Source organism: Podarcis melisellensis (assembly GCF_964234715.1).
Source record: "Podarcis melisellensis genome assembly, chromosome: 10".
Taxonomy (NCBI): Eukaryota; Metazoa; Chordata; class Lepidosauria; order Squamata; family Lacertidae; genus Podarcis; species Podarcis melisellensis.
The window spans coordinates 55,141,658-55,285,836 of NC_138542.1; the positions used below are offsets into that span (position 1 = coordinate 55,141,658).

General features: G+C 44.9%; 1 protein-coding gene across 1 annotated transcript; it reads left to right on the plus strand.

Annotated features, from left to right (window-relative positions):
• Positions 1-16,108: 16,108 nt before the first annotated feature.
• On the plus strand, positions 16,109-114,911 carry PTN (pleiotrophin). Its single transcript, XM_081927496.1, has 5 exons — positions 16,109-16,444; positions 92,361-92,470; positions 95,171-95,344; positions 96,582-96,743; positions 114,271-114,911. Exons 2-5 carry the CDS (start codon positions 92,362-92,364, stop codon positions 114,321-114,323), a joined length of 498 nt encoding a protein of 165 aa, XP_081783622.1. The 5' UTR covers positions 16,109-16,444; position 92,361; the 3' UTR covers positions 114,324-114,911.
• Positions 114,912-144,179: the final 29,268 nt, after the last annotated feature.

Here is a 144,179-nt window from a genome sequence, read left to right on the forward strand (position 1 = left end):
ATGCACACAAATGGCCAGAGATCAGCCGAAAGACCACTGGCACATTTTTAAACCGCACATATGCACCCTCCTTACTTGACATGCATTTTATACTCACATATGGACACCCAAGTTCAAACCATCAGATGAGACTTGGCCCTTAGCAACTGCTGAAGTCTTTGAAAGGTTGGGGAAAGACTCCTTATTCATGTGTGGGGCTGGAAACCCACTTTAATGTAAACAATATGAATTAAGTTTAATTTGTTTTTACAAAGCTGGTGTATTTGGATGACAATGCACTTATAAGAGGAATATACTTCTTGGACTAGTAGGATTTATCTTGGCCTTCCACAATCTGGTGCTGTTTTGGCTCACAACTCCCATCGGCCCCAGCTAGCATAGCTAAGTTGATTGGGACAGATGCAAGTCGCTGGGCTAAAAGCTCCAGAGGGTACCAGGTTGGGGAAGGCTGATTGTAAAGTATAGCCATCTACAAAACTGGCCTGGTCAGGACCCGATGATGTGAAATGTGGCTAATCCTAGATTGTCTTTGTTGCATTTTGGTTCCATTGTAACTCTTAAAACGGCTGTCCCATTCTACAGTACGGCGGGGGCAACAATATTTCATGTTATCAATAGATCACAATAAATGTGATTCTCTTTTGGAAAAAAAAATGGTTACGGTGGTTTTTTCATGTTTTGTCAATTAATGTGGGTGTGTTGATAATACTAACTTCTTTGTTACTCCTATCATTGTACATTATTTTTAAAAAAAGCTTACAAAGGATAAGGATAACCAAAATGTATCTTAGAACCTTTGCAAAACGTCTGAAGTTCAACAGGGAAGGGGTCTGTCTAACCTCACTCAGGAGGGAGTTCTACAACAGTGGGCCCACAGCACTAAACTGCATGGTTTCTGGTCATGTGCTGACTGGGGCTGATGGGAACTGGGGCCCAAACATCTGAAGGGCACCAGGTCAGTAGAGTTTGATCTAGATGATAAAACAGTAAGATTATTTCATGCCCAAAGAGTGACATATGGCTGGATGCTTATCAAAAGCTGAGTTACCATCCCTTCCTAAGCCCAATCACAACTTGTGTTGGGCTAATCAGGACCACCAGCCTTGCCCTGGTGTTTCCAAGTCACTAACCTGGCCTGGGAAAGGATGCTTTTCTAGACCAAAAGGGAAGCCTCCCTTAAAACACAAAGTGCTCTTTGTTTGACATCCACATTAGTAATTCAATGGACCTACAGAAAGGATTTGTATTTCAAAATGGCAGATCAAGGAAAGGGAGACATTGAACCAAGGCCACTATGAGAACATGGATGCCATTTTGCAATCTGCATTTATTTATTTTTATTTTTAAAAAATCCTCATGAAAACTCATCTGTGAATTTCTCCTAATATATGCATCTTTCTAATACAATTTCACATAATATATCAATTTTTGCAAAGTAATTCCTCCTAATATAATGCATTTCATGCTATTTTCACCAGTATATTCACGCTTATGCACTCTTTACCCCAGTATATGCATTCTGTGTACCACTGTGAGATCTTATGTTGAAGGGTGGTATATAAATTTAATAAATAAAATAAAAATATTTTTTCCTTGGCTGGCAATCCACAATACAAAATTCAGAGAAATGTGGATTTCAAAAAGTGTCTGTATTTCTGTTCACCTATTGCTTTGGAAATCAGGTAGGTCAGCCTGTAAATGCAAACATAGTCAGATTTCTCCCTTGTCCCTAGCCCTGGCCCAGTGTTTCAGAAACATGGCTGTAAAACAGAAACAGCCTGGTTAGTTGGGGTATTGGAATGCAATTTCCTTCAAAATTAATTTCTGGAGCAGCTCATCCAGTGGGCTCCTGTGAGAACAGGAATGCTGATCCAGGAGGACTCACCTGATGTCTTTAACAACAAAGGACAGCCATGGTTTGTTTTCTTGGCTTCATTGTTCCTTGCAGGCACTTGGTTTCTGCATTGCTCTGTTGCCACATCGAATTTATTGCCTTGAATGCTATTAAAACTATTATGTTATGGGTGGAATATCTAAAGCCTGGCACACAGAACTTATCAATATCATCATTCTGTGTTAGAGAAGGGACAATTTTATATGGGAATGAATAGTGTTTTATGAGACTGTCATTACACCTAACTGAGTGGCAATGTGCTCTGATCGATAATAGAAGCCAGATTTATGTCTTTGACCCTCTGTTTTATTACCGACTGTGGGGGATGAAGTTCAGCAAGGCATTGTTTGTCCATCCTATTAATTATAATGCTCTGGCTCTGAGCTGTTTTCAAATCCAGATTGTCATGAATTTCATTGTGCAGGATGCATTCAGAATGCATCAAATATAAGATTGGTGACACCTGGGTTGCCAGTAGTACATGTGCAAAGGACCTAGGGGCAGGGCTTTTTTCCCCAGCCAGAACTCAGGTCCGGTACCTCTCAGGTGGGTGCCATTGTCATTATGAGAGAACAAGGGAAGCATTTGTTGTGAGTACTGGCACCTTTTTTTCTTGAAAAAATAGCACTGTCTAGGGGGCTTAGTAAACCACAAGCTTAACATGAGTCAATAGTGTGATGCAGCAGCAAAAAAGTGAATGTTATTCTAAGCAGAAGTATAGTGCCAAGATCAAGGGAAGTCATAGTACCACTCTATTCTGCCCTGGTTAGACCCCACCTGGAGTATTGTGTCAAGTTTGGGGCACCAGAATTTAAGAAGGGTATTGACAAGCTGGAATGTGTGCAGAGGAGGGTGACCAAGATTATCAAGGGTCTGGAAACCAAGATTTATGAGGAACAGTTGAGGGAGTTGGGCATGGTTTTTTTTTTTAATAAGATATTTATTAGCATTTTCACAAGTTTTATAAAACACAAAAATCACACAAAATAAAAAAACACAAAGAGTAAAATCAACAATACATATAAAAAAGAAAAAAGAAAAAATCGAAAAGAAAAACAAAAATCACATGTATAACTCCATTCCCTTATATTCGTGAAAATAACTTTCCCGACCTCCTCATACCTTTCCTTACTGCATTCCATTCTCTAATTAATTTGTCTTCAACAAATCCTTCCCTTAATTTTGATGAAACTTCTTAAAAATTCCTTCCATGTTACATAATAATTACAGCTAGCAACCCCTTAATTGGGAGTTGGGCATCTTTTGCCTGGAAAAGAGGAGACAGAGAGGAGATACGATAGCCATATTCAAATATCTAAATGGCTGTCACATGGAAAAACTGCCAGGACAGAGGGCTGCTGGAGTGCCTTCTTGTATGATGGTGTGAATTCATTGTAAGAACACCAGGAACTGAGAATTCCTCATAATTCATGATGGTCCTGGAGCAGGCAACTTCAGTCCAGTAATCATTGTGAGCTGCTGGGGAGCACTGGGTACTTTGAGAATATTAAAATGACTTCTTCGTAGAGTGCATAGTTAAACCATGGATTTTTTCCCCATAACATGTAGTGCTGGTCACCAATAGGGATGGCATTAAAAGAGGATTAGATAAATTCATGGAGACTAAGCCTGTCGATGGCTACTAGTTATGATAGCCATGTTTTTCCTCCGCTGTTGGAGGCAGTATGCTGGAAGGGACCACAAGGGCCATCTAAGTCCAACCCCCGGCAATACAGGAATCTTTTGCCCAACATGGGGCTTGAACCCATGACTGAGATTAAGAGTTTCATGCTCTATTGACTGAGTTATCCCAGTGGCTAGGAATAATGGGTGAAGAAAGAGCTGTTGCACTCAGGCCCTGTTTGTAGGCTTCCCATATGCATCTGGGATGGCCACTGTGAGAACAGAATGCTGGACTAGACGGTCCTTTGGTCTGATTCATCAGGGCTCTTCTTATGTCATCACACATGAGGGAAAGAGAGGATAGGGCATGTTTTATAAACGGCTCCTGAATTACAGCTGGCACATCCCTAGTGATACTGCTGGAAAGGAAGTTTTGAACCTTCCCCATTTTCTTTTTCGAACATTTTCCAGTCCCACAATGAAAGACGCAAGCTGAAAAGGAGAACAACAAAATATGTCTTCAGTTAACATTTTATGAGCATCCAGAGCCCCAGAACTTGTTGATATCATATCATTCAACCTCACATCTGTTCCAAGTGCTGCAATAATACCACAAAGGGCTCATTCATGCCATCTGACCACACTGCAGCGTATCCCTGAGATGTGTATCGAGGGGCTGCCAGCTGGCAGAGAAAAGCTGTGGAGGGCAGGGGGAGAGTGGCAATGCTGTGCTTTAATCCAGAACTGGAGTTCAGATGGAATAGATGAGTTGAGAGAAATGTCTGCAGAGGTTGTTTTCTCTCTCTCTCCTGTAAGTGGAAAAGTATTTTTTTCTTTCCTATTTTTCTCTTCAATTCCCAATGCATACAAAGCCAACTTGATCACTGAGTTCACAAACAGAGGTTCTCAACTGGAGTGGAAAGAACAAAAATAGAAATGTTAATTTTTTAAAAGATACACTTTCTATCTTGGAGACTCTTGCAGAATTGTATAAAATATAAATCACGAAGTAGAATGCTGTCAAGTGATTGCTTTCCCCTCTCAACAGGAAAAGATGAGTGCTTCAGGCAGGTACGAATGATTAGGAACTCAAAAGAATTTGCTGAGCACACAGACCAAGTCAACCAAAACAGTCCCTAATTGTTATATGAGGCTGGCTGTTTCCTTGAAGAAAGATGGTGATTGACTTGTTTACATAAACAGGTCAATGCTCACCTTGCTCCAGGAAAACAAGAAGTCTTGTGTAATAATGATGAATGATCTATCTTAACAAAACCATCAATTAGTCCTGGAACATTAGTTGCACTTTGCAAAGGTAGCCATGCAACAGTTATAAACATGACCATATACACTGTCACCAAGCCATGGTCTAAACCACTGAGCCTCTTGGGTTTGCCAATTAGAAGGTCAGCAGTTCGAATCCCTGCTAGGGGGTGAACTCCCGTTGCTTTGTCCCAGCTCCTGCCAACCTAGCAGGTCAAAAGCATGCCAGTGCAAGTAGATAAACAGGTACCACTGTGGCAGGAAGGTAAACGATGTTTCTGTGCGCTCTGGTTTCCATCAGGGTGTTCCATTGCACCAAAAGCAGTTTGGTCATGTGAGCCACATGACCCAAAAATCTGTCTGTTACAAACGCTGGCTCCCTCGGCCTGAAAGCGAGATGAGTGCCACAATCCTATAGTCACCTTTGACGGGACTTAACTGTCCAGGGGTCCTTTACCTTTTTTACCTATACCTGAAACTGTCTTGTCTGACAACAGGCCACAGTTTACTGGATGTGACTCTATAAACAATTGTTCCAGCAGGAAGCTGTGGCTGATGGGACTTGTAGTCCAAAATATCTGAATGGTACCAGTTTGGCAGATCCTGTATTAGTGTTATAATTCTCTTGCTTCTTCAGGTGTTCATCTTTTCTGTTGTGCTACTTCTCCTTCCCACTTCTTTGATGGGGCTTGCATTTCTTGTATAAGTTATACCAGCCAGTTCCCTTGCACTTCTCACGAGGCAGGACACTCCTTTGCAAAATGACAAAGAAGGCTAGCATGATCCATGGAACCAGATGGAGAAAATGGAGAAAAAGCCAGTTGCAGGGCAGGAAACATTTGGGCCAGGTACCAGGAAGTTTCCCGTGAAAAGCCTGCAGTAGGAAGTGCAGCACATTCCACCAGGATGTTGAAGAGGAAGAAACTCTTATCACAGTAGTGAGAAAACTCTGGCCTGTAGGCATTATTTGGTCCATGGGGTCATTTCCCCACAAGCCATGATCACTATACCTCTACCTGCTATAAAGGTAAAGATGTAGCTCCCTGCCAAAGGTAGGGTTTCCAAGCCCCACCAAGCAGTGTGAGCCATGGTGATTGACAGATGGGCAAGCTACCTATCTGTCAAAACAGCCAACAGGCTTTGGGGGAGGTTATATTCCAGCCCACCAACCCCATCCAATTCCCCATCCCTGGCTTATCAGGACAAATTGAAGCAAACAGGCAGCATCAGGTAGCAGGTTCTGGTAAGGGACCTTTCAATTGCTCCCACATGTGATTATTGTAAGGTAAGGAAATGTGGGGGTCCACAGAGAAATGAATGTTGACTTTCAGTGTAATAAAGTTTGAGAGCCACTGGCATAAAACAGGATGTGATCTCTTCCCACTGTCATTTTTGGCTCAAAGCAAAATCGAGTCTCCTCTCTACCTCCCGAAGCAGGTGAGTGCTATATTTTAGGGAACAACTGCTTTTCTTCTCCTGTCGTGAGATTGCTCTGCTGAGCAATGAGAGATTTGTGCCGAAGACGGTGCTAGTAGAAGAAACTCTCTAAGGAGCCCAGTGTAAATAAGAGTCAGTGTAAAGCAGTTGGCTGAAAGGCTGAGCAACAGATCTGAATGTTCCCAGTCCAAATATTGCCTCTGGTATGAACTCAACAGATAGCTTTAGGCAAGATACTTTCTCTCAGCTTCAGCCCTTTATATCATCAACATGGGGATAAGAATACTTACCTTGCAGGGTTGTTACAGGGATATCTGTGACAATGCAGCTGAAATGTTTTGAGCACTCTAAAGTGGGGCAGGTAACGATTTGGCTTTCTACCCAAAGTGGGGTTCGCAATCAACTAATCACCAGCCCTGTGCCTTTGCGCACATGGTTCGATTTCCAGCTGCACAGGTAAAGAAAAACACATCACCTGTCAAAATGGTCCATGGGGGTTGGGTAACCTAAGGATCCAGCCCCCTGGCTGCAAAAAGTTATCCACCTTTTTCCTCTGCTGCTATCCTATGTTGTCCCTTCCAATCTCTTGCATTTCCCATCCATTTTTAAATAGTCGATGTTCTGCACTGTGCTGTTGTTTCAGCACCATTTTCTGTGAAGAGGTTATTTTTTCTATAAGGTGATCCCAGCCAATCAGGAAATCACATAGTGAACAGGATGATGTCATTGACTCACATAGCCTATCCAACTGATGTGAGTGAGGGCAGATGAAGCTGCATTTCATGTACCTCAGCCCCATTTTGGGTCCCGAGAGGAAGAGCAATGGACAGATTCCTCCATCTGTACTTCAGCAAGAAAGACACAGCAGTAATGACCACCAACTTGGATGGCACTTGGATACAACAGATTTGTGGAGAATAAAGCTATCAGTGGCTATTAGCCATCAATGCTAATTCTCTGCTTCCAGGGTCAGAGCCAGCAATGCTTCTGAATACCAGTTGCTGGAAGCCAAAAGATGAAAGAGTGTTCTTGTGCTCAGGTGCTGGTTTTGGGCTTCCCGCAGGCATCTGGTTGGCAAGTGTGGGAACAGGATGCTGAACTAGATGGGCCATGGGCCTGATCCAGCTCTTCTGATGCTTTTATGTTCTTACCAGCTCAAACTGTTCGCCCAATCAGCCCAGTGTTGTCTTCTCTGACCAGCAGCTCATTCAGATGGAGCTGTAACACACTCCTTGTTTGCTTACTGCGCAGCTTGCGAGTCCTTCCCCAAGTTAAATAATACAAATATTCAGTTATGGGTTACAAAAGGTGTTGGCTATGTTCTACCTCCACTGTCAGAGGTGGTATATACCAGTGGCTGGGAATCTCAGAGTACCACTTGCTGGGCATTGCAGTTGGGCAGAGTACTGTTGCACTCAAGGTCTTGCTTGTTTGCTTCCTATAGGCATCTGGTTGGGGCTGTGAAAACAGGATGCTGGACTAGAAGGGCCATGGCCCCAATCCAGCAGGCTCATCTTATGCTCTTGACAAAGAGCATAAGCTGCCTCTCTTGAGCAGGTTGTAATCACCCTGCTTTCCAGGACCCCATTTTTCTCAACTATTGTGTGTGTGCGTGTGTGTGTGTGTGTGTGTGTGTGTGTGTGCTCTTGAACCAAATTACATTGTGTTGCTTCTTGTGCTGTGTGTTGTTGTTTTTTAAGCTTATGGTACAGAATAAATGCTTTCCTCCTGGAAATCTTGTCTGTAATTGACTGAGACATTACATGAAAATCAAGAGAGAGGGGATGCAGCTTGGAGCACTTTTAAATTCCAACAGAAGCTGAAAGTCTGATCCCTCTCTCTGGAAGAGCAGATCAGTTGCTCAGAGTGTTTAGCTCTTGTTTCTCTCTCTCTTCCTGTGCATCCTCTTAAGAGGAAATGTTCAAAAGGTGTAATGCTAACCACTCTGGGGATCAGTCCTATATTCATCAGCTGGAAAGTGTTATATTGCAAAACACACATATTCAAGCATTGAGGAATTCATTGCTGTTCTGGTATCTTCAAGGTCACGGTGACGTGATGAAGCTCTCTGAATGGAGTTGGATGAAACACCTCCCAGCGAGGCCAGAAAATACATCTCATTTCCAGTATAAGTAGGACCTTTCCATTAAAGACCATTCCCATCAGGCTCTGCCCTTACCTTTCAACTGCAGCAGCCATTCCATCAGGAGAGCAGTGGGACTGCGGGGCTTTTCCATCTGCTCAAAGATCAGCAATATTTGGGGCCTCCTCAGTTTCTCTTAGTTTCTCGTTCTTCCAGCCTTCAATTCAGTCCACCACATTTCCACATCTGTTTGAAAATTCTTTTATTATTATTAAAGAAACCCTCATCAGAAAATTTCTCCCAATACACACATTTCTGCAAGCAATTTCCCCCACTATAATGCGTTTTTTATGTTATTTCCATTAACATATACACTTTTATGCATACTTGTTTTTATTGATAATTTTAATATTACTTGTAAACTGCTTAGAAGTTTTATTACAGACAATTGGTGTATATAAATTTTGGTATAGCAGTTGGTGGAGCATGAGACTCTTAATTTCAAGGTCATGGGTTTGAGCCCCATGTTGGGCAGAAGATTCCTGCATTGCAGAGGGGTGAGACTAGATGACCCTCATGGTCCCTTCCAAGTCAACAATTAAAACACAAAACAAACAGACACTATGTGCCATTTGCAGATGCAGCCTTTGCATAAAAGTATGAGTGCATTTCAGCTGGAAAAGCAGGAACTCAGGCTCCTTTAATCCCAGAGCAATAGGCTTACATTTAAGTGCAAGAGAGCCAGCAATGACTAAACAGGATGAAATTAATAGCAGGAGTTTGTTATTAAATATTACACTGCCTTTGAAGGTACAATACAATACAAATACGTTTAATGGCATTACAGCCTCTGAAGGTATATCCAGTATTAATCCTGAAACACAAATATTGCAGCATTGTTGCTGCCAACAATGGTTAGATAATAGTGCAATTTATGCTTAATTTATGCCACCTTAATGGAGCCGTCATCTCAAGAAGTTGTATTGTTCCTGTCCCACTCGTGAGAAATAGCCTGAGAATTGCTGATCAGGAGAGCGGAAGGCTGCAGCATAACATCCAAGACTTCTTCAAGGATCACCGTAAACATTGAAGAGGAAAGAGGCACGTGGGAATTTGATATCCACAGAACCCTGCTTCTTCTCACAACTTAGGTCAGGGATAAACATCACAGCTTGGATGACTGCCTTTGAAAGGTGGCTTGGGTCCAGGATACCTGAGGGAGGACTGCAGCTCAGAGGTCAAGCATCTGCTTTGCCTACTGAAGATCCCAAGGTGGATCCTCAGCAGCTCCAAGGAGGGATGGGAATATCTGAAATCCTGGAGAGCTGCTGTCACTCAATGAAGACCATACTCAGCTACATGGCCCAATGGTCTGGCTTGGGATAAGGCAGTTTTCAATGCTTCTGGCGAGCAAGACTTACTTTGGAAATGGTTAAGTAGAGTTGATGTCATTGTAGGGATAAAGGTCACTTGGAGCAAGCCTGGGCGCTGAGGGCAAGGTGACCCAGGCAGCTGCTACTTGGCCCAGTTGCTGGTGAATCAGGAACTCAGGGCAACCCAACTGCAGCTTGTATCTGCTTCCTTGTAAGTCTCTGAGTTCAAAGCCCAGAGAGCAGGAAATTTGTTCCATGTGAAGGATTGCAAGTAGAACAGAAAAAAGAATCGCCACAAAGAAAAAGACTATACAAGGCTATCCTGAAGCAGCTGAATGATGTCACCCCATTGGGGGTTGGAAAGACCGAAACACTTTAAACTTATTTTTGAGAATGACACAGAAAAGCTGCTACCTTACAGGTCACTTTTTCTTTCTCTGGTACAGTACCAGCCAGTGCTGACTCCAGGTTCAAAATTACAAAGCCAGCTATTTTCTAGTCACAGAGGTTATTTGATGTTAATGGTTCACGCAAAATGAAAATCTTATCAACCAGGAGAAGAATGCTTTTCGGATCACTTAACTGAGTTTTGGCCTTTTGTTTGCAAAATGTCAGAGAAGTGCATCTTCAAAAGAGACCATCCTAAGCACACCTGAAAGTGGATGTGCCCATAGAAAGACTTTTGCTTTCCCCAGGTAGCCTTTCTGGGCCTGCCTTCCTGCTTCCACCTTTCTTCAATCATGGAACCCAAAGCTGGGTACATGTGATTGCCACACAGTCTCCCATCCGGACACTGACCAGACCCAGATCTGCTTAGCTTAGGAAGCTGGTCACCCCATCTACCTTTAGACCACGGCCTGTGCCAGTCTCTGCCATGCAGGATCTGAAATGGTATGGTGGGTGACTGTGTGCTTGGTTCCGTTTAAACCTCCATAGGTTTATCCATCGGCTTACCCGCCTGCCCCTCAAGCCCCAGAGGCTGACTAATTTCTAAGAAGAGATTCCTGTCATGGCACAGGCATGTTATGAAAGGTAGACCGAAAGCAGCTCAAGCCCCATGCTCGATATTTCAGCTAAATAATTCAGGATCGCTAATGGAAATCTGATCATGGTAGATGAGGTGGCAGCTGTGGGCACTCACAGCTGACGCTTGGCAGCTCAATAACTCTGAAAACAACAGTGGAGGAGAAGGTGGGGGAAAAAAATCTTTAAAATGGTCATGTGCGCTCTCTCTCTCTCTCTCTCGTTTTCCTGGAATGGGGTTGCTCTCTCTCCCCCCCAGCTTCATGCTTGCAGAGGCTAAAGGCTGGTGTGGATGAAAGAAAGAAATTGATATTTCTGGGCCATCTGGAACAAAGGGATAAGATCAAGATGAGTTGACCTGCTGATGGAGCCATGTGTGCAATTTTGTTTGCTTTGAGAAAGAGAGAAAACTTTTGTTGGTGTGGTGTGGCCCTATTCCACTTAGTCAGCTTTTCAGACAGATCAAATAAGGTGTGTGTGTGTGTGTGTGTGTGTGTGAGAGAGAGAGAGAGAGAGAGAGAGAGAGAGAGAGAGAGAGAGGAGAGATATGCTTGGTGAAATATACTCAGAGTCCTGTAGTGATTTCATGCTCGTTATTGCAGCTTGTAAAACAGTGACTGAATTTTCCCCAAAACATCAGGCTTTTATGTACATTATTTACACAATGAGTCCTGTCTGATTGGCTGATTCTGCTTCCCTCCTGGAGCCTGATTGATCTTTTCCTGCAGGCCAATCAGTTGTTGCATTCTACGATCCTACCAGCCTAATAGGCTGATTAACTTCTTCCTGGAGCCTGATTAGTCTTCTCCTGCAAGCCAATCAGTTGTTGCATTCTAGGATCCTACTTGCCTATTGTTATAGTATCCAAAATTAGTACATAACACTTGGGTATAAATACCAGAAGGGCCATCCATAGATCAGTGGTAGAAGAACATGCAGAATGCCCTGGGTTTCTTCTGTAGCATCTCCTCTAGGACCAGTGGCGTAGCGTGGAGGGTGCAGGGGGGGGGCGGCCGCACCGGGTGCAACATCTGGGGGGGGCGCTCGCACTCGCAGCTCTCTGCCCCTACCTGGCTCACTCACTCTCTCTCACTGCAGTGCTGGCTGTGCGAATCCAATCCGGGTCGCCGGGTCGCCGCCCACTGTGGAGGGGGTGGGTGCCAGGCGTGCGGTGCGGAGAGAGAGCGAGGGACTATCTGGGGGAGGGACAGTGCAGCGGCCCCCCAGCGCAGCGCTGAGCGCGGGAGAGAACCACACCAGACCAGACCAGGCAGCAGCAAGAAGAAGCTGGCAGCGGCGGCAGGTTAGGGGGCGCAAATTACTTGCCTTGCCCCGGGTTAGAGGGCGCAAATTACTTGCCTTGCCCTGGGTTAGGGGTAGCAAATTACTTGCCTTGCCCCGGGTGCTGACAACCCATGCTACGCCGCTGTCTAGGACTAGAAACTTGGCTGCCAGTCAGTGTGGAGCTGGTATGAGTAACCTAAGGCCCAAAGCTGAATGTGGCCCTCCAAGTTTCTTAACCCGGCCAATGGGACTCACCCAACATCCTCCCTAGCCACACAGCCTGCTGGCACTGCTTCACATCCTCCTTGAGAGTTTTACCTAGCTGGGAAGTGTACTTGAGGTGTGATCATGTCTCTCAGAGTAGCCTCCCTTGAAGGGTCCTTGTGGGGGTTAAATGGGGAGGGGGAGAAAAATGTATGCCTCCTTGAGCAGTTTGGAGAAAAAGGTGGACTATAAATGCAATAAGTAAATCATCCCCCAAGAAGCATTGTTGAGATGATTTATGTACCTCCTTATGACATAAGGAATGTCATTTCAATGCATGCTTTCAGTAGTGCAGTGATCTAGGAAACATACTTATTGATGAAACGAGGTGGGGTTCGCAGAAATCTCAACAGGCCTCAGATCTTATTTATGATGCGTGTTAGCTGTGATTCCAGAGGGCAGGACTAGATGACCCTTAAGGTCCCTTCCAACACTACAGTTCTGTGAGTCTTAATGGAATGGGGTGGGGTAGGGAAAAAGTTCCCAGCATCTCTTTGATACCTGGCTAGAGACTGCAAGCTCCCCCTTACTTCTGTAGCCACAGGACAGAGGGCAATTGATGATGCTACTTACCATAAGTACCTCACCATAGATGGTGGTTCCTGATTAAAGGCATTCAAAATTATATATGAGCCCCACTCCCCATTCTTAGTGACCCCCTCCCAAACTAGGCTGCATCTGAGACATCAGATTAAGGTGGTATATTATATACCTCATAATAGACATATTCATACCTGTCTTGAAACGGGTGAAGTTCTTTGGAATCATATTCCTTAATCCCACACTTGGGCATGTATTAAGGGAGAACACTTATGTTTTTATGAGAATAATTGCAAGTGTGCCAACATCTTCAGTCCTGAGGGGAAACATGCACCCCACCAGATGTCATATTGGATGGCTTTAAAAGAGGATTAAGTCGCATCCCTGGGGGATAAAGCAATCAATTTCCCAGCAGCCATGTTGGCTATGTTCCATCTCCACTGTCAGAAACAGCATGTCTCTGAATCCCACTTGCTGGGCATTGTATGTGGAGAGTAGGGCTGCCCATACGTCCAGGTTTTCCCAGATATTACCAGGATTTCAAAGGTAGAAGTGACGTCAAGGGATTTGCTTAAGGCGGAGGTTTGTCCTGGATCTTTGGCAAGTAAACCAAAAATCACTTTGTCTAAATAAAGCTTGAAATATGCCAACGCTAGGAGAGGGGAGTGGTACTGTAGTCATGTTCTGCTTGTGACTTTTATCTGGGCATCTGGTTGGACCAGAGTGCAGGGCCTTTGGCCTAATCCAGCAATGCTCCTCTTATGTTCCCTTCCACAGATATTTTTGGGTACCTACCTCACCCCTTGGAGGACTAGCCTACTGGAGATGTTTGAAAGAAAGTAGCAGATTTCAGATGAACACTTATGCTAGCTTTTTCTATCCTTCTTCAAAAGAACTCCATCATATCTTCCCTTTTACTCAATGAACTGCCTCAGGAAGGCTCAGGCTTCATAGTCTATGGAGATTTCCCAGCATGCCTTATTCTTGACCGATTCTGATCCCCTTTTCCTTGCAGGCTGTTTTCTCAGTCTATTTGAAAGTAGGGATTTGACTTCGGCAACTTTTATCGCTTACCTCTCCTCCCCCACCCTCTCCTTAAAAACATCGCCTTTATACATAATCCATCTGAAACTGAAGAGCTTGAAGGAAGCCCTGAGGGCAAGAATCAAAACCTAAGCAGAGGAATGTTTTGCTTTTTGCAATCACCGGCGAACAAACACTTTTTCTCAAGGAGGTTTGGCTTCACTGGTCCACCTGCTTGCCCAAGCAGGTGTATTATGTGGTCTCTTGGGAGTGGTGAAATAAATAGAACATCAGAACATCAGGTGTTGAGTGATAATCAGGCCAAATCTTTATTGAGGTTGGCATGGCAGTTGGGTAAGGAGCAGTTGTTCTGTCAGGGTTGGGAAGTGCATAGCCCCTTCCCTGGGAGTCTCCGAGAATCGAGTTCTGTTGTGGTGCGAGCCAAGCCTCCAGGACCTCACTGGATGACCAGGGTGAGAGATTCCTGCCAAGCAGAGGCCCTAACCCAAGCTTACTATTTAGTATTTCCTGCCCTATGCCCTTTCCACCCATGGTTCTTACCAAACCAGTTAACGCCTAATACAAGTAAGCTGTATTTCACTGAGGGAAAGGTGGAAAATGCACAAACTGGAGGCCAATTGAGGTTGGAAAGAAGAAATATCCTTTTCAGTCCTGTCAACCAGCAACTCAAAAAGCTCAGTGACAGTGAGACCCTAACCCAAGGGTGGGTGGGATGTTTGCAGGGCAAAATGGGACTGAAGTCTTGTGGATGAGGCTTTTCAAGGCTAAGAATAATGCTTAGTACATGCCTGAACCTTGTACCCCAGATGCATGTCGTCAGTTGTCTTCATTTGCCATATTATAAGGCACATCATAATTCCCTCTGAAGGGGCAGGTATGTAGATTGGGGTACTCCTGAATCATCTGCTGTTGCTTGAGGCTCAGGTGGCCTTGGTGGCACAGAGTGCCTTCCATCAGCTTTTGGCTACACCCCTATCTGGACAGGGATGGCTTAACTTCTGTCGTCTATGCTCTGGTAACCTCTAGGTTGGATTACTGCAACACATTATACATAGGGCTGCCTCTGAAGTTGGTTTAGAAGCTTCAGCTGGCCAGCTTGCTCCCTGGGTCAAGATGGTTTGAGCATATCACACCAATCCTGGCCCTACTGCACTGGCTGCCAATTAGCTTCCAGGCCCAATTAAAAATGCTGATTTTGACCTTTAAAGCCTTTAATGGATCAGGATTGCAATACCTCAAGGACTGCCTCTCCCCATATAAACTATCCCAGACTCTGCTGCATTCATCATCTAAGGCCCTTCTCCTCCACACAAGGTCCAGATGGTGGCAACATGGAAAGAGGCCTTTTCTGTAGTGGCTCCCCATTAGTGGAATGCTCTCCACACGGAGGTTCGCCTGGTGCCTTCATTATATATTTTAAGGCACCAGGCGAAAATTGTATATGAGGAGAAATTCACTGAAAAATGCTGGCAATTTTTCATGAGGACTTTAAAAAACACCAAGTGATGTGGAAATGTGGAGAGCAGAACTTAATACAGTGGTACCTCGGGTTAAGTACCTAATTCGTTCCAGAGGTCTGTACTTAACCTGAAACTGTTCTTAACCTGAAGCACCACTTTAGCTAATGGGGCCTCCTGCTGCCTCTGCGCCACTGGAGCACGATTTCTGTTCTCATCCTGAAGCATAGTTCTTAACCCGAGGTACTATTTCTGGGTTAGCGGAGTCTGTAACCTGAAGCGTATGTAACCCAAGATACCACTGTATCTGAAAAAATGAGAAGCTGAGGAAATGTGAAATTGGCAGAATCCCCTATCCCTAATTGTTGGCACTGGGCCCTTGTTTACAGATGTAGCTGTTGTGATCCTTTGTTCGTGTATGTGACTAAAATTGCAGTGTTCACCTGTGTAGACTGTTTGTTCAAGCTGTTTCCAGCTCAGATGAGCTTTGGCAAAATGCATCTCAGCCAGCTGTTGTGAAAAAGTGCTGACTTTTGGCTACGGACTGAGCAAAAAGGGTTGATACTCACTGGTTGTGCAAAGCTTACAAACTGCATCTGAAGTTTCTGAGGAACTGAATAGTATCCTCTTACTTTCCTTCTGCACTGACTGAAGCCTCTTGAAAAAGATGTCATTCCTGATGGAGAGTTCGTCTCTGATTCCCCCCTCCCCGCTTCCTGCCTTTCCATCGGTCTTGGTGGGAGAGACTGCCCCTTGAGTGACCTGCTTTTAATAAGCTTCCCAGTCAGATCACATGAGGGAACTGTGCTCTGCTCTCTCTCCCCCCTCCTTCCCTTTCTTTTCTCTCGCTCACTCAGTCACTCACAGTCTGCTCTCTCTATAGTCAAAGCAAGGATCAGGTTCCCTGCCTTGAGTAGAGAAATTCTGGGGGGGAAATTGAAAGAGGAAGAGGGTAAACTGAGAAGAAGAGGAGGAGGAGCAGAGGGACATTGGAAAGGGGGCAAAGGAAGAAAAGGAGTCAATAATTTCGAGAAGGGGAGAAAAAGAGAGAGAAGCGGGAAAGTGCTGCATTTGCCGAGTGAAGGTGTAGCGAAAGCTCAGAAGTCCTCACGGGGGATTGAAGACTGTTTAACAGAGACAGGAGATTTTGCAACTCAAAGTAAGTACAAGTGGATTTGGTTTGCAAACGCTACTGTTTGATCTCTCTTCCCCCCTCTTTTCAGTGTAAACGGGGATGGATGCTCAGCAACAGAAATCCTTAACTTTCAATGTTTCCATGGATTGAAGAAAGTTGATGGGGGACCTCACAGTGGCTTCTGGATGTGTGTTTTGTGTTTTCCAACAAAGCGAGGGTGCTGTTCCTTCTGTGTAACAATAGCAGTGTTTGGTATTCCCCAGTAGAAGTTCACACTGACTGCCAGATAATAGGAGCACCATTCATGAATTTCTTGGGTCCTAGATGGGTGGCATGATGATGCACTGACCAGGGGAACCAGTTGGGTCAACTCTGAGCAAATTACGAGGGGCAAAATGTGTGGGGACTTTTCCTGGGCTTTTCTCTCTGGTATCTTCTGCATTAGCAGGCTGTAAGAGAAGTGCTAGAAGTGGAACGAGGGCCCAATTGTTCCCCTTGGATTCCTCCTGTTGTTTGAGCCCTGCTGGTGTACTGAGATGGGATGAAGGAGAGCTGAGTGACGTGCAGAAGAACCTGTTCTTCCACATCTCTTCCCACTGAGAGTGTGCGCTCTTGTACCCAGCCATAAGCAGAGGGGTGGAACTTTCCATATACTCTCATCGGTACCAGCTAGTGTTGGTCACTTTTCCTTCTGCTCCATTGGATGAAATGACATTTAGAGGCTGACGGGGACAAGACTGCAGATGGTTGGATGCCAAGTGAGGTTTTCTAGCATTAAAAAGCAGCAAAAAGCTGCTTCTGCAACTCTGTTTTCAAGAATCTAATTTAGCGGGAGTTTTACAAGGATGTTTATACAATGCAACTGTCACGAATGGGATGTTTTTAAAAGCTCCTTTTCCCCCTATGCCACATCTGCTTCCCAAGCTTGAAAGAACTCAGGGCAGTGTGTATATGTGTGCGATTGCTTTTTTGTGTTTAAATTTTGTATCTTAACTTTTTTCTATGGAAGCTAAGGTGGCACCCAAGGAAGTCTAGAGAGTGTCCCAGTGGCACTGACCAGACCCAGGCTTGCTGAGGTGCAACATGGATGCCATCTTACTAAACTGTACCTTCAAACTATTCACTGGCAGTTTGATTGTTCAATTGCAACACAGGGAACCCAATTTCACCTGTAGTGTTAGCAAAGCAGCAAGAGACTGGGCATCTGACGTACTTCCTTTTCACCTCTTATAGGAAATGGAAATCTAATATTGTTCCATAGAAAGTGTGAGGATAGGATGAGAAGAAGGTCCAAGGAACGGAGGGGCAGCAATCACACAGTCTTCCATGGCCTCATTGGCGTTGGGTTTTTGGGGTTTCCAGTCTTCCATATGTGGTGCTGTCCCATTTTATTCTCCCCACTAGCTAGGCTAAAAGATGATGGCTTAACTAAGGCCACACAGTCAGGATATGAACCCAGGACTCTGTGCCTCTGTGCCAAGGATGGGGAACCCTCTGTGCCAAGGATGGGGAGCCCTTGGCTCTTCAGAACTTGCTTGACTTCAACTCCTATCAGCCTCAGTCAGACCAATGGTTGGGGATGATCAGAGTTGGAGTCCAACAACCTCTCATGGGGTTGGGGTGGCAAAGGCTCCCCATTCTTGTTGTGTGGTACATAGAGATCTAAACAACTTGAGAAAAGGCCTGCTGGATCAGGCCCAACACCCACCTGGCCCAGCACTCTGTCCTCACAGTGACCTACCAGATGCCTACGGGAAGCCCACCCACAAGCAAAACCTGAGTGCAACAGGATATCATCTGTTCTGGCAAGGGGTGCAATGGGGTTCATACTGATGGTGAAGTTAAAGGAATTTAAGCAGGCCATATAAAAATATAATCATGATTTTGTGATGATATATGATCATACAATCATGATAAAGTCATGATAAAGTCAGCTCAAGTAGATGTCATCCTATGGCAAAACTAGTTGTGTGGTTATTTTCAATTTTTTCCTTAACTGCATTTTAAAATGATGGTAGGTGTTCTAAAGTTTCATTGCCAGGCAAAATCAGTCAAATGACCATTCACCCTGTGGTGCTGATGCTAATTAAAGAGAACTCTTCCTCTGGGAGATCAGCTATCTGAGCTGTGAATAATAAACGATGATGCAACAATAGACCAAGATGGGTTGGAATTAGATCTGGCTGCCCTAGATACCCCAACCTGCCCTTGCCAAACCCTAATCTTAAAATCAATTTGTAAAGACCACATGGGCAACATTCCTGCCACCACTCTTGGTTTCTGGGCTGCAGTAGCTTTTATTAAAATTAAATATCTAAATCCAGTTTTCCTTAAAAAAAAAATACTGACCCACTAGTCTTCACTTATATTAAAATCTGGCCTGGTGTATTCAGTGGGATCTGAGAATTTGGATCTAACTACAGTTTAAAGCTAAGGCATCTGCCCCTTCTCTACTTCTTTTCCATCTCTCACCATACATCAGCCTTTGTCCATCTGATGCTATCCAAAAATTTGGACTATAACTCCTACCAACCCCAGAAAACATGGATGGGAGTTGCAGTTTAAAACATTTCAAGGGCACCTTGCTATGCGCATGGACAGCTCTTTCACAGTGACACTAACTGCAGCCCATTTTGGCTTTGGCCAATGCACATGGAAGTGTACAGAGGCTGTTCGAGTGAACCCTGCTATGGCCAAAGTTAACACAAGTTATGACATGACATCATTGACACAAGTGATAATCAATGACATGGAGTGTCAGATTCTGAACTGATCTTATGTTACACTTCTGCTATAGTTAAATGTTACTGGGATCCAGGGGCAAGACACTTGGGTTGTTGTTGGCCAACGGGGGAGCCAATGTGGTGGCTCCAGATGTTGTTGGATGACACCATGTCAACTGCTTCTGGGTTAAAGTGATGGTGATAAAAAGGTGAGAGCCAAGGCAATCACTGGTTCATTGGGCAGTGCAAATCTCACTTTGTCACTCTGCTATGCGAGAGTCTGCTCTCTCTATTCCTATGGTATCATATTCCCCCCAAATGGACACTCGGTTGTCTCTCCCTTCACCACATCACACTTTTCAGGGTAATGTAAGTGAAAAACAAGGTTGCCCAAATTTAGACAGGAAGTAGGGTAACAAAGGGAGCAATGATGTTAGCCAGGGATGAAGGGCAGAAAACCGAATTACAAATATTCAGGGGGAAATGCTGTCCTCCTTTGGAGGCTGGAAGAATGGGAGAGATATGTTGGTGGGAAGAGAGTTACACTGTTGGAAGTGCCTTGGCTCCACTGACATAGATATTCCAAAAGTGCTGTTGGGCTTGTGGGCCAGGGGTATGTCCCACATCTCCAGCTCTTTTGCTTCCCCAAACTATAGTGGTCAAACTGTATGCTAACCCTGTGGCTGGCATAGTTAGTTGCCTTCGACTGCATTTAATGGGGGTGGGCGGGGGGGGGGAAATGCTGCCTCTCACCTCCTGCTCTGAGCATTACAAAACAGCAGCTCAATAGATCTGGCAGTAGCTATATCAGTAGATCTCCTCCACCCTTGGCATAAAGGAAAATTAGTTTTGCTCTGCTTGGCTGCAATCCTATACCCAATTAGCTGAAGTAAGTCCCATTGTGCTCAGTGGGGTTCACCTCTGTGCAGGGTTGCAAGAATTCATTGTTTTTTGTTCCACACTGTTTTCATCACATGCAGGCCTGCTTCTGTTCTGTTGCAGTTTGTCTACCTTATTTGTCTTGCTGTCCAGTGTGGCAAAAATTATGTTGTCATTATGTAGTTCCACCCCATATCCATTTTGACTCAAAAGAAACACAATGCATATGCAGAAAAACATAATCAATTGCATATCATTTGTGCACTGAAAGCAACAACAACATCCAATACCGATTGTATTCACTGGATGGAGTTCTGTTCTAGACATGGGACAATAAGCAAACAATGGCAATTTCCGCTTCTGTTTCCATTTTCATCAAAGTTCTCTGACATCCCGATCTCTGAGGAGACATGCATAGGATTGTACTGTTATGCTTTGGTTCAGCTGAGAACGAGGACTGAAGAATTAGGCCAAAGGTGTAATGGAAATAGTGATTTTTGAAAAATGTAGCATCTATATGTTGCTGTGGGAAAGATAAAAGCCTGAACACACCTATTCTTGCTTGCTTGCATGGTTTGTTTTATTTTAAGAACACAAGAAGAGCCTGCTGAATCAAGTCAGTGGCGCACTTAGCCCAGAATCCTGTTCTCACAGTGACAAGCCAGCTGTCTATTGGAAGCCCACAAGCATGACCTGAGTGCAAAAACTCTCTCCCCTCCTATAGTGTTCAGCAACCAGTATTCCGAAGCATACTACCTCCAGCCCTGGAATGAGAATGTAGCCATTGTGGCTTGGAGCTTTGATAGCCTACTCTTCTATGAATGTTTGTAAACCTCTTTTAAAACCATCCAAGTTGGTGGCCATCACTGTGGGAGCAAAGGCCGTAGTTTAACTATGTGCTAGGCGAAGAAGTTCTTTGTTTCCTCTGTCCTGAATTGTCCAATGTTCAGCTTCACGGATGTCCACAGGTTCTAGTGCTAGAAGAGAACAAAAACTTCCTTCTGTCCATTTTCTCCCCAGTTTGCATAATTTTATGCACTTCTATCATACCGCCTATTAGATGCTTTTCCTCTAAACTTACAGGCCCCAAATGCTGCAACCCTTGATGGTTTTGGTTGCCATTTTCTGAACCTTTTCAGAATCAGTGGCTGTGAAGAGGTCTGGGAAGCATACATACACACACAGGGGTGGGGAGGTAGAAACAGATTTTCCTCTCATAGTGAAAACTGCGTGAAAATTCAGCTGTGCCCTAATTCCACCATCAACCCACTGCTGCCATGTGAGAAATCTGTTATGTCTGGAGCTTCAATCCCAGAATAATAGGCAGGTCGGATTTTAGATTGTAGTAATCTGATTGGCCGTTGGAGCTGTCCAGTCTGGCCCAGAAGGGAAGTTTGAATCAGCCTATCAGGTGTGACCTGGGGTGTGAACAAAGGATATATAGCCTAGGGTCTGGGAGGGGCCAGACACACAGTAGCACTGACAGACACACCTGATGACTGTTTCTATTACAAACAGAAATAAACTCTATGAAACTGAGGATTCTCTCAGAGTATATTTCAAAATCCATCTTGACACTTTGTTAGATTCAATTTAGGGAATGTTGAAAAAAGTGCTGGTGTGGAAAGAAGACCCCTGGTCATTGAAGCACACAGCAAACTTTAAAAACAAATAAATCTGAAACCTAGAAGGCTTGCATCTTCAATATGTGCAAAAATGAGAGTTAGCACAGGGTTAGCCAATGCAGTACCCTTTAGATGTTGCTAGATCACAACTGTCACCATTCCCGAGCATGCTGGCTGCATCTGATGGAGTCCAACATTTAAAGAGCGCCATATTGGCTGCCTCTGAATTTAGCACACAGGAAGGCTTTCTTCCCACCTTTGCTTCCATAAAACTCAGAGGAGCTGATTTCTCCGCTTGAGGTGTCCAGAGGTGGTGGAAGGAAATGCCCTCTCTCCCTACTTTCATTTATGGCTGACCCTACAAGCTGTTTTCTTTCTCTGCCAGACACACGAGTAGCGAAGAAGATTCAGCGGACCCCCTGGGGAATTACCCCTGAAGGCTAATAGGATAATGGAACAAGTTCCATGATCTCAGCTAAGTGTGGATTTGATGAAACAGCAGAGAGCTCCATTTAGCTATTTGGTAATAACATCACTCTGAAATTATGGTGGATCAATATGGATAAATATTAAAAAGCTTTGAGGAAGCGGAGGGAAATGGAGAGGAAAGTATTGAGTTTCTGTCTGGACTTTTCTACGGACAGAGGATGCACTCAAGGAAGACAAGAAGCAACGATGGAGTCAGGGACTGTCCTCAGTGCAATGGCAACTGATTAGGGTCAAACACTGCCCTTTAATAAGAAGATTAATCCTGAGATTTCCTTTTCTTGAAAAACATGTCACCCCAATGAGAATTACATTGATTAAATTACTAACAGGTGATTATTCGTTTTGCATTTATTTTGTTGAGTATCTACAGTTACATTTTAAGGTCAATTTTCTGAGGGCAGCTAAGAGTGAGGAAGAATTCTTTTTTCTGCAGAAAACATCATGATCTTCTAAAATTATTAGCTCTGTGTGAACCAATGTTGACCTTCATACTCCTCAACAAATATTATTCCAAAGGCACTAAGGTATATCATACTCGGCGTTAAGTAATGTGTAGTATCATAGAATTGTAGAGTTGGGAGGCTCATCTAGTCCAACTCTCTGCAAAGCATACGGTCCCCATCCAGTTTGAAACTATACTAGATCCTGCTTAGCTTTGCAGATGTGCTGGAAGTTTTATTGCTGCACCAGACCCATTAACATACTAGCCAATTGAACAGAAAAAAGATGTAAAATGTTGTGCATAAGATCCTTCTCAGACACTGTGAGACTTTCCAGACATTACAAGCAAAGAGGATTGCTTAAGGGATTTAGCCTATGTGGATTCTGATTAAGGATGGAGGGAATTTAATTCAGTTTCCAAGTAACAATGAATTTACCTAATCCATACTCAGGGGCAAAGGAAGGCATCGAGACACCCAGGGCGGGCATCACGATGTAGGGTGCATGTGTGACATTGCTATGTATGACGCATGCGCCGTACGTAGCGTTGCTGCACATGCGCTGTGTAGCGCTTTACTGCTGGCACCGCTCCAGCGCCGTACAGACGGTGCCGGGATCCTCCGTCACTGCTATAGCTGCGTTCGTGGCTGTAGTGGCGATGGAGGGATCCAGTACTGCCAGTATGGCGCTGGAGCGTTGCCAGCAGCAAACTGCTACACAGCGCAAGTGTGGCGTCACTACATACAGCGCATGCATGCAACGCTGCACATGCGCTGTACTTAACGGATTGTTGCCAGTGCCAGGATCCTCTGCTCACAGGTACAGCTGTGAATGGAGGATCCTCCAAAGGCGGCTGCGGTGGTGCGATGGCTGTTCGTGCTGTCGTGAGCCCCCCCAGGGTGATTTCTTATCTCCCCCGCAAACATGGAACCCAGGGTGTACCGCCCTCCATGCCCCCCCCCGTTGCGACACCACTGTCCATACTTTCCAAAGCACAAGAACTGAAACAGAGCCATCCTGCAAAATTTGCGCTTCTCTGAATTTTGCCTTGCAGTTCCCCAGCCAAGTAATTGACTGAAGCAGAGTATGTACCAGAACACTTACATTACTGAAAATAACAATTGAAAATGCATTATATACGGGGAAATTGCATATAATGGGCAAAACTGCATGAAATTGCTTGCAACAAATAGATATAATAAGCAAAATAGTATTTAAAATTATGTAGATTGGGAGAAATGTGTCCTAAAATGCTGAATAATTTTGTGAGGATTTTTTAAAAAATTGCAAACTGATGTGCCAATGTGAATAGCTGAACCTAAGATGAGGTGGGCATGGGGAGAACTGACGGAAACCAAAATTGACAGGTTTGCCCATCCTTAATTTTGATGAAAACTAACCCAATCTCTGGGGCTCGTGCTGATCAGACCTTAGTTGTCCGCCATATTTCAAAGTTCTAGAATGTGCCAATACAGTGACCAGCATTTTAAGTATAAGATGCATTTTTAAAAGCGCCTTTTAAAAGAAAATGCAGCTAGAAATGTGTGTTTCTAACAGGATAGAGTGGATTTGCGGGAGAACAAATACATTTGCAACACAGATGATTTGTCCAGCCTAGCAGACAAGAGCCGTCAGCCAAATGGGGAAGCAGTATCACAAGTGACTTGATTGTATTGTCCAAAGCTGCTCTGAGCTTATGAAGATTGTTGAGCTTATTAGAGATAAGTTTGTGTAATGAAACTGAAAACTCCAGCTGTTTATGTGTTTTGTGTGTAAAACCACCATTGTTTAGGATCATAGGTCTTTGCAGACATCCACTGTGTGTATCACGAACACACAGCTGGGGTGGGGTGTGTTGCAGTGACCAGCCTGGACCCTGACTTATCCTGCAGGACTCTCAGTCACAGGGACCTGCACACAGTGGATCTGCCATTATGATCCCGCTGTCCCTTCCATGTTCAGTGGAATGAACATTTCAGAAGTAGAATGGAAATGGCCGACAAGTTATTCCAACCTCAGTGTGTTAATAAAAGATGGCTGTTCACTCCCCCCCCCCCTACAAAACCCTGAAGAAGGAAGGCTGCCATTTTTCTGGAGAAACTGTGGATTTCTTTCCTCATTGGTTTTCAGTAAAACTGTATCTACACTTAAATGTAAAGAACATGACTTCTAAAATGGTATCACCCAAGCATTATTCATCTGAATAGTCTAATATGCCTTGGTTCCAATGGCCAAATATCCTTGCCCTTCAAAAGCATATTTTCCAAAACGTGAATCTGCTTCTCTGCTTAAACCAAAGGAGAGAAAGAAGCATATTTCTGGTAAGGTTATAATTATTTCCCCTAAAGGTAGGCAAGTATTTTCTGCTGGAGAATATAGCTTCAATTAATGGATTGGCAATATTTTGTTAGCAGAAATATATGTTGCATGCATGGGATTCATTTTGTGACTTTTTATCTCCAAGAAAAGCATACAGCAATCAATATGTGATCTGGTATGAAACCAGGACACTGTAACTAACCTAACATGCTCATGCACATAATTCCTCATGGGATTCAGGTGCCTTGCTAGTGTTTGACCCATATCTTTTGTGTAATTGCCTGGGATTTTATCTTCCTTGTCCACAGAGAACAGGTAGCCCTCATGATCATTCAGTTTCCTGGTTTTCTCTCGGCCACCCTCCAGCTTGAGCATGGCGTGTCTTTCTCTTTCCATCACCCAGCCACCTTGGTTTTATCTGATCTTCCATTGTGCTCTTAAGCACCATTGTTGACCTCAATTTTTGATGGTGTGGTGGCCCTTTGCATTGGCCTTTTACCTATTTCACAAATGTATATGCCACCTTTCAGTAACAATTTCTGGGGCAGTTCTCCAAGAAACAATAAAATCAAACACCTATAAAAATAAAACAAAACAGCAACATCAAATAATAATAATCTGATGTTTAAAATAAAAAACATCCCTAGATATTACTAGCGGATATATCAATACACTTCAGCTGAGGGTATCAGAAAAACAGTTTATGACAGGGTTGTGCAGCCCATCTGCCCCAGCAAGGATGGCCGGTGGTGAGGGAGGATGAAAGTTGTCCAACAACATCTGGAAGGCCAGACATAGTTAATGGCACAAAGAAATGCCATGCATTTGGTGCATCGCAATCACGCCTTTTGTACATGTAACTTTTGAAGTAAGCAAAATAGCTCTTTTTTGCATGCTGGCTTCATTTTGTATTTCAGAAAAGGAACAGTGCAAAGAGGTTCCTAATATGTACAACAGATCAATATCTCCAGTGGATTTCTTGGGTGGGTAGGTGGGAACTGATTCAAAAGTGGTTCTGGAGGATGTGTTTTCAATACTGGCTGTTGAAAGTGGCATATCTCTCAGCTGGAGTTGTGACACCCCTAGGTGTTGGGCCTAAAGGACAAGGTGGATACAAATATCTCAGGTAGTTTGGCTTCTTCCATGCTCTTTGCTTGAGCCAGAGCATCAGGAAAGGGCTAGATCATGGGTAGGCCTGAGGCCCGGATCCAGCCCAATCACCTTCTAAATCCAGCCCACAGACGGTCCGGGAATCAGTGTGTTTTTACATGAGTAGAATGTGGACTTTTATTTAAAATGCATCTCTGGGTTATTTGTGGGGCATAGGAATTCATTCATTTCCCTCCCTCCAAAATATACTCTGACCCCTTACAAGGTCTGAAAGACAGTGGACTGGCCCCCTGCTGAAAAAGTTTGCTGACCCCTGGACTAGACTCTTAGCATCTCTGAGTGTACCTCCCAAATATCAAGTCTTGTCAGTCAAGTTCCTCCCACTCCCCTCAGTATGGGATTCAGATTTCTTGCTACTTATTAAGGTTTTATCTATATTTAGTACTATATACTCAGGCCATTGTGTGGTGGATGCACATTTGATATATGCGGTTTTATCCAACACATGCATTTTGTACTGTGCCCTGGTTTCAGCTGCACGTAGAATGCATCGTTGACATTTCTAAGTGTGCTGCAGGCTGGCGTAATTGCAGCTGTGACCATAATGTGATCGTAGCTGTGACAGCGTTGGGTTATTTTTTTCCAAGGAAAGAAAGGAATGAAGGATGGATGGATGGATGTACAGAAGGAAATAAGGAAGGAAGGGACGCCCTGGAATTATATATGATCATATACCCCCATGTGATTGTTGTCATTAATAGTAAGGTTTGACCAAAGCTTTTTGTGGCAACGGAAATGTCTACGTACAATGCTACTATGAAATGAATCAATACATAAATCTTGAGCTGCTTCTTGGGTGTTTTTTTGTCTGCATATTCATTTCACAAAATTTCATGCACCACTTGATTGCAAAAAACCAATGACCTCAAAGCGGGTTGCAAAGCAGTCCCTTAGTGCAGCGGTTGCACACAGTAGTCCTCCTGCAGTCTGAGATTTGATGCAAATGTTTAAAAACTTGATGACTGATTTCTTTTTGTTGACAGGCATCTAGGAAATGTTGAAAAATGCAAACCTTGCCTCTAATAGTGATAACTGTAGTGTGTTTATGTATCTGTACCATTGTGACTACAGTGGCACCTCGGATTACAAACGCTTCGGATTACAAACACTTCGAGTTACAAACTCCGCTAACCTGGAAGTAGTACCTCAGGTTGAGAACTTTGCCCCAGGATGAGAACAGGAATAGTGCGCCGGTGGTGCTGCAGCAGTGGGAGGCCCCATTAGCGAAAACACGCCTCAGGTTAAGAATGGTTTCGGGTTAAGAACAGACCTGCGGAATGAATTAAGTTCGTAACCCTAGATATCACTGTGTTGAGTGTCAGGCAGTTTGTGAAAACTCTTTCTCTTGGGGCCAGTCATATGTTTACAGTAAAGAGGGATTCTGGCAGAAAGCAGGTCAATAGCCTTTTCAAATTGATTCAGGGAACATTTTGATCTTCTATTAAGCTCAGATAAGGCCTATCATCAGTAACAACAGAATATGCCCATCACAGATCTCTCAATATCTTTATTTTGATGATTGCCTAGTAGGTAAAAGCCAGCAATCTGTAAGGAATCCATCAACTGCCTACAATTTTCTTGGCTTGGAGTCACCTTCATCTGTAGTGTTTGTCAGCTTAAAAAACACACCAAAAAACACCAACATAGGGTCATGTTCAAAGTGCTTTTCAGGCTTCTGTAAATTTCAACTGCCTTTTAATTACTTTTTAGTTGCCACGGTGTGTTTGTTCAATGCTGTGTTAAACAACCATACCCTTGATGTCATAACATAAAGCTTGATGAGGGTTTCAGTGTGCTTATATGGGTTTCCTAATGAGGAACAAATATGCCTACTTCTGGGCTTGGATCTCAAGCTGTTGATGTGCCCAAGTCACTCATTCTAAAGTGTCCTTTCACAGTTTGCACCCGTGAGATTTGCAATTGGTACCATGGACACCACAATCTGATGTTGTTAGCTTTCTGCTGTCAGGAGAGAATGATTTTTTTTTTTTAAGCCAACCTGCTTCTCCATCCTCTTGCTAGGAATCCTTGCTGTTACTGAAGGAAGGCCTCTGAGATGCCTTGATTGTCTCCCAGTGGCCTGGGTCACCTGACTCACTTGTTTGTTTGGATTGCTCTGTTCCCGGAGGTCACAATGGTGTTTTTGTTTTGTGTGAGAGTCTCCGGCACTTCCACTAACAGATCGCCTGGGTGCAGCTGAGCCTACAGTGAGAACCAAGGCAAGGGTAGAAAAAGGAAAGAAAATCCAACCACAGGTTTCCCTCCCAGACCAAATAAGAGTACATTTCAGTCAAGGGTCATGGGTTTTCTTCATTAAATTTCCCTCCAATTGCATCAGCATTTCCGTTAGATGTAGCTCCATTTCTTTCCAGACGAAATGCAAGGTTGTTGAAAAGCTGCTTCACACACACCAGAGGCTTCAGCTTGCGATAGATATTGCGGGTCCTGGCGTCGCATGTGTGACGTCACACGTGCAACACACCACACACAAACGTGACGTCATGTGTGCATTGTCGCATCATCGGGAAGAGGTCGAGTGCTTGGCTACAATGGCGGGTGACTCCTCCTTCCATGGCAGCAGGAAGAAGAGCTGGCCACTGAAGCCATGCCATGCTCATCTCGAGAAGACCCTAAGGGGTCTTTGCCACGGGATCACATTCATCCAGTGTTGCACTGGCTCTCGGTGGAGTACAGGATCAGGTTTAAGGGGCTGGTTTAAACCTTTAAAGCCCTATATGGCCTAGGACCCTCATACCTATGGGACTGCCTCTCCTGGTACGCCCCACGGAAGAACTTACGGTCTGCAAATAATAACACCTTGGAGATCCTGGGCCTCAGAGAGATTAGGCTGGCCTCGACCAGGGCCAGGGCCTTTTTGACCTTGGCCCCAGCCTGGTGGAATGCTCTGCCAGAAGAGATCAGGGCCCTGCGGGATTTGACATCTTTCCGCAGGGCCTGCAAGACGGAGTTCTTCCACCAGGCCTTTGATCGGTGCTCAGCCTGATTCCCCTTTTCTTTTTGTATAAGAACTAATATGAAAGAGGCCTCCCAGCATTCTCACAGGCCCATACAAGATCAACGTAAACAGTTGGGCCGGTGAGCACTTTCTGTTCCCAACCCTAACCCTGTGGAAAGCCATCTAATTAGAGTTTGGTTTGAATTTGACCTGTTTTTAGGAGGTAATTTAATTATTGATTTTCTACCAATGTTATATATCTGATGTTAGCCGCCCTGAGCCCGACTTCGGCCGGGGAGGGTGGGATATAAATAAAAGTTGTTGTTGTTGTCATCTCCACACTTGCCCTCCTCCAGCCCCTCAACATTGTGCGGGAACCTCCCAAAAGATATTGGGTGGGTCCAAAACAGCTCTAACCCCATGAGTTGGCACATACCCACACAAAAGAAAAATAGGGGGGGGGGAGAGATTTCCCTCACCAGAGTTCAACATGTAAGCCAGCGGTGCTGTTGGACTACAGCTCCCAAGCAACACTAACTGTTGGCCATGCTGGCTAGGCTGATGGGAATTGGAGTCCTGAGGGGCACCATATTGATCTCCTCTGGTCTAAGCATACTTACTTTTCTATGGAAACAAATCCTTAATCCAAACCAGCAGCTCCCAGGCATGGTATGTATATGTAAGACTATGTGTGTATGTGTGCTACTCTGTAGTGAGTTTCCTGCCTTCCCCTTTAAAAAATATCCTAATCCAGCGTACCGGGGGTGTGGTGGCGGCTGCTTGTTGGACCAACATTTTAGTTAAAGGTAAAGGTAAAGGGACCCCTGACCATTAGGTCCAGTCGTGACCGACTCTGGGGTTGTGGAGCTCATCTCGCTTTATTGGCTTCCGGGTCATGTGGCCAGCATGACTAAGCCGCTTCTGGAAAACCAGAGCAGCACACGGAAACACCATTTACCTTCCCGCCAGAGCGGTACCTATTTATCTACTTGCACTTTGACGAGCTTTTGAACTGCTAGGTTGGCAGGATCAGGGACTGAGGAACGGTAGCTCACCCCGTCATGGGGATTCGAACCGCCGACCTTCTGATCAGCAAGTCCTAGGCTAAGGTCACACTAATAACAATAATTTTATTATTTATATGCTGCCCATTTGACTGGGTTACCCCAGCCACTCTGGGTGGCTTCCAACAAAATATTTAAACCCAAAAACCTCAAACATTAAAAACCTCCTTGTACAGGGCTGCCTTCAGATGTCTTCTAAAAGATAGATGTTTATTTCCTTGACATCTGACTGGAGGGCGATCCATAGCGCGGGTGTGACTACAGAGAAGGCCCTCTGCCTGGTTCCCTGTAACCTCACTTCTCACAGTGAAGGAACCACCAGAAGGCCCTCGGAGCTGGAACTTTGTGTCTGGGCTGAATTATAAGGGTGGAGATGCTCCTTCAGACAGACAGGGCTGAAGCCGTTTGGGACTTTAAACACTCAGAAACATACTGGGAGCCAATGGAGATCTCTAAGAACCAGACTAGAGGAAGTCCAAGCTGCAGTTACATCCTATGCCAGCCCTCTCCTGTTCTCAGGATAGGCAGCGCTGGTATGAAAAAGAGCCGCCCCATAGATCTGTAAGAGCATAGATGTTCCAGGTGAGCATCCAGATGACTTTGCACAGGAACAAGCTATATTGTTGTGGCTAAATGTAATGCTGGGACATGGCCTAAATCCCATTAATTTTAGTGGAGGAGATTTAAGCACATACTTAATTCTCCCATTGAAATAGATGAGCCTTAACAGTGCTTAACTTTGGCTGGAGTATGCCCTATCATTATAATTAAATTACAGGGATACACTGTCTACCACACTTAGCAGAAAGGACAATTTAAGATAACAGCTCTGTCATATTTCAAAGCTCATTCCACCCAGTTCTGCCTTGCCTCTGGAATGTGTATGTCAAAGAGATCCAGATATTCTTATATCTGGCATATTAGAATTATGGTTGTCTTGGTGGTAGGCAGAAGTCACTGTAGAGCTGTTGCAATTGAGCAGCAGAGATGCATTTTAAAGAAAGTTGCCAGTTCATTGGGATGACTTTTTCCATTTATTCCCAAATCCTCTTGGCCGTGATCTGCAACTATTTTACCTGAGGATCACTTTGAGGAAAGCCAACGTTTCTTTGACAGAGTTTGGATTTCCTGAGCACATTGTGGTTATTCGTCTGAAGAGGTTTGAGGCTGCTGTTTGCCAGAAACTCCACCGACTTTTGAGAGTTGGGCTGGTCCCATGATGCTTCCATTGAGTTGGTTAATTACTGTAACTCAGGGTAGTTCTTTCCATCCATGGAAGCAGAAAATAACCCTGCTGTGGGTATTTACAGAAAGAACATTACAAGCAGCATTAGGCAATACTTGTCAGCCTCAAGGGCAGTACTGGTAATTTAGGATCCCGAAATATGTGACTATATATAGGCCATTTCAGTTGACTTGGTTGACTTCAGTTGACTTGGTTGACTTCAGTTGAATTTCAGTTGACTTTAGTTGATTTGGCCTGCCACTTCAGGGGGTGAGTGCAAGCACCAAGTTTCTTTTTTTAAGGGGAGGGGCTTCCACAGAACATCTGCAGTTGCCCCCCCCGGTGGTTCTACCCCAGGGGTAAGTAAGCTCAGGCCTAGAGACAGGCCTCCTTATCTGCCTCTCAGCCATCTCCCTCACCAGTCCTGCTCTGCAACCTCCTTGACTGCCTTTTCCTGGCTGGAATGTGGCCTTGAGTCACGACCCTGCCTCCTGCTTGCCTGGATGTGTGTGGGGCATGTGAGCCAAACCCTCTGGATTTTGCATGGCTGGTATTTGCTTAGTGTACAAAGATAAGAGTCATATCCATTGCCCCACCCACATTTATATGTAAGGCTACCCACTTTTGCCTCTGGCCACACTCACCATGGCCATGTGGCCTCCAGAATGTTGCCCATGAGAAAATGCCGGCTTTGGTCGGGAAAACTCTACCAGCATCTTGCTGTTGTTGCCAGCTGCTGCTGCTACTCTGCTTCCTCATTCCTACCACCTGCTTGCCCAGCGGAGCCAGTGAGGAAGCACACAATGACAGCTACTCTTCCTCTTCCTCACCACTGCTATCCTTTGCGATCTCATTCCCTCTGGGCCAGAGGGAGGTGCATATGAACACGCAGGTTGCAATGGTGAAGAGCAAGAGAAGGTCCAGGGGACTCTTGTCAGTAGACCCCTTGTTGGGGTACCGATCCTAGGCAAGGGGCCTGTTCATGCTGACCCTTGACCTCAGCCCATGAAGGTGGTTGGTCCCCATGTACACCATCTTTAATCATTTCAATCAACTGCATAGCTTTCCATTGCCAGCACATTGCTGTGGCGAGATGTTCATGTGGTTGAAATTAGTCCTGGCCATGTGACAAGTTCAACATGCAGTACATCTGGATGTCTGGCCAAATGATCAATTACTGCTTTCTCTGGCCAGATTAGCTTATTGTGATCGGTGGCGGAGTTAATCATTTTTTTCTTCCCTACACAAGCTGGCTCGACAACAGACAAATCACTTGGCTGTCCAGCAAGTTGTAGTTATGCATTATTTACAGAGCTTTGAAAATTCTCTAGGTGCTGTGCGAAAATCAGCAAACAACACTGGCTCCGTCTGCAGGCTTGAAATGTAGTACATGCCACGCATTAGGGGGGAAAAAGAATCAAGGCAAAAAGGAAAACCATCAAATCCAGGCAGTGGCTCTTAACAGTTGCAATGTGCATTGACTGCTACTGAATGGCCAGCATTGTTCATTCTTACCTACCATTCTTCCCCCATTCTTAGCAATCTTTCTGTGCTAAGAATGGGTTACGGTACTTCTGATTTATTTATTACATTTGTATTCCACCTCTTCCCCCATCAAGGAATCTCATCCACACATTGGCCAGATCCATCCACACATTGGCCAGATCCATCCACACATTGGCCAGATCCAGACCGGCTTAGCTTCATCAAGCTGGTGCTGGAGAACACAATCCTTGACACACTAAATACAAAAAAACCTGCAACTAGGTCTAAAGAAACTAAATACGGTATATTTATTTAACATATATATGCAAGAGTACAGTATCTGGCTGATGGCCAATAGGATATGCAATAATAACTGGATAATCTTGTATGATTTTACATTTCTATGCATTTGCAGTGTGTTATAACACTCATTGTGCAGAAGGAGAAGCTGTCCAAATATTCCACTGACAAAGACTCTTGAGAGTCAAAATATGTTGGGCAAGGCATCTGGAATGCAGTTTCTGCTATCAATCTTTAGTTGTGTTTTATATTGTTTCTAAACTTAAGTTTTGTGGTTTTTCTTACGTGAAGTGCCTCAAGACTTACTGGTATGTGAAAGGTGATTCATAAATGAAACACAATAATAACAAATAATAATAATAATAATAATAATAATAATAATAATAATAATAATAAACTGGCATAACTCCCTCCAAGGGAATCTCAGCCTTGATCCTTCAAACATTCAATGTGTTGAAGTCCAGCTGGTGGGTTGGGGATAATCCGAATAAATCCATAGCTCTCCACCGTCTCAGAAGCCCCTTCGCTATTCCTGGGTTCCGAATTCCTGAAGAGGGCTTGTGTTCAAAACCCAGGTTTGCTAAGTTAGCACACTTGAAAAATGAAGGAGTGATTCTCATGGCAGTGCGAAAAAGGGAAATTTGCCAATTTTGATTGACTAGGTCAGTGATGGCCAAACTTGGCTCTCCAGCTGTTTTGGGACTACAACTCCCATCATCCCTATTTAACAGGACCAGTGGTCAGGGATGATGGGAATTGTAGTCCCAAAACAGCTGGAGGGCCAAATTTGGCCATCACTGGACTAGGTGATTCCATAAAGCCAATTTGCAATCCTATGAAATCTTGACTGCTGTTGTATCATACCAGCTGCTTCATGGCTTGCATACCTGCCTAACCCTGAAGGTTCTGCATTTCTTCCTTGTGCTCTGCAGAAAAAGCTGCAGCAAAGCAATGATTTAGTTTCTGGACAATCTCTTTATCCCCTTTGATTGCCCCTCCATAGCTTCCCAGTCTTGTCAGCCCACCATCTCTCCCACAAGGCATCTTATTTCTGGTGTACTTAAAGAAATCCTTATGACTTGTCGGCCTGCATTTGCCTCCTCGTTCTTCAAATTTGCTACTAGGCTTCTCTTAAATCTCCAATTTACATTTTGCCTGCCAACGTCGCTCCTTTCCATCAGCATCACTTGGGCTGGATATCCAATTTCTTTTTAGAAGGGGACCTTTTCTTTTTTTGCTTCCTTTCTTTGACTGCATAAGTTCTAATTTTCAGTACCATCTCTGCTTGCTAGGAGGCAAGTGCTGGTTTCATAACTGAATTAGGATACCCTTCATGGCACATTTCTGAACCTTTATCACATCATCTTTCCCCCCTCCATTGTTCACTAATGTGTTGAGTAATTATTATAAAATCATGGAGCCCAACATGCAGCACTGTGAAGTCTTAGAACAGGAACCTGTGGCCTTCCAGATGATACTGAACCAATTCCCAGCATGTCCGGCATTTGGCCATGTTGACCGGGATTGACTGGTGAGTTGGAGTCCAAACGCATCTGGAAAGCACCAAGTCAGGGATAGGGGAAGAAATTCGGATCATTTAAAGGTGAACTTACTTAGTCGGTACTTCTTGAAAAAAAGCACGTGCTCTTTCGAAATTCACACTTCTCTGAATTTGGCAATGCATTTCTGCAGCGAAGTAATGTGTGCAAAAATGCATTAACCAGGGTAAAATGTGCATAAAAATCTATATTTGGTGAAGAGGGCATACAGAATTGTGTATATTCGGAGAAATCCACCTTGGAATGCTGATGAATTTTCATGAGGACTTTGTTTAAGAAACACTACCTGACATGGAAATGTGGAAATGAAATTTAAGAATGGAAAAATGAGATACCAAAATTGACAGATTTGTCCTTTTCTACACCAGATTGGGAAGACTGTCCTAATTTCATTATTGATCTTCTATCATATCCAGTTATCTTAAAATGTAAGATTCTTTCTCCCTGAATCTAGAAAAGTGGTGGAGAATCTTTGGTCCTCCAGATGTTATTGGGCTACAGCTCCCCTCTTCCCTCACTATTGTCCACATTGGCTGAGGCTGATGGGAAGTTCATAATAAAAGGACCCACAAGTGCAGTATGACAAAAGCTAATTTCTCAAACAAGTGTGCCTTCACTGCATAGCCTTACAAGGCAAAACAGAAAACATTTAGCTTTTTAAGATGGGCAGTTACAGAAGAAGCGTTCAAGAGAGCTAAGTGCTGCGCTCGCTTCAGCAGCACATATACTAAAATTGGAATGATACAGAGAAAATTAGCATTGCCCCTGTGCAAGGATGGCACACAAATTTGTGAAGCGTTTCAGAGAGAGAGAGAGAGAGAGAGAGAGAGAGAGAGAGAGAGAGAGAGAGAGAGAGAAGTGCTCAGGTGATATTATAATTAAATCAAGCTAGTTTTTAATTTTAATTTATAATTAAGTCAAGCTAGTCCTATTTACTTTATATTTACCTCTAAAAATATGTATGCACTGTAAATTCACAAAGCATTTCACAACGACTTCATATAAAACAGGTACAATAAAGGTAAAGGACCCCTGACCATTAGGTCCAGTTGTGACTGACTCTGGGGTTGCGGCGCTCATCTCGCTTTTTTGGCCGAGGGAGCCGGCGTACAGCTTCCAGGTCATGTGGCCAGCATGACCAAGCCGCTTCTGGCGAACCAGAGCAGAGCACGGAAACGCCGTTTAATTCCCACCAGAGCGGTACCTATTTATCTATTTGCTTGCTTTGACGTGCTTTCAAACTGCTAGGTTGGCAGGAGCAGGGACTGAGCAACGGGAGTTCACCCCGTCGTGGGGATTTGAACCGCTGACCTTCTGATCGGCAAGTCCTAGGCTCTGTGGTTTAACCCACAGCGCCACTCGCGTCCCTAAAACAGGTACAATAGACACCATATATAAAAAAGGTTAAGACCATAAACAGATAACTGTTGTGGAGAGATGTATTCTTACTTGATTGTGTAAGTCTGATGGAATAGAAAAGTTTTCAGCAGTTGTTTAAACAGTTGCAACAGAACATGCCTGCTGAATATCTGTTGGCAGAATACTTCAAAGGAATGGTTTGGTGACACAAAAGGCTCAGTTCCTTGTTGTTGTCAAATGAGCCTCGCCAACTCAGAAAATGACCAATGATACGGGGGAAATGGAAAATGAAACCTTATGAAGAAGTGAAAGAGTTTGTGTATGATTGGTTGCATTATTTCGAAATAAATGAAATGTTCAAAAAAGATTTTAAAGAATATGGATATGCAGAGAAGGATTCTAAATTCCAAATAGAAGTAATAAATAATGAATATAAAATCCTATCCAAAATGTATAAGATATTGTTGGAATGGCATACAAAGGATGAAGAAGTTAAATCAGTCATGATAAAATGGGCCAGGGATATTGGTCATAATATACAATTTAACGATTGGATTAAACTATGGAATGAAAGTATTAAATTTACTGCATGTACTGCATTAAAGGAAAATATTATGAAAATGATATATAGATGGTATATTACGCCAGTAAAACTTGCAAAAATGTACAAAACATGTAAGAAGTGTTGGAAATGTAAAGAAAAAGATGGTACATTTTATCATATGTGGTGGGAATGTAAGAAAGTGAAAAGCTTCTGGGAGTTGATATACAATGAGTTGAAAAAAAATGTTGAAATATACATCTGTCAAGAAACCAGAGGCTTTTCTCTTAGGAATTGTTGGTAATGAAATAAATAAAAAGGACCACAACCTTTTCCAATATGCAGTAACAGCGGCAAGAATATTACTGGCCCAGAAATGGAAACAAGAACAAATACCAACGTTGGAGGAATGGAGAATGAAGCTAATGGACTATGCAGAACTTGATAAACTGACTGGGAAGATTAGATATCCACGAGATCAAAAGTTCATCGAGGACTGGGGGAAATAAGCTGAATACTGGGAATGTATAAGTGATAACGGAATAACGTTAGTGGCATTTAGAGAAGCTCTGTAACAGCATAAGAAATATTGTAAAAAAGCCAAATAGAAGTGGGGGGTAGGTATAAAGGCAATATCAAAATTTGGAAATGTGTATTTAAAGAAATTAGAATTTGGATGATTGGCAGAGAAGCCGAAGGAAGTAAAAAACCAAAAAGTTTAATAGAAATTGTAATGTGGTATGAATGTATGGAAAATTAATAAAATATAAATTATAAAAAAAAGAAAATGACCAATGATACTCCAGCAGGTATTTTCAGTGATGGAGCTGGAATATAAGGGTTCAGGCAGTTCTTGTACCCTTTCACCCCAGTCTCAGACATCTTGTGCAAGCACTTTTTCTGAATAGTTCAATCCCTCTGTTTTACCAATGCGTCACAAGCCATGGCATTATAGGTGTTACTCCTACATTACTGGTGAATGCTCTGGCCCTGCGTTTCCAAGGTTAAGAATGCCAGGCCTATGTGTTTATCAAGGATTGTCCATGTTTACCAGCTTAATTTCAAGGAGGGTTTCATCACTTGATGAATTGTGCTCTATGGGTGTTGTGTGCATTTTTCAACTTCATGCGAAATTCCTGATGTGGCCCTCAATAGAGACCTGATTCCAAGGCCCAATCATCCCTCCAGTCTAGGAGTTGCAATGTTAGGTTATCCCAATGAAGGTTTGCCAGTTATAAGAAAAACTTTAAATGTTTTTGTAAAAATAAAAATCACATTATGATGACAGACAGCACTAATCCAGTGTCCATTCGCAGCATTCTACCTAAAAGCTGCTTAAGTTAGTCTGTTGAGTACGGTGGGGGGGGGATCTGTCTGCTAAGTCCATTCCAATCCAATTATCTTGCTTATAAAGAAACACAAAAAGAGAATACTTAAGGAAGAACTTGTCGAGAAGAAACTGGACCGTGAACAGTTTCTGCTGTAGATTTTCAAAGATATAAATTTCCACTTGGCTCTTTGATAGTTTTGAGCCCTGTCTTTCTACCTGCACTTTTTTTTTGAATTATTTTTTATTCATTTTACAATACAAAAATATAAAAACACATAACACAATTTTTCACAAATACATTTTTTTGGAGTTCCCTCAGCTCTTCTGCAAATCCTCCATTTTAGTCCTTCTTCTGCATTTCTTAATCTAATATTGCCTTTTATTAAAATCCTCCTCCCTCTTATTCCATTTTTTACAATATTTCTGATATTATTTTCACAGAGCCTCTTGAAAACTTACAAACGTTAATTGTTCATTGCAAATACTTTTCAAATAGTCTACAAATTTACTCCAGTCTTCAGTGAATCTGTGGTCTCGTAGGCCTTGGATCTTTCCTGTTAGTTTATCAAGTTCTGTGTATTCCATTAACTTCATTCTCCATTCTTCCATCGATGGTAATTCTTCTTGTTTCCATTTTTGGGCTAGCAGTATTCTTGCCGCTGTTACTGCGTATAGAAAAAGCTTATAATCTTTTCTGTTTATTTCATTTCCTACTCTTCCTAACAAAGGGATGCGGGTGGCGCTGTGGATAAAACCTCAGTGCCTAGGACTTGCCGACCGCATGGTCGGCGGTTCGAATCCCCGTGGCAGGGTGAGCTCCCGTCGTTCGGTCCCAGCTCCTGCCCACCTAGCAGTTCGAAAGCACTCTTAAGTGCAAGTAGATAAATAGGTACCGCTTTATAGTGGGAAGGTAAACGGCATTTCCGTGTGCTGCACTGGTGCTGGCTCACCAGAGCAGCTTCATCACGCTGGCCACGTGACCCGGAAGCGCACAACCCTAGAGTCGGACACGACTGGCCCGTACGGGCAGGGGTACCTTTACCTTTACCATTCCTAACAAAAGTATTGTTAGGAATGTACCTGCACTTTCTTAAGTGCTGCTGGGCGGGTAGATGACTGAATATTTGAAACAAAACACAGCCATCGTTTGAAACGAGCACTTCTCTAAATTTTGTAATAGTTCTCCAGCCAAGTAATATGTACAAAAACGCATCGTATTAGGGGAAATTGCATACAAAAATTGTGTATATTAGGATAAATTTGCAATGAAATGATGATGAATGTTCAGGAAAACTTTTTTTTTTAATCACAAACTGGAATTGAACTCAAGATTGGAAAAATGAGAGAACCCGCAATGATTAGATTCATCCATCCCCATTTGCTATTGTTACAACTCTCGGGAGATCTATATTTAGATCTGCTATAAGTCATTATTTTTGTTGCCCCCAATGTCCTGCTAATCAGCATGCTTATGCATGTAAAGGGGAAGGATGGGGGGCTCCCTTGCAGCAGGGCACATATCTGCTTTTACAACGAAAGGGAACATTTGCTTGAGAGTGAATGCAATGGTATTTTAGGAAACATCATGAAGTGCAGATGTGCAAAGCCCTGTAAAACCCCCAGAGGCTCACCAGATATTGTTGGTCCTCTTCATGGTGGCTATTTTACCAACAATCCCTGTAGAAACATAGCACTATTATTGCTCTGGTGAGTGCTTTGGTGGTAGGGGAGATAGCCCTGTAGCTGGCACTGAGAAGTGCCTTTTTTAAAAACCCAGAAGTCCCTGTTACAGCGATGCCACATCATCCCATAGTGGTGTTTTATGGAGGTTGTGTGGGCAAACAGGAGACGTCAGAACTCTGTTCACACATGGGGAACCCGCTATCTGGAATCTAGTCCTTGCTCATCCAAATTGAAAAAAGACTCCCCTAGCACTAAATTAATAATGATAATGATAATGATAATAATAATAATAATAATAATAATAATAATAATAATAATAATAATAATAATGCTATTATTCCTTCCTTCCTTCCTTCCTTCCTTCCTTCCTTCCTTCCTTCCTTCCTTCCTTCCTTCCTTCCTTCCTTCCTTCCCCAGCCACTCTGGGCAGCTTCCAACAAAAGATTAAAAACACCATACATTAAAACATCAGTCATTAAAAACTTCCCAAAACAGAGCTGCCTTTAGATGTTTTCTAAAAGTCAGGTAGTTGTTTTTTCTTCATTTCTTATGAATGAGGCAGCAAAGAGGATGGGTGGGATTTCAGCCCTGCCTTGGGTATACTCACTTACTCTGAGTTACATTAACTATTACAGGCTAGAATTCTAACAGCACAACCTGCGAAATACCAGTGGACAACAAAAGAGGCTTAAAGACGTTCTCAAGGCAAATCTTTAAAAATGTAGTTTAAGCACAGATAACTGGGAAACATTGGCCTACGAGTGGTTCAACTGGAGAACAGCCTTTAACAAAGGTGTCATGGACTTTGAAGAAGCCAAACTCAGGGCAAAAAGGAGAAATGAGCTAAGAGGAAGGTACGTTTGGCAAACCCTCACCGTGATCAACTCCCACCCGGAAACCTATGTCCCCACTATGAAACGACGTGTGGATCCAGAATTGGCTTCCACAATCACTTACAGACTCAAAGTTAAGACCATGTTCATGGAAAACAATCTTACTCGGCTACAAGTGATCGCCAAAGAAAAAGAATGGACAGCACCAGTAAACTAGACACCTAAATTTAAAAGTTTGGAGAAATAATTATTTCCAGTAATGTCCAATTTATTGTACTTTAAAGGATTTATTTCTGGTTATTTATTATCTATAAAAAAGCCAAATTTGTGTTTACACAATCCCAGTGACAGGAAGAGTTATAGTAGGGACTTCTGTATCCACATTCGTCCCCATTCATTGGAACAGTGGAGTAAATTTTCACTTGGAATTTTCTCTCCATCAGAATGAGGAATTACTTCCTTCCCCCTTTCATATGCTTACCTGACTTACCCAAGGTGGCAAAAGGGTGTTTGTGAGAGTCCTTTCTTTCATTCTGCAAATCACCTCATCAGCAGTTCATGCAATGCAGCCTTCCCAGGTGCCTGTGCTGCAATGAAAGCCCAGGGGATGGTGTCATGAGAGAACTCTCCTGGGGATTTTTCAGATCAGGAAGCATGGGCAGCTGGCGAGGCTGCAAAGTGTGGGGCAAGTATTTATCGGGAAGAAAAAATGTGCTACCTTGCACTGATAAGCTGAGAACACTTGCATCCACAGAAATTTGGAGGAAATTCTAAAGCGCCATGGGAAATAATGATCTGTTTTGGAGGGGTGGAAAACGTCTGAAAAATTGGAGATTTTGGCATGGCATGAATTTGAGCATCCCAAATGTTCAATTGGGTTTATGACATATTCATGCAAACAACCCCCCCTCCCTGCAAATTTTTTGGGGGGGAAGTTGCCTCATCTTCTTGATTTGTTGTTGAATGAAGCCCTTAATTTATAGAGGACTGCATTCTTACCAGTATGTCCTTTTATTTTCTTTCTCAGATCACATAACTTCCTGCATGAAGTCATCTTTTTCTTTCCCATTTTCTCTTCCCCTCTTTCCCCTCCCTCCATCTCTTTCTCCCCCTTCCCCTTTCTTACGATTTGCTTCTCCAGTCATACTTCTCTCTGGGTCTCTCACTCAGTGATGAATGAGTTTCATTCATCTTTCTCTCTGGTTTTTTTTTTTTTTTGGTGTGAAAAGCTTTAGACTTCACTTGCTCCCATTTTTCCCCACTCGCTATTCATTGCCATGGTGATGGAGAAAGAAGGGGGTGGCAGAGTGGGTGGCAATGGGGTTGGAGGTCAAGAGTGGCCACTTTCTGAATTAAAGCTTTGAATTCAATTAGAGGTGGCACAATGTAACCTAGAGTAACTCTCCAAGAAATTGGCTGTCAAAAGAATCAAAGCAAAAAAAAAATGGGGGGGGGGAGAGAGATGGAGGGAGGAGACGAAGGGGGAAGAGATCAGGGAGAGAGAACGTTAAGCTCTTGCCGTCTCTGTCAGGATTACATTTGGCGACTTAATAGAGCCGTGATTCATTTGTGTAGCCATGTGCCATGTTTCGGCGGCCCAACTCTTCAAGTCTGCTCCCAAGTGATGGAGAGTCCTTCCTCAACAATGCTAACAGATCTCATTTCTTCAAGTGGAGATTAGGGACGGTGGTGTGTGTGTGTGTGTGTGTGTGTGATTTGGCTTGCATCCCATTCACAGTAGCCACATTCGCACCATCCATTTAAAGCAGTATGAAACCACTTCAAACACTAGTGGCTTTCCCCAAAGAATTCTGGGATGTTTACTTCATTAAGGATGCTGAGAGTTGCTGGAGATCCCTATTCCCCTCCCAGAGCTACAGGCCAAATGTGCCTCCCACAATGCCTCTATATCTATCCTTTAAGACTCTTCATAAATCACACCCTCTCTCCAGGTCATGCCCCTCACTAACCTTGCTTTTTCCCAACCAGAATGTGTCTTGAACTGAAACAATGCCTTTTGCTAGTTTGAATGGGGAGGTGTGTGGTTGTGATTGTGATGTAGAAAGCTTTGACATGGCTGCAATGCAGGACATTCACAGGGAAACCAAAATGCTTGTTTACAAAGCTATTGTACTATGTATGCTTGTGAAACATGGACCACTTATAAATGCCATCTCCAACTCCTTGAAAGATTCCATCAATGGTGTCTCCGAAAAATTTTACACATCACCTGGGAAGTCAGGTGAACTAATGCCAGTGTACTGGAAGAAGCAAAGATAACCAGTGTTGAAGCAATGATTCTTCAACACCAACTTCGTTAGACTGGTCATGTTGTGCAGATGCCTAATTATTGTCTTCCAAAGCAACTACTTTATTCTGAACTTTAAAATGGTAAGCGCAATGCTGGTGGTCAACAAAATAGGTTCAAAGACCCTCTGAAGGCAAATCTAAAAAAAATGTAGTATAAAGACCAGCAACTGGGAAACACTGGCCTGCAAGCACTCCAATTGGAGAACGGCCTTTACCAAAGGTGTCATGGGTTTTGAAGACGCTTGAACTCAGGACGAAAGGGAGAAACACGCTAAGAGGAAGACATGCTTGGCAAACCTTCACCATGATCAACTCCAACCCAGAAACCTATGTCCTCACTGTGGAAGGACGTGTGGATCCAGAACTGGCCTCCACAGTCACTTACCGACTCACTTTTAAAACCATGTTTATGGAAGACAATCTTACTTGGATACGAGTGATCGCTAAAGAAGAAGAAGACGTAGAAAACTTTGACATGGCTGCAATGCAGCCAAATGTGCCCTAGCCCCACCCCCTTTAATCCTTAGCCTCGCCCACTACTGCCAAGCAACCCACAGAAAGTACTCCATATGGGAATGCCTCTCTCAGACAAAGGTTCCCCGCCTCTCTCCTAGGGGATACCTGCCATGTTGTTTGAGAAACATAGGAAATGGTGTGACAAGCTATACCAGGCTAGCCAACGCAGCACCCTTTAGACGCTGCTTGATCCCCATCTCCAGTCAGCTCCAGCCAACATGGCCAGTGATGTGAGCTGAGAGGAGATGTTCAGAAACATTTGGGGGACACCACTTGCCTATGCTAAAAATCAGCAGTCCTCACTTAGCTATAAACTAGCTGGGTAGGGAACTCACCCGCTGTCTCTCAGCCTCAACTCCTCCCTGAACTGTAATATGCAGGATAAGCACTCTGGCCTACTTTACTGGCTTGTGGCAAAGATTATTGGGGTAATCTAAGCACTTTGAGTGCTTATGAAAAGTGCTTCCTCTGCTATGTGTAGGATCCAAGCAGGAAGGAAAGTCTCTAAAGTTGAAAACGGAAAGATAAGCATTTAGATGATTCAACTTGTGCTCAAGAAAGGTTGTGATAGTCAAGAGGGACTATGTAATGGGAAAGAGGGGCTGCTCGTGCGTAAGCGTTTAAATCCTCCACGCTTTACCATCAGTTCCTAAACTTTCCCAGTCCGAGGAGCCATGGGTGCGTGGCTACCTCAATCGCTGGCAGAATCCGTCAGTGGGCGTTTCCGGAATTTACGCCAACATAAGAGTTCCTTGACGGAAACTCTCCTTCTGGATTCTCTGCGTGACAGTTTCCTGCGCGGAGTGGGCGTCCCCAACGGAGGTCCTGAGCCCTCCCCGCTGTTCTCACTGGAAACATCTTGGAGCCATTCCTCCGATTGAGTTTCTGCAGGAACTCTCCCTCTCCCCCTACTGGTTCCTTCCTCCGCATCCGAAGCTCTCCTAGCCTCCTTGAGCCCTTCCACCACCTGACTCTCCGATGGCAGTTCCCTGACAGACTATTACTACAATGGGTCCAGGTTTAAGTGTAGCTCTCCCCCCCCCCCTGGGTGGTGCACTGGTTAAAAGTACACAAGCATTTCCCCCAGTGAGGACACACAGTAAAAATACATACCTTGGCATTCTTCTGTCACAAGAAAGAAATATGTGTGATGAATGATGCTAGTCAGGAAAGAGCACATTATTATTAACTAAGTAACTAAATTTACTAGTCACTTTTTTGCCATGGCAACGAAATGTGACTTACAATATTTTAAGGCAAGAAACAAACAAACACATACATACAAAACGCAGCACTTAACAAAATTGCCCTCGCCAAAAGCCCCTATATAGTTAAAAGTGAAATGAATATTTACACCTGGCATCGAAAAATATGTAAAGATGGCCCCAGGTGTGCCTCCCCAGGGAGGTGAGGAGCTACCGCTGAAAATACCTTAACTCATGTTGCCACCTTTCAGAACTCCAGTGGTGGAGGAGAAAGGTATAAATATAGATATCTGCTTTATAAGGACTCAGACTAACGGTCTACACCAACTGGAGGTGGCACTGTGGTCTAAACCACTGAACCTCTTGGGCTTGCCAATTGGAAGGTCAGCGGTTTGAATCCCTGTGACGTGGTAAGTTCCCGTTGCTCTGTCCTAGTTCCTGCAGTTCGAATCTAGCAGTTCGAAAGCATGCCAGTGCAAGTAGATAAATAGGTACCACTGCGGCGGGAAGGTAAACGGCATTTCTGTGCATCCAAGGGTCCTTTACCTTACCTTCCAGGGTCTTAAGGGGGAATCTTTGAAGTAGAAGGAAAAGTAAAGTATCTATTGCACAAAGCTAAGGCTCTGCAGATGTGAACCAGTTAATTTGTTTGAAATCCTGGCTGCGGTATAAGAACTAAATGCTGCATTTCCCATTACTTGTCGTTTCATTTTATAGAGATTTGCTTTATTTCCTTCAGAATGGTTGCGTGGTTCATATGCAAATTGGACGGATTAGTTGACTAATCAATTAAAATGCACATGAGTCATCAGCTAAAGCCCTTTACACATGTTTGGAATGTGTTGACAGAGTGCGCAAAGGTGGACACGGGGTGTCCTGTCATCTCCCCCTGACCTCCAGAGCCTTGATCAGCTCTGTGTACACAGAGCCTGCTTGTCCGCAGCTTTTATGCCTGCCAGCTTTGTGAACTCAGAGCTGATCAACATGTGGAGGTCAGGGACAGGGATTCAGCATCCCCAGCAGGCTTTGAGGGCTTATGCTTTCTTCAGGGAGCTGACAGTCCGAGTTATGACTGTTTTGCAAAAAATATGTATATACACAAGTTATGTACTTACTCGGCAGTGGATGGTAATGTTGATCCTTTTCCCTTTTTTGCTTGGTGGCTAGAAGACTGGGCATTTTTTGGAAGGGAGACGGTGCCTTCTGATGGAATTGAAAGTGAGCTGCAGAGAGCAGGGTGCAGCACACTGCAGGGAGACCATGTATTGTAATGTGCACAGAACGCTGATTTATTGTGGCACCATTCAAGCGTGGGGCTATTACTGCAGGGGGACGGTTGTTTGTTGAATGCGTTTGGTGGCTGGGAAGCTCCCAGGAGGCCTTGCTGCCATACCAAGGGAAAAGTTCATGCCCTTTCCCTTCTTCCAGGCAGATGCCTTCATGCATCTGTAAGAAAATGTAGAATATATGGAAGCTAATGGCAACAGAATGTGTGTTGAGCTTGGTGTGCAGTGCAGAATGCTCTTATATGTTGCCCTGACAGGGTCCAACTGTGTGAAGCCACAGCTCCTGAGGTTCTTCTTACAGGAAAAGTCTTATCTCTGTTTACAGGGAAGGATGCCCTCCAACATTTCTCTGATGAAAATAGGGACGTCCCATTCCATAACAATAATTTTATTATTTATACCCCACATACCTTATTGGGTTGCCCCAGCCACTCTGGGCAGATATATTAAACATTAGAAAAAACATCCCCATAAAGGATTGCCTTCAGACAGCTCAGAAGTCAGATAGCTCCATGCCCTTCAACATTTCTCCAGTGAAAATAGGGACATCCTAGACATTCCAGGATCAAATCAGAAACTGGGACGACTTCTCTAAATCAGGGACACCCCTGGAAAATAGGGACACTTGGAGAGTCTGAGGATGCTGGATAGAGAAGTCTTGGAAGCAAACTTTTCTTCTGCATAGGGAACAGGGCATTTCTGCTTCCAGGGCTGCAGCTCAATAGCAGAGTATTTGCTTGTACATACAGCAGGTCCTGTGTTCAATCCATGGCCTCTCTAGTTTGGGAGGGAGTCCTGCCTGAACCCCTGGACAACTGCTGCCAGTCAGTGTAGACCGTACTCAGCAAGATGGACACACTCAGCATAAGACAGGTACTTATGGCCCCCTTAAGCCCCACTCCCCACAAATCTAGGGGTGGGCTTTTGTAATAAGTTGCCTGAAAATGAATCTTCTCAATGGAATTCATCAACTTTGGATCTTCTGAATTTTGTGCTCCCTTGGGTCAGTGCCCTATGCAGGGGAACTGCCCACACTGCCCTAAATCCAGCACTGCTCAAATCTGTTCCTGATGGTAGGGGAACATCTATACTGGGATGGCATGTGGGGCTGGGGCTGGTAAAGATCTCCCCCTTGTCAATCCATTCCTGTCCATTCCTGCAAGAGCAACCCAGGAACCAACCACCACATCCTGGATCCAGTCCTGAATTACTTTGGGGTGGGGTTAATGTTTAATTAGTTCTCTCACTCTCTATATAAAGTTAATTAAATATATTTTATTATGTTTCTTTCGTATATGCTAGAAGCTGCCCAGAGTGGCTGGGTCAACCCAGCTGGATGGAAGGGGTACAAATATTATGATTATGATTATTACACATCCAATGGCAGGTGGAAGAAGGAGAAATTGTGTCTTCTTCATCCCCGCCAGTCAAGAGTGTATGGGCAGGGGTTCAATTCTATATGGGGTGTTCCTTTGGAATCTGTGCAGGGAACTGACAATGCCTGGTGCTGCCCCAATACAGCTGTGTGCCTCCGTCGCTGGACTCTGTGGGAAACATCTTCTCCATGTGAACCAGGAAATGACCGCTCCAAACAGTGAAACAACTCTTCTTTGCTTATCTCTGTGGCTGCAGTCTCCTGGGTGATGTAGACACTGTTAGGCAGTCGAATGTGCATGCGTACTCTGTCCATTTTCCTGCCTCCCACCCCACCCTCTGTGCAGCCCCAGGCACTGGCAACCCACACTATGCCACTGGGTCATTGAGAGCTGGTTGAGACCAGACTGAGCTTGGTGGAACACTGCCCCATCTGCCCTAACAGACCACCCTCTGCTCTGCTGACATCACATTTCCTCATCATGATCAGGAGAGGGTACCTGGCTCTTCCAACACCTCCCCAATATTCCTCTGCATATCTGAGGTTTTTAGATCTGCTTTTATTTTTCCTGAGTTATTTCTGGAACAGTAAATAGGGGAGGTATAAGCCTTGAGCCTTGTGAAGTAGTTAGCTTAATCATCAGAGCTTGTTTTGGCAGAAAGCTGCTTACAAGCCCAGCTTGCAAAGGGGAGAGGAATCCATAAATAGTTGGGGGAGGAAAAGGGATAGGACAGCCCGCGTAACAGAGCTGGAAGCAGGTGGCAGAAATCCCACATCGTTGACGCAGAATGGGCGCAGTTAACTTCTCCAGTGGCCTTTAGACCAACGTAAATGTTTATCTGCAAGAAGATGAAGCTAAATTAAACTCTTGCCCTTTACTCGGTCCCTTCCTCTTTCTATTGCCAAAGACTTGTTCTCCTCCTCCTTGAAACTTCATTAAGGAAATGCCTGATTCTCAAAGGAGAGCTGAATAAAGCATTATTATTAATCATCCTTATTAGGACCATTTATTTATTTCTTACCTGTCCTTCGCAGGGTGGGTTACAACTTCAAAACAATGCAAGTTTAAAAAACAGTTTAAACAATTTACAGTCAATAACAATATGCATGCCATGATATACAAATCTTAGTTTTGGTCTCTCGTAGCCTCTCATTTTTCCAATCTTAGGTTCAGTTTTTCACATTTTCACATCAGTTTTCTTTCTTTTTCTTTTTTTAAAAAAGCCCTCATGAAAATTAATTAGAATTTGTGTGTAATCCCCCCCCCCGCAAACACATTTTTGCAAAGCAATTTCCCCTAGTATAATGCATTTTCATGAATATATGCATTTAAATGCACACTTCGTACATTTTGGGTACACAATACTTGACTGGAGAATTGCATTGCAACATTCAGAGCAGTGTGAATGTTGGTTTGTGTCTTGTTTGGGAAAGCATGAATTAGGCTTGTCTTTAAATGCAAACTGAAGCACATTTCTCCTCCGTCCCTGTATCTCGAGTGTCAAAGAGCATCTGGGAGATAGTAGGGAGAAGGGCAACATTGTGCTGGTGAGCTCTTCCCAACACTGTGGTCCTGATGAAAGTAGCTCCTTCACCAAAGCTGCTGTTACCTGCCCCAGGAGTGAAGCTTCCATCAGCACTACACAGTTAATAGAAAGATAATTTTTATCAGGGTTGTTGTGTGTGTGTGTTTGTGTGTGTGTGTGCAGAGTTAAACCTCCTTTCTCCCACACTGTAGTCCAAATCTAGATCAGCCCCACACCATGGCTGTTACTATGCACCCTCTCAGAGTGGTTTAAACTATCAATCCCTCTTCCCAAGGAACTCTGGGAATTGTTGCTTTATGAGAGAAATAGGGATTTCCTGATAACACACATCACCCTTAGCAAACTACACTCCCCAGGGTTCTTTGGGGGAAGCCATGACTATTTAAAGTGGTATGATGCCTTTGATGCATAGTGAGGATGGGGTCTCAGAAGAAAAAAGGGAGACACGTTCACTGCAGTCACACCAGTTTGACATCACATTTAATTTGGCTCTCATTTCATTGGGCTGGATTTCAACAACTGGTCTGAAGTTCAAATCTCTGCATTGGCTGTTCACATCCTGGGGCTTTTGGCAAGCAGATGGAGCAGAGGTCCACCAGTTCCTTTCAGAGATTAGATGTTGTCAGCCTGGAACTACAGCCGGCCTTTCAGTTCCCGTGGGAATGTAGCCCTGATCTCCTTCCATTGCTTGGATTTACAGATCGGAGATTCACGGTAACCAGCTCTGCTGCTCTGGGACTCAGGAGGAAACCTTCAGACTAACTGCTTGGCTGAAGTTTTAATTTGCTCATCATCTTTGGCTGATGTGATTAGCAGCCAGGGCTAATTACCTGCAGAAACGCTCCCCTCGCTCTTCTCCTAACACACACTCCAGAGAAGCGGCTTTGTGCCTCTTGTGGAGGAGAAGCATATTTAAATGACAGGGCTGGATGATGGCTGAGTTCACATAAAGAGTTTCCCTGCTTACACACCGCTTTGGATTCTTTGATTGCAGAAATGAACATTTGAAGGGTGCTTTCAATTTGCCAGGCCTGAATTCCATACTTCAGAGATGATTTTGTCATTTGGATCCAAACAGTGATTTGTTAAGAGGTTCTTCCCCAGCTCCCCCACCAAAATGCATTCAGGATTTCATTTCCTGCTGCAACTTCTACCTGTGGCCATAGCTCAATGGAGGAGCATCTGCTTTGCATGCAGAAGATCTCAGGTTCAATCCCCAGCATCTCCAGGGAGAGTTTGGAAATCCTGGAGAGCTCCTGCCAGTTAGTGTAGACAATAATGAATTAGATCAAGCGTGGGAGGCCCCTATTTGCCTCCCAGAGCTACAGTTTCCAGAGCTGTTTTCAGTATGAATCCCTCTTCACAGGCAATTGTAACTCTCAGAAGTGAATAAGAGTCCTCTAAGAACTCTAGAACCTAGCAGTTCGAAAGCACGTCAGAGTGCAAGTAGATAAATAGGTACCTCTCCGGCAGGAAGGTAAATGGCGTTTCCATGCACTGCTCTGGTTTCGCCAGAAACGGCTTAGTCATGCTGGCCACATGACCCAGAAAAACTGTCTGTGGAGCGGACAAATGTCGGCTCCCTCTGCCAGTAAAGCAAGATGAGTGCTGCAACTCCAGAGTTGTTCACGACTGGACTTAACTGTCAGGGGTCCTTTACCTTTTTAAACAACTCTCAACACCCTGAACAGTTTCTGGGATTCTTTTGGGAAAGCTCCGACTATTTAAAGTGGCATCCTTGCGCTTTAAAGGTATCGTGGGAATGGGGACTAATTCTAGTTTTGTCCCCATCCTGTTCCCTGCTGAGTTCTGCAAGGACAACACTCAGGAAGACTAAGGAAGAGGAAGCAGAGAGTCAGGGCACCCACTGATCTGGATGTGAGTAAGAAGGCTGGTGGGCTTGGGGATCAAGACTGAGTTTGGTGGGGCAGTGCCCCATTTGCCCTAAGGGACCAGCCTCCATTCTCTGCCCCTCCTTTCTCTTCCCACAAATAAAGAGACAACTTTTAAGAGCACACAGCCCCAGAGAACTAACCTTGTTTGTCCATGTCCCCTCTGTAACAGCTTTCTCAGGGAGAGGACAGATAAGACAAGATGTCGCCAAAACATCTCTTATCTTCCACTCTGGCTTTTCTCTCTTATTTTCTGTGGCTGCCTCCTAATGCAGTATGCCTCTTCCACACCACGCACATGCAGTGGGAAATGCTTTGCGGTAGATTTATTCAGCACAAGAGTAAGTCAGGTATTTGGCAGGGCTTCCTTTGATACCTGCTGCTCTCGATTATTTCTGCCCAGTTTTCCTTTGGGCATACTTTTTTTTTTTTTTAAAAAAAAGTACATTCAATGTACCTTTGGAATTTTAAAAAATAGTCCTTTTCAAATATCTTAAGTGCTGCCACATGGAAGAGGGAACATGCTTGTTTTCTCCTGCTCTGGAGGGTAGGACCTGAACCAATGGCTTCAAGTTGCAAGAAAGGAGATTCCGACTAAACATCAGAAAGAACCTTCTGACAGTAAGAGCTGTTTGACAGGGGGATGGTTTCCCTGGGGAGGTTGTGGACTCCCCTTCATTGGAGGTCTTTAAGCAGAGCTTGGATGGTCACCTGTCATGGATGCTTTAGCTGAGATTCTTGCATTGCAGGGGGTTGGACTAGATCACACTTGGGGTCCCCTTCCAACTCAGTGGGTTAAGCTCTTAGCTCATATCTAGCTGGATGTCTCATGCAATACATGCAATCTCTGCTACCACTGGACAGCAAGAATGGGGATGTGCTTAAGATAGATATGAGGGTGTGAAACCAAGCCTTATGAGGAGTGGTTGAAGGCTGGGTATGTTTATCCTGTAAAAGAGGAGACTGAGAGGAGATATGATCGCCACCTTCAAATATCTGATGGGCTGTCACATGGAAGATGCAGCGAGATGGCTTTCTCCTGCTCCAGAGGGTGGGACTGGAACCAATGTGTGCTGGTCCCAGGGGGAAGGTTACCGTTGGCGTAGTCAAAGTCCGGTCCTGGGTCACTAGCCTGGAAACAGTTCACAAGGAGCGGGGCGAGGTCCGAAGCAGGAAGCCAGGTGGGGACAGGAACACTGGAGGGTCAGGTCTGGGTCTGGGCAGGAGCAGGAACAGGTATTCAGCGACGTTGCTCCCACAACCTGGGACTGGGCTGACTGGCCTTTATCTTCTCTGAGGCCAGGGGCAGCCCCGGCCCCCAGGAGACCCGCCTCTCTTGGCCTTAAGGCGAGCACTCCTCCTGGGAGAAACCAGTTCCCTCCGCCTCTCTGCCCTAAGCCTCTGCAATTCAGGAGAGGCTGGGAAGTTACTGGACCCAGGGGGAGACTCACCTTCCTCTGGCAGGGCCGGGAGAGGCACACCTGTAGGCACTGTGTCCTTAATCACCTCTGGAGCTAGAGTGGAATCACCTGTTGCCTGCTCCTGAGGATCCGGCACAGGTGCAGGTGCTTCAGATCCAAGGCCCTGCCCCAGTTCAGCCGGCCCTGGAGGCGGGGACTCCTGTGCAGCCTGGGATTCCTCCGGTTCAGCCTCTGAATTGGATTCCCAGGCCATCACACAATGGCTTCAAGTTACAAGAAAGGAGATTCTGACTCAACCTCAGGAATAACTTTTTGACAGCAAAAGCTGTTCAACAATGGAAAATACTCCCTCGGGAGATTGTGGACTCTCCTTCTTTGGAGGTTTTTCAGCAGAGGTTGGGCGGCCATCTGTCATGGATGCTTTAGCTGAGATTCCTGCATTGCAGCGGGTTGGACTAGATGAACCTTGGGGTCCCTTCCGTCTCTAAGGTTATATGATTCTATGATTTATCTTATCTAATATTTTATACATCATGCCAAACTCGTTGCCCCCCTTTCCCCCTTTTTTACATGTGAGACAAGAAACATGTGCCTGTTTCTTGCTTTTGCGGGGATCCCTCGTGACATGATGCTGTGTCCAAGGACAAGTTAAAACAGAGGTTATAATTAACTACATTTTCCCTCTCCACCCCTTTCTTTTTCACAAGTCACTTTGAGTCACTTTTTACAGATACAGTTGTAAGAACTCAAAATAGGAGATACAGACTAGAAGTTTGTATCTAGTAGACTGAAGAATTTTCTAATTCATTCCAATGCAGCCTTCCTCAGCTGGTTCCCCTACAGATATTTTGGACCACAACTCCTTTCATCCTTGAACATTGGTCATTCCGGTTGAGATTGATGGCCAAAACACCTGAAGAGAACTAGGTTGAGGGTGGCTGGTCTGGAAGATTCCTCTTCATAGAAACTAGCAGATAACTTCCTTGGTAAATTCGCTCAGGTTATGGTTGCATGAGCACTGATGCCTTATTTGAGTATATCTACTCATGAATAAGTTCCTTTATGAAAAGAGTGGGCTGATCAACCTTCACGATTTAGCACGATCAACATATGCACCTTTGTGAATTGTATTTTCATGTGACAACAAGTTGATAGCATATATGGGTATAAATCTGACAACTGATATTTTTATCATTTTATGATCCCTCTGCCCCTCTGTGTATTTTGTACAGAGATTATACATTTGAGTCAGTAAAACTGGTAACTTTATGCTGCTTAGGGTGGGGATGTCCTGTTTGTTTGCTTTCATACATTCCAAGTCTTTGATTTGGGACTTCCTATCCTCTTGTCACTGTTGCCTTGAGGATTCTGTGACCACAAGAGAACAGGTCATGTGAATCCTGTGCGTCTGAACTTCCTATGAAGTCTTGCCTCACCACACCAAGCATGCTCATTTTGGAGTTCTTCTCTAACATCATTAAGGAATTAGCACAATCCTATTTGTGTTAACACAAAAGTCAGCCTCACTGTGTCCACTGGGAATTTATCCCAAGTAGAATATGCATAGGACTGCATATGCATGTCAACTTAGAAGTAGGTTTCATTGAATTCAGTGGGTCAACTTCTAGGAAAGGGTATATTTCTTGACACACACACACACACACACACACACACACACACACTTATATACCTTTGTGTTTTCCAACAGTTTCTCAAGGTAGTAAAGGATGCTAAAATATAGAAGATCATTAAAAAAACCACAACCCAATACTAAACAATGATTAAAATGTGTGGCTAGTAAAAAAAAAAAAAGCTGCAAACTGCTCCATATTTCATTAGGTGCAGATAGATAGATGATGGATAGATGATAGATAGATAGATAGATAGATAGATAGATAGATAGATAGATAGATAGACAGACAGAGTCATGTAGGGATTAGAATGTCAGACTAGGACCTGGGAGACCAGGGTTCAAATCTCCACTCAGTCATGAATCCCACTGGGCAATCTTGGACATTTCATAGTCCCTCAGCCTAATCTACCTCACAGGTAGAGGAAAGGGAGAACCTTGTACTCCACCTTAAGCTCCTTGGAGAAAATAGTGGAATATTACTGTAATAAATAAAGTAGTGATGCAAGCTAGTTGCACTTTGAAAATGTGAAACAGCAATAATTTTGTTGAAATCTTTTTGTCTGCTGAAAAATAAGCCATTTGACAATTTTTGCCACAATTTTGACTTCCAGCTGTTGCTCTCTTTTCCCCTCCCCCGTTTTTGGGTTCTGTAGGTTTATTTTATTGCAGCTGATCCTGACTTGAAAACAGTTTCAATCAAAAATGAAACCACTGAGAAAGGAGGAAAGAAAAGGAGTTCAGAAAAAGAACAAAGATGGCCCTTTTTAATAACATGAGGATGACACCGTTGCACCATGGTGCATGTTATGATGGCAGAATTTAATTAAATCAACATACAAGTGAAAACTAATCATAACACCATTTATTTTTAGACAGAGGCAATCACCCACTGAGAGTCATAGAACACCTTGATGTGAGAGGAGAGGCAGGCTAGATAATGTAGTGTTCGGCACACAACTTTCCATATAGGTGAAATAAGCTTTAGCAAGGGAATAAATAATAAGGCATGGGCTGGAATGTAGCTATTCTCACAGTGACACATGTGGGTGGGTGAGTGCAGCAGAGCACTCAGAAAAGCACATGCTGAACTAGAATCCTAACCTAAACTATACGAATTAAAGCTGCATTTTGTAACTGGAAGTTGTGGAGCAGTGCTCTTCAATCTTGGAGTCCCATCAGATGTTATTGGACTGCAACTTCCATCATCTCCCAGCAAGCTTAGCCAAGTGGTTGGGGATGATGGGAGTTGTAGTCTGACAACATCTGGATACTCAAGAACACTGCTGGAGAGAGAGAGAGAGAGAGAGAGAGAGAGAGAAGTTTTGAACACTGAAAATGAAGAATGCAGCAATAAAGCAGAAACTTACAGAAGAAGAAGATTTGAAATTTGAAGCTGGGTCCAAATTCATTCATGAAGGCTATCCTTGGGAAAATAACTTTTTACCTGAGAAAGCTATTGTGAAGATACTCAGTTCTCACGATTGCTGGAACTCCTGGGTAGAGGGGTGATTATAATTGTAATACTTTTTGGTACACGAGAACCCAGTGGTAAGCATATACTTTCATACCACTCTCATACAGTGCAGAAGAGAAGGGAACATAGCTGTCAAGTGTCCCTTATTTGAAAGACAGTCCCTTATTCCAGCGCCATGTCCCGCTGCTGTCCCTTATTGATGGATGTCCCTTAAATGATGTCCCTTAAATTTGAAAGGAAGCAGCTCCTCTCTCTCCCTCCCTCCCTCCCTGCTGGCCAGGGAGGAGGGAGGCTCCAACTGTGTTGCTTGGCTGTGTTGCTCACCCAATAAGAAGTCTAAGAACAACTGGGGGGTGGAGCTTGCATGCCTTGTGTGTAGCTAGTTAATGCAAGCTGAGGGGGGTTTTGAATGCTGGACGCCATTTTGTTGCACGTGCTACTGCAAACTTTGCAGTGCAAAGCCAGGCCAGGGAGCCATCTTAAGTTGAGGCTGCGTAGGCCTTGTGGTGCATGTGATTCAGATTCTATTCAGTTGAACCTCTGGTTACAAAGTTGGTTGGACAGTGTTCTTGAAGCTACCAGCATGAGTTTGACCAGACTGCAGGAGGACAGGAAGACTGGAGTGCCTGGAACAGGTGAGGCTGCAGGTCCCTTATTTTGGCTGCTGGTCCCTTATTTTCAAGGCTACTGGTCCCTTATTTTCAAATCTGTAAGTTGACAGCTATGGAAGGGAGCATCATGCTAGTCCCATCGTAAATGGTCCATTTGGTATCTACTCAGCTGGAAACCCTCTCTCTCCTAATAAACCAGTGCTCTCACCCATTCGCTCGATCTGCACACCAGATGAAATGGACTTGATATCAATTTAAGCCTTGCTGCTGGGAGAGGACAATGAAACAATGTCAGAGAGGAAGGAGAGGGATTGAACGAGTCTGGTCTTTCAGCGAAGATAACAATAGGTTAATGCAAAAAGAGAAGAGCTCCTTGTTTTAATTAAGACTCTCTCCCAGTCCCCAAGGACTTCTGCACGATGGCTGCATTACCAGATGTCCTGATTCCTTGGCTGCCATCCCATTCCGCACAATATCAAGCCATGATGTTTGAAATGCCCTATTGTCTCTCTCTCTCTCTCTCTCTTTCTCTTTTTGCGAGATCAGCAATAGCAGAATTAGCACAAAACTCAGCCTGTGTCCCCTGATAGTGGCTTGGTTGCAGGAAGTAACCGGAAAGGCAGAAGGTTTAAGATTTGGTTTCACTGTAGCAGGGAGGATAAAGATGTAGGGAGAAGCAATGTGTGTAGCCAGAACCCTGTGTGCTACTCACACAGAAACTCTGTGGATTAGTAGATTTCCCCTTGCTCCATAGGTTCCCTCTGCCCCAGAACTCTGTATGCTATCCATTTTAATTTGGGGAATTTCTGCAATTAATGTTGGAGTGGACACTTTATCCACCAATTGCCATACTTCTCCCTACAGTTTACTAATACAGTGGTACCTCGAGTTACATACGCTTCAGGTTACATACGCTTCAGATTACAGACTCCGCTAACCCAGAAATAGTATCTTGGGTTAAGAATTTTGCTTCAGGATGAGAACAGAAATTCTGTGGCGGCAGCGTAGCGGGAGCGGGAGGCCCCATTAGCTAAAGTGGTGCTTCAGGTTAAGAACAGTTTCAGCTTAAGAACGGACCTCCGGAACGAATTAAGTTCTTAACCCGAGGTACCACTGTAAACACCAGCACAGAGCATACCCATGCTGAGAATGACATCCCAAAGAGGCATCTTGATGTGCACACAATTGCGTCAGGAGTCCTTCTTTCTGCTCTGATTTAATTGATACACATGTGTTAGCAAAGTCCCTTAAATAATGCAGACAGAGTCCAGAGAGAAAACAAATCCTGATAACACTCGAGTAAGCAAACTGAACAAAAACAGTATATAATTTGAGGAGAAACAAGCAGAGAGAATTTGCATCTCTTCGTTCAGGCCTTGCACATGGAAGGAAGACCTTCTTCAGAACGGCAAAAGTCAGTCAGAGCATGTGCTCCTTCAGGGAAGATCATGCCACTCTGCTTGGTTGCCAAGCAACACCTCCCACTCTTGCTTAGTTGCCTTTAACACTAACAGAATTAACCCTTGATTTTCAAACTAGTGTTGCACTTCCAACAGTAGACACATCCGTGATCTATGCTCCATTGTACATGGATTCAGTTGCTGCATCAAAAGGATATTTATTTATTTATTTATTTATACATACCCCACCCATCTGGCTGGGTTTCCCCAGCCACTCTGGGTGGCTTCCAACAAAATATTAAAATACAATAGTCCTTCAGATATTACAAGCTTCCCTAAACAGGGCTGCCTACAGATGTGATTGTGTGTTCACATCCAGACAGGTATTATGTGTGTTTGAATAAAGACATCCACAATGACATGATATTTTTGGTTGACCTAATACAGTGGTACCTTGCAAGACGAATGCCTCGCAAGACGAAAAACGCGCAAGACGAAAGAGTTTTCTGTTTTTTGAGTCGTTCCACAAGACGAATTTCCCTATGGGCTTGCTTCGCAAGAAGTCTTGTGAGTTCTTGCGAGTTTGTTTCCTTTTTCTTAAAGCCGCTAAGCCGCTAAGCCGTTAATAGCTGCTAAGCCGCTAATAGCCATGCTTCGCAAGACGAAAAAACCGCAAGACGAAGAGACTCGCAGAACGGATTAATTTCGTCTTGCGAGGCACCACTGTAAAGGTATTGCAAGCAGGTATGAGATGAACTGGACCCCATATGCTTGGATCTTGTGAATGCCTGGCTATCAAGGCTTCTTCCTTCTCCCTCTGCTCCAGTGATCCATTTACTTACCTTGGTGTTGTGGAGGGGGAATCCAAAGATACACATCTTCAGGATTTCCCCCAAGCAGGAGCAATGGTTTCATCTGCCAGAGTACCTGAGATTAGCATGGGGGAAGTAAGAAAGAATAAGGAAAATAAGAATGCAGAGTGGAGCTTCCCAAACTACGGTCTGTGGACCACCAGTTGTCTGTCAGCTTCATTCAGGTGGTACATGGGATTGTCCATATTAAATATTCATATTGATTTGGAATTGTATTTTAATTTTGCTCCCACAGAATGAAAACTGTAATGCAATTAAAATAAAAGAAGGAAGAAAAATACAATTTTAAAAACTGTATAGCATCTGGCACAGCATATTACAATTGCTACAACAGACAGAAAAGCAGTAAATGGTTTGCCAAGACCACCAGCAATTTTCAAATAGTAAATGAGGGGAAAAGTCTGGGAAACATTGCTGTAGAGATGAGACACATCCAGGGCTTTTTTCCAGCCAGAACTCACTGGAACTCAGTTCTGGCACCTCTCAGGTGGGTGCCATTGCCATTATGAGAGAACAAGGAAGGCGTTCATGGTGAGTTCCGGTACCTCTTTTTCTAGAAAAATAGCACTGGGCACATCTTTCCTTTTCTTTGATGGGCTCCCTGCTTCTGACTAGCCTTTTCAATAGCAGCCCTTCCTTGCAAGATGGTTTGCATTTCTTAAAGGGATAGCCTCCATTTTAGCAGGCTGAGGGGCTCCAGCTGTTTGGCAAGTTGAACAACTTATGCAGTCAGAAGTAAGGGCCACTGAGTTCAATAGAGCTTACTTACAGGGAACTATATATGCAGGATTGCAGCTATATTTATCCAAATAAGTTGATTCTTATTCTATATAGTGCTGTGTGTGTGTGTGTGTTTCTTTGTGTATGTATAGCAACAGATTTGCCTGATGCTACCTGCCGTTTTAAGCTCTTGGGGACGTGCCAATGTTCTTCTGCAGATCTGCTCAAGCTCTCCCACTGCTCTCAATTTTGTCCTGTAGCAGAACTGAGTATCCTCCAAACTGCAAACAGGAGGTATTTGCTGAGCAAGAGGATGAATGGACACCACCAGAGGTTCTGTGGTTTTTTTTCAGGGTCCCCCCCCCCTAGATTGAGTTAAAACAACAACGTTCAGTTATCAGCGAAGCCTCAGCTGTGAGCGATTTATACTTCTCTGCAAACTGCAACTGTGATTAATGTGCCGCTAACTCCAAGTTGGGGAACTGGGGAAAGAATTACTTTTCAGCATTCAAGCTTTGCAATGCACACACACAAGCACATACACACACCAATACCAATGGCTTTCTTTGGTACCTCTGTGTGACTTTTCAGGTCTCACCCCAAGCTGCTTCTACAGATGGTTGAGATTTAGATTCATATTTGCACTGAGGTTTGTTTTCCAGGAAAGCTCCTTTGCTAGGACTGCTAGCATAATAATATATATCTGTGTGGCTCTCGATGTATGGAAGTGAGAGCTGGACCATAAAGGAGGCTGTTCGCCGAAGAATTGATGCTTTTGAATTATGGTGCTGGAGGAGACTCTTGAGAGTCCCATGGACTGCAAGAAGATCAAACCAATCCATTCTTAAGGAAATCAGCCCTCACTGGAAGGACAGATCCTGAAGCTGAGGCTCCAATACTTTGGCCACCTCATGAGAAGAGAAGACTCCCTGGAAAAGACCCTGATGTTGGGAAAGATGAAGGGCACAAGGAGAAGGGGATGACAGAGGACGAGATGGTTGGACAGTGTTCTCGAAGCTACAAACATGAGTCTGACCAAACTGCGGGAGGCAGTGGAAGACTGGTGTGCTCTGGTCCAAGGGGTCATGAAGAGTCGGACACAACTAAACGACTAAAAAAGTGTGGCTCTCAGGATTCCTTTCACTTAATGTGGCAAAATTTCTACCTACACACAGGGAAGGAAGATGCTGCCAATTGGACATTTCTCCCTGTGGGCAAAGGGTCAAATCTATAGGTGCCCCGAGTCTTGACCAAGGAATAAAGAGCCAGGGCTCAAGAGCTGGGCTACAACACAAGGGCTACAACTCCACTGGCCACAAAAAAGGCCTGCAACAAAATTTTACAGTGCAGAGTACATTTATTCATTTATCATTCCCCTTATATCCTGCTTCTCCTCCGAAGCATCCAAGGTGGCAAATATGGCTCTCTAACCTATCCATTTTATCCCCCCAAACCACCCTGTGAGGTAGGTTAGGCTGAGAGCTTGTGACAGACCCAGCGAGTATCATGGCCAAGTGGGAATTTGAACACTGGCCTCCCCACTCCTACAACCTTTCATTGTATTTTGTTTTTCCATGCAAAAGTCTTTGCCACCCTGGGCTCCTTTGGGAGGAAGGGTGGGATACAAATTTAATAACTAAATAAGTTTTAAAAAGTGATAAGCAGCCTTTTGTGTGACAGCACAACATATGTAGTTTTAAAAGTTTCTTTTTATTTGCTACCTTTTCCTTTCAGACAAATGCTCAAAGCAGCTTAACATAAATGTAACAAGAATAAGTTATTACTGTATTATTATTATTTTAAAAAAACAGACAAAAAAGACAAGGGGAGAGCAGATTTTTCTGAGAGTCACTAAAGCAGGTGTCAGCTTGGCAATTCAAATGCCAGCTGGAAAATTAAAAGTCAAATGGTTCCCCCCCCCCCATATATAAGAGTGAATGGTGGTTTTTACTGGGTGTGCACACCAGTCACAAGATTCACCTTAAATCTTCTATCTATAGTGTTGGGCAGCTTTAAGCCCTACTGAACCCAAAGAGGGTTGCTCTCAGGCAAGCACGGTTAGAACTTCAGCCTTAGATTTCACATGTGTATAGGACCCAATCAGTACTCACTCCCTGGCATCTCTTCTCAGAGAGGCTTTGTTCACTTCATTTCTGCAAAAAGCATACAATGGACTGATCTGGGATCACTCAGTTCCTCAAAGTATTCTTCCACACTGGCTAGAATCAAGGGATAGATATGCCGTGTGAACCCCAAATAAGACAGCTTGCACTGGTACTTCAGTCATTCCCGCTATACTAGATGGGCATTTGGATCTTACACAAAGCTGTCTTCTGTCACAGGATGTCTCGCACCGCAAAAGGCAGGCGGGTAGTGTTTTTGTACTCTCGAGCAGAACCAGAAAACTCTCTTGCGTCGAGTAGCTCTAGCATGTTCCAGCAGAGGGCTGTGATGCATTGTGCTGGCAGAGAGAAAGAAGTTCACTGAATTAATCACAAGGACTCCCGATAAGAAACGGCGACTGCTTGAACACAACAGCATATTTCATATACAATGAAATGTGTGCACTTAATAAGAGAGAGAAAGCAAGAGAGAAGACTCTGGGAGCTGGAGTTTTGCAGTCAACATCCTTCACTGTGCAAAACACAGCAAACCCACCATGACTTTTTAACCTAGTTTTGTCAAAGAGGCCAGCCATTTCCCTTCCACGACATGATTTCGCAAGATTCCTTTGGGGTGACGCACAAAACCATGTGCCAAACCGAAACACACAAACTGGCAATAAACGCTGTTCATGATCTCTGGGCATAGGAGGACACAGGCAGTTGTCCCAAACCTCAAAATTACTACCGTAGCAAGAAATCATTCCATGCCATTTGGGCACCAGTAAATTCTGCAGATACCATAGGGAATGATAGGCAGGGAATGGGGAGTCCACCTAGCTGGATGTTCCTCCTCTGTTGTTTCCCAGTGTTGTTATTCTGTGCTGAAACAATACACAGAGAAGGAGGCCTTCTGATCCTTGCAATACCCACCCATTCACCCTCAAGTGGGATCCCTTTCCTTGTCCAATTGAGTTTGCGCATTCAATGCAGTAAAGTACCTCTGGAACTGGGGAAACCACCACCTGGAATGCCTGCCTAGCAGAGAGTGATAGCAAGGGTCCTCCATGTGAAATGAGAAAGCCAGCATGTAATTAATCTTGTTGCAGCTTGCATATAAACACCCAGAGCTGTATAGAGAGAGCTATATGCTTGAGAACTGCGACTGTTCCCAAAGGCAGAGGACCCCTGTAAGCTTTCATTTTATTGTGCATTTGTAATGAGGATCTGTGCTCGCGTTGGTTGTACATGATTCCCCTTTTCGATAAAGTTTGCACTTTCAAAAGTTCATGAGTGGCTCTGCTGCTTCGTTTCCAGTCAGTGCATGTCTTGCAGCTTCCTGATATAATCATGCTATATTTTTTAATACCACCAATGACCTGTTGCTTTGGGGGGGGGGTCACTTTCACTGCAATGCCTCTCCAATTATGGTGGGAAACTATTCTTGTTCACCTGTCTTTTACGGATTATGACATATTCCTACATGGCAGATTTGAAGATGCCCTCAAGACCAGTCGCTTAACCAGGCGACACCAGCTCCAGGGAGCTGAGCCCTTTTGCCACCCCCTTATATTTTTGGGGTAGGTGCCACCCCCCATGTCCAAAAAGTGTGGAGGTGAAGCATAGACACCACTGTGTCACTGCTTCAGTGACTAGCTCCTTCACCTCCTCCTTCTGCTGCAGAGGGGAAGGGTGGTCAAAGTAGCATATCTACCAGTTTGTCTCCACCCCCAGCTGCTCACAACATCTGGATGTCATGCATTGCTCCCCCCATTGCCCTTGAAAGCTCCCCCTCCCCCATTGGGGAACAGTTTAAGGATCAGCAGACGATGCTTGCAAGTGTTGTAGCCCAAACAGTGCCCTGTTGTTATGTCCAGACTAAAATTATTAATATGTGCTCCCTTACAATATTTTGAGTTGAATTTGTGAATGCAGGTTCTCAGCTGGACAGGGGACTCCCAACTGCTGGCGCCTGGGCTCTTGATAATAAGGGGGTCTTTTGAAGGTGAGCTTTGTGACAGATCTTGATCTGGAGTTGTGCCTGAATGGTCTGGCTGGAAGAATGGGAGGCCTGTGGAAGCGAGCAAATGGTTGTTTGTTGACATGACCCCACAGGGAACCGCTGCCAAGAGAACACTTTCTCTCTTTGCCAGTTTCTTCATCCTGAAAATACTGTATGGAATTTTGGCACGTAATTATGGTCTGGCAACCTAGGGGCAAGAGAAGTGGCATCTTTCATTATACCGCTGGTTGAGTGAAGAAGGAGAGCTTCCCCTGCCCCATTTAACCAATGAATCATATTGACTCAGAAATCCCTTTCAATTTAAAAGACTCCCACATAATGTATCTCATAATGGAGCGACCAGTGGAAAGAAGACTGGCTATGAATCTGTTTGAAGAGTTTCCTGCTGTCTGTGACCCACATAATATCTATATTTTATACTCACCAAACTTACTCAAAATCATCAAAAGCAATTCAAAGCAATTCAAAAACAATCCATGCACACATATCCCAGGAGAGAGAGAGAGTTAAATAGGCTCTACCCTATGAAGAATTGCATACCCAAGAGTCAGTCAGAATTGCCTACCTGCAGAAGGCTCACCTAAACAGAGACATATTTACCCATTGGCAAAGCCTAGGTAGGGAGGTAACCAAAGGCTATTGATATTGATAGACTATTCTTTAAGAGAAGGTGCCCAAGGAAAACATTGTCTGCATCCTCACTTTTCTTGCACTAGTAAAGGGGGGATACAGAGCAGATCTAAGGGTGTAGGGAGAGATATATGGATGCATACTCTGTCTTCAGATCATCGCATGAATTTTCCCACTCCTTTTCATATTGTTCTCAGGCTGGAATATGCATGGTCCCTTGATTCCCTCCCAGTGCTATAATTCTGTGATTCTTTGATTCCAGAGTAGAATCTGCCTTCCTGTCTAGCTAAACTGCTGACTGTTTACTGCAAAGCGTGTTCTCATAAAAGAGAGAGCACGTGTTGCGGATGGGGCCAAACAAATACCCAGCTAGTGTCCAGCCCATTAAGGGCAATGGGGCTGGAGCAGATTGGTTGAAGCTGTTACTGGGGCAAAATGATGTTGCCAATTTAGGGGTGGGTTTAGTCTCCATATATAAGCAGGGTCCACAGCTTTCTCTTTCTCTTTTGCTGTGGACATCGGATCTGACATCGGATTTTCGGAGCGAAACAGCAAAGAGAAACTTTGGTCGTATTTGGTCTGATTCTGTTTCCTTTCCTTCCCCTTTATATTCCCTTATTGCTCGGTTAAGTTGCTCCTGAATTTGTTTTTAGCCTTATTTAACTTTAATTCTTTCTTTAATTTTGTCCCTTGCCTTTTCATTGGGGGGGGGCGATTCCCCGGTCCGGGTCGGCTGCGGCCCGCCCACGGCCGAGCCACTGTCCGGGCCGGGAAGGTTCTAATCGGCCCAGCTGGGCCTGGGTGCCCCGGTGATCCTGCCCCCTCCCACCGGCCGAGGAGGTCTACTGCTGTCGGCCCTCGGCGGCGCGGCGGACCCCCGCCCCCATCCGGCGGCTGCGCGAGGCCTGGCGGCGGTTTGTCCGTCGCCCCCCTCACCCCCCCTCACCCCCCCCATTGAATCGGGCGGCCCCCGGCCCAGTCCGGGTGGCTGTTCCCGGGCCTCCCTTTCGGCCGCTGCCGTAGCGCGGCCTCTCGGCGGGGGGGGGGGGTGCGCCTGGCTTGCCCCGGCTGGATTGGGCCCGGCGGGGCCTTCCGCGCGGCGCCGTTGGCATACAGGCGGCGCGGCGATCGCAGCGCGGTCCGCTTGGCGCGGCTGGGGCCTGCTCGGCCTAGGCCGTCCTATAGGGCGGGCCCGGGGGTCCGGGGAGCTCGCTGCCGCCGCGGCACCGGTGCGCGGCCCGCCGGGGGCGCCTTGAGCGCCGCGCCGGGGTCGGGCCTGGTCGGGTGCCGCGCCACGCCGTGGGTTGCTCCGGCGGCGCGGGGGGTTTTTTCCGCGGCCGGGGCCTGCGTGGCCTGGGCCGCTTTTTGCCAGCAGGGCGTGTGGGCCCTCTTGGATCCGGCGCGGGGGTGGTTAACCCCTTCTTCCCCTCTCCTTTTCACCCCTCCCGTTCCCTTGGCCCCCCCCTCCCCTGGGGGTGCCGGGAGAGGCAGCGCAGGCCGCGGGGCGTTTTACCTGCGCCGCTGGGCCTTCTCCTTCGGCGCTGTGAGGCAAGCCCTAGTTTCTGGCCCGGCCTGGTTGGTTGGGGATCCTCCATTTTGAGGGCAGTTTTGGCGGGAGCGCCATCTTGCCTCCTATTTTTCTAGTATTAGCGGCCTCTGCTGGCCAGCTTTGGTAACTGCAGGGTCTGCTCTTTTGTGGTGGGTTTCACACTGCAGCGGCCTCTAGTGGCCGTTCTGGTATTGCAGGGAATTCTGCTTTTGCCTGCTCGGGTTGCCTGTTAATCACTGTTGGTTGCGCCTCTGGTTGAGTTTACAAATACATTTGGGGGCGTTGGGTTCTGCCTGCTGCCTGCTGGTTGCTTCCTTTTACGAATTATTTGGTTAATTTGTATTATCATTATTATTGTTTAATTTTACTCATCCTTATTTCTATTTCTTTTGGTTCTTTCCTTTACTTGAATTTTTGTTTGAGCCAGTAGCAGGCATGGCCCCAAAGAAGGCGTCAAGGAAGTCGGCTCCTGTCCTCACTGCTAAGCGGCCCATAAAAGGACCATCTCAGGCCTTGCGTTCTCCTCAACCTGGCCAGTCGTTGCAACGTATTCAATCCATGGTCTCTAGTTTGGCTGATGACCCGGTGGCTCTGGCAAGGATGGAGGCGGAGCTGGATGGCCTGATGCAGCGCCGCTCGACCCCGTCAACTTCTTCGGCAACGCTGGCTCCCCCAGTGGATGCTTCGCTTCCTCCGTCTTCATCCAGTGAAGAAGAGGAAGAACCACGGCCAGCTAGTGGCTACTTGCCTGACGCACCACGGGCTCAGTCCCCTGAGCCGCCTGTGTCACAGGTTGCCGTGCCACGGGGTCGGGTCTCAGTCCGGGCGGGGGCTAGGAGGAAGGCACCGGCTCGGGGCCTTCTTGTGCGGGGTATACCTGCGCAACCCGCAGTTGCGGGCAGTTTGAATCCTGATAATTCACAGGTTGGGTCTTTTCAGTTACTTCCAGCCATTCCGCAGCCGGGCGATGCATCGGAGTCGTCGGTCGAGGATAGCCTTCCTCTTCCTCCGAAGACGTCTTCAGGTGGTCACCGCCGCCGTAAGAAAAGTTCGAGGAGGCGTGCCAAGAAGAGGCGTAGAGACACCTCCTCCTCTTCATCAGGTGCGTCATCCCAGACATCTAGCAGTGACGAGGAGGCGCCCCTTAAGTTATACTGGGGTTTTGGGGAAACCTCAGGGCTCCCAAAGTGGGTTTGGGAACGGAGGGCGAATTCCCATAGGGCCAGGTACGGTGCAGTGCTAGACTGCCTTGACGGGGCCCTGGTGCCGGACGTAAAGGTCTCCACCAACTCGGCCAGGGACATCATTCCCGGGGCGCACCTGTCCGCCAAGTTGCGTTCAAGGATATTGGACGGCCGCTATGTTGATATTTTTAGCCTAGCCCCCCCGTTGGAAGGGCAGGAGCCTTTAGATAAGGGCCTGCTAGCTCCAAAGAAGCGGACGCTCATAGCTAAGGCCGATAGGACCTTTGAACGCTGGTTGGATAGTTTCCAGGTGTTTGCCGGAGTTGTGGCCTCGGCCTATCCCAGGAGATCCTTACATCTTTGGGTGTATCTATCCATAGTCCGTTCTGCCTTCACAATGGCTGGAGAAACTGCCGCCCTAGCTTATGACCAGAATTTTAGGCGCAGGGCGGCAAAGATCCCTACGGCCCGCTGGGATCGGAAGGACTTGGATGTATGGACCACTTATGTGGCCCCCCGTATAGATAAGAAAGCCCCTGATACACAGAAGTTTAAGTTTGCCCCTGCGAAGTTAGGGCGTAAGCCCTTTTGCTGGGATTTCAATAAAGGCACTTGTACACGACAATCCTGTAAATACTCACATGCGTGTGATAAGTGCTCTGGGAACCATGCCGGGTCCACGTGCCAGACAGGCCGCCGCCCCTTTCGGAAGGGAGGGGGCTCTCAGCAGCCCCCAAAGCCCGCTGCACAAGTCCCTGCCGCGGGAGCAGGAAAGTAGTATGATCTCCTCCTTAGCTTACACCCCGGTAAAGCTACAGCCGCTGCTTTCTCTGCTGGAATTGTACCCCGACGCCAAGGCGGCGTCCTATCTGCGTGATGGTTTTTCTTTAGGTTTTAGAATCCCTGTGGTCTCTACCCCGGTTGCCAGAAACCCAGCGAACCAGAAATCGATTAGGGATATGCCAGAGGTGGCGCGTAAGAAAATCGCTAAGGAATTAGCCTTAAGTCGCATGGCCGGTCCATTTGCTGTCCCTCCTTTTCCCAAATTACATATTTCACCATTGGGCATAGTCCCCAAAAAAGCCCCGGGGGAATTTCGCCTGATCCATAATCTCTCACATCCTAGGGGAACATCGGTGAATGATGTGATTCCCCCGGAACTTTGTTCGGTGCGGTACGCTTCTCTTGATCAGGCAATCAAGATGATCCGGAAATTTGGAGCGGGCGCCCTAATGGCAAAATGTGACATTGAATCAGCATTTCGGCTGCTTCCTATTCACCCCGACGATTTCTGGTTGCTGGGATTTCAGTTTGAAGGAAGTTTTTACTTCGATAAGGCTATGCCCATGGGCTGCTCTGTTGCCTGTGCGGCGTTTGAGAGTTTTAGTTCATTTTTGGAATGGGCTTTGCGGGATAAAACCGGTTTAAGCGGTGTCACGCATTACCTCGATGATTTTTTGGTCGCCTCAGCTGGCGATACAGGGGATTGCGTACTCTTATTGCAGGCCTTCGCTTCCTTAACGGAAGATCTGGGCGTCCCGTTGGCGGCTGGAAAGACTGAGGGTCCTTCTACGCAGCTGACTTACCTGGGTATCTTGTTAGATACTGTGGCTCAAACCTCTAGCTTGCCGCCTGAAAAAATTACCACCTTGAGAAAGGTTATTGAGGATATGATTCCTTTGGAGAAGGTTTCACTGCGGCAGCTTCAGTCATTACTGGGCCATCTTAATTTTGCTTGCAGAGTGGTCTCTCCTGGGCGTCCATTTTGTTCCCGCTTGGCCAGACTTACCTCGGGCTTGCGGGCCCCGCATCACAGGGTCCGCCTTCCTTCTCAGGTCCGGGCTGACCTTGCTATTTGGCTGGAATTCTTGGAGGAATTCAATGGGGTGTCCTTGTGGCAGGACACCTTGAACCTCCACAACGACTTCCAAGTGCATTCCGATGCTGCGGGGTCCTTGGGGTTTGGCCTGTACTGGGACGGCAGGTGGTGCGCGGAGCATTGGCCTCCGGCTTGGCGGGGGCAGGCTATAACTCGGGACCTAACCTTTCTTGAGTTTTTTCCCATTGTAGTGGCAGTGCACTTATGGGTCGAGCGCTTCAGGGATCACCGTGTTTGTTTCTGGACTGATAACCAAGCGGTGGTGAATGTACTGGCCAAGCAGTCTTCACGATCCCCTCGGGTATCTGCCCTTCTTCGGGCCTTCGTTTTGCATTGTTTACGTTTTAACATTGTGTTTTCTGCCCGTTTTGTCCCAGGAATTTCTAACGAAATTGCTGATGCTCTGTCCCGTTTCCAGATGGAGCGTTTCAGGTCCTTGGTGCCAGAGGCTCGAGACCGTCCGGAGATTTTCCCGGATCATCTCTGGAACCTTGGCAGAACTTAGTCTTACGGGGAGTAGCTGCATCTGTTGCACCTTCTACCTTGAGGTCCTATAAAAAGGCCTGGGCGGACTTTTTGTTATTTAATGGGCAACCTGTAGGGGAGGTTGCCGCCCCCCATTCCACCTCTCAGGTGCTCCGGTATCTGGCACACCTATTTCAGATGCGCCGGGCAGCTAGGACCCTACGCCTGCACTCTGCAGCAATCTCCTTTTTTAGTAAGGCATATTTTAACAAGGACCCGTGTAAGAAGTTCGTAGTGCGCAGGGCCCTAGAGGGTTGGGGGCGTCTCACTCCTTCCAGGCACATCTCCAGACGGCCCATTACATTTGAATTACTGACGCAGATGCGGTCTAAGTTACGGAGCATCTGTTGGTCGAAATTTGAGGCGCGGCTATTCTCTGCAGCCTTTTCGTTAACTTTCTTTGGGGCCCTGAGAATCGGAGAAGTGGTCCTAGAGCCCAAGCGGGATGGTGGGTCTAGGGGCTTGCTGATGCAGGACGTTAGTGTGTCTGCACGGGACTTGCAAGTTACTGTTAGGAATTCAAAAACGGACCAACTAGGCAGGGGCGCTGTTATTACACTCCCTGCAACTGGCCAAAGTGGCCCTTGCCCAGTGAAGGACCTTAAGAAGTATTTAGCATTGCGTCCTGGCGGCGAGGGGCCCTTGTTCAAGCACGAAAATGGCCGCCCGCTGGTGAGACACCAGTTTACTGGAGTGTTGCGGAAAGCTGTAGCGGCTTGCGGCCTTTCGGCTGCTGAGTTTGCCCCTCACTCTTTTAGGATTGGTGCGGCTACAACTGCTGCACACTGGGGCTTGTCAGTTAAAAGGATAAAGGATTTGGGTCGGTGGCGTTCGGATGCGTTCAAAGCATATGTGCGGAAGTAATGCGTTTGTACTTACATGTTTGTGTTTTACCCTAGGTCGGGCTGCTATCCGTATCTGGATAGTAGGGCACAGTATTGTGCACTGGGCTGCGGACAGAGCTCGCCAGTCCGGACTGGGTGACGGCCTGGGTTTCCCGCGCCACGTACAGGTGTCCTGGATCTCCAGAAGGGGGATGCTGTGGAGGGAATTTTTACCCCTCATGCGAAGGCGTGTCCTCCAATGCGGTCCTCCTTCAGCGATCGTGGTCCAGCTCGGGGAGAACGATATGGTTTCTTCTTCCTGCTATGTGCTGCGTGCCACCATTTTGCAGGACTTGGGGGAGTTGGCGGCATTGGTGCCGTCAAGTAAGCTAATTTGGTCACAGCTATTGCAACGCCGTGTTTGGCGAGGTAGTCCTTGCCCGGTTGCCACCGAACGTGTAAGGAAACGGATTAATTCCGCGGCAAGCAAGCTGGTGGCGAATCTGGGCGGGGCTGTAATCCCGCACCCTCTGATTTCGTTCAGGGCGATGGAATTTTATAGGGATGACGGGGTTCATCTTTCGCCAGTTGGGAATGATGTGTGGTTGGATGCTCTAGTATCCAGGCTGAGGGTGTGGTTTAATTTGTGAGTGGTTGGCGGCGAGCGTAAGAGCTCGAATGGCGGTTAGGCATTGGTAAAAATTGGTTGGTGGAGGGGTATGGATTGGCTGTGCCTGCCCCTCCAATGCTGCTGCTGACGGGTATTCCGTTAAAGGAATTCTGAAGCTTACCATCCCCTTCGTCCAAACCCTGACGGCAGGGTGCGGGCCGCGTAAGCTTCAAGGAACATGCGCGGAGCAGTGAGAGTCTGTGACGCAGCTCCATCTGACTCTGACCATGATTCCTCCGGGACTGGCTAAGGAGTCAGTGCTGTCCCCCAAGGCGGGGGGGGGACAGGTAGTCATACCAATGCCTAAGCAACCACTCTCAATTTGTATAAAATAAAGTTGTGGCCAAAATTATGCCAAAAACCAAACAAAAATTATGTGTGATGTCTGAGTTATTGGGGTAGGGGTTTTGTGGGACCTCAGCACGCAAAGCGTGTTCTCATAAAAGAGAGAGCACGTGTTGCGGATGGGGCCAAACAAATACCCAGCTAGTGTCCAGCCCATTAAGGGCAATGGGGCTGGAGCAGATTGGTTGAAGCTGTTACTGGGGCAAAATGATGTTGCCAATTTAGGGGTGGGTTTAGTCTCCATATATAAGCAGGGTCCACAGCTTTCTCTTTCTCTTTTGCTGTGGACATCGGATCTCCCGCCCGCCCTCCCTTGATTTGGGCTTGCGCTTTGACCTTGCTCTGCCTGTCATGGGGTCGCTCGCATTGGTGCGAGGGCCCAGTAGGAATTTGCCCAATTGGCTGATTAGTGCGTGCCTTTGGGTTTTGCCTACTGCTTAGCAAATCGTCACAACTTGTAAGGTTGGCGGTTAGGCATTGGTAAAAATTGGTTGGTGGAGGGGTATGGATTGGCTGTGCCTGCCCCTCCAATGCTGCTGCTGACGGGTATTCCGTTAAAGGAATTCTGAAGCTTACCATCCCCTTCGTCCAAACCCTGACGGCAGGGTGCGGGCCGCGTAAGCTTCAAGGAACATGCGCGGAGCAGTGAGAGTCTGTGACGCAGCTCCATCTGACTCTGACCATGATTCCTCCGGGACTGGCTAAGGAGTCAGTGCTGTCCCCCAAGGCGGGGGGGGGACAGGTAGTCATACCAATGCCTAAGCAACCACTCTCAATTTGTATAAAATAAAGTTGTGGCCAAAATTATGCCAAAAACCAAACAAAAATTATGTGTGATGTCTGAGTTATTGGGGTAGGGGTTTTGTGGGACCTCAGCACGCAAATAGTAAGAAACAACATCTTAACAAGCAAGAAAAAGGAAGCAAGCTTATTTGTTCCCCCACCAGAGAATAGATAACATAAGCCTATATCTTGTGCAAAAAAGCCTAGTTTCCTTGGGCTATAATATTTTCTTACATGTGCTTTTCTGCAAAGCTCCCACTGTGTTTGTTTCCCTACCCTCTTTCTCAAACACACTCATATCAGGATAGAATTCCCTCACCTGAAGGAGGCATAAACTGCTGATTGACTCATTAACAAATCCCATCAAAAATAATGTCTATTTATACTAACAGCCAGGTGGGGGAAGAGGGCAGAGAAATCAGCAGGGAGTAAACAAGGTGTCATGTGGAAGGGTAATTACAAGGGGAGGAAGTTCACGTCAAAGGGCTGAAAAAATAAAGCATGTTAGAGCTGTGTGATTTATGTAGTTTTAGATTGCCAGCCCTTCCTCCATTCCTAGGCACCCTAGGTTTCTACCTGCATAATAATATACTGCAATCTACCCTAGGCTTCTGCTTGCGTAATTTCAGTCTCCACATCCATTCACCCACCCACATGCACACTATTTCTTGATTTATATTCACAGCTCTTCTATCCGTGCTTGGGTCCCAATCTAAAATGCTTCCTTCCCCACAACCCCAGTCTTTGGTCTGTGCTAAAGATTTAAACGACAGCAGATCTGATTACAGCTCCTCCTCATCTCATATATTTAGGATCACAATATCCCTCCCTCTGCAAAGTGAGATTTGTCTGTAATATGATCTAGCACACAGGAGGCGTAGGAAGCAGGGTGCAGGGGGTGCGGGCCGCCCCGGGTATCACCCTGGAGGGGGGGGTGACAAAATGGCACACTGTTGTGAAGGCTGAACCTTGTCCTTGCCAGGGAATCGTTTGCCCGCGTCCCCAGTGCCGAAGAGAGAGAGCAAAAAGTACCAGGAAAGTTTCTTCTTTGGAGAAAAGAGTTTATTGCAAACTGCGCACAGTGACAACCAGCAGGATCGCTCCTGCAAACTGGCTGTGTAGAAATACATTTCAGCAAGCCTTCTTATACCTTTTGAGCATTTCCCCCCCCTCCCATTCCTTCCTCAAATTTTCCCCAATCAGCTGGCAAATGTTCAACTTATTCCCTTATATGGCACATCTATCTGCTGGCTAAGCACTTCCTCATACGTGTCTTTCTGCTAGCTAAGCACTTCCTTATTATGTGTCTTCCTGCTTATACACGTCTTTCTTATCTTTGCATTCCTTAAGGCAGGAAGCGTATGGCAGGAAACATGGTGATGATTCACCGTGCTAAGGAAGAAACCAAAAAGTTTTAAAAATTAGTTTCTTCCATTAGATTCACAAAATGTTTAGGGGTATGCATCCCCCTAGAAACCACCTTTTTGCCAAGGTGCCCAAACATGGTTTGTAGTTTTGAAATATGAAAACAAATGCATGTTATAAAAGACAGAGTGAGACCTCTTTAGTAGGTTGGTTAGAATTGCAAACAGCTGCAATTCTGGCTAGCTGGTAAGGCAGGAAGCTGGACTCTTGACCTGCCTGAGTTTAGCAAACACCCATTGTTTGCAACTGCAAAAACAGGATTAATACAGGAATTTACTGCAGGAAATATTTGAGAGCAACCCCTACAAGATACAATGGTACAGAGAAGGCAGAAAGAAATCCTTCCCATGCCCTGCATGTATGTCTTGCATTTCTAAAAATATTTCTAAAACAGGAAACACAAAACAGGAAACAGCTCCCAGTCTGCAGAGCTGAAAACAGGAAACAGCTCCCAGTCTGCAGAGCTGAAAACAGGAAGCAACTTCTGGCCTACAGAGCTGACGCATTTGCGGTTTCTGCCTAACCACAGCTTTTAGCTTCTTTACCTTATTAACCCTTCCTTCTCCCTTCAGTTGGGGGTGGCACTTCTGCAGGGCCTGGCCTGCAGTGCAACCAAGCCACGCGTCTCTCCTGGGAATGACACGGTGGCTCGGGCCCCTGCGCTGCTCAAAATGGCAGTATGGGGCATGCGCCCACCAGGTAAACTCCGTGGGCAGCTCGCCGCACTGCCCCCTGGATGGATCACCACGATGCCCCCGTGTAGCACCCCTGTGCGTGGATCACCCCACTCCCACCGCTCTGGGGACTGGAGCAGCTAGTTACGCCCCTGTTACCAAATGGTGGCTTTTTGTGGGGTAAAATTCATAGAACCATTCAAATGTGCACTGCAGTGTGTATGTAGCTGAAGCTGTGTCTTGGGCTGGGATCTGTCTAATGGGCTAGGGCAGGCATAGGCAAACTTGGCCCTCCAAATGTTTTGGGACTACAACTCCCATCATCCCTGACCACTGGTCCTGTTAGCTAGGGATGATGGGAGTTGTAGTCCCAAAACATTTGGAGGGCCGAGTTTGCCTATGCCTGGGCTAGGGAATAGGCAGACATTCAGCACTGGCAAGGTAGTGTCAGCCTAGGGCAGAACAATCCTCCAGGATTGTCACACACTTCACCTCAATGGGTGACCCAGCTTAGTTTGATACCCTATGCACAGGACTGAGAAAGATCCTTGGAGCAATTTTAACATGACTAATCAACATATGGGGGAACTATTGCAATTGCTTCCTCCTTTTGCAATGTGCAAGTGAGCCTCTTCTGCAGATGTCCAGTTCTTTGAAAACAAATTACTTACCCAGAAAGTGACTGAAAAGCCAGCTCTGTGCCTCTGTAATTACAATCACATGGTGGGCTGAAAAACAGAAGTCATTTGCAACAGTGCATTTGTTTTCGATGAATTAATTTTCTCTCTCATTTCTTTATAGTTGTTCTCCTTTCCCCCCCCCCCAGCCCATATCTTGAGTGTTTCTTCTATATATATTTTTTCCAAAAGGGGAAGCAATTTCCAGGATGGATCGAAGCAGCTTGCATATCTGTGGAAAGATTAATAGAGGGCAGAGGTGAAAGGTCATAAGTGTCCATCTTAAACAGCTTTCTAATAATACTGTGTTTTTCAAGACAGTCAAGGGAATAGACCATGAATGTAGGAGACTTAATGAACAAATCAAATCAAGGGTAGGGTTCCATTCCTCTGGGTATACCAGATAAATTCCACAATTTATGCAACAGAAAGCAACAGAATTGAAGCCTTGCTTACACTGATTTTTAAAATATGCATACGTGCTGATTTGGAACACTTTGCAATCTTTGCCTTGCATCTATGAGGGCAACTCCCTCTGAACGCAGCAGGGCTCACTTCTAAGTAGACATGTTAAGGACTTCACTAGTAGACCCTACATTTGACCTATTTTGCTGCAGATGTAATGGTTTAGTGGGTGTAACTCTTAACTTTACAGGTAAGCTAAATCCCAGCCATGCAAAAGTCAGGGTGGGCTTTACATCAAACCACAAAAACAGACCTCTCCTTTCAGGCAAGCAAGAGGCATTGTCGCAGCTCAAGGACACATTCCAGCCACATTCCAACACAAAACAATCAAGAAGGAAGTGGAACAAGCCTAGCACTCAGCTAGAGTAAATGGCAATTCGGGTTTCCTCTAGTTTGCCATGTCTTCCAATCTATTGCTTGGCAATGAGTGGGGCAAGGGGGAAAGTGCTTGGACCCATGCCTAGAAGGTGCAGGTCAATTGAAAAACTGCTTGGACCCTTGCTTTCTAGGCACAGCACAAGCCGAAGTGTGGACGAACCCATCAAGTAGTTCAGAGGCTACAGGCTTGAGTTCCCTGCACATAGTTCACAGTATAAAAGAGGCACGTGGACACTCATCCTATACGATCCTGCACCTCCCTCATGATTCTTTCATTCCATTTTTATCAGTGCAGAGGAGGGAAGCAAATCTCACCCTAGGCATGTAGTCCACGGGTAGCCAACATGGTGCCCACCAGATACGTTGTTGGGCTACAACCCCTATCATCCCTGGCCATTAACCATGCTGGATGAGACTGATTGTGGTCCGACAATATCTGGATGGCATCACATTTGCTACTTGTGTTTTGGATTATTTTTTAAAGGGCAAGTGGAGTACCACTAATTTCCCCACTTGCCTGGAGTCAATTTCATTTCAGATGGTGCACCAAAACCTTCTGCATGCAGCACAGCACCCGGACCAGGAGTCATTTTCCATTTTCTAGAAACAACAACCAAAAAATTGCAATTACATTTCTCCATCCCATTAGCTGCAGACAAAGCAAAATACAAAACCGTACAAAATCAATGCACAGCTGTATATTAAAGACTTCATACCAATCAAAGGGAGTTTCTCATTGACTTTGTATTGTTCATTTTGTATCCACTGACCTGAATATAATTCATCAGGGAAGTCAATGCAGAACTCCAAGTGACTGGAATGGACTCTGAGCGTTATGAGCTCTATTCAAGGAAGTGGGAGGGGTTTTGTTTTTCATTATCATCTGAATTGTGGCTTCATCACTTTGAAGCTGTGAACTGAATATTCACTAGCTATATATAATTGTGATGGCTTAAATGATAGATTATGCAAACATGAATTTAAGTAATAATAAAGAAAACAATGGAGCACTGAAGAGTTGTGCCTTTGAAAATCCCAGTGCACAATCAGTCTTGAATACAGAAGAAGGGTGGTGGATTTGACCCGCAGAGACTGGGGTGCAGATCCCTGTAGGCCTGTACCAGTTATTTTCCAATTTAGATTTGTTTGGTTGAAAATTGTGGTAAGGAATAATTGGAAGGGACCACATCTAATCCAATCCCCTGCAATGCAGGAATCTCAACTAAAGCATCCATGACACAGGGCCATCCAACATCTGCGTAAAAACCACTCTTACTATCTGAAAGAAGATTGAATTAGAATCTCCTATCTTGCCATTTTTAAACAAAAAGAAAAGGGCGGTGAGGGAGAAAGAACTATATTCTCCGGTGGGTCTGTGAGGTACAAATAAATTGCTATCTGTTCACCAAGAACCCATTAGAAGTTGCTTCCTGCCACTAGTGATATGCTTTGTGGAGCCCCGCTTCTTATTAAGCACTTTGCTACTGTTAGAAGTGATATTTAAATTACTAGCAATTATCATAAGAGTCTTCTTTTTTGTTGAAAATAATAATAATAATAATAATAATAATAATAATAGTGACAATTTTGTGCTTTCCTGCAGCTTTATTTGCATTTAATTTGTTTTAAGTGGTAGCATGGGAAATTTTAATAGAAAAGAATATATATTTATTATCTGCTTGTTTACAGTAGCTATTCTCAGAAGGGCTTCAGGGATGGGAATGTTAGCAAAAATAGTGTAGGAATAAGTGACTCACAGATACAAATTAAACAAAGAATCCCGAGGCACAGTTAGGACTAAAAGGGGAAAGATCAACCCGTGCTTTGGCAGAGCTCTGTATGGGGGAGGTAGAAAGAAAGAAAGGAAAAGGATAATTTGGGGTGACAAGTTGAGGGATCATATCAGCCCCTGCCTGAGAGCCATCAGCGGGGGACCCCAACCCTGCAGTGGAGAGTAAAGCATTTGTAAGAAAACTGGACACGTGGATGCCTGAAAGCTGTCAAAAATAAATCAGTTAAGATACCAGGACTTTGCACCTCCAGGATATGGATTCTAAAAGCAACTGACACAAACTGAGTCTTTCGTGCATTCTTTCTTTTAAAATGCACACCAATGAGAATATCTCCACATTATTTCACACTTTTACACATTCTTACACAGTTATTATCCCACATGTGTTGCCATTCATTTGGATAAGGAAGAGGAAAGAAAGTGATGGATGATGAAAGTGACAGACTGGTGGAAGAAAGCTTATAAGCACTTACTCAGAAGTAAGTCCTATTGAACTCAACAGGGCTCACTTCTTTAGCACATAAGAAATTCCTGCTGAATCTGACCAGTGGCCTATCTAATCTCATCCTGTTCTCTGGCTAACCAAATACCTATGGGAAGCCCACAAGCAGCAGCAGTCATGCATGGGAGTCATGCAGAACAGCCATGCACTTTGGAGCATCATCAGAGCTTATAGTTGGCATCTATGCTTCATTCCAGCATGCTTCAGTGGTGCCTATGGTCATATAATGAAGGAAAAGCATATTCAGCGTTCTTCTCCCCCTTGACTGGCAAATGTTGGTAGCGCCATTATATGTGTAACTCCAACATGGGTAAGGAGATTTTGATGGAGTCCCTTTATAGACGTCTCTAAGGTGGTACTTCTGTTGAATACCACCTTCATATTGTTTTAATGAGAGGCAGCATCCAGATGTTTTAAATAAACAAATGGTGCTGGATTTATTTTGCTCCATTTAATGTGCTTTATTATTTGTTTGTATGTTTTAATTACACCACTATTCATGAGATTTCAACGTAGTTTATAAAATAAAACAATAAAACAACAAATAGACACCCAATAATTGAATGGTTCAATGAAGAAAACCACAGCATTCTTTGCTCAACAGAGACACGGGAGATAGGGAATTCAGGGAGCACAGAGTGCAACAGCTAGGGTTTTCCACAGTTCACATCCTGCAGATTCCTCCATGCATAGTTCACTTCAGTACCAGGGACAGCTCCATTCATGCCTCCCCATTGCAGATAATCACACAGTGGTTGATGCTGAAATGATTAAGTTCTTATCGTAGTACAGTGGTACATCAGGTTAAGTACTTAATTTGTTCCAGAGGTCCGTACTTAACCTAAAACTGTTCTTAACCTGAAGCACCACTATAGCTAATGGAACCTCCTGCTGCCGCCGCGCTGCTGGAGCCCGATTTCTGTTCTTATCTTGAAGCAAAGTTCTTAACCTGAAGCACTATTTCTGGGTTAGCGGAGTCTGTAACCTGAAGCGTCTGTAACCCGAGGTACCACTGTAGTTGGAGTTTTCCCCCATCACCTTCTGCTAGATACATACAGGTGACAGAGGTTGAACCTGAATTGCGAAACAGGCACTCTTTCACCAAGCTGCGAGTCCTTTGCTTCTTGCTAATTTTGTGGGTTCATTGGAACACCCATGAACCTTTCAATTAGACATTAAATGCTCAGTTCCATGTTTGGAAATGCAGTTGTTATGATTAAGGTGATGTTTTATGGGATGGCATGTTCTACATTTGAGAAAAGGTGAATGCCGGGGCAGAGCTCTCTTTCAGCAGACATCAGAGAGATAGGGTGAGGCAGCTGCTCTGAATGGACAAGTGTGTGACACAAGGGGGTGATATTCTCTTTTATTAACTCTCTGGTCTGCTAGGAGTTCTGACTTGGAACAAATGCATCTAGTTAAGACTGGAGATGGAAAAAGAAGTGACAGATAGAAATGTTCGTTGTTGTTGTTGTTGTTATTTAAACCAGGTGTGGGGAACCTCAGGCCCAGGAGCTGAATGCAGCCCCCCAGGTCTCCCCATCCGGCCCTCAGGACTCTGCCAAGGCTATATACCTCCCCACAAACAACCCCTCACTGATGCTGTGCACCCTCCTTGACAGCTTTTGCCTGGCTAGACAATGTCTTTCAACTGCAATAATGCCTCTTCCTCAGATTGATTGATTGATTGATTGATTGATGGATGTGTACACAAACCTTTCTGGCCCTTGCATGGCTGAAATGTAGCTACAAAAGGTAAGAGCTACATGCCCTGCCCAATGTTTGTCTTGGCTGCTGGAAGGCTGCTCACAATGAAGATTCAGGACAGAGAAAAGAAAGTATGAGGACAAGGATGGCTAGAAGCCATGATGGCTATGCTCCCCCAGCATGGTCAGAGGCACTAATGCTTCTGAATGCCAGTTTTTAGAAACCACAGGAGTGGCGAGTGCTCTTGTGGGCACCTGGGTGCCTATTCTGAGTACAGGATGCTGAACAAGCTGGCAGATTGGCCTGATCCAGCAGGCTCACATTATGTTCTCACGCACAAGAGAATGCGATCCTTGGGCTTTCTATGCACAATAAGGCAGGGTATTTTTGTTTCCAAATAAATGTTGTTGTTTTTAGAATAGACATATTCTAAAAAGGGGGAGGGAGGGAGAGAGAAGCCCTGTTCTGCTAGAAGAAATCCTAGGTTCTCATTTCAGGGCTTCTCATAAACTCCGCTAACTCAAATGACTTCTGCTGATTACCTCATGCCTATTTCCCTTGCATTTTATTTCCTTCTCCTCCACCAGGGATCGATGGTGAAATGAACCATTACTTCTCAGTAATGCTTGTCCCTCATGCTCCTCTGGAGAAGCAACTTGACAGCACAGTTGTCTGAGGCAGCCTCTTCCTTCTCATTATCCGTCTCACGCTTTCGTGGCTCCGGCTACTGAGCTCTTATTAACTGCTGGTTCTCTCATTTTATTTCTCACTTCCTCTTTAACTGTCTTGTGAGCTCCACTCACCCCTTTAAACTGTTCTGAAGCCCTCTTCCTTTTATCTGGTTCTCCTGTGCATTATCAATACAGAGTGGTGGTCTGATTTTTTTGCCCCTTTTCAGAAGCTGGCACTTGCTCCATGAACTCTAAACCAGGGATGGGAGGGTGTGTGGCCCTTCAGATGTTGTTTGGCAAGTGGAAGTTGGAGCCAAAAAACATTTGGAGGGCCAACAGTTTCCCCGTTACTGCTCTAAATACGTAAAACTGCCTTGAACAGAGTCAGACCATATGGTCCTTGTTGGGCATGGGATTTTCCACCATGGCAACCCTAACTCACTGATGATTCTCCTGCCATCCCTTGTAGCCACAGGTTAGGCATGTTAGCAGAAGCAGCTGAAGAAAACAGACTGAATCCAGAAAACACAGGACCCATCAAACTTCTAAACTAATAGGCCAAATAAAACAGTAGCAGTAAAAATGCTGTACCTAATAGTTTACAGACCAAGTCCTATATCTGGCAGAGCTACTTCTGAACTGGAGAGGAGGTGGAGTTTCAGGCTTCATGCCCTCTCCACGTGCGCGGAGGCTGGCTCTCAGAATGAGGGTATCCCTGGCCATGTCATCTCCTAGCCAGCCAATTAGCTAGCTTAGGGGGGCGTGGCTTACCCTATCTAGCACAGGTGTGGCCGGGGATCACCCTCTTTTGCCGTCCCAGCTCAGTGAATTTTCCAGCCTCGGTTCCTGCTTTTGGAGCATCATAGCCTTGCATCGCAGGAGGGAAGAGCCAAGCAGTAGTGTCGTTGCCTGCTTTCAACAGAGAGGTTTCCTCCTGGGTCAGAGTTCCCTGCCTGCTGCTGCTGCCGCACCAGTTCCCGCCTCTGTTAAGGGAACCCCTCTTTGCTGTTGTTTTTGTTTTAGCACCTGCCAGGGAGCTTCTCCTGCCTGGTGTTCTCTGCCTTCCTGTTTTGCCTGCCTGCGGCTTTCCTTCTAGCATCAGACGCAGCGCTGACCCCGGGGGAGTTCCTAGTTCATGTGCATCAGCAGGTCTCCCCCTACTGATGGTTAACCCTTCCTGGACTTCAAGCAATCAGGCTGAAGCCGGATAGTTGGACCAATGCCTAAGCCAATACCACTCATCATCTATAACCAATAAAGTTGTGGCCATTTTAGCCTATTAGCCTAATTAATTGTGTCATGTGACTTTATTTCCACTGGGGGGAGGCGGGAACTCATCACACAACAGAACATACCAGGATAGGCTTCTAACAGAATGAATCTCCTGCCCCTTTTATACAAAATAAACCAAGGCTGGAGGAAATTCATTTTGCTCCATGCAACTGCTAAGTATGCAACACACCCTTTCCTCCTTACAATCCATGCAGGGATGTCAACTTGAATAAAATGGGGGGGGGGAGGTACGCCCCGTCCCAAATAATTGATCATATGACATGGCACAAGCATACCTTTTGAATGGCAATGCCCATCAAGTTTGTTTCGGGGGGCGTCCTCCAATTTTTTTTAGGGGGTCCTGAAGGGACCTTGCCCCTACCATTTGGCTCTTATAGACCCATGCTCTCTGGAAGCATCCCTGTGTGACTCCTGTCACTGTATCTACTGACTGCATTAAAACTTTTAGAACAAATTAACCCTCAGCTTGCACTCTTTGGTTTAACCGACCCCTCCCTTTCATTGTCGCTGCAAGAAGGACTGCATGTGGTCCAATCACAGCTACCCAAAGATGATGTCACATGGACACCCCTGGACAGGAGTAACTTCATCTAGAAGCCAAGTCTCAGAGGTAGATGAGAATGGAATCAAGAGGTTCTATAGAGAGGAGACAAGACAGGAGTGCCTCTGGTCCATGGGGTCATGAAGAGTCGGACACGACTAAATGACTAAACAACAACAATAGAGGGAAGAGGACACTTGGTGTGGGGGGGGGGAGAGGAGAGTGTCCGTGGATTTTGAGGAAGAACTACAAGCTGCGCATCTAGCTGAAAAGACTCAGCTTGAGGAAGAAGGCAGCAGGAGAGAAGGCCCAGTGAGGAAGCTGAGCTCCACTTCCTCATCTAAACCCTTCTCTAATGGCCTCAATGAGACTTTGAGGGATAAGAAGGACTCTTTGAAGAAACAGAGCCTCCCCCCCCCCAACCAAATCATGGACTTTCCTCCTTCAGCAAGTAGAACAACAGGTTAGGGGCAAGGAGAGAGAAGGTTCAGGATTATTAGTTGCACCTAGTATTAGTCCTACTCATAGTAGATGCATTGAAATTAGTAGGCATGACTCAAGTCCATTCATTTTAATGGGTCTCCTCTGAGTAGGACTAGCACTGGCAACCACCCTATATCTGTGACCATCTCTCTTTCTCTCTCTGATTGAATTCAAATAATTTCTGTGCAAGGTGGTACAAATCAGGGCAGGGATCGTTTCCAAGTGCTTCCTGGCATCTCAGTAGTCCAAATGTAAAGAAGATGCTATAGGCAAATGTTTGCTTAAAGCAAAAGTAATGCTCTGCCATACTGTCATAATGTTAGGATGAAGTGATGGGGGAGGGAAGGCAAACAGCAGAATGGTGAGAAAATGGAGGGAGACCTCTCTCTCTCTCGGTGTGTGTGTATTATGCATGATTTACAACACTTTCATCAATTAATAAACAATTCTACATTTGAACTGTCATAAAGCTATTCCGAGAAAGGCCCTGTCTTACAGTTTTTATATTCTCAACAAGGACCAGTGGCGTAGCGTGGGGGTGCAGGGGGGGGCCGTCCGCACCGGGTGCAACATCTGGGGGTTAGGGGGTGCAAATCCATGGGTTAGGGGGTGCAAATCCATGGGTTAGGGGGCGCAAATCCATGGGTTAGGGGGTGCAAATTACTTGCCTTGCCCCGGGTGCTGACAACCCACGCTACGCCACTGACAAGGACTCATTTTAGGTTCTGATTTGGTTGCTCCTCAAGCCCATACACTTGTGCCAGTGTTATGTGACTGACTAGACATTTCCTTGTTTTGGGGCAATCAACCCTTTTATATCCCTCTACCTTAACTTGGTGCTTAGTTGAGGAGTCGTTCTTTCACATAGATTTTACATTTAAATGGAAATGTACCCAAAACACATTTAAGAGCATTGGCTTCAGCGCTTACACGGAATCGTTCAGCCCTGCATTGGCATTGTGAATCCATCTATTTCAGAAACAGGAGCAGAACAAAAGAAGAATATTTATCCGGGATAATGAAATATTTGATTAGCTGCATGAACCAATTAGGCCAAGCAGGGATGAAAGAACAGAATGTGCCTTTGTGGGATTCTTTATTTCACACAGATCAAACCTTTCTGTAACTGAACTAGCCACCCTTTTCTGGAGATAGGAGCTGTATTACTTGATGGGGTGGGGAAAGGATGGTTAGAGAGGGAGAGTGCCAGTTGCCCAAACCTCCAGGGCTCAGGGTCCTTTCCAACACAGGCTTCTCTAAATATATTCTGTTGAACCAGACAGAAAATAGGGGGAAATGCATATCTTCTTAACAGTTAGGTAGCAATAAGAGATCTCTTTCAAAAATCCTAGGATTCAGGACATCGGAACCCACAGGTAGCTTTCAGGGTCCTGCTAAGGCCCACTAATAATGATAATAATTTTATTATTTGTAGCCCGTCCATCTGACTAGGTTGCCCCAGCCACTCCAGGCAGCTTCCAGCATATACAATAATAATAATAAAACATTTAAAACTTCCTTATACAGGGCTGCCTTCAGATGTCTTCTAAAGGCTGCATAGTTACTTATCTCCTTGACATCTGACTGGAGGGCATTCCACAGGGTGGGTGCCACTACCGAGAAGGCCCTCTGCCTGGTTCCCTGTAACCTCACTTCTCGCAGGGAGGGAACCGCCAGAAGGCCCTCAGAGCTGGACCTCAGTGTCTGGGCTGAACGATGGGAGTGGAGACGCTCCTTCAGGTATACAGGAGTGAGGCCATTTAGGCCTTTAAAGGTCAGCACCAACACTTTGAATTGTGCTCGAAAACATACTGGGAGCCAATGTAGGTCTTTCAGGATTGGTGTTATGTGGTCCCACTGCTAATTTCTGGCTGGGGCTCGTTTCCAGTGTTCCAATTAGCACTTTCAGGTTTCTCATGATTTTCTGCCATAGGCCCATGGCTGCATTTAGCTTTCAGAGGATGCTAAGATGTCAGACCCATCTTAGAAAGACATTCCTTTATGTGTGGAAGAAGATGGGGTGGGGGATGCCTCTCCCAATGTGTTTCCTGCCACCTGTGGTTCTTCAAAAGCCTTGTGCTAAAATGAATTGATGTATTAATTAATCTAACCAATCAATTGACTAAAACCCCAGAACCCAATGGGACCACCTGTTTTAAGAGATGTGTGATGTTTGTCCCCCCACCCCATGGCTTAATTTGACAGACTATTATTGACTTAAAGTCCCCACCACATTAATCTACATTAGTGTGCATTTCTGTGCACAGACAACCCACAACCACAACACTCCCGTATAGTGATGGGCGAATGTGACCAGTTTGTCTTCTCTCGGTTTCTCATTTTTCCAATCTTAAGTTCAGTTCTTCACATTTCTATATCACTTTTTTTAAAAATGAAAAATTATCAGCACTTTAGTGCAAATGTTTCCTAATATTTATGTTTGTATTTGATTTTGCCCAACACACACATTTTTGCAAAGCAATTTACTGCATTATAATGCATTTCCACATGTTATTTTCTCCAAAGTATGCATTTTTGCACACATCTGACCCTACTATATGCATTTCTGTACACATTACTTGGCCGGATAACTTCATCGCAAAATTCAGATAAGTGTGAATTTTGAAGATGACTTTGTTTTGGTTCTCACATTCTTCCAAAAAGTGGGAATTGGGTAGCTCCTCCTTTCGATGTGGGTTGAATTCCCTGCCTTTTACTACTCCCATGCCTCCTCTTTTCTCCTGCCACTCTTACTTGAGCTCTCAAAGTATGTAGGCGCAGGAATTCAATGCTGTGTTTTTATTTCAACCATGCTCCCCAGACAACATCTGAGTGTTCTGGCCTGGCTGGACTGTGTCGCTGAACACTAAAAAACTCTTGCTCATCTGGATGTAGGATAAAGAGGACTGTGTGCATGCAGAAAGTTGCCTACTGTACGAAGGTGAAATTCCCATCAATGGCTCTGCTCCCTTTTGCCTCTGGCTCCACCCACTCGTAGCATGTGGTCCTCAGAAAGTTGCCCATGAAGGAATGTGGCCCTTGGGCAGAAAAATAGTCGCCATCCCCATCCTAGCCCGTGGCCTGCCTAGCTTGTCTTTTGTCATTTGGACCTTTGTGTTTTAGCTTCCAGATCATGCCCTCAGCCTTTCTCCTGCATAGGAGTGTCCCTGTTTTCATTGTAAAATGTTGGAAGTTTTGTGAGAGCAAAGTTAGCCACTGCTAGATAAGCTATGCTGGGCCTCATACCGACAACAACAAAAGTTTTGTTCTTACAGCTTACTGAGGAAGAGATGGGAAGCAGCACTCAGAATCGACTCAGGCCCTCCTTTTGACAGCCATGCTACCATAATGGGCTCTGAGGGTCCAAATAAACCCCCTTTTCAGAAAACTCCAGCTCCCCCTACCCAGCATTCCCTGAAACAGCTGTGTTCACCAGGCACAGCCCTATAGGTCTAAAGTACAAGCACAACCTGTTTTCCTGTACTACTCTAGCACAGAATGACTTAATTGTCCTGAATGATCACCTCATACTGACCTATTGTGAGAAAAAATGGAATTAGTAGTGGCTGGACGTTAAAACCTCTGGCAGCATGTGAACACAACAGACCTTCCATTCAAAGCATTTGTACTTGATCATCCATCCCTGAGCTATCAAATCGTGGTTCTGGCAGCTTTTCCCACCAACCCATGCATTATTCTTTTGAATTAAATTTAAACACATCCTAACAAACGTTGATGAATAGCTAAAGCTGCTGTTCCTGGATCATGAAAATGACCCCAAGAGCATCATTCCCCAGAAACAGGTTTTGCCAAGAGTCCTCCTGCTTTTTCAAGAATTGCCTTTACAGTTTCCTTCTACATCATTAGCACTGTGTAAATGATAAACACGACTGGCAGCTTGCAATTCATGTGTTGCTTAGTTGTGTTTTTGTTTCATACCTGCTAATTACCCACCGTACTTCTAGCAATCGGGCACAAGAGGGAATTATCTAAGCAGATGAAGTTTGTCACGCGAGGATGAGCGAAGCCATACAAGCAGACGTCTCCCCTTCCTAAAGAGATCATCAAGAGACATAGGAACCATTTCCTGCTTTGCCCAAAGTGAAAGCAACAATTCTTGGGAGGACTCTCTGAAATGGTTCAGAGAAGAGTGAGGTCAGGGCTGAGCAGCTTCACTATCTGCAATGTTCCCATAATGCTTTGGCAACAACATGTTACAAATCAGGATTGGAGGTTTCTGCAACTTCCTAAATGGCCTCGGCCCAGTATACCTGAAGGAGTATCTCCACCCCCATCGTTCAGCCCGGACACTGAGGTCCAGCTCTGAGGGCCTTCTGGCAGTTTCCTCTCTGCCAGAATTGAGGCTACAGGGAACCAGGCAGAGGGCCTTCTCGGTAGTGGCGCCCACCCTGTGGAACGCCCTTCCATCAGATGTCAAGGAAATAAACAACTATCTGACTTTTAGAAGGCATCTGAAGGCAGCCCTGTTTAGGGAAGTTTCTAATGTTTAATGTTCTATCACTTTTTATTATTATCATTATTATCTGTTGGGCAGGGTAATAATAATAATAATAATAATAATAATAATAATAATAATAATAATAATAATAATAATTCCATGGTAGGTGAATCCTCCTTAGGGAGATCAAACTGCATGTGTCACAAATGGGTGGGCATCAAAGGGTAAGAGGAAACACTGTGGTAACCAAGCCAATTCTTCCTGGCATTAAGGTACTCACTCAAAAGCCTATCCCACTGGAAATAATGTGGTACATTTAAATGTGCATCTAGCTGCAGGTGCCATGCCCCTGCGTCACATGACTTTCAGTGGGATGCACATGAGTGAGCATCTCAATGCCAGGGAACCTGAACCCACTTGCCTTATCCATAGAGGCAAATGTATTCTTCAGCAACAGATTGCAAGAATGATGGCCATGAACAGGTGTGTCAACATGATCACAAGACTGGATCCAGCGGAGGTTTGGGTGAATATGTTGCCTCTCTCCATTTCAGGGAATATCCATCTTTGTGGGAAATTCAGCAGAGGACTGCTCTGAAATGCAGGGCTATTCGAGGCTACCTTTTTGCTGCCAAACAATTGAAGAGCGGAACATATGCCTTAGGGTCCAATAGGGGATCATCTCACCTTGAAATGAGATTTATCATAAGAGGCATGCCTGGTTTCACAGTCTAATGTGGATATATCGGAAGGTGGCTGAACTTTCCTCAAGACTCAAGCCATTGACACCATTCACCCCCAGGTCTTGCATATATACGGAGTGAATGGAAGCAATCATTGGACTCTGTAATTGCCTCTCCCTGTTGTGGACAAAATCTGGATATTGTTGATGTGTGGGTGGGCTAAAAGACTTTGATCTTTGTCCATTCCAGTCTGAAGTGACTTGCTCCATAAGCTCCTGGACTAATGCGTGAATCGGAAATTAGTTGCCTTCTAGCTTTGAACTTCCCAAACGTTCCAATGCAAAGGTCATATTTTTTGGTGGGGGGGGGGAGGTAGAAAAAGTATACTTGAAAACAAGTATTTTGAGAGAGAGAAATATCAATGCCTGTTCTGAGAAAGAACACATTTTAAAATATTTTTAATGAGCATTTAAATGTGATTTCCTGCAAAAAAACACAAAAACCTTTTCTTTTAATGCAGCAAATAAATGAGTCAAAAGGTATGGAATGGACTAAAGGGTGAAGAAATGGGAAAATGCTATGGGCTGGAAGTAGAGTGATTCACCATTTCCCAGGTGGGACCACAAAATCTAGAAAGCATGGAATATAGGGGGAATCAGTCTTTTTGACCCAGTGGGCACATAGGCAACCTCACTTCTCACAGGGAGCGAACTGCCAGAAGGCCCTTGGAGCTGGACCTCCGTGTCCAGGCTGAACGATAATGGTGGAGATGCTCCTTCAGGTATACAGGACTGAGGTCGTTTAGGGCTTTAAATGTCAGCACCAACACTTTGGTATACAGGACTGAGGTCGTTTAGGGCTTTAAATGTCAGCACCAACACTTTGAATTGTTCCCGGAAACGTACTGGGAGCCAATGTAGGTCTTTCAGGACTGGTGTCATATGGTCTCAGCAGCCGCTCCCAGTCACCAGTCTAGCTGCATATGTACCGGTAAGTAACAGCACCTTGAACTTGGCCCAGTAACAGCTTGATAGCCAATGCCAATCCTGCAAGGAGGGTGACTTTTTGCACCTTTCCTGAATTCAGAACAGATGGAAGTGTGGGTGTCCAATCCTGGCATCTAATGAAACGTGGGCATGTTTGATAGGGCATGTTCAGTGCCTGAAAGGCAAAGCAAGTGCAAGCAAGCAGTGAGCAGGAAGAACAAACAGTCCCTCATGCATTGCAGATTCTTGAGGAAATATTTACAGAAACCTTTCATGGGCAACGTAGGAGGTACCAGTGGGTACATTTGTGCCCACATTGGTGACCCCCATGCAAGATTTGTCAAATGATGCTTGGTGAGTGGAGTGTACATAACGGATTCTTCTTCACAGATTACTATAGTGTCATAACGGGGCTTTTCAGGGATGCTGTTACATCATCGTCTCATGGCCATACAATTAGCTTTATTGCAACCAACATCTTTATGTATTAAAATATGTCCTCTAACGCCGAAGAAGTTAGCACTTTATTCTCCCCGATACTGGGCTTCCCTTCACAGTAGTGCACATCAATAGCAATTATGTGACTTTTCAGCGAGAAGGCAACCAGCAGGAGACACTTAAAAGTGCCAAATGACATTTTCAAACACATTTCATGGTGAGAATTGCTTCTTCCCTTGTCGGATTAGAGACAGAGTCCTTTTACTTTCTTTTCAATATGAACTTAAAGCCTTTGCTTTTGAAGACTGGAGGCTCGTTTATGCACCGCTTTTGTCTTGTGCTGAAATCAGAGCGATGAAAGTCAGTTCCCCCATATCAGTCTGCATAAAATTTATTTGGGAGGGCACTGTCCTCCCGTTGCCCCCATCTCCATAGGGTGGGGAGTTGGAGGGTGGGTAGAGAAGAGATGGGGAACCTGTGGATCTCCAGATGTTGTCAGAGTCCTCTGCCCATCAGTCCCAGCAGGCAAGGCCAATGGAAAGGGATGGAGTGGGCGTTGTAGTACAGCAACATCTGGAGAACTGCAGGTTATGCATTCTTGGGGTAGAGGACTGTTTCTTGGTGCGATTTCTAAATTTGAATCCATACATATACATTAGTATATGTAAATTGTATTCAAATCTCTGCTGTCTTTTGTTCTTTCTTTTGACTATGGATTTCCTCTTTTCTGTGGGTGCATCAGGGCCCCCCCTGAATGGCAGAGTATTAAGGGAGTGCTCTCTCTTTTAAATGAAAGATTTCATTATTATTAAAGCTTTAAAAGGAAAGAAAAAACAATGTACAAAAGTTAACATAAAAACTGAAAAAGAGAAAATAAAGAAGAAAGAAGAAATGAAAAGAAAAAGATTTCTTTTTAACATAATTTTAATAATTTTTTATTAGGTTTTACATTTTTATCATATTGCAACATATCAGATCATCAAACTCAATAATATACATTCCCCCAATTTGCCCCCCCCTCCCAACTTCCCTCAACTTCCTCTTCTGCCCCCCCATATTGACTCCCCCTGCTTGCTTTCAGATATCTTCATATCATATCTCTATATTAATTGTTATTGTCTCTTATCCATCTATCCTCATCTTTATAGTTTTTATACTTATTCTTTTGTTAATTGTGTTTACTCAAACACATTTTTTTCTTTTTTTTCTTTGAAAAGTATTTCTGATTCTTTGTCAGCTACAGTATCTATAAAGGTAAAGGGACCCCTGACCATTAGGTCCAGTCGTGGCTGACTCTGGGGTTGCGGTGCTCATCTCACTTTATTGGCCAAGGTAGCTGGTGTACAGCTTCCGGGTCATGTGGCCAGCATGACTAAGCCACTTCTGGCAAACCAGAGCAGTGCACGGAAACACCGTTTACCTTCCCGCCAAAGTGGTACCTATTTATCTACTTTCACTTTGACGTGCTTTCGAACTGCTAGGTTGGCAGGAGCAGGGACCGAGCAACAGGAGCTCACCCCGTCGTGGGGATTCGAACCACCGACCTTCTGATCAGCAAGTCCTAGGCTCTGTGGTTTAACCCACAGCGCCACCTATGTCCCCTTTTCTCATTATGGATTGGCATAAATGGCTACAAATTGATTTGGGTCCACTCAAGCCTCTCTGTAGCGATCTGTCACTACCTCAGCCCAATCCAGATTCAGCACAAATGGTTAAAATAAACAATGCAGTTCAGTTTGGGATTCAGACAAAATGGTTGTACAGCCCTACTGAAGAATGTTGAAACACTGTGAATATTAAGGTTCTTGCTGTTGCTGTTGTTGTTATTATTGTATGTGTATTAAGGAGAGAAAAAGAAGGATTACTTTGGCTGCATCAAATATGCTGATTTTGGCAAGAATATAAGAATTGTAAAAAAAAAAAAATGGCCCTGCCTCACTAACAGCATGCTTCCCCCCTTAACTTTATAGAAGTTTCAGAACAATATGAAGAGGTTCACAACAACTGCCCCCCAAATCACTAGAAGTGGGGTCCACTTTTTTCAGCATTTATTATGAACAAGCTAAGTAGTTTATACTGAGTCCTAAGCAAAACAGTTTTTGAAAAGCTTTTAAAACACAATGGTAATGTATCAATAATAAACAGCAATTTATAATACCAGCAAAACCCCCAAAGTGATAATCTAAGAGCAAACTATAAGGTGATTCTAGATCATGGTCCTGTGTATGTAGCATGAAAAGCCCATTTGCAAATGGGGGGGGGGACTGGATTTCTTAAAAAGAATGTGCTTTTGATTTTAAAATGTGTCTCTTTTGCATTCTGTTCCACCTCAAAGCATTAACCTATGAGAAGCTCAAAGGCATTTTTAGCTGTTTGTGTTGAAACAGCCGCATGCGATTTAGTTATCAGCTTTTATGCTAACCATAGCATCTGGATTCTACAGCATTTCTGTTGCTGCTGTTCCCCCTTCTCCAACTTTTGCTGTGGTGAATGTGGGCAGACCACATTATCAGGCTGCAATGCAAAACCCACATTTCTTGTAAAAAGTCGCACTGAACTCAATAGGACTTTCCTCTGAGTAGACGTATGCTGCTTGGGCATGATGGGACTTGTAGTCTTAAACATCTAGAGGGCACTAGCTTGGTCAGTTAGTGTAGAATTAGGGGGCAGGTTGAGATATAAACTTCTTCATTCTTTTCTCTAAGGCTGCTTTGCCACTGATAGTCCCCAATTCTCCAACATGCCTTTAATTCCACTGGTCAAAAGATAAGCTCAACCTTTCCCAATTTGCTGCTGCCTTCGTGCTCTTGGGTGCCCAGTTCCCACATACCCAGCAGCCAAAGGAAGCAATGGTCAGGGATAAGTCCAACAATACCCAGAGGGCACCAGGTTGAGGAAGGCTTGAGAGTGCTTAGCACCCCCCAACGGATTTCTATAGAAAGCTTTTAAACAAGCTTTCTAAACAAAATGGTGGCAGGAAAAGAGAAATGATTATCCCATCAAGAGTTATTAGAGAGCTGCATCAAGGAGATGACAAAAATAAATAAATTAATGGAGCAATTAGTAATGGGAGGTCACGAGTTTCCGTGGTTTTCTTATTTACAACTAGCAGAGAGATGTAAGTTGGATTAAAAGATGGGGCATGGAACAAAGTAAGATGGATTTAGAGATGCAATTGTGTAATGATGATGAACATGTTATATCAAAAATGTATAAACACTGGCTGAAATTTGAAATGGAAGATGAACAAGTTAAAGAATGCATGATTAAATGGGCACGTCTTTTTCATAAGTCTATAGATACTGTATGGGCTCCCTCGGCCAATAAAGCGAGATGAGCACTGCAACCCCAGAGTTGGCCATGACTGGACCTAATGGTCAGGGGTCCCTTACCTTTACCTATAATGAGAAAACCACATACCTTCCAAGTGTCCCTATTTTCCAGGGACAGTCCCGGAATTACGAAAGCCACAGGTGCCAACTCCTAGGGGCTGAGGTGTGTCTTCAGCCCTCTCAATAAATTTTATAGGGGGGCTCAGCAACCCCAATATTGAGGGGGCTGAGGGTGGAGCTGAGAGCGGCACAGCATCAGTGACAAACATCTCCTGAGCACGAGAGAGGAGGAGCTGTGGCCATTGAAGCTGCACAGCATTGGGCTCCATGCTTAGCCCCCTGCCCACAATGTTGTGCTTCTGCCTCCACCTCCTGCCACTGCTGCCGCTGGTGCAAGCCTGCTAGGCTGCTAGTGAGGCCGCCACCACAAGGCCTCCCAGGTCGCTAGAAGAACCTTCGACTTTGTATCAAATCTGGGGGACATTTCTTGGAGCTCATCTTCTAGCTTCCTAATAAGATCCTTGATCTCCTTTCACGTGGATGTGCTTTATTCCATTAGCAGTACACTATGAGTACAAACAGTGGTTTATTTAGTCGCTCTGGAGCATCTTACCTATATATTGTCTGCATATACCATGTATTGCCTTCTGATATATTATCCGCCTCTTAATTCCCAGAATGCAGAAACGGCAAGAACAGAGTCGTGTATTTACAGCTGTCCTCTTCGCGTTTATTTTCCTGCTAGCAGCCGTGAGCACTACCGAGGCAGGGAAAAAAGAAAAGCCAGGTAAGGATGCTATTGCTTGTTACGAGTAATTTCGAAAAGTGGGGAAGTTTTCACTTTCCTTGTCTGTTTTATACATGTGTTGGTCTACAAACTGTTTTCTCCCCCCTCCCTTTCCCCCTACCTTGACTAGTTGGGGAAATGTTGGGAAGAGGAATTCAACATCTTGCTATGTTGGTCGTTCCATCATCACAAGCATTTCAGCTTGCAAGATGGAAACATATGCTTCCTTCCACATCCTGTTCTGGGGTTCTCCTGTCCCCCCCAAGCCAGTTTTAGGAGGCACAAGGGGAAGAAGAATGTCCTGCTGCAGAATTCTGTGTGCAAGCTTCCTCTGATTTCACTCAGGTGAATCCTGCCCATTGTCATTAACATCACCACTTTTTTGGGGAGGGACATATCAGTCATCTTGGGATGCGGGTGGCGCTGTGGGTTAAACCACAGAGCCTAGGACTTGCCAATCAGAAGGTCGGTGGTTCGAATCCCCACAACGGGGTGAGCTCCCGTTGCTCGGTCCCTGCTTCTGCCAACCTAGCAGCTCGAAAGCACGTCAAGTGCAAGTAGATAAATAGGTACTGCTCCAGCGGGAGGGTGAACGGCGTTTCCGTGTGCTGCTCTGGTTCACCAGAAGAGGCTTAGTCATTCTGGCCACATGACCCAGAAGCTGTACATCGGCTTCCTCGGCCAATAAAGCGAGATGAACGCCGCAACCCCAGAGTCGGCCACGACTGGACCTAATGGTCAGGGGTCCCTTTACCTTTACCTTTATCAGTCACCTAAAACACTTTGTAGGTGCATCACTACATCACAGCCATGGAGATGATGGATGGACAGCAATTGCAGTCTAGGGCTAGAGTGCTAGACTGCCACCCCACTCCTATGTATGAAGAAAATATGGACAAATTCGTCCATTTCACCCCTCCAGGTTTCTCATTTTCCCAATCTTAAATTAAGTTCTTAATAATAATAATATTAAGCCATCTGGCTGGGTTTTCCCATTCACTCTGGGCGGCTTACAACATATCTAAAAACATCATCAAAACATCAAGCATACAGGGCTGCCTTCAGATGTCTTCTAAAAGTTCTATAGTTCTTCATCTCCTTGACATCAGAAGGAAGGGTGTTCAACAGGGAGGGCGCCACTACTGAGAACTATTTCTGCAACCATTTGCAATTTTCTTTTATATATAAATAAAATCCTCATGAATATTTGTTGGTACTTTGGCCTGAAATTTCCCCCCATAAACCTCTGTTCAAACTTCAGCTACGCTGGGGGAAGCCTTTCCATAGAGTCTGCATGACACTTTCAAGAGTGCCATCACAGCAAACCAGGCACAAGGATCCATAGGGCATGCAGTTTCCCATGCATCCTATAGAACTTACTTGGATATCAAAGTTCTGATAGTGAGGCATCGCCATTGTGAGGCCTTGCTACCACAAGGGTTTTGTTTCATTTTAAGTGTGGGGTTCATAGGAAATGGGATTCAGGAGACCTCAAGGAGTGGTCACCCTCCGATGACATCATCAGGAGAGTGATTTCTCATTAGCTCAGAATGGAGGCCACCTTAATTCATGCCTGGATTGAAATGAGCCCGAATTAAGTAACTTTGGCTGAGCCCACTATAAATTGAGTCACATGTCTCTATTCATGGTAGTGGTTATCATTTGGTCACATTACTTATGCTATGGGATGAAAATGTCTTGCTTGGTTCTCAGGATTCATTCGAAGGATAGGAAAATTACTCAGGCTTTTCAGGTCCTCTCATTCAAAATTTGCCTTGTGCCTTATGGCAAATATTAGGGTTTTATTGGGCAGGCTCCTCAACTCTCTCTTCTCCCAGGGGACAGATTCAACTGATGTGAGAATGTCAAGTACTTTGTGCTTTGTTATGAAATACAAAGAAACCATTAACTTTTTTTTGACAAAGTGACTGGGGACTTGCTGAAGTGACAAGTTGCTGATGCTGTGTTTCATTGTAAATGGCAATGGAGGAATTGAATGCAGCAGAATCTGACATCCCTGGAGTCGTTGGCTTACAGCAAGGAAGAAATATAGCATCATATCTTCAAAACTGTCTGATTCAGGAAGGTCTTGGAATGGCTGCATCGCTACGTGAGGGAGGGGAAAACATTTGAGAAAGAAAGGGTTGCTGAACCCCAAGATCAGTTAATTTTAGCAAAGAACTAGCTCTGATCTTATACAGTTTGATCATATATAAGTGGTTAAGCAGGGGAATCTCAGACTTGCCTCAAGGTTTGTATTAAGTAGAGTACAACAAGGATGCAGTTACCCAGTGGCGTAACACAGAGGCGGCTGCCCCAGGCACAAAATTGTTATGGGTACAAAATTTTGACACTCAATGTTGCCTCAATACAGCTGCGTGCTTCCGTCGCTAGGCTCTGTTGAAAACAACTTCTCCATGCAAACCAGGAAGTGACCTCTCCAGACAATGGAACAACTCTTCTTTTCTTATCTCTGCTGCTGTGATCGCTGGGTGATGCAAATGCTGTTAGGCAGTTGAATGCCTATGTGTACTCCATCCATTTCCTCCCCCTCTACCTGGCACAGCCATGGTGGGCTGGCAAACCACGCTACGCCACTGCAGTCACCTCCCGTCCCAAGCAGGCAGTCCACACGAGTTACTTTAGGTGCACCCTGACCTTTATTTTCTTCTGAGTTGTGTTCCTTGTGGTTCTTTCCAGAGAAGAAGGTGAAAAAATCTGACTGTGGAGAATGGCAATGGAGCGTTTGTGTCCCTACCAGCGGAGATTGTGGGCTAGGGACCCGTGAAGGCACCCGGACTGGAGTTGATTGTAAGCAAACAATGAAGACGCAAAGGTGTAAGATCCCCTGCAACTGGAAGAAGCAATTTGGAGGTAATGTTTACAGGCTTGAGATTAACCATTATGCTAAGTATGAGTACATACCTTGAACCATTTGTTAGATTAGGCGTTGCCAACGTTTCTGAGCCAGAGGGTGCCTTTGGAATTTTGAGAAAGTGCCATGGGCACCGGCCACAAACTGGCCACCATGGGATGACATATCAGAAAAAGGAAGCTGTGGAGGCGTCATAGGACAAAAGTGAGTTTTCAAGCTCCATTTATTTCTCCAAAAGTTCAAAAAAGAATCAGAGTGATTTTATTTTTTTAAGATGGCCATGTCAGACTGAGTAGGTTAATTAGCTCATCAAAGTCTTTGGGAGAACAGGAAATTTTGATCAACAGGAAGTCAGTTTGATGAGACAGTTAAATGATAAAGCAATGGTGAAAAGTAATTAGGAGCAACATTCTGTTGCCTTCATTTGCTGGAGATTTGAGCATATCATCCTACTAAATTAGGCATTTCTCTTCCATTAGGATTACGATTTGTGGAGCGTTTATTTTTCTGATGCAGGGTGAAAGGAAAACCTAGTGAAAATGCAATATCCCACAAGGCAATTTTCTGTAGTAAAACATAAGTAAAGGCAGACAGGTGGGCAGAGAGATAATTCATTTGGTTTCATGATCATGTTGAAAAATTCTGGGCATGAGGAATTCACTTTTTGCATTTGTGTGCGTGTGTGACTTGAGAAGTTCTGCATCTCCCCAGACGAATGTGCAGAGTGAAACACAGTTACCCTTTGGATTTTGCCCTTCTCCAAATTCTGTAATGCAGATTTTGGCTTCAAAAAACCAAAGTCCCCAGGGAAGAGGGATTGATTGCTAAGCTCCTTTGGGAATTGTAGCTCTCGTGAGGCGAATATAGTTTCCCTAACAACTCTCAGAACCCTTAATGAACTACAGCTCCCAGAATTCTTTAGGGGGGAAGCCATGACTGTTTAAAGTGGTATCCTAGGCGTTTAAATGCATGGTGTAAACGTGGCCTCAGAGTGTGGCCCTGGAGTCCAGCAACATCTGGAGCGCTAAAGGCTCCCCATCCCTGATATAAAAGAGGTTGGTCCTAAATGACCTAACATAAATATTAGCAAAAGTAACTGGAACTAAAAAGCAATACCATTCTTGCCCTGTTTGGGAAGGAAGCTACCCTACATACAAGGATGTTCAAGTAGTCATATTTTGTTCTTACCTTTCAAATGCAGATAATAAAATATTATGTGCTCACTTTTTTTTGCAGCGGAGTGTAAATACCAGTTCCAGGCATGGGGAGAGTGTGACCTAAACACTGCCTTGAAGACTCGAACTGGGAACCTCAAGCGAGCCCTACACAATGCAGACTGCCAGAAGACGGTCACCATCTCAAAGCCCTGTGGGAAGCTTACCAAACCCAAACCTCAAGGTAACACACATTCACAAATCATTGATGTAGAGCCTTTCCCATCATTCCAACATTGCTCTCGGTCTCTTTGAACTCTTGCCTTGGCAGGGAAGGGCCATAACTCAGTGGCTTGCAATACAGCTAGCCCTAGATTCAGTCTTCAACATCTCTAGTTAAAAGGACAGGTAAGCAGGGGGCACAGGCCTGTTTGAGAGCTGACTAGAGTTTCGCAGACTGTGTAAGCAGGAACAAAAACTCAGACCACAAAAGGGAAATGGACAACCCAGTCTTACCGAGTGCAAAACAATGAACATGCCCACAAAGCCATCATGCAACCATTCAAAACAAACATCCACAAGGCTTCAGCTACAAGAGGGAATATAATTGCCATTTAGAGATGGGTCCCTGCAAGCTAAAACACACCTCCAGGAAAGAATAATATCCAAGAGAAGACTTTTCTGATCAGTCCAGGCCAACGTTTCCCCATTGGAACAGACAGACAGTCCTGCACTGTGTTCTCCAGGGACAATGCCTCATATTCAACTGGCAGAACTGGAGCTATTTGTGTCAGATGTTATTACTTGCATAATTTCCCCCTTTTTTCCCTACATCCCACACTTGCAAAAATTGGTTGATAACTTCATGGTACCCTTGCATGGTTTCATTAGCTACCACCCACAAAGCATGAAACCTCAATCAGATGTATTGGTAAGCATCAGTCTGAAAGAGGAAGGATGGAACCAAAAGATGGAATCAAGCCCTCTCTTTACATTGGCATCTTCCTCTGCCATTTCTGTTGTTGACAGAATCCTTCAGCATCCCTTGCTGCAGCTCCCATTATTGCATCACCCTCTAGCCAGGTTGAACTAAAGACAACCAATGAAATGACTGGCTATGACATTCCTTTAGAATAGATCTTGTCAATGCATCTTATATTGTCTGAAAGAAACTACTGATAAAGGAGATCTAGGATTTATAGACAATTGACTTTAAGGTTTGCCACCATAAAACGCTTAGAGGTTTTGTTACATTCAAGAGGTATATAATACATAAATAAATTAAGAAAGGGAACACCTCTTTTGGCTGTGAAGGATAGGGAGTGTTGCCTTAAAGATAAAACTAAGCCATTTTGTCAAGGTCTGAGAAGAAAGGCAAGCTGTTGAAAAAAGTTGTAGAAAGATTCTTTTTGTTTTGTAGGTCCCCCAATGACAAATGTTCTGATAAGATAAATCTGTGTGCTTGGTTTACACTTGAGCTATATTTAAGGTGATCTTATAATAAGAAGGGCATTATCTGTCCTTCCCCTTCTTGTCTTTTAAATTAAAAACCTATTTATTCTGCCCTGAAACTTCTATAAACACTGAAGCAGTTCTAGTTTATGGTTTGGAATCCTCCCCTCCACCTCTACTTTTCCTTTCATTTGATTCCTTCTTCCTAAACCACGTCTACTTCCTTACCCTTCCTAGTGGTTGATTTTCGACTTTGACTCTGCAGCCAGGAACACGTTTCTGTTTGCCGTTTAACTGTAATATACAATGCCCAGGTATTGTTAGACACTTATTGTTGTAATGATGTTGATGCTGCTGCTGCTGCTGATGATGATCAGGATTTTGGACAGCTTCAGAAAAGTGAAAAATGTGAAGGAATAATTTACCATGTAAGCCCCAGAACACAGAGATCTGCATGCTCAACCACAGGCATACCTGTGTCAATCCCAGATAAATAAGGTTGTTTTTTTAAAAAGGAGAAGTTCTAATTAATTGGGTCTCTTAATGAACTCTGCAGCTGTAACAAGTGCTGTGTGCACAGGGGAACTGATAGCAGGAACTGAAGCTGTGAAATGTACCACTGTGTCTAAGACAAGGAATTGTGTGCCCATCACAAAAGGTGCGCTGCATGGGTGCTTGTTTACTGGTTCAGAGTTCCTGCTGCCTCCCGAAAAACAGGAGAGCCTAATCAAATATCGCAGTTTTCTTTTGGTTTACTTGCTCTGGATAATGAGACGGATGCAGGATAGAAAACAAAGGAGGCAGGAGCCCTTTAAAGCTGTGTGTCTCAAACATTTTACCTTCAGGGAAGACTTCATGCTGACGTTTTGTCTCTGTATTGCAGAAGATTTGAGGAAGAGTGGGGGAAGGAATCATCATGACGCCATGCAAACCAAGAGTAGAAGCTAGAAAATACCCACCACTGTTCTTTAGCTGTACATTGAGGGAACATAGCTCAGTTGGCAGAGCATGAGATTGGGTTGTGGATTCAAGGCCTACCTTGGGAAAAAGATTCCTGCATAGCAGGGGTTGGACTGGATGACCTTTGTGGTCCCTTCCAACTCTACAGTTCTATGGTTCTATATATATCCTGCTGGATTGGGCGAATGGTCCAACTAGTCCAGCATCAACAGTGGTCAACCAGATGCCTGTAGGAAGCCCACAAGCAGGACATGAGTACAACATTGCAATTTCCAGCAGCTGGCTTTAAGAGGCGTGCTATCTCTGATAGAAAAGATATGGCATAGATATTGTGGCTAGTAACCATTGATAGCTATATCCTCAATTAATCTGCCTAATCCTCCTTTAAGGCCATCCAAGTTGGTGTCCGTCATTACATCCCACGGGAGTGAAAGCCATAGTTGGACTATGTGCTGTGTGAAGATCATTGATTCCTGTTCAGTGTTGACATGTGAACCACAAAAAAACGTAGGAACATAGGAAGCTGTCTTCTACTGAGTTGGACTATCAATCCATCTAACTCAGTATGGCTTACACTGATTACACCAACTAACTCTCTGGGGTTTCTGACCAGTGACATCCACAGCCATACCTGGCGACGCTGGAGAGGGAATCTGGGATCTTCTGCATGCAAAACATTGATCTAGACAGAGAGGATAAGAAGACCTCTGAAGACAGTTTGGGAAATTCGCTCACCGGGGGAAGATGGTTTGAGCATTTTACACTGATCTTTGCTCAACTGCACTGGCTGCCAATTAGTTTCCAGGCCCAATTCAAAATGCTAGTTTTGATCTATAAAGACTGAAATGGCTCAGGACCACAATACCTTAAGCACAACCTCTTTCCATAAGAACCCACCTGGACCCTGCAACCATCACCTAAGGCCCTTCTCCATGCACCTCCTCCATGAGTGGTCCAGAGGGTGTAAGCACAAGAATGAGCCTTTCCTCCAGTGGCTCCCTATCTGTGGAACGCTCTCCCCGGGGAGGCTGACCTGGTGCCTTCATTATTTATTTTTAGCTGCCAGGCAAAAGTGTTTCTGTTTAACCAGACCTTTGGCTTTGACTGATTAACATTCTGTGTCCTTTTAAAGTGTTTGTGGGAGAGGGGTCATTGGTTTGTTTTTGTTCTTCTTTTTATCATGTATTTTGTGTTCTCATTTTGTATTTTTGTGTTGTGAACTGCCCCGTGATCTTTGGGAGAAGGGTGTTATACTAATCCAATAAATAAAATTAAAAATTAGATAAATGAAACATCGTTTCCTTGCAATTGACATTGGTAGCTCAATTTATAGTCTGCATGCCAATAGATTTAGAGCAGCACCGCAGTGGTGCAGAATTTGATATTATTGCCAATACTGCAAACAGTAGAATGGCAATTACCGGTATATTATGCAACAAAAGGTGGTTTTATACAGATGTGGTGGCAGTAAAGTTTTGCTTTGCATTTGTTTTGCTTTTTTAAAAAAGTTGAAATATAGTAATTAAGAGAATGTGTTGAATGCTTCTATACCATATACAGTCATACCTTGGGTTACAGATGCTTCAGGTTGCGTTTTTTTGGATTACGAACCTACCGAAACCCGGAAGTACCGGAACAGGTAACTTCCGGGTTTTGGCGGTCGCACATGTGCTTTGCGCAACTGCAGAAGTTCCGAATTGCAACCCGTGCGTGCGCAGACGTGCTGCCGCAGGTGGCGAACACTGCGGGTTGCAAATGTGCATCCCACACAGATCACGTTCGCAACCTGCACGTCCACTGTAATCATCTGGTCTGTTTGCTGTAAGAAATGTGTTCCAGAAAGTCAGCAAATGGTAGTTTCAGATCTATTAGTGTCTCACAAACACTGGAAAATAGTTATGATGCCACAAAGCAAAAAAGGTATCACTATTGTTAAATTAATAAGTACCACCTAAAATGCAATTTTTAAAAAATTCCCTTGGATACAGAGTGTTAATGGGGGTCTGCTCATGAGGTTTTTTAAAACCACCAGCATTGGAGAGCCCTTCTAGATATTCCACTGACAAAGGCAATAAACACAGGGTGGGGACAGTGATGGGCTGCAACCTTTCCGTTCGACGCTTTCATTGATGCCTGAAAGGGGTGTCCATGCAAGCACCTCCTTCCAGATGTACAGTTGTGTACACAGAGTGGAAGGTGAGTCCAGCTTCTCCACCCCCATCGTTCAGCCCGGACACTGGGGTCCAGCGCTGAGGGCCGTCTGGCGGCTCCCTCCCTGTGAGAAGAGAAGTTACAGGGATCCAGGCAGAGGGCCTTCTTGGTAGTGGTGCCGGCCCTGTGGAACACCTCCCATCAGATGTCAAGGAGATAAACAACTATCTGACTTTTAGAAGACATCATTCTGGGGAACCTGCAATGCAGGAGTCTCAGCTGAAGCATCAATTCTTAATTCATTAATTGCATTTATGGCTCATCTTTCTTCCTTGGAACTCAAGGCAGAGTCCCATCTAGGCAGTGACCAGACATTGACCAACAATGGTGTGGCATGTTTGGGCCTTCAAGCTGTGTCCTGGGAGTTCTTTTCTGGTGACTGCTGCTTCCCGGAGATCCCCTTCTGTGGCTGCTGCTTGGCGCCTGATAGAGCCCATCTGGACTGCTGTGACTTGAAGGGCTTTTCCATGGAGGGGAAGCAGCTGAATGGGCAACTCATCACACGTTGCCATGTCTCTGGTCCTAATTCCACCCCTAGGTGTCCCTCTTTTTTGCAGCTTGTGCGACCGCTTGTTGCTCATGCTGTGGCCTGCAGTGCCGCCTTCTGCCAGCAGGTGCTGCTGTTTCCTGACAAGTGTCTTTCCACCAGGGTTCCAAAAACCCAAATGTGAAGCAGCCCACATTTAAACAAAGATGCTTGTTTTTTAAAAATAGAACCTACAAACGTCAGCTGTAAACAGTCACAGGGAGAGAACCACTCATCTTGATCATTTGCAGAGACTTGTTAACAGGAGTTTGGAGGCTGAGAGCACCTGAAAGTGCCTCTTGTGAAGGGTGACCCTATGAGTATCTTGGCTGAATTACCAAATCTATGAGAGAGTTTCTCTAGTGGGCTGAAAAGGAGGAAGATCTTTTTTCTTTCTTTTTTTGAACTCTCCCAGGGAATCTCAGTAGAATGGGTCTTCTCAACTACCCACAGCCACTCAGTTCAGCCCTGTAAAATGAGAGGAGCCAAGTTGCTCTGTATTAAGTTTGCTCAGCTCAAACTCAGCCCAAGATTATCCAGATTTGCATAAAATGTGTATAACTTATATGCATAAAATATGCTGACATATGTATTGATGCACATTCATTGATCATTGCTATAGGCAACGACTGTGACCAGGTTCTTGGGGTATTTGCTAATTCTGCTGTTCAGAAGCTAACTGCTAATGGGCAGCTTCAAGTTCCTTGCTGTTCTTCCTTCCTTATACAGGGCGAGTCCTTTAAAAGAGGCCCTGTGGATACAGAGTACACATGTTCCACAGGGCCTCTTTAAAAAAACTCGCCCCGTATTTACACTGAACACTGGACAACCCGTTTTTAAAAGGGGGGGGCACATTCAAAACAGAGGACTGACAGACCGTCAAATGGAGGATTGACCTTTGTAAAGTAAGGCACATGGCCATTTCACTGTATAGGACTGCACTGTAAGAAGAACCGTTTCCAGTTTGTATTTTAGGAGAACTATGCACATTCCATCAGAGATGGCCAGTGTTCTTTTTCTAGAAAAAGAGGTGCTGGAACTCACCATGAACGTCTTCCTGTTCTCTTAGAATGGCAATGGCGCCCACCTGAGAGTTGCCAGAACTGAGTTTCAGTGAATTCCAGCTGAAAAAAAGCCCTAGGGGTGGCTAACCCATGTGCCACAGGCCAGATCCCCCTGCCAACATTTTAAAGTGGCTCCTCAAACCCCCTCAGATTGTCTTTCTTAAATCCAGTTTTCTGCCTCCTTCTCATCCACACATTCCTTGCTAACTATTTCAGGCATTTTTAGGTGTCAAAGACACATTTTGTCCCCACATCTCTTATTACCTTTAAAAGGTAAAGGGATCCCTGACCATTAGGTCCAGTCGTGGCTGACGCTGGGGTTGCGGCACTCATCCCACTTTATTGTCCGAGGGAACCGGCGTACAGCTTCCGGGTCATGTGGCCAGCATGACGAAGCCACTTCTGGCGAACCAGAGCAGCACACGGAAACGCCGTTTAGCTTCCCAGTGGAGCGGTACCTATTTATCTACTTGCACTTTTTGGCGTGCTTTTGAACTGCTAGTTTGGCAGGAGCAGGGACCGAGCAACGGGAGCTCACCCCGTCACGGGCATTCGAACCGCCAACCTTCTGATGGCAAGTCCTAGGCTCTGTGGTTTAACCCACAGCACCACCTGCATCCCTATTACCTTTTTTGCCTCAGGGAACTGTCACTGCAAGAAGTTCTAAGACTTTGGGAAATGGGAAATGAGGTTTTCCTCCTGTTTCTTAAGACCTTCTTGAAATAGGCGGGCCATCATAAGAAGGCCTCAGGAAACAGGAATGGAGGGCAGCTGCTTTTAATGATGAAAGAGCAGCAAACTGGTATCTAAGTTGTGAATCCTGGTGTATAGTAGTGTATACTAGTTGCCATTGCAACTGCAATATTTTTATTCCCAAGAAGAGGTACTTGTAAGGTTATCTGCCTCACGTACCAAAACAACTTGTCCGGCCTTGGTTTCTTTATAGCTTGATTTGGAGAGGGAGCACCATTTACTGTTTCTATTCAGACAGCAAAATGTCTTAGAGCTTCCTTGGATACAGTTCAATATTCTATACTTCAGACATCCAAAGGTGAAAATATAAAAGCCAGCCTCATCTTAACAATGATGGCTGCTTTTTTTTTTTAGTTGGTTTATCTGATCCTTGAGGTAAAAGAGTTCCATTCTTTCAATATCCCTGTAAAAGCACCCAAGTTATGATTTTGGTAACTGAAAGAATTCAGGTCTAACACTTAATTGCAAAAAACAACAACAAACGCACCCAAGCAATCAGTTTAAAAATCATTCATCAGTCCTATTAGAAAAATGCAACCATAATAGAAAATGAGACCCTGCATTTTCCTTCATGTGGTATTATTGTGTTTTTAGACGCATCTTCATGATTGATTATTATGTCCCCCTGTCTTTAATGTTGTTCATTAGGTGAACTCACAGGAATTTAGTATACATTAGCATTACAGAAATCAAAAGAATAAGCTGCTACTCACAGTAATTAGACAGAAAAGTGAGGGATTTTCTCAGCTTCAAAAGGTTTTTTTTTTAAAAAAAGTATTATTATTATTTATTCAATTTGTATCTTCTCCCAAAGGAACCCAGGGTGGCAAAGTCAATTTCATTACAATCAGTTTAAAACACTCTAAAAGCATTAAAAACAACAACATTCTCTCAGCCAATGATTTCAGTGATGATTTCACATAGACAACTTCTTTCATTCTGATTGGAAGTTGGGCATGTGAAAAGGAACAGCCAAGGATTTCCTGCTCAGCTCCATTGCCCATTGCCTTGATGAATGAAGCACTTGTGAGGCAGGGTTGGCCCACTCATGAGACAAGGTGAGGCAAACGCCTCAGGCGGTAGAATCCACAGGGGCAGTGAATCCTGATGTAGCTCTTTATTCCCCCCTTTGTTCCTGATGTCAATCTTCACTTTCCCCCATCTTTCCTGGCTGGGAAGAGGCACCATTTTGCGGTTCACCTCAGGTGCCAAAATGTTTTGGGTCAGCCCTGATGTGAGTCCATCAAAATGGGGCCTGTCTGTATTCTGGAGCAAGTCCTTCGACTTTCTTAGGACAGCTTGTCAATTTCAGCTTCTTCCTGGCAGTTACTACTTAGCAGAGTTCAACGGGATAATGGAACAATCAACAGTAAATAGATTTTGAAAAATGCAAAGATTGCTCCCTTTAGAAAGCCTATATATGAAAAAGGCAACTGTGAAAATCTGATTATGAAAGAAGCAACACAAGAACAGGCCTTTTCAGTGGTGGCTCTCCATTTGCGGAATGCATTCCCTAGGGTGACTCACCTGGTGCCATCATTACCTTTAGGCGCTAGGCAAAAACTTTCCTTTATAACTAGGCCTTTGGCCTAACCATAGTTTTTGTTTAGTCATTTAGTCGTGTCCGACTCTTTGTGACCCCATGGACCAGAGCACCCCAGGCACTCCTGTCTTCCACTGCCTCCCGCAGTTTGGTCAAACTCATGCTGGTAGCTTCAAAAACACTATCCAACCATCTCGTCCTCTGTTGTCCCCTTCTCCTTGTGCCCTCCATCTTTCCAAACATCAGGGTCTTTTCCAGGGAGTCTTCTCTTCTCATGAAGTGGCCAAAGTATTGGAGTCTCATCTTCGCGATCTGTCCTTCCAGTGAGCACTCAGGGCTGATTTCCTTAAGAATGGATAGGTTTGATCTTCTTGCATTCCATGGGACTCTCAAGAGTCTCCTCCAGCACCATAATTCAAAAGCATCCATTCTTCGGCGATCAGCCTTCTTTATGGTCCAGCTCTCACTTCCATGCATCACTACTGGGAAAACCATAGCTTTAACTATACGGACCTTTGTTGGCAAGGTAATGTCTCTGCATTTAAGATGATGTTTTTAAGATGCCCTAACTATATGTGACCTTTAGAAGTGACTGAGATGTTTTTAATGTATCCTTTCCCCTGGTTTTCATGTATTTGTGATCGAGGGTTGTAAGTCACTTTGGGTTGCCTTGTGCAATATAAAGCAACTCACAAATGCAATAAATCATAATAGCAAATAATTTATTATATCTGATTTACACAATATGTCAAATGAGGTGGATGGTGGTGGCAGGATTCTGGAGTTTACCACTTCTGATCTTAGGAGGACTGGGGACATATTCCAAACGCTCTCCCCATCTAAAAATGTCATTGCATGTTGTAAAGGATTCCTTCAGGGAGAAGGGTCATCTGCTTGACAAGTGCTCTTCAACCTTGGGTCCCCAAGTCCTGGTGGACCACAGCTCCAAACATCTCCAGCCAGGGATGACAGCAATTGTGGTCTAACAACATATGGGGACCCACAGTTGAAAAGCCTTGTCTAAGCTAGTTGAATATGTGCAGGGAGCTGTTTTTGCGGGGAGAACATTCAACAGTATCAAACACGCACACACATGTGACACCCTGAAGTGGTACGGTTCAGGAAGAGTTTAGGACACTTTTTGTGCTGCTTGCATGAACTAGCAATATATATTTTTCTTTGCCTCTTCCTTCAGTGGCATATTTTGGCATTCAGCAGTGCCCATCACCAGCAAGAGTGCCTGGAGCTATTATGCTTATTGTGATAAAAAGATCCAGCATAAGCTAATGTTTATTCTCATTACTATTCTAAATGGGTAAATCATTTCCTTCCTTCCTTTCTGGCTTCTACGCCCCTTCCTTTTCTTTCTTTCTTTCTTTCTTTCTTTCTTTCTTTCTTTCTTTCTTTCTTTCTTTCTTTCTTTCTTTCTTTCATTTAATTTCGCCCTTCCTTCTTGTCTCCTTCACTCCACCCTTTGTCCTCTGTAAGCATCTCACAGGAATTTTCAAGAGGCAATTCTCACACCTGTGGAATAATAAAAGCAAAGCTGCACCACCAGTTTAAAACACAGATCCTATCAGTAGGTTAATGCAGCTGGCATAGCAATAAACAACAACACAATCATACTGCCCTTTTATAAAAGGAAGCAAGCAAGCCTTCTTGGAGACTTTACCAAATCACTATCAATTTCTTTTCAATTTCTTTCCAGCCTTTTTTTAACCTTTGGAAGACAGTTGCTATGCTTCCAAACTGTTGTGGTGCTCATTCATCTTCCTGTTATGTCAACATATATTTATTTACTTCTATACCAGTTCTATATACCAGACTCTCCAAGGGTCCCTATTTTCCAGGGACATCCTTGATTTAGAGAAGCCGTCCTGGTTTCTGATTTGATCCTGGAATGTCCCAGTTTTCTTAGGATGTCCCTATTTTAATTGGAGAAATGTTGGAGGGTATGGAGTTTAGACTAATGTTGAAGCTCTGATGGTGACTCCAATGGCAATGTAATAAGATTTTCAAGCTGCAGAAAGTTGTTCAGAAAGAACGAGAAGGTGAAAGAAGCTTGAAATTGTTAGGAAACTTTGGGAAAGAGGACATGTTCAATCTGCAGAGGATATCTAATGGGTTGTCTTCATCTGGAAGAACTGTCTATATTCAGTTCTGGCAGTTATGATTTGTTGTTATATTTATATAGAAATGAAAAGGAGAAAGGAATGGAGAAAGAGCTTGAATTCTAGGACAGAACTTTATGTGACAAGAAATGGCGGGTTGTTGCTGAAAATGGCAGCCATGTGCTATTTTCTCTCTTCCCATCTATGAGACGAATGACAACTAACTCCATGTCTTGGTATCTTTTTTGCTGAGTATTTTATTTCCCACCACCAATGGTGTGAAGCACATCAGACCACGTAGTAACAAGGAACGAGCTCTGCCTCCAAGTGATTGCTGCCTTAAGCTCCTTTGAGAGGAAGATCGGGTTGTAAATTTAATAAAAGAATTTAGGAGGAGAAAGAGAAGAAGGTTTAACTGTGCTTCAACAACAGCAAAAGCATGGTACGTTTCTTTGCCTCGCAGGCAACGTTTTCGACAGCTTCACTTCTTCCATAACCTATGGAACGGAACAATACACAAAGATGTGGGAAAATGCAGAGCAGTGTGCAACACAGAAAAGAGCTGTATAAAGAGCAACTTGAGGCTTTGTGGGGACCGTGAAGATGTGTAGTTTGGATTTAGTGTAGATCTTGATCTTTCTATAAAGGATACCTGTTTGGTGTATTCTGCTTGTATTCTGCTCATGGCCCGGACTTTAAGATTTCCAGCATTATTCTTGTAGGATGTGAATTGAAGAGATATGGGCCAAGTGGACATCCAACAGGGGAGGCTTTTCCCATTTCATTTGTCAGCAAAGTTTCTGCCTGCCATACATCTGTTAAAGGCATAGCAGCCATATCAGAGAAAAGTTGGCAGCCTGTCCATCACCATGAAACCGGGGAGTTTTCCTTGCCCAGCCGATCTCATTGTGAAGGAATATTTTGAGATTCTTCATCATTCTTGTAAAACCAGAGAGCCCGAGATCCCTTGAGCAAAGCCACAAGAGTTAAGTGACTGCTTCGTGTTTATAGTGCCAACAGAAGCACTTAGAGTTTATAAATGTTGGTGATACAAAGAGACCTGTCACATGCCAAGATCCAGGGGTCAATCAATTACAGCTGGCAAACAGTCAACATCCCAACACTAGGCTCAGTTCACAAACCTGTTAAGCAAGAAATCTTGGGAATGAATTCCCCAATCCTAACCAAACATAGCATTAAACCCCGTGGATTTTGTTGGGTCTAGGCGTGATGGATTAGCATCACTTCTTAGTAATTTGATAGCAATGCTCAGCGGTGCCGAATAGCTGCAGGCGGCCTTTTCTAAGCCATCACCTTTACTTTATGTATATAAACCTTTACTACAAAAGCAGCAGGGGGAAGGCAATTATGTTGAAGAGATAGTGCCCAAGGACTAGAAGCAACCCACAATTTAAAGCCACAAATGGAAAACAAGAGTCGAAGCACTACCTTTATTTTTCGCAATTTATTTTTCTCCATAACAGGAGGGCCTGGCTCAGTTTTAACAACTGTGAGTTGTTATGGCATCCTAAAAAGCCATGGAAGCCATACAAATGATGCTGAATCATGGCTCCAACCTGCCGAAGCAAACATACATTTGGAGAAATCAGCACACTTGTAGAGGAATTTAAATTCCCGCACAATAAGGCATGTAAACTTGATTCATTGGACTGTTCTGATTTTGTTATCTTCCATTAAGGAGTCAATATGAATGACTTCACATTCAGAATAGCTGCTTATACTGTGATACAAACTGCATGCAATAATTCTGAATTTTGACATCAACTGTTGTGAGGAGCCAGAGTCAGGAGTAGGTTAGCAATAAAACACTTGGTGCCAGTGAAGTTAACTCTTTATTCAAAGAAACCAAAACAGTGCAGGCCTAATGATCACAGCAACTCTTCCCAGTAGGTCTTGCCCCAATGAGGGAGGTATGAGGAGGACTGATGGTCCTGTCTTCACAGAAACCTAACATTCCTTCATTTTGTCTTTCTTTTCACTTCCATCTTCATTTCTCTCTATGTTCTGGGAGACCAGGAGGAAGGGGAGCTGGTTACAGCAGGAGGGGGAAACTCCCTGGCTTCTTCACCAGCCTGTCTCATCTCTGCCTCTTGGTCTCCCTCTGCCTCTGAGTCTGAACTGCTCTCTGCCCCAGTCTCTTCCTGCTCACTATACCCTGTTGCCTCTTCCGCTCCCGACACCTTCCTCCTCCTCCCAGTCTGCTCCCTCTTCTCCCTCTGACCACTTATCATTGTCCCACCACCAATCTCCTGGCTCTGAGCCTTCTTCCCCTGGGGGGTTCCTATGGGGGGGGGTTCCCAGTTGGCACCTCCCACCACTCTCTGCATCCAGCCAGTCCGTGACAACTGTGTAGCCTAAACTGGAACAGCTTTCTTCCAAAACTGAAATGGATGCTAATTAGATTGGTCTATGGCAGATCAAGAGAAAATAATGGGATGGTGGATTGTGTCCTAAACCAGAGATAGATGGCTTCCATCTTGCATAAGGTATGCTTTTTAAGTTGAACTAGAACCCCTAGTTATGGTGTAAAATTGAGCAAAAAAACCATGCAGTTGTCTAATTTGACCACAAGTTTTATAATTTGGTCCTGGGAGAGAGGAACCTCCTGGGAAGCAGTAGGTGGGTGGAGCGTTAGAAGGAACAGCTAGGTTGTGGCTGCTGTCCCCACAGCCTCCTGGTCCAGACATCTCAGTTTGCCCAGTGTTAGAACTAGTCCTAATTTCAGATCATTCAATATAGGCCTCCCACTTCCTGTGATATGATTTTCCAAATTACGTAATTTATTTATTTAACAAGGTTTATATACTGCTTAATAACTAAGTTGTTTACAAAAAAGTAGGTATAAATGCATTAAAAATAGCAATCAAAATAGTACTTAAAAATAGCAGGCACTATAAAATAAAAATGAGATAATATCAACAGATTATTTAAAAACAACTACCATGAATGTTTCTAAATATAAGTAGTGAAATTCCAACTCTACAATGCCACAATTCTATGATCCTATAACATGTTTGGATCGGCTTGCCTCCATAAATCTCTCAGTAGCTTGGCCTCCATCATCTGCCATCTCTCTGTCTTTGCCTCTCTTCTGGAAGAAAGGAAAATCTATACCCTTAGCAGACAGGGGGGAAATACAGCCAGCATGTGGGGCAGAGAAAGGAGACTGGGGGTGGGAAGCAGGGTCAAATAAGTTTTTCAGGGAAGTAAACCCAGTTTCCACAGTAAATAAGGAAGGAAAGCTGGGAGGTGTCCTGGTGTCTTTGTGTTTATAGATGTATGTGTAAAAACCTTTCCCTTGCTTTCCACTGAGCCGTGACCTGGTTTCTCCAGGAGCTGCCTGCTATTTTCAGTTTGTTCTAAGCTAGACCCTGAGACAATACCTCGCATGCCAAGTAGAGCTGGCACTTGTGATCAGAACGCCTCTGCCTCAACCAGAGACTATTCCTCATCACTCCTTCCTTGCTTCTGAGCCCCTGAATATTCTTTTTGAATTTTTATTTTAAGAAAAATCCTCAGGCGTATTAGGTGTCTATAAAGTGGCATTGAATATATGCATTGGGAGTAGACCACTGTGGTGCTCCAGGTATGCTGTGGGCTACACATTCCATTAGCCTCAGTCAGCATGCCCAATGGTAAAGGATGATGGGAGTAATAGTCCACAACATCAGTGGTCCATCACCATGGTCCATCTATGGAGTAGATCATTGCTTTCTTGCAGGGGTGGCTCATCCCGTTACACCTGAGGTGAAATGGGAAAGTGCCACCCTACTCTGCTGCCACCTCCTGCAGTAGCCTCCCTTAGCTGGATTCTGTGGCGGTGGCAGGTTACAGTGAAGTCTCACAAGGTTTCAGCAAGATCTCCTGAGATCTCACCAGAAATTGGCACCGTTGCCAGCACACGTCTGTAGAGGAAGCAGAGTGGGATGGCATGCCCTCCAACATTCCGTAGCTGAAAATAGGGGCATTCTATCCTACATCAGCATCACTGCTTTAAAGGGTCAGGCACCCCTTTTGCCCATCATTAGCCATGAGAAAAGAATGTGCAATTGTAGCTGTGATTCTAAGGGGGGGGGGGATTAAGGTGGACTGGGTGCCTAATGATATCCAGAACATTAAAAGCATCCAGTATGACAAAGGTACTTTTGGATCAATAAGTGACCATTGGTATTGTTAAACAGTTGATGATGACTGAACAACCGAAAATGTTCAGATCAATGTTTGGTCAAGATGAACAAAATGAGCCAGAGGATGAAGAAGAAGAATATGAGGTGGAAATGAGGAATACTCAGAAGCTTCAGACCAAATTGATGGAAAGTTGGGAAGACTGGATCACAGAATCACTAAATTGAAGGAAGCCGATTGTGATGTGGAAATGGAAACAACCTCCGTACAAGGATTTGGAAGAAGAGGAGGAGGAGGAGGAGGAGGAGGAGATAAAATCACAGAGGCTGCTTTGGAGAACCATCTGGATTCTGATGAAGCTGAGAGGAAAAAAGCTTTGGGACTGGAGTCCTGGCCTTTCTTCACCTCTAGCAGAGAGAAAGTACTCTGCATATGATCTGGAGCACAGCAAATCTTCTCTCCCTATGAGAGAGTTGTGGAGGCTGAAGATCCCCACCTTACAATAGCTGCCTAAATAATCTTCTTCTCTGGGTCTTTCCCAAGCAATCTGAGATCGCACTGACACACCTGTCTCTGCTCCTCACTCTTCATACCTCTTCTGATCCTGGGAGACCAGGTGGGAGGGGAGCTGGTCACAGCAGGAGAGGGAGACACCCTGGCTTCTTCACCAGCCTGACTCATCTCCATCTCTTGGCCTCCATCCTCTCCTGCTGCAGCTTCTGATTCTGGACTTCTTTCTTCCAGACACTCCCTTCTCAACAAACCCTGTTACCTCTTCAGCTTCTGACAGCTCCTCTCAGATTTCTGCCTCTGACCATTTATCGTTGTCTCACCACCACTCCCCAGGCTCAGAACCTACTTCCCTTGGTGGTTGGTTCCCCAGCTGGTGCCTCCCACTATTCCTTTGTGTCCAGTCAGTCCATGACATCAGGTCTCATTATGTTTAGGAACGTTTACTTTCATGACGTGTATGCGGAAGATTGCATCCTGGAGCTTCGCCCTCTGTATAAGGTTACTCAGAAGTAAGTCCCACTTGATCCCAGGTCAGTGCTTGTGTGCAGTAGGACTCTTCGCTTATTTACTTCGCATATTTACTCAATTTCATTGAGCTCGGCGGGAGCAACTACTTCATCTCCCCTAAGAAAGCTAGCCCTGCACAACCCTGTCCTATGAATAACATACTCTTGCTTTCCATCTTAAACACGTCTGCTTGGAAGTAAGCTCTGCCTCGTTCAATGGAATTAACTGGATGGAGAAACAGAGTGAAGTCAACAAAGGCTGGCTCCCTTGCCTGGTGAAGCAATTGAAGGAGGCAGCGAGGCACACAGGCATAACTGGGCAACTGCTCTTCCTTCCCTGGATGAGAGGAGCCCTCCAGGGAGGAAGTTCAATGGGTAGAGCTCTCTGTTGCATTCCAGCATGTGCCTGGCAATGAAAGGTAAAAGCAAGTCCTTCAGGAAGGAGGCGTGAGGGCTCTGACAGGGTCCTACGGTCCACCCATCTTCTTCTCAAAGCCTAGTAAGCACTAACTAGGCTTCAGGAAGAAGCCCTCCTTCCTCTTTCCCAATGCCTCTACCCCACCCCCAATGGCTGGCTCTCTGTGACTAAGAGAGAAGCCACAATGGCTTAAGGGTTTTCATGATTATCCCAGCATTTTGTGGCACTGGGAGGGTATGGGCCACCTTATGGGTTCCTGTTTTCTAAGAAGACATGCTCAGAGCAGCAACTTGTGTAGAAACCTAGGAAGCAGGATCTTCTATCCAAATCTCCCTCCATTTCATGGCCTCATCTGCAAGCCACAAAAGTAGGGACAAATTTTTCTCTAGTGATTTGGGGGTAGGATAAAACTCATCAGGCTGGCAGCTGCCATTTTTTATTTCCCCCTTTTTCATTTGTGATCATTGCCCCTGCAGCCTAAGATATACAGAGGTACCTCGGGTTAAGAACTTAATTCGTTCTGGAGGTCCGTTCTTAACCTGAGGTACCACTTTAGCTAATGGGGCCTCCTGCTGCCGCCGCCGTGCAATTTCTGTTCTCATCCTGAAGCAAAGTTCTTAACCCGAGGTACTATTTCTGGGTTAGCAGAGTCTGTAACCTGAAGCGTCTGTAACCCGAGGTACCACTGTATTGGAATGAGACATTCTGGAAAATATAAAATGGTAGGATCAGCTCAGTGGAGGTTTGAAGACATTTATTTCTGGTAAGCATTGGACATCCCTGTAAAAATCACTCCATTCCCATAAAAATGCTCAGAGGAGCAGAGATACCCCTCCCAAAATGTCCCTCCCACCAAAAATAAAAAATAAAAAAAATGTTCAGGAAGAGCTTTTAGATATTACAAAGTTTGACCCAGGACTGCTCTAAGTGAGTGTAATTATTACATTTTCATAGTCTAAAATCAACTCTGTTTTGGTTGTCAGAGTGAAACATACCACTAGGAAAAAAAAGGTGTGCTTTAGTAACCGGCAGTGCACTGGCTCTGGATGACTCCTGCATCCTGCAACTCCTCGGGCTAATTTGAGTCAACTGGGGTTTTGCTGGAGCTGGTTGAGGCAGCCCTAGATTTTCCCAGGGTTGGAGCAGGTGCAAGGAGAGTCTGCCTTGGTGTTTTTCTTTCTCCTGCCTCCTCCTGACCCAAATTGAAGACTCTGCAAGGCTTTCAGTTCAATTCAAGTAGGATCAGGGCCACTCTAGATGTTTGGGAAGAAACCTTTCTTCTTTCTTTGACTTTGGCTGTGTTTCTGATCATTTCTGGCACCAGGATTTTGGAGGCACTCACAGATAGCCCCCAAACCTGGAGGAAACAAGGCGTGTAAAGTGAGCATTCTCTTAGGCTGCATCTGATCTTCTGGGATGCTTTCGTCCCCAAGTGAGCAATGGGACCACTGTTAGGGCAGTGATTCCTTTACTAATCCTGGGGCCCTAGCAAATGTCCAGCTATGGCACCTTGTGGAGTTGTTTCTGATGCTCTTGTAACACTGTCATTTTTTTCCTTGTGTCAACAGAGCCCAAGAAAAAGAAAAAAGAAGGCAGGAAACAGGAGAAGACACTGGAATAGTCAAGATGTGCTGGGCTACGTGGGAAAGGGACTTCCTCGAATGTAATCGGTTAACAAGTTTCATTGACAGCTAGGCGTTTTATCCAGAAGTTATTTATAGCTTAATTGTACAATAGGAAGAAATAAACGTACCAATTCGCCCTCTTTATTCTTTTTCTTTTTTCTTTTTTACTTTAGTGTTTTAAGTGTATAACCTTAACCACATTTGTAGAAGTCTGCCATAAAAAGGCAGTAATGTCATTAGGTACCTGATTTACTATTGTATATTGGAAAGTCTAGATTCATCCCAAATCCCCACCCCACCCCTTTCCTCCTTTGGAGTCCAATCTTCTTAAGGCCTGACTCTGCATGCTAAGGGCAGGACTTATGACCCACATGGAAATCCCACAGGACGTGTTCTATCGAGGTTCCATGATGTCAGAATGGTCTGTCCGTATGCTGCGCAGACTAGCCGTCTTATGATGTGTAAAACAGACTTTTTACGTTTTATAACAGCAAGAGTGGGTCTCTGTCCCCAGATTGTACCTGCCCTGAAATAACTAACTTGGTTGTAATTTACACCTTTTAATAAAACAACTTAAGGCTCTAGTCCATAATGATTTTTTAATGTGTTTCCTGAAAATGTTTTCCCTCCCATGAATGAACAGGGAATAAGTACGAAAATATGTTTGCACGGCAGGCTTCACTTTCTGCCACCATGAACTGAAATGCTAAAAGAGCTAATAAGGTCTTCCCCACCTGAAAATAGTCTGTTTATACCCCACCCATCTGGATGGGTTGACAGTGGGTCAGTGCTGATGTTGTTCATTTTTGTCCTTAAGCAATAGGTAAAGGTAAAGGGGCCCCTGACCAATAGGTCCAGTCGTGACCAATTCTGGGGTTGCGGCGCTCATCTTGCTTTATTGGCCAAGGGATCCAGCGTACAGCTTCCAGGTCATGTGGCCAGCATGACTAAACTGCTTCTGGCGAACCAGAGCAGTGCACGGAAACGCCATTTACCTTCCCGACAGAGCGGTACCTATTTATCTACTTGCACTTTGACGTGCTTTCGAACTGCTAGGTGGACAGGAGCAGGGACTGAGCAACGGGAGCTCACCCTGTCATGGGGATTCGAACCGCCGACCTTCTGATCGGCAAGTCCTAGGCTCTGTGGTTTACCCCACAGTGCCAAGCAATAGCTGCACCCAAATTCCTATGCCAGTCATCCTCGACTTGCAGCCCTCCAGATGTTTTGGACCACAAGTCCCATCATCTCTAGGCAGCATGGCGAATGGTCAAGGCTGATGGGAAATGTAGTTAGCAGCATCTGGAAAACACCTGGTTGGGGAAGGCTTCTCTATGCAAAGCAAGCTCCAGGACTTAAAAGGCATAGACACATTGCCTTGTTGCTTTTGGCCCAAAGTCCATCGAACCCAGTTCACTGTCTCCATTAGTGGTCAACTAGCTACTCCCTGGCAGCTCATAAGCATGGCATGATGGGGGGCAATTGTCCCTTGTGTGAAACGGCATGGCTTCCCTCTTATTGGAAGTAAATCTTGCCACAGCTTCTCTGTGCTATATTGACTTACATAAACCTGTCAGTTTCCTTCTATTGAAATATTGATGATGGCTGGCATTTCAGAACAAAACAACAGAGTTCCACATAAGCAGACCTACCTTGCATGAAATAAAGTTCAGTGGATCTTCCCCCCCTGCTTTTTGAGAGTGTTTCTGGACGACACTTTCAAAGGAGGTGTCTCTCCTGTCAGATATTGAGTGTTCTGAAGGTGGAGGGAGTCCCTTTGTCCTTGAAAGTTACCCCAAAGATACCCTCAAAGGTTCTTAAAAATGCACAAATGTTCCCAATCTTTCTAGCTCGGTATATATCTCTTTGAAGCCTTTTTAACCTTACCTCTCAGCCACAAAGGGCTCTCATAGCAGTTAAGGAAGATCAGTGATAAGACAGGCCTTTACCTCGGGTTTACAAACTAAGAGGCACATGGGACAAAAGGAAAAGGGATTGAGAGGGAAGAAGAAAAAAAGAAGAAAATTCAGGCACCAGTTCTTAATTATGCTAGTTATTGGAATAGCCAGCTGCTATGGAAAACTGTTCAAGGAGAGGAAGAGACAAAATTTGCTGTTCTCTCAGCAGAGTTGATTCTGTGGCCCAGCTTCCCTTCTCTCCCTCATCTTGCTCCATGGTCAAGCAATTGCCATCTTGAACCATATGATAGCAGTACTCAGTCCATGTTACTAGTCGCCAGGACCTGGTAAGTAATGGCACATTGTCTCTGGTAAAGGTAAAGGGACCCCTGACCATTAGGTCCAGTCATGGCCGACTCTGGGGTTGCAGCATTCATCTCGCTTTATTGACTGAGGGAGCCGGCGTACAGCTTCCGGGTCATGTGGCCTGCATGACTAAGCCGCTTCTGAAGAACCAGAGCAGCACACGAAAACGCTGTTTACCTTCCTGCCAGAGCAGTACCTATTTATCTACTTGCACTTTGATGTGCTTTCAAACTGCTAGGTTGGCAGGAGCAGGGACTGAGCAATAGGAGCTCATCCCGTCACGGGGATTCGAACCGCCCACCTTCTGATTGGCAAGTCCTAGGCTCTGTGGTTTAACCCACAGCACCACCCACGTCCCTATAGGGATGGATACTTGTGTCCAATTCCCATATGCCCCAGCCATCATGGCCATTGATCACAGAGGATGGGAGCTGTAGTCCAACAAGATCTGGAGAGCCACCTGTTCTCAGCTGTCTCCCTGCTCTGGGTCTGTGGCTCGTCTTCTAGCATGCTTGAAGTCATGTCCTTAACCCACAGCGCCACCTGCGTCCCCACAGTGCCACCAGCGTCCCTATATTGTCTCTGAATATAGAGCTATTGTGGAGAGTTTTTCTGACGGATATAGCATCTGTATCATTATTATTTTTCTCACAGAGTGTTAGTAGCCACCCCAAAATGTTGTAAACACCACAAGTGTGAGTTTTCCTCCTGCACCCACAGTCTGGTTACGAAAGGCTGTCTTCACTTTCCATAAACATAAGCAGAAGATTTTGCTGCCTGAGGCAAAATGGAAAGTGCCATCTCCTGGTGTCAGTGCTGCCTCCTCTGTAGCTTCCAGCCGCCTCCTCATCCCTCTCAGCAATAGCTTGCTTAGTAGTGGCCCTGAGTTTTAAAATGTGCATTTAAGAATGGGTGTTTGTTATTATTTTTCAGCCTGCCTCACATTCCGTACTTACAAGTATCATTCCAAGAGAAATTTCCTTGACCTGCTACCTTGGTCGATGTTGCTGGATTGCAACTCCCACCACCGTTGAACTATGTCTCTTCTGGCTGGGGCTGATGGGAGTTGTAGTCCATTGGGTGGGGGGAGCATCAGGTGGAGGAGACTTGTTCCCGATACTTATGCCATCAAATAGCTTGCCGTTTCCTCCTACGACGACCCAAAACAAATCAATGCCAATGCATAATTTCAACAGCTTTTAGTGTTTGTTGATGCTCTGTGAGTGCCCCTATGCTACTGGGCTTGCGCTCATGCTTAGGCAGCGGAGAAATCTTTTAAGTGGCTGTCAAGGTGTGTTTCTGTTTACAAAAGCAACTCCCAGGGACATTTTGACATTACACAGGGCAAGCAAGCTGAGACTTTCACCACATCAATAAGTCATTGTCCCAAAGGATATTTGCGCCTCACATTGTTCTGCCTATAAAAAACAAATCTTCTAACTTTAGCTTCATTGACACAAGCCTGTTATAAGCACTGAGAACCACCCAACACACACACACACACACCAGAGAGCATATAGTGCTGTACACAACTTCCGAGGAAAGATGATTTAACACAATCTAGAGAAAGCTTTGCAAGGTAATTGGTTTGAGAACAACACATGTCTCTGGTGAGTCCCCCATAATATGGAAGATCTCATTGCATTGCAATGCAATCTCTCTGTGGCAACCTTTTTTTTCCCAGGGAAAGGGCAGTGGTAGAGAAAAGCAGCTTCTATTTATATAAAGACATTTGGTTTCCTGGCTGACCCAAGTCATTTTGATGGCCCAAAGAGCTGTAATGTGTGATCTAAGGGTCAAATGAAATGTGATACTTAGTGACACCTTTTTTTAAAAAAAATGCAAATAGCATCTGCCTGGGGTGGGAACAATCACTGAGATTGCAGCAGGTGTTGCGGGGGTGGGGAGACCTCCCATCCTGCGGTCCTAATGAAAACCAATTCTCCAAAACTGCTCTTTGTATTAGGAGGAAAACTTCCATTAGTGCTAGTGGCAGCTTCCCTCCCAATGCAAATAGCAGATTTGGGTGAGTGATTTCATATCCTGGTTGCAACAGGACAGAAAAGGGTTAACCCCACCACCACCACCACCTCTCTGCTGTAATCCCAGCAATTACTGTCTCTTCTCCAGGAAGAACTATTTGCATTTAAAACCAAAATGAAATGGTTATATTAAATCAAAATATTGATTTACTTACCATGGCTACTCTGGCCCTAAAGGGTGTGACCCAAAATCCCTTTGCAGTGTTTCCAGGTGACACCTTTTGGGACCAAACTAGTTATGCTAGTAAATTCATTTCTTGATTTAATGTAACCAGGACTTTTTTTTTATCAGCCAGAACTCTTCAGAACTCAGTTCTGGCACCTGTCAGGTGGGCACTATTGCCATTATAAGAGAACAAGAGAGGTGTTTATGGTGAGTTCCAGCACATCTTTTTCTAGAAAAATAGCACTGAATGTAACCATTTTGTTTTCCCAGATTCCCTTGCAGTGTTTCCAGGAAGGCGCCACCCTAGATCTCAAGGTAGAACACACAGTTGTCTTTCTCCACATTTTATCTTCACAACAGCCCTGTGAGGTCGGTTGGGCTGAGAGTGAGCAACTGGCCCAGGGTCACCCAGTGAACTTTGCAGTTGAGCAGGGATTTGAACACTCTAAGCATTATACCATTCATTGGTTCTCAAACTCCAACAGCCTTTGCTTAACTCACTTGTCATAATATACATTTCTGAACTGCAGGAGAGCAAATTTCTTGATTGTCTCTGCAGAGACCACAGAGTCTTAAACATCTTCCATCTGTGCATATATCAATAGACATACATAATCCTACTAATAAAGGAACACACAGAATGATCTGATTGCAGAGATGGAGAGAGCGAGAAGAAAGAGCCTGGTCCCAAAGGCAGCTGCCGGCAGATGTGCAACTAGTAGATCCTATGCATGCATTCATTCAGAAGTAATTCTATCATAGGTCCAAACTAGATTTGACATTAAATGTGTCTTTGCATTTGCATTTAGCATGCACATTTTAAATACATAAGTAAGCAAGCAAGCAACCACTGTATGTGTGTGTGCTGGTAATTACTGGCATCTCAGTGCTTAGCAGTGGGTGGGCAGAGTGGAGGTTTAACCATTTCCTCCCTGCTGAAATCCTGACACAAAAAAATCTCTCCTCTGAAGATGCTATTTGCATTGGGACAGAATCTCCCACTGGCACCTATGGGAGCTTTCCTTTCAAGACAAACAGCAGATTTGGAACAGCAGTTTTCTGTGAGGCTCTCAGCAGGGCTGGAAACAGTTGAGCTTCATCTCCTCACCTGCTGATTTCCTTCTAATGATCAGTTGCACCCACCAGTGACTGTTGTGTGCATTTTTTAAAAAAAGGCTTGGACTTGAATTCATTGGGACTTACTTTCCTGTAAATGTAGTACGGAGATACTGAGGAAGTCAAAACTTGGAGGGTGGTGGAGGAGGAGGAGAATAGCAGCCAAGTTTCCCCCAGAGGGGAAGTGATGGTGAAGGAACAGCCGTGCTGTCAACAGGACTTCTTTTTCTTCACTATCTCCTCCCTTCTGGGAGCAAGTGGCAAGCAGAGCAAACCTGTCTGCCCTGAAAATCCCTGCCTTTTGCAGCAGCTGCTAGTAGAAGACAGTCTTTGCTACCTTCTCCAGTATTTCAGAAGAGATGGAAGCAGATTCAGTTCTGCATGTTTCGCCATTCAAAAGCTAACAAGTGAACCTTACCTTCTGCACAGTCGAAGGTGTTTACATCTTTACAAAGACCATCACAGACATTTGTTCCTATAGTTTAAACAAATATAATATCAGCCAGAGTATATTGATCGAAAAAGTTGCTCATGTTGTCTGGCTGGAATTTCTTATTTTATTTTTAAGGCATGGCGCCTTAGCTTTGACTCCTTCTGTGCCCCATGGGCAAGCTAATCTGCTTCTTAGTCTGAATGCTTGCAGGGTCCCAGCAAGAGACCTGGTTTTCCAGTTTGCTTCTCTCCACTTGCTATTAGTGCTATGTGTCTTGCTGCTAGTCCTGACGCCTGGCAGCCTTTAAGGGCAGAGTGAGGCAGGGGACACACACAAGCTTCTTATGATAAGGGATGCTTTGTCCACGGGCAGTTTAGTGGGTGGCCTGGTTGGGTGCCATTGCTGCTCTCTGCTTGCTTATCAGCTCTGCTTCTAATATAAGCAAGCCTTCTGGCCTCTCAACAGGAGAATAAAAGGCTCTGGAATAGTGGCTGAGACAGAAAACAGTCCGCAAGCACAGATCGAGATTGCTGAAGGGCAAAGAAAGCAAGGGGAGACGACTGGAAGAAAATTCTGCAGCACCAAGCGTCAAACAAGGAGGTTGCCAGTTATGCATCACCCCAAAGAGGTCCTAGGTTTGCCAGTGTGGTGTAGTGGTTAAGAGCGGTGGACTCGTAATCTGGTGAACGGGTTCGCTTCCCCGCTCCTCCACATGCAGCTGCTGGTTGACCTTGGGCTAGTCACACTTCTCTCAAGTCTCTCAGCCTCACTCACCTTACAGAGTGTTTGTTGTGGGAGAGGAAGGGAAAAGGAAATTCTTAGCCACTTTGGGACTCCTTAGGGTAGTGATAAAGCGGGATATCAAATCCAAACTCCTCCTCCTCCTCCTCCTCCTCCTCCTCCTCCTCCTCCTCCTCCTCTTCTTCTTCTTCTTCTTCTTCTTCGTTTGCATCAAATTTGCAGCTCCTTTTTTATATGATGCAAATTTTGAAATATTTACTGTATGTTACATTGGTGTTTCCTAAAGTTGGTGGTACCACAACATTGAGGGTGGGATTTCCTGGGATGACTAAGAAACAAGGAACACTGGATGTGTAAATGATTACCAGACTTTGAAAAGCTGGTAGCACTGGATCAAGTTCATTAATTTTGTTGAATTTTAACTATATTTTGAATAAATGTGCAATTGTTACTGATTTTGAATTTTACCGGGTTATTATTGTCGGAAATCAAGCCTTTATTGGGAGAAACTGGCAACTCTCCCAGGCACTCGGCTTGGTCTCCTGTTGACCTCCCTGGCTGTATTCCCTAGCAAGATCCAGGCTAGGTCACGATAGGCTATTCTTCCCAAACGTGGGAAGAACACACCCCCTCCTTCCTGCTCCCCCGGCAGGAAAGGAGATAGACAGAAATGTATTTACATGCCTTTATTTCTGTCTTTGCAGCATTACAGAAAACATGTCTGTACTCTTCAAACTCCAGCAGTCAAGTGACAAAGACTTCCTGTACTTCCTGTACATACGTGATAGGAAGAGCTCATATTACACTCTGAGCTAATTCCGGTGCATTGCCCTGTGAACTGACTGTCCCACTGTTTCCCACAGACAGTCCCAACATTCCCATTATGTTTTGTTTTCAAGCTACCAGTTTGCAGCTGCATTGCTTCTATATCGTAACAATTATCTCTTTACTGGGTCATGCAAACCACTACTCTGAAGAATGCTTTTTATAGCATAGGCAGCACTGGAGACAGGTTTATGGAATCATACATTATCTCATCAACGGTACACCAGTCCTAAAAGGTAAGTCGATATTGTTATTTTCGTTTTTCAGGCGGCCAAATGAGTGTGCAAATAAAGCTAAGAGAGCACTGGGGTTTACCTTTCCAAATTGTGCTTTGCATTCACCTGTGCCTCCTGCTTCCTTAATATTGGTGAGGCAGCAAAAGGATATCACTAAAGAAAATAAGCCTTAGCACACATTTGTTCAGGAAATACAATTTATTTCCAATGTGTGAATGTCACCTTCCTGCTGCAGCGCACACTGTTTTGACAATTCTGGCCTTTACAAATTGCTAGTTGTGGTGAGAAGGAAAACTGTAGATCGTTCTTAAGTCAGACAATTCTTAAAAAATCTTATACAAAACAGGAATGCAGCCAACATCATCATTAAAATAAAACTAAAGTGGGAAAAATGTCCTCCCAGTTTGCCAAGCCCATTTGCAGCCTGCAAACTGGGGTAACATTTTGGCTTTTGGGGGGGGGGAGTGAAATTAGCATTAAAGTGGTTAAATGTTCCTTCCCACTTCCTGATGGCAACAGCCACTCTTGCCTTTGCTGCCGGAGACACTTCCGTTCCTCTTCAATCAATCAATCAATCAATCAATCAAATCTTTATTACAGTCATAGACCAGCATAAGTAGGGTTGAGTAAAATCATTTAAAATCTATAAAACGTTTTGGAAAGCTAAAAAGTATTGAAACAGAAGGTATATCTAAAGAACTATAAAAATCTAAAGGAAACGAAAAGAATCTAACAGAAGGGTTAAGAGCATTAACGGATGTGGAAGAGCATAAAAAATAGTGTATAAAAGACTATAACTATCAGTTTAGAGAGCACTCTGATGTGAGTGTTCATTGAATCTAGTTTGTGGCACACACCACTGTGCAGAATCTGGCAACACTGTATGTTGTAGCAGGGTTGATATCTGAAAGGAGCAGGGAGGTATAGAATTGATCTGTGCGCCCTGGGTACTTATGGAGTAGTGGGGAGATGAGACTAATACAAATGTCTCTATAGACACTGGAGAAGCACATGCTCTATCACTTCTATTTGCCCAGAGTCACAGGGACATTGTGTCTCCAAGTTGCGTGTTCAGACCCAGAGACCTCCCCCCTAAATAAATTCACACTTGACTCAAATTTTAGTTTTTGTTTTTGGCAGAATTTAGGCCACAATGTTATTGATTACAGTAGGTGACTGGTTGCATAGGCTCTGGTTTGACTAGCTCCCTGCACCCTTGCAGGCAGCGCTGACGCAGGGCACCAGCATAGGTTAGCCAAGGGTGAACACCTGGGTAGGCGAACAGACTATGTTCACCACCCAGATGCATCCCCTGTACTCAGGCATGGGCAAACCCCCTCTCATGGGTTGACCAAACCAGTTGAGTCCCTGGATTCCTTTAACGGAATACCCTTCACATAGGGATTGCAAGACCGCTCTCCCATCCCTGTCACCTGAACCAGTGCCTATCCGCAACCTTGTGTTGTGACGATTTGCTATGCGGCAGACAAAACCCAAATGGCAACAGCCAATCAGCCAAGTGGGGAAATCCCTGCCATGCCCCTGTCCCAATGACAGACGGCGACGGCATAGCAAGGTCAATTGCACAATGCCCTAAAATTAGGGAGAGGTGGGCAGGTGTTCCAAATGCACAAGGTGAAAGACGAAGCTCTGGGTCATGTGCATGGGTATATATAGGTCCCTCGATCCGTTTAGACTGTGCCCCACTGGCCAGATTGAACCCAACATCGAGGAACCTACCAATTGGGTGTTGTGGCTAACCAATCCAACTCACCCACAACACAGGAGGTCAGTCTCCAGGTCTCACCGCAACACGTGCCCTCTTTTAGGGAGGACACAATTAAACAATCTTCCTGTACCTCTTCCACTCCAGACAAAAAACATGGCTCCCCTTTTTTCCCTAACTCTGCTCCTTCTTATGCCTTCAGTGCTGCAGTGGCATCATCCCATACTTGGGGAGGTGGGGAGCCTGGGAAATTGAATATTCCCATGGCACCTCAATCCTTAGTATGGAGTCAGTGCTATGTTTCTCAGGGTTCCTGCCACTTCCAGGACAGCATTCTAGGCATTAGGAAGGAAGAAAGCCTTGCACAGAGGCCTCTTAGCAAGTTGTCTCTATACCTCCCCCCAGCAAAGCTCCTGCCTTGCTACTAGGAAATATTTTTGGGGAATGAGATGGTGAGGCTGGGTTGAGGAGCTCACAGGAGGTCCACCCAGGGAATGGCATGGTGTGGAAAGTGCTGTTCACATCCTGCATTGTTCCCACTAGCATCTTCATTAGGAGTCTGGCAGTGTCTGTGAAATATACTCAGAGTCGCAAAGTGATTTCATGCTCTTTATTCAGCTCATAGTGGTGAGGAGGAATGAATGAATGTCCCCTCAGAGTATCTGCTTTATATACATTATTTACACAATGGGCTGCACATGATTGGCTAATTCCGGAATTCTACTGTAAGCCAATCAGGTTGTGGATTCACTTCTATCTGGAGCATGATTGGGTGGTTCCTGCTAACCAATCATACTGCTGCATTGTTCTAGGACCAATCAGACTGCTGCCTTTTGGAGCCTATTGTTCTAGGACCAATCAGACTGCTGCCTTTTGGAGCCTATTGTTCTAGGACCAATCAGACTGCTGCAGTTTGGATCCTATTCGACTCAGTACATAACACCCCTCCCCTCTAAGTTCCAGTCTTGCCCGGGAGGTCGCATTCATAGTCCTCAAGGTACGCCGGCGGCCTACGTGTGCGTTGCGGCCTGTGGTGTTCCCTGGTCCGGGGTTCAGGTTCTGGCTCGTGTTCCACGGATGCTGGCTGTGATGGGGCTGTTTGGTCTGGCGCAACCGGCTCGCTCAGTCTTGGTTCTGGTTCCGGTGTCCTTTCGGACTCACGGGTCCTCTCTGTATTTACTGATTCTGCCTCTCCTGCTTGCCCCTGCTGCTCTATGGGCCTCACTGCCCCACTGTTCCCTTGGGACTCCTCTGACCTGTCCTCCTCCTCCTGGTTTTCTCCCGGGAATCGTCGCCGTATCTGGTCGCAGTGGCGGCGCCAGCATTGCCCCCCATCTGTTAGCACCTCGTACGACACGGGGCCAGTGACCCTGGTGACTGTGGCGGGTACCCATGCAGGGCCTGCCCCAAAATTCTTTGCGTACACTGGGTCCTGGGCCGTGAAGGTCCGGGGGTTCCTGCCTTCCCCCACCACTACCTCATCCTGAGCTCTATCGGGGTGAAGGCGGTCCAATCTGATTGCAAGGCGCCGACCCATTAGTAGTTCAGCGGGGCTCCGGCCAGTCGTTGAGCTGTGCTAGAAGGGGTGCTGTGCTGTGCTAGAAGGAATGTGGCAAGGCGGTACTCCCAATCCCCTTGCGTCATGCGGCGAAGGGTGTCCTTGGTGGTCCGCACCATGCGTTCTGCTTGGCCATTGGTGGCCGGGTGGAATGGCGCCGAACGGATGTGGCGGATGGCGTTCTGCACTGTGAAGGTTTGAAATTCTCCTGACGTAAATGCAGTCCCGTTGTCTGAGACGAGAGTGTCAGGGAGCCCGTGGGTTGCAAACAGCCGGCGTAGTACCCGGATGGCTGCGGACGTAGAAGTGGACGGTACCAGTGCGACTTCCAGCCATTTGGTGTAGGAGTCCACCACTATGAAGAATGTTTTTCCCTGAAAGGGGCCAGCGAAGTCCACATGCAGGCGTGACCATGGTGCTCGGGCGGACTCCCATGACTGGACTGGGGCCCTTGGGGGATCTGGGTGGGATTCTTGGCAGGCCTGGCAGTGTTTGACCCAGGCCTCTATCTCTCCGTCGATCCCCGGCCACCACACGTAACTCCTGGCAAGGGCCTTCATTCTTACTACCCCTGGGTGTGTCTCGTGTAGGGCTGTGAGGACCCTTTTGCGGAGGGGCTGGGGAACAACGACCCTGCTTCCCCATAACAGGCACCCCTTGTGGGCTGACAGTTCATGTTTGCGGGTTGTGTAGCTGGCGAATTCTGGCTCGGGGCTGCTGCTGGGCCATCCCCTCCACACCCAGTCCAGGACCCGGGAGATGACCCTATCTTTCTTCGAATGGTGTGCAACTTCTTGTGCCTGAATGGGGCGGTCGGGAAGCAGCTCCAGGCTCATAACCTCTTGTGCAGGTGCTGGGTCAGGGCCTGTTTCCGGTAGTGGTAGCCTGCTGAGGGCGTCTGCATGGCCCATCGCCTTTCCAGGGCGGTGAATCAGTGCATACTGGTAGCTGGCAAGGAAAATTGACCACCTGAGGACGCGAGGAGACAGCACTTGGGGGGTCTGCTTTTCGGGGGCAAACAAGCCAAGCAACGGCTTGTGGTCAGTCACCACGGTGAAGGGCCGCCCGTACAAGAAATCATGGAATTTTTTTACTCCCTTCACGATTGCCAGACCCTCCTTGTCGATTTGCGAGTAGTTCTGCTCGGTTTCGTTGAGTGTCTGGGAAAAGTATGCTACCGGTACCTCTCTTCCATCCGGGAGTTGGTGTCCCAGGACAGCGCCAATGCCATAGTCCCAAGAAGGCCTGAAGTTCAGTCTTGTTCTTGGGCGCTGGAGCATCACAAATGGCCCGTACCTTGTCCCCAGTTGGGTGGACCCCTTCTGCATCCACCATAAATCCCAGAAAGTCCACCTGAGGCACTCCTAGTAGACATTTTTCCCGCTTCACCTTGAGACCCGCCGTCTGGAAACGGTGCAGAACGGTGCGGAGGCGGTCCTCAAACTCCTCGGGTGTGGGCCCGGCAATCAACACATCATCGAAGAAGGGGGTGACACCAGGAATCCCTTTAAGGAGAGAGTCCATTAGATTCTGGAATATGCCTGGTGCCACGCTGACCCCGAATTGCAGCCGCTTTACCCTGAACGCTCCTCTGTGCGTCACAATCGTCTGTGCCTCTGCTGTAGCCTCATCTACTGGCAGCTGTTGATATGCTTGGGCCAAGTCCAGCTTGCCAAAAATTTTCGACCCAGCCAGGGTGGCAAGGACATGGCTGACCACTGGCACTGGGTATGCATGGGCCGTGAGGGCCTTGTTTATGGTACATTTGTAGTCTGCGCAGATGCGGACCGAACCATTAGGCTTGACAGGTGTGACGATTGGGGTTTCCCAGGGGGCATTAGGCACCGGCTCCAGCACTCCTTGCTCCACGAGTCGGTCCAATTCCTCATCTATACGGGGTTTCAGGGCGAACGGGACCCGGCAGGCCTTGAGCCTGACAGGTCGTACTGCAGGGTCAAGCTGTAGAGCAATGGGGGGGCCCGTATACTGTCCCAATTTCCCATCGAAAACCCCCGGAAATTCCTTGCATATGGCGTCCACATCCACTTGTAAGCTCATGTGGTTCACCCCGGTGATGGCTAGCCCCAGTGGTCCAAACCATGCCAATCCCAGTAAGCTAATGTAGGGGCCCTTGACCACAAGCAAGTCCAGTTGCCGCGTCCGCCCTTGGTATTGCACCCTGAAGGTCCCCACCCCCATTGTGGGGACCTTACGTTTCTGGAAGTCCCGGAGGGTGAATGGGGCCGGTCTGAGTTTGGGACCCCCAGTAGGGCACAGTTTCCTTAAGGTCCTTGCCGAGATTATGGATAGAGTTGAACCCGTGTCAAGCTCCATGTGGCATGGGGCCCCCTCTATCCGTACCTCTACATAAATTTTCTCTACGTTGGGGTGGGGCAACTGGTATACCTGGAAGTCCGTGAGCTCCGTTGAGTTGCCTTGGTGCGTTGGGCCCCGGGACCTGGGGCTCCTGGATTGGTCATCTGATGCCTGGTGTCGGGTGGGCCGAGCCCGACACACCCAGGCGATGTGTCCCAATTTTCTGCACTGCCTGCACTCTGTGTTGCGGAAACGACAGGTCCTCCTCTCGTGACTTTCTCCACAGCTTGCACAGTTCCCTCCTTCTCGTCGAGGCAGCTGTGGTATGTGGGCTGCTTGAGTGCGCTGCTGTACTCGGTGCACCTCCTCCCTGTCGGATCCTGAGTTGTTGGTGAGATCTTCGTGGTGGACCCTCGGTTGGGACAGCTGGCTCGGCCGTGCCTCTTGCGTCGACCTCTCGGCAGCTTCCGTTGCCAGGGCCTCCTCCAGAGCGACCTGGAAAGTTAGGTTCTTCTTAGCGTAGAGGCGTCGTTGCAGCTTCTCATCCTTCAGGCCACCGACGAGGCGGTCACGAAGCATGTTCTCCAGCTCTGAGAAGTTGCAGAACCGGGCAGCTTGGCGGAGAGAGGTCACAAACCCAGTTATGGTTTCCCCAGGGGCTTGCCGCTTTGCGTAGAAGGCATTTCGACGAGCCACCACTGAGGGCTGTGGCGAAAAGTGCCCCTTCAGCTGTTCCATTATGGTTTTGTATGGAACAGTGGCGACGTCTTCAGGTGCAAGGAGAGCCCGGGCGATTTCAAACGTCTCCTCTCCGCAGACGCTGAAGAATATTGCCCTCTTCTTGGCGTCTTCTTCATCGGTGATCCCTTTGGCTTCTAGGAGGAAGGTGAAACGGGAGGCGTACACTTCCCAGTCTCCAGATGCTGGGTTGAACGGCGAGAAGCTGCTGTCGGTTGCCATTCTGAGTTCCTTGGGTCCCGGAGCTGAAGCCTGGATACACGGTGCGAGGCAGCGGTGCGGCAGGTGGCGGTGCTGCGGTGCTGTGTGTGGCAGTCAGCTCAGCGGGATCCCACCTTCGTTGCCAGTGAAATATACTCAGAGTCGCAAAGTGATTTCATGCTCTTTATTCAGCTCATAGTGGTGAGGAGGAATGAATGAATGTCCCCTCAGAGTATCTGCTTTATATACATTATTTACACAATGGGCTGCACATGATTGGCTAATTCCGGAATTCTACTGTAAGCCAATCAGGTTGTGGATTCACTTCTATCTGGAGCATGATTGGGTGGTTCCTGCTAACCAATCATACTGCTGCATTGTTCTAGGACCAATCAGACTGCTGCCTTTTGGAGCCTATTGTTCTAGGACCAATCAGACTGCTGCCTTTTGGAGCCTATTGTTCTAGGACCAATCAGACTGCTGCAGTTTGGATCCTATTCGACTCAGTACATAACAGTCTGAATTCAAAATTCGATCAAACTATTTTCCACTGTGGGGAGGGGGCGGGTAATAGAGTTTGCAGAGACCAGCCAGCTTCATTAGTGCAAAGTAAAGCTGCTGCAGAGAACTAGTGGAGAATCTAGGCTCCGCCTTGGAAAATGAACTCAGCAGGGCTTCAGGAAAAGGAACTCTGTGTTCTTTAGACCCCTTCATGCAGTTCTTTGGCCTGAATTTCTACAGCATGGGAATTACTTTTCACCACCGTAAGATGGAGGGTGGGGTGGCTATTCTTTCTCCTTTTTGCTGGTTAGCCTCATGAACCACAGTCCATAAAATCCTGGACGGTCTTTGCTGCCAAGTAAAGATGAGCTTATAAATGAACAGGGAGGGGGGAATGATTGATGGGGGAAAGGCTGGAAACATTCAACCTGCACCATGAAATAAACTCTGCATTTTCAATTATTCTCTTGCATAAACATGCCACGACAGGCAAAGCAAGTCTGGCAGCTTTATCAAAGGGAATTTGGAATTTGAGTTTGCAGTCCTCCCTGTGATACCATCGCAAGAGGCCCCCAGACTGTCTTCGGCTATCAGGGAAATAAACATATACTTTAAATAAATGCTTCGGCTCTGCTCTGAGAAAGTTGCCTTCAGGAGATATGTGTATTTTCGGCAGTCACTCAGTGCTGCCAATCACTTCTCTGGCCTACCCGAGGAATGACGGGGAAACTTTCAGAAACATTATTTTCACCCATTCCTTCACAGTAATGATATCAATACTCTAGGACTCGCATCTCTTTCTTGCATTTCTTAACAATTAATGTCTTCGCCATAAGGTCCCAGAGCAGATGACAATCTTATAAAAGCACAACATTTAGCTCATAATAATAATAATAATTTATTTGTATCCTGCCCATCTGTATTGCCTCCATTGACTAGCAGCAGCTCTCCAGATTTTTTTTAAGTCAGGGAATGTTTCTAATCCCTAATAGAGTTACCGGGGATTGAATCTGGGACCTTCTGCATGCAAAGCAGATGCTCTGCCACTGAGATATGGCCCTTCCCCTTGGATGGAACAATACTCATCTATACCACCCTGAGCCCCTTGGAAGAAGGGGGGAAATAATCACAGTGTTGTTTACTTTGTCTGCCAGTAGCTCTCCAGTGCTTTTGGAGTGTGAGTTGTCAGAGAATGAAGGAGAGACCTTTTTGCAGTGGTGACTGGTGCTCTTTGGGACTGGTGGGGTGGAAGGCAGAGAAACATATAATAGATGGAGCCAGAGCCAATGACTAAGGACCCATCAACACTATCCTACCACTTTAAACAGTCATGGTTTCCCCCAAAGAATCACAGGGACTGTAGTTGCTTAAGGGTGCCGAGACCCCCATTCTCCTCACAGAGCTCACAGTGGTGTAACACTCAATGTCTCTTCCCAGTGCTTTTTTTTCGGGGGGGATGCAGGGCTACCCCTAAACATTTTGTGAATCTAATGGGAGAAGAAACTAGTTTTTAAAACAAACAAACAAACAAACAACAAACAAACAAACACCTTTCTTCTCTAGCATGGTGAATCGTCAGTCCCATTGCTGCCCCTGATGGCGGCCTCATTTTCTGTCACGGTGTTTCCTGAGTCTCAGACAGAAGTGAGCGTTTGATGTGTGTAGTAGGATTTGGAATCTAGCACTTCCAGTGTGGAAGTTACTGTGAGCTGTCAGCTGTGTAATATGAGGTAATGCATGTTCTTCATACTTTTGTCCATTACTATATTTATTTTCCCTGATTTGAACTATAAAATGGTGATTTTACTGAGTCAAAATGAGAGTACCCCTAAACATTTTTTAAAAAGAAAAAGCACTGTCTCTTCCCATGGAACTCTGCGAAATGTAAGCCCAGGGATACAAAGGCAACAACACACCCAGTCCAGCATCTTGCTCTCACAGTGGCCAATCAGATGAGAAGCACAAAAGTAGGGCCTGAGCTCAATAGCATCTCTCCCCACTTGTGGTTCCCAGCAGCTAGCATTCAGAGACATATTGCCTCTGATAGTGGAGGCAGAACATAGCCATTGTGGTTGGTTGCTCTTGATAGTCTTCTTCATAAATGAATTTGCCCAATCCTCTTTTGAAGCCATCCAAGTGGATGAGCATTTTCCCTTATTGCAATAGCATGTTCCATGGTTCATCAATGTGCTGCGTTCCAGCACTGATCTTCATTGGATGGCCCCAAATTCTACTATTATGAGAGATGGAGAAGAAGCATCTCCATTGGTTTGTGCAATGGCTGCATTGATAAGGGCAAGAGCTGCAGAAGACCTTTGGGACAGGAAGGTCCCTAGCAGTGACTTTAAGAAGCAACTATACTCCTGCAAGCATGTTTTCCGAGCACTTGTGAATTGCCAGAGAGTATGCTCGTACTTGATTGTTAGGTTGCTTATAAATGTGGTCTATGCCAGTCTTCAGTTAAATCTCTCGAGGCACTGTAGAATAAAATCATAGCAACAACAAATACATATATAACACACTGGAAAATTAAAATTAAAATAAAACAGCAGGAGCACCAATTCAAAACAAAGCCATAAAATTGAAAAATGGCAGCTGAAAACAGCCAAAAATATCAACAGAAGAGATAAAATCGTAATCAAGGCAACTTAGAACACAATCCTATGGTCCCTGGGAGAGTGTTCCATGGAACATGGGATTTTTCAGATCTTCCTTTCCAAGGGCCAGAAGAGAGAGAGTTCTGCTCTTCGAGATGGAGATCTGACACTGTAAGCCTCCTTATCTGTGAGTGCAGAAATGTCAGCAGCCAGTACTTCTGTGATGTCAGAATTCTGACGTTGGAGGGGACAAATGGAAGGAGTCCCAGGGAAGCTTCCAGATCCACCTCTGATTCTGTAATGTATAGATGGGGGGAAATTCAGTTCAATTCACATTTTAACTCAAAGCTTCCTAAAGTGCACTTTCTGAGACAATATGCACATCCTTTGGAGCATTAGTCCCATTGTCCTTGGTGAGAAAATGATGCTCATTTATACTGTTATTTGCACATTCCAAAATAAGATGTCAATGGAGACACAGCTTCCTTTTCAAAGGAGTGGGTGAAATGACACTCCTTCCTTTCCACTCTGCTGGAACAAGCCCTATCACACTTGGAATTGGGTGCTTCTACCATCTTCAATTCTGTCTTCCCAGACCTGGTAGGATTGCTCTGTTACATCAGGGATGGAGAACCTCTGGCCTCCATCCCTGATGTAACAGCCAAACAACCAGAGAGGTACACTGGGGAAACCAGTGGCGGGTAGTTCCGAGGGTGGAACTGAAACAACAGGGGAGTGTTATATGTATAACAACTGTTTGTTTTCTTCTCTGGATCACGCTTTGCTCGCAACACACATTGATTCTTTTGGGGGAGGATGTTACGAAAAAGGAGCAATGCAGCGAGCAGCAGGTGGCTGGAAAGCCAAACAGGATGTTGATGTTTGTGGCTGTACCATGGGAAAAGGGGGCAGTCCATTCACTGTACTGAGCACCGGATGTTAGCTCAGTGTATCATCTGACCTGTACTGGAAGTACATGGGTTTAGTCTAACTATCTCTGCTGTTGATGTTAAGAGAGTGCAGACATGTTTCTCTGTACTGCTGCAAAAGACAGAAATAAAGGCATGTAAATACATTTCTGTCTGTCTCTTTTCCCTCCCTGGGGATGGCAGGGAGGAGAGGGAAGGAGTGGTGTGTTCTTCTCACGTTTGAGGAGGATCGCCGATAGAGACCTCGCCTGTTTCCTGCTGGGAGTTGCAGACGGGGAGGTCAACAAGGAAATCAGCCGGGTGCCTGGAGAGTGGCACATTCCTCTGACAAGGCTTGATTTCAACAGAAACATGGCTTTGCAGGTCTTCCCATTGGACTCATGAAGCTGTTTTCAGCAAGCCATGTCCACCTGCCACACACCTGATGTCACACATGCAAGGGGGACATGTGTGCTTTACAGAGGACTGCCCTCTGTTTGAAGGGTCTAGGATTCCTGATCACATGGAGATTCTAAACCCATACAGCTGAACACTCACACTTCAGAGCTTCCTGTGGAGGACCATATCTCAGAGAGTTGAGCATCTGCTTTGCCTGCAGAAGGTCTCAGGTTCAATCCCTTGGATTTCCCAAGCAGGGCTGAGTGCCCACTTTTTGAAACCCAGGAGAGTTTCAGGCAGCTTCCTAAGCTCATAACGTGAAACTCAGGAATGGAGCTGGAAGCCACAGGGACATGAGGGTGCAGGGTGCAAAAATAGCAGGTCTTGAGTCTGTTTGAGCTTTCGGGACAAACCTGTATAAATATGGGGTACTTTGGGATCCAGTTTTAAGGTTTTGCCTGTCCTCATTCTACAGAAGTGCACAAGTAGTCTGAAAAACAAACTGTTCTTTACAACTGTGTGAGCCCAACAATAAAATTTTACTATGGTGCTCCTGTTTTATTGCCAAGGAGTGATCATGAACTCTAGAGAAAGAGAAATAAAGAGAGAGAGAAAGATCAGCTGGCTCCTGGGCATTGGTGATGAGATGCAGTCAGTCTCTCTGCTTATTTTTGAAACAAATTTCAGTTCAGCTTGGCTGCAGGAGCAAAAGTTTCCAAGCTCGGCAGCAATTTCCAATAGTTAAGCTGGCTGAGCTATCGAGGATTTTAAAAATTCAAGAAACACGGGGCATCTAGTGAACATAGCACACCTGTGTTTGTCCAAATGTGACCAACAGCCACCTGTCTCTGAATCACCACAACAGCTACTCACCTTGGGGTTTAGTAAAGCAAACAGTCTAATTTGTCAGCACCTAAATGATATTGGGCATCAGAACAACTTGGCCACAATAAGAAAATTTTGCCAATGGTATGACTATTTTCCACCTTCCCATTTCAACTCTCTGGCACTCTATCTGCATAATCTAGCAATTCTAAAATATAGACACGCTTTTACTCTTGGAAAGATTGAATGTGTTGCCCTCGGCTGTACTTGAGGGACAATTCCAACAGATTCACACGGAAAATGCTTATGCCCCTGAGGAGATGGCAGTACTGAATCAGTGGCACATGCCCTTCTGGCTTGCACTCTTTATAAAGACTTGAGGAATGAGATTATCATCCCTCTTTTATTGTCCATTCCGGGTCACCCAACCACTGCCACAGTGTCCTTTCTCTTGGCAGATCAAGATGAGCAGATGACAGCAAAGGTTGCAAGGTTTCTGGCTGGGGCAATCAGAATAAGATCCACTATTTGACTATTGATTCAAAACCCTCAAATGTATTTTATATAATTGACTTTTTATTTCTATTCTTTGTATATCATATTGTTGTTTTATTGCTATGGCTGATGGCTGATGCAAATAAAGATTCATTCATTCATCATCTGAAGACAATGGAGGAGTACGCCTTTGTGGGTGAGGTGAGGTCAAGTTGTTGGAATGTATCCAAATATATCTGCTGAACATTCAAAAAAACCTCCAGCATTGAGCCACTGAGAACACATTGCTGAGCTGGAGTTGTTATTAGAAAACAGGGATGTCCTCACTGTGCATTGAGAGACACTCATTTATTTATTTATTTTGGAACCCTCTCAAATGCATGGCTTGTTCCTTGCTGAGGATAACTGTGTGAACTCACCTGATTGGAGAGTGGTGGATTGTGATCTGGATCAGATCTTGAGTCCACCTCATAACCCACTGTCCTGAAGATCCCTTTATGATGTGGTTCAGGGGCTGCAGCACCGCCTCTCTCCTTTTAACCCGTTCCCTCTTTAAAAAGCTCCAAAATGTGCCATCTGTCTGGCCAGGGCCTGGAGCAGCTATTGCATGAGAGTCCTTACCCCCACACACCAGGACTTAATAATAGAGCAAGTCATCCTGGCAGCAACAGGAATTGATGATGTTCTGTCACTCTCAGAGGGAATTGTAAGAAGAAGAATAAATTTCTAGTTGCCTTTAAATGCCACCAAGATCCATGTCCCATCCTGACTTTACCTACCTGAACTGGGTCAATGAAGAACCTCCCAAAACATCTAAAACCAAGTTTGCAATATAGTGGAGAGCGTATGGCATAATAGGCTGTGGATATAACATGTTCCTGTTATGAGCTAATGTTTCTGAATAGCCATCAAAGGCATACATTATGCCAGTTTTCAGTCGCTTACAATGAGTTTCATCTATTCACTTTTCTGTGATGTGCCACCAATTGTTTTTTTTAAAGTAAAAAACAATTCTTTTTACATATTTAAAAAACCAGCCACAGACTGTTACGTAAGGAGATTCTGTTACAGTGCTTTGTCAGATGGCAAATAAATTATTTGTGCATACCCACTTTCATTATTCAGAAACGAGAGCAGTCTGCATCAACAGAGCAATTGGAACGAATGGCTCCAGCCCTGTGGTTTTGACTGGGCAGAAAATCTGAGCAGGTGGAACCTAAGACTGGATTGGGCAGCATAGTGGAACTTTTTCCTTACAGCTAATCCACCTGGAAAAGAAATTGGAGGCACTGTCAGCAGGATGATGGAGGGGTGGCTTTGCATTGTTGCTCCCCCAGCTGCGAACATAATTAACAGCTTAACTTCCCAGGCATCCTGGCATGCATTGCTAGCGCTAAACTCATTTTAAAGGGCCTTATTCCATGGTGGGCACAGGAGCCGTAACAATAATAAAAATTTAAACATGATTATTGCCTCTTCCATCTCTACTCAACTTATCTCCTCTTGTCTCCTTTCTCAAGCTCTATTATTCTTGCACATGCAGAAAATGATAATGATAACGATAATGTTCTTATTTATACCCCACCCATTTGGCTGGTTTCCCCAGCCAGTCTGGGTGGCTCCCAGCAGAATAATAAAAACACGATAAAACATCAAACAGAAAATAACTTCCCTAAACAGGGCTGGCAAGTGTGGCGGAGATTCATGGAGAATCAATACTATATTTTGGAAAGAATACATGTTCTTATATAGCTGCATTGTATAATACTTTCTGTATGTCCCATGATCATAATATAAAGCAGTTGTGTAAATGTTATAAAACTTAAAAACTTCCAAGGAAGGAGAGTCTACAACTTCCCAAGGAAGTCTGTTCCATCTGTTAAGGTAATCTTGAATCCTGATTCTGTCTTCAGCGGCACTGGCTACCCCTCCGAGTTTGGTGGCACCTGTAAATTTGATGAGTATCTCCTCAATACCTTCATCAAAGTTGTTTATAAAGTTGTTGAATGTATCACAACTCATTATGATTATTAGGTCATAATCTACAAAGTAACCACAAAATAATGAGTGGTGTAGTTTTCTCCCTTACCAGCTTAGAATATGCAATGTGTTAAATCAAGACACTGTTTAAAAATAAATGAATCTCACCAATCTCATCAATACTTCAATTGCTCATTCAATTTTTTATATATTATTTATATATTCAGTGTCAAGAACTACTTAGGATAATGCAGAGTATGACTTTCTGATTGTTCACCAGTGTATGGGCAATGGGTGCATATAACATTAATCCTAAAAGCACACTACCTGCCTATGTGTTATTGGCCACAAATCAAAGTGCTGTTTGGAAGGTATCATTTGCCATATGTGCTGGACTTGTAAAGAGGTAAAGGCTTTCTGGGAAATGATATATGAGTTTAAGAAAATGTTTAAAAACACTTTTGTTAAAAAACCAGAAGCCTTTTTACTGGGTATAGTAGGTGAAGCGATACCAAAAAAGATAAAAGACTGTTTATGTATGCAAAAACAGCAGCAAGAACCCTTTTAGCCCCCAAATGGAAACAACAAGAAGTGCCAACAAAAGAAGAGTGGCAGATGAAAATGATGGACTTTGTGGAACTGGCGAAGCTGACGGGGGAAAAATCCGAAACCAGCACGATCAAGTATTCCAAAAAGACTGGAGTAAATTTACACAATATTTGAAAGATCATTGTAAGCAATTAACAACACTAGTAGGGTTATCTGAAGACTTGTAGTGAGAATTTTTTTGCCTTTCTACATTTATTTAAATTTTGAGGTATTTTGCAATGAGTTATATTAGAATTGGAAAATATATAAAATGCTGTGATATAAAGGTTACTTTTGAAAGGTAAGAGGTGGGAGGGAAGGAAGTCAAAAGGCACTAAAGAGCCAAAGAAGTAAAGTGGATAATAATGATGTGATTATATATATGTTTAAATTGAATTTTTTTTATATAAAATCAAAGTGCTGCTTGTGCTTGTGATATTTTAGTATGGATGGAGGAGAAACAGGATTTGCTACACATTTTAATCAGAAACTATCTAATTCATACTTTGTGAACCAATATGCAAACTGAAACAAAGCTATAGTACCCTTAAAAATACACATTTCTCTGAATGTGCTCTACAGTTTTCCAGCCAAACAGTATATACAAAAAAACCCAAACATATATGGGGGAAATGTGCATACAATGTATATATTGGTGAAGAAAAATACATTGTAATGGGGAAAATTGTTTGCAAAAATGTGGGGATTAGAGAAAGCTGCATAAAAAAATGTATTCGTTAGGAGAAATTCACACTAAAATGCTGGTGAATTTTCAAGAGAACAACTGCCCTCCACAAAAGAAAAACAAAATCTGCAGAAATGTGGAGAGGTGTTTTAAAGTTTGGAAAAATGAGAAATGCGAAGAACTGAAAGTGACAGATTTCCCCATCCTTTTCCAACTGGCTCTATAACAGCTTGAATCCCAAATTTCTTTCTGGAGTGCCTCCTTCAAAAGTGGGCAATTTTATCCTCAAGATTGGCAGCTGTGTGTATGTGTCCTATAGCTCTGGCACACTGGTTAACTCTTACCTTTTGATTCCTGGCTCACCTCTGACAGCTGCATTCAGCTCAACCTTGACATTTAAGCACAGGCATGTAAGCAGGGCAACTCCTGGAATACTAATGAATTTAAGGAGTTTACCAAGACCATATCCCATCTAAAGCACATTTCCATTACAGTGGCCCCCTCGCCCTTTTTTGCACTCTGCCTCTTACAGCTCGTTCCTATTTAATCTGGAAATGGATTAGTTAATGAGGTGGTAGAATCAATTACAAAACACCGAGTGAGGCACTTGAAGGTTCCTAGCAAATATTTGTTGAGCTCAGACTGTTTCCCAAGTGGTGAACAGGAAAGTCAGCATTGCCACAGCCGTTTCCGAGACTGGGGGCTTTCAAATCTGCCATGGCGGTCTTCACCTTAGCCCAGAAAAGAACTGACTAAGCCTTCTTATATGAGAATAAAATAGCATAAATCGTGACTGCCACTGTTGGACTCTGCATCGGGATAAACCAATCAAATGGGAGAGGATATAATCAGTGGGAGAAAAACTAGATAAGGCAAATCTATGTCTTTGTAAGCAGGCATAGTTTCCCATTCTGCCCTGTATTGATCCCATGCAGCACTGCTTCCATTACATTGCTGTTCATCTTCTTCAATAAAACTACATTATCCATCTGGCCGTCCTGTGGAAATATTAAGTTACTTACATAAATTACATTGTTGTTATATTTTCCCGTCACATTCATTTCGATGCAAAGGAAATGCAAGGCAAACCAAGGGCAGGAGGTGTAATCAATTACATAACGTTTGCGAACTGAAAGCAACAACAGCAAGTACTGATCACAGAGCCACTGCATTGATTTTCATTCCAGACGTGGGACGAAGAAGCAAACATCAGTGATTTCCCACTCCTGTTTTCTGCTTTCACTAGCATTCTCCAACATCCCTCATGGTCCTCTTCCCAGCAATATGGATCAAAACATGCCAACTGCAGTCTTCTGGCAAGTGCTTTGCTGAACAAGGGCCTGTGAGATGCCGACACAGTTTGAAAAGCTGGCGATAGACAGAGTCTAATGACCCTTTGGGAAAAGGCTGTCAGGCCTCCAGAGAATTGCAGGCTGCTTCCATATCTTTGTTTCAGTCTTCTGTGCTGGAGACCAATTGGTTATGTATCATACACTTTCATTTCAACCATTTTTTTAGAATTTTGGGGAATTCTGGGGCTTCATCAGAAAAATGTTGAGACTGAAACCAATTCCAGGAGTCTCCGAGATATGTGATTAGCCTTATAGAAATTCTTTACTTCCTTCAACATTATCGGATGTTTTGCCTAGAAAACAATCCAGTAACTATTTTTGAACATTGTGTTGGGAAAACCTTTTGTGGCAACTGCACATGATGAGCATTTGGAGGTGGAGAGACCCGACTTAGTCTTCCCTCCTAGGAGATTCATTTAAGTGGTACCTATATTAATAAATACTAATGATTAGAAACCACCTCACCTCAAAGGCTAAATTTGGAGGAGCAGACACCAAAAACATCTGGAATATTGGAAGCTGCCTCATTCCAAGTCAGACCATTGGTCCATCTAGCTAAATGTTACCCACACTGACTTGCAGTGGCTGTACAGAGTTTCAGACATGGGGCATTCCCAGCCTTTCCTGGAGATGCTAGATTGAACCTGGGACCTCCTGCAGGAAAAGCAGATGCTCTACCACTGGGTTACAGCCTTTCCCATAGAGCTGGAGTACTTGGTGGAAGAGGGTTTGCTGGGAAGTAAGTGAGCTGCCTGCCTACTGCTTCATAAGATCCCATCCCAGTACCTTGTCAAGATTGAAAACTCTTAGCATTTATTTCCTCTGAGATTAAACCTCATATCAAAAGGGGTGCAAGCTTACATATGGCATCTTGCTCTATCCATCTCATACAACCTTAAAAGGGTAATGTGACAATACGATACGATACGATACGATGATACGATAATACAATACAATACAATACAATAATCTTGCCATTATTGTCATCTTGTCATCTTGTCATTGTCCCATACAGAACAACAAAATTGAAAAATCTACATCAGACATTCAAAAACCAACAAGCCTACCATCCCAGCTATCCCACCCTAGTTAATCCCCTAATAACTCTAATATCCCATAATTAAATACAATATACTCCCATAAAGACTACCTTACACTGCGTTTAAAACAAAAATTGCATTTGGATAGAAACTGTACCTCAGGCGGCTAGTCCTAGTCTTTATAACCCTGTACCTTCTTCCAGAAGGCAGAAGCTGAAAGAGATCATATCCTGCACTATCTCTGCAGCTTTCTTATGACATCTGGAAGAGTAGATTTGATCCAAGGTGGGAAGAGTGCACCCAATTATTCTCTCCGCAGTCTTTACAACCCTGGACAGCATTGTTTTTTCCCTGATCGTGCAGCTCCCAAACCACAAATACAGACCATAAGTTAATATACTCTCAACAGTACAGTGGTAAAATGCCACCAGCTATTTCATGATGAGCAGTTCTACTGAAATAGGACCAACCACCACACTTTCCAAGCATGTTTTTCGACGCTGGTCTGTGGCTGCTTATTTGTCCGATCTCTGTTTATTTTACAGCTATAGGTCATTTGACTGAAAGCCGTCTATCTGCCCATCACCTCTTGGCAGGCAGCTGTTCAGCTCTGCCCCTAAGGGGGAAAACTGTTAACAAATATATGAAAGCCATAAATTGCCTAAGACTCCTTTGCACACCTCCGGCACAAAGCAAACATCAAAGAAACTCTCCACACAAAAGGGAAGAGTGAAAGAACTTCTCATCCACTCCTTCAGTTACTCCTCAGATCAGTCCTTCATTGTCTGATAGAAAAGGGAGCAGAAGGAACTGTGAAAGATGGAGCATCCGGCATCTTAGATTACAAGGAACCTTGACATGGCTGCTTCCCTTATCACTGTACTGAACTGCCCTCAAGGCCCCAATTTGAATTAGCCTTTTCAGAAGCTGGGAGCAGGAAGCTAGCTAAACGTGGCAGCTTGACAGCATTGGCCCATTTTGTATTGTACAGCTATCTCTCTCCATTAAGGCTAGTGTCATTCTGTCTATTTTTCTGCTTTGACTGGCATTGTCTAGGGGTGGGGAACAACACTCTCTTCCTTGTTGTCCATTTAAGTCTCCCGCTGGTAAATTTGGAACGCTCAATGGAGAAAGATGATAGGCACTCGATGCCTGTATGTGTACACTGGGTTGCTGGAAACGGAATGAAATTGTCTGTCCAAACTTGGTGCCCTTTCAGTTGTTTTAGACTATGACTCTCAACATCACAGGCCATTGGCCATGATGGCTAGAACTGATAGAAGCTGCAGTCTGAAACATCTGGAGAATACCAGGTTGGGGAAGGTGGTCTAGAGACTCACCTGAATTGGGATGCTGACAAATTTATCTTGCTAAGTTGAAAATATGGCCAATGTTAGAACTGAGTTGGCAACCAAGATGGAGAATTTTGAGGGGCCATTTGTAGCTTGTGTTATTTCCAAAACGGGTCAACATCATGGCAGTCCTAAGACTAGGATCTATATATGGGTTCAAGAAAGAGGAGGAACAGTTTATTGTCAGGAGTTGGATACACTAATGACATTTCTCCAGTTTGGGCGACATGATTCCCTGCCACCAGACCTTCAGCTCATGTATCTTGTATATTTTTCCAGGTTCTTATTTTCCCCAACCCAGTATAGAACTCTCACTCTGACAATGGAGATGAACCTTTCAAAAGAATCCCTTTTGGTTTAGCAATGCCTGGTTTATTTCAAACAAAGCTGTGTAAGAAGTCGTTGGAATCTGACAGGTCGTAACAACTGAGGCTAGACAGATACTTCAAGGAGGGATGAGAAGATATAAATACCTGGCTGTGTCAGCATTCTGTTTAGCACCCCTTGGAAGTTGACAAAGTGAAGGGTTAAGGCCGTTCCTACTGAATTTTGCCTAAACTGAAAATGTGGGTGGAAATTTACTTGGAAATTTAGATTAAGGCAAGACCAAGAATTCTAAGGGAAGCTAAATGAGTTCTTATGAAACTAGTGAAAGTTCTTGGGAATGGGCCTTTTCCTAAAAACTAGCGATACAGGAAGATATGGAGGAACCACATTTGGAATACTGTGTTCTGGTCACCTCAAATCAAAAAGGTTATTTTAGAGTTGGGAAAGGTTCAGAAAAGGGCAACAAAAATGGTCCAGTGGATGGAGCTACTCCTCTGCAATGAAAGACTGTAGCATAGGCACCTGTTCCCTTGATATGGCTCTTCAGGTCTTTACGCTGAGGTCTTTCCCATCACTTGCCACATGATCCTTCCAACTGAAGATGTCAGGGACTGAAGCCGGGACCTTCTGCATGCAAAGTCTTTGCTCTAGCATTTAAGTACAATTAAGAACACAAGGCAAGGCTGCTGGATCAAACCAAGAACTGATTGAGAGGCCAACCAGATGCCTGTGAGAAGGCTGCAAGTAGGACTTGAGTGCAGCATCGCTCTCCCTACTCCCAGTGTACTGTTGGTATGCTGGTCTGATTTGCCCCCACTGGGGCTGTATGGCTGTTGACCGTTGACTGCATGATGGAGAGGAGGATGAACTTGTCTTGCTCCAGAGCTTCTGAGATACCTTCTTCTTCTTTGGCAATCACTTGTAGCCGAGTAAGATTGTCTTCCATAAACACGGTTTTAACAATGAGTCCGTAAGTGACTGTGGAGGCCAATTCTGGATCCACATGTCCTTCCACAGTGGGGACATTGGTTTCTGGGCGGGAGTTGATCATGATGTGGATTTGCCAAGTGTGCCTTCCTCTTAGCACGTTTCTCCCTTGCATTCTGAGTTTGAGTGTCTTCAAAGCCCATGTAACCTTTGGTAAAGGCTGTTCTCCAATTGGAATGCTCACAGGCGTTTCCCAATTGTTGGTGTTTATACTACATTTTCAATTGTCTTTTGCGAGCGCTAGGTGGTGACCCCAATGAGTGCGGTAATCCAGTCAGGGAAAAAGGGAGGCAGACTATGTTTAGGGTGCCTTTTCTAGCCCCCCCCCCTTCAGGGTGAGCAGAGTGGATCCTAAAAAGGGCTGCTCCGTCATGGATACAGCTGCCGAGCTGCTCAAATGCTTCATTCCCTGAGTCAGAATGACTGATTTGTATCCAACACTAATGTGCTGGTTCACGACTAGGGGCTTCCAGATTTCACGATCCTGCCACCATTACCATTTGCCGATCGCAATGGGACTTTTGGGGTTTGGGATGGGTTTTTGGAAGACGCCTGCACGTGGATTTGTTTTATGTGTGTAGATCAGTGCACGCTGACCAACACACAGTCTTTGCAGTAAGGTTCTGTTCCGATGGCATGAGTAGTCACAACAACCGGTAGATTCTTATCTAATGCAGCCTTCATCCGCCTTCACAGCCATTGTAACATACCGCTTGTTATCATCCGCCTGCTCTGCCGCTGAGGACTTCTTGGATCATTCTTTGTCTAGCTCCTACCCTTTGACCTTACCGCTTTGGGTGACCCTGTTGGGCGTATGAGATTCCTGATGGCTTCACTCAAAAGGATCATAGGAACATACAAAACCACTCACCATGACAAGGTAATCATCCAGCACAGAAGGTTGAAGGAGCATTCTGCTTATGTTCTAGAACAGCTACACAAATTCACTTAAAAAGTTCAGTCAGTTCCTGATAGTAGAAGTATTCTGATGTGCTTCTGCATATAACTCAATTGAGAGAAGGCAGAATCTGATTACTGTTGTGATCTCATTTTCCCCAACTCCCCCCTACTTGGAAGAACATACCCTGGACACAATGGTAGAAGCTTGTTGATGAACAAGCTGCAAAACACTGATTCATCACCAAAGAACTGGAGAGCATGGCCTCCGTCGTTAACATTTCGTTTTGTTCCCTTTGCTGACACCATCTGATCGCAATCTTGGTGAAAAAGTGACCTCTTGCTAATGGTGCACCTGCAAGGAAATAAAACCCTTTTATGGGACCTCATAATTCTCACTAGAACATTATGGACTTTTCTTTCGATTTTTTTTTTTTAAGCAAGCAAGCAAGGGTTGTACAAATTGCTCCCACAAAAAATAAATCAGGCGATAAGAACCAAAAGCAGATGTTTTAATAGTTGAGCCAGTGAATTTCCATCCCAGTTTATGAGTCGGT

Coding starts and splice junctions, on each gene's coding strand:
- PTN (XM_081927496.1), top strand. CDS start 92,362: ATGCAGAAACGGCAAGAACAGAGTCGTGTATTTACAGCTGTCCTCTTC. Junction 95,345..96,581: donor CTGGAAGAAGCAATTTGGAG/GTAATGTTTACA, acceptor TTTTTTTTGCAG/CGGAGTGTAAATACCAGTTC. Junction 96,744..114,270: donor TACCAAACCCAAACCTCAAG/GTAACACACATT, acceptor TTGTGTCAACAG/AGCCCAAGAAAAAGAAAAAA.